Genomic DNA, 113,654 nt, shown 5'->3' with positions numbered 1-113,654 from the left:
TACAAACGGGAAAGTTTTGACATTAAAATGCCAAATCACGATCCATTAGGTTACATTTTGTACAATAGAGTTTTTCAGTAAAACAACTTATCATTTATTCTACTACCCATTAGGCATGTGGAGAGCGATGAAAGCATTTTAAATTTCTTCCACGACCATTTAAAATCATCTGGCCTTTTTGTTCGCTACATGTTCTGATTTGCTTGATTTAATTGATAGAAAGGTTTTTACAGATAAGGGGACATTTCATTACTAATTTTTGCCTTTATATTTTTAAAAGGTAACGTGAGACAAATGTTCTACGTTAAAATTTAAATATTAGTCCATCTACATTGAAATTAGTTTCTACTTCTAACTGATTAAACAGATCCTATTAAAAAATACATTAACAATCAACTGAAATTCATCAAAGAATAAGTCCCAAAAATCGCCACAGGTGGGCAGTAGAGCATGCGCTTCACAAACTGTAACGGGAGAAAACAAGCTCCTTAGTGGATAATGGAGTGTTCGGAAGGTCGTATTGAATCAGTAATTAAGTACTTATTTGGGCTAAATAACTGCTTGTTCGTCAGTTCATTTATTTATTTTTGCTTATGAAAATCTAACAAAAAACGAAATACTTCTCCGTGCTTCCAACAATTAATCAACCATGTAATAATCCTGTTATTTAAAGAGAGAATAAAATTAACAAATGAATTCTGTTAATATAAAATCAATCTACATTGAAGAAATAAAAGGAAATAATATTCAAGAAATAAAAGGAAACATCCAGATGTCTTCCAATAAAGGTCATCGGCATCTTACTTTACTCATCAGATACAAATTCCGTCTGAGGAGTAATAAGAGGACTGTGGATTAACATGCTAACAGAGTGTTTGCTGTTCCACATGTGATACAATAGCACTGTATTCTTCAAAAGCACACAGCTGTGCAGCTGCACCTGAGATCCAGGTGGCCGTGAAGCTTCCCAGCGAATGGAGGCATAACTCCAGCTCCAGCATGAGGACCATCTACATTCTTCTGACCTCATCTGCCCTGCCCCCAAATTTCATTTCATTCATCTGCAAACTGCTTATAGTTTAGATAAAAGTGGGATTATAGATAGTAAGGTAAGATAAACTTTATTGATTCCACTGTCAAAAAAAGTACTTATTTTTACCTTTGAGGGTAAAATTACTTGTCACTGGGGCTGTATCCTCAATTGTTTGCGAGTTGTACCCTAATGGTGGGGAAAGGTACCTTTTAGTCCAACTTAAGTTACAGAAATGGACTCTCAGGAACATTTTTGTACCATTGGGTACAGTAATGTTGTTTGTACCCTGAGGAACAAAGCTGTACCAGGGCTGTAGCCTTTGGTCTGACAGTGAAGGGGGACATTTTTGATGAGTAATGTCTGCTTTGGGAGACTACAAAACTGGCAATTGTGAGTAAATAACAGCCATTTTTGGTAGTAGGGTCATTTTAAGAAACAGATGAATGACAGGTTGGTCATTATGCATGTGGAATGTCTCTCAGCTCTCCACTAACATGGCTTCAGTCTCCAGCCAGAATCACATATTCCCTTGACTTGTATTTCTGCTCTGGGTTCTGGGTTCTGCTCGGCACTTTAAGGGGCTTTGGCCCTCATTAGAACTGGCTTATCGCTGTCGCTGGAAAAGCTTCTGACTTCACAGGCCCCACAAGGCTCAAACTGAATTCTCTGCCTGTTACCATGTTTCTACACGCAGAGATCTGTGCAGCAGGTGGCCTTATTAAAGGGATCGACTTACGTGGTGTCATGCCTTAGGAGTAACAGGAGTGGGCATAAGGTAGCATAGAGGTTAAGGCCACAGCTTAGTAATTCAAATGTTTCCAAGTCGATTCCCAGGAGATGCTCTGCTGTAATATACCCAAACCGGAATTGTGACAGTAAATACCCAGCCGTATAAATGGGTAACAATTATAAGCCTCTTTGCCTAGTGCCCCTGTAGACTCTTTTCAGCTCCAGACCCACTTCTCATTCCTCTCCCTGTTTTTTTCTGCTGTCTAGAACACAAACGTAGTGGCCTCTGTGCCTCATTTACAAGCCCAGCAGGTCCAGACAGATGTGCCCGGCTCCTTATCCAGACAAGATAATCCAACTTGTTGTTTTTTTGTGAATTAACTGTGTAGTTCAAACTAGAAGAAAAGTTATCCTGTCAAGATAAAGTCAAGTTGACCTTGTATCTGGTGGAGAGATGTCCCCTGCCCTGTGGCTTGTGTCTGATTGGTGGAGAGATCCCCCTGCCCTGTGGCTTGTGTCTGATTGGTGGAGAGATGCCCCTGCCCTGTGGCTTGTGTCTGATTGGTGGAGACATGTCCCCTGCCCTGTGGCTTGTGTCTGATTGGTGGAGAGATGCCCCTGCCCTGTGGCTTGTGTCTGATTGGTGGAGACATGTCCCCTGCCCTGTGATTTGTGTCTGATTGATGGAGAGATGTCCCCTGCTCTGTGGTTTGTGTCTCATTGGAGGAGAGATGTCCCCTGCCCTGTGGCTTGTGTCTGATTGGTGGAGAGATGTCCCCTGCCCTGTGGTTTGCGTCTGATTGGTGGAGAGATGTCCCCTGTTTTGTGGTTTGTGTCTGATTGGTGGAGAGATGTCCCTGCCCTGTAGTTTGTGTCTGATTGGTGGAGAGATGCTCCATGCACTGTGGCTTAAGTTGCAAAGCTCGGTCACATGAGTGCTTGCTCAGCATCCCCCCCCAGCCAATTTACCCAAATGTGATTCCTGTAGGAAGTGCTGGTGAGGTGAAAGGGCCCAACAAAAGGGCCTGACCTGGCTAAAGCAGACAAAGGCAGCCACCTCCCAGCCTGTCACACACCAGTGAGCAAATCCCACTGATAGACTCCTCTCCCCTTTTCTATCAATCATCGTTCCCTGAGTGATTGAGAGGCTCGTCCCGATGACAGCTCCTCTTTTGAGGCTGGCTCTAAGCAAGCTCTGTCTGTTTGACATCCCTCTCACAGCCGGCCAATTGGAAGGAAGGGAAGAGGAAGGGGGAGCAAAACAACAAAGTTCTGTTAAAAGATGGATTTGTGCCCTTTCTGAGATGCCCATCCCACACCATGCGTGGATGTCGGGGTTGATTGGATTAAACAATACCTACGAAGGCAGAAATGTGTATTTTTTTATTATAATTTTTTTTTTATTTGTAGCTATGTCAGTAATTAGTTAAACAATACTTATGTTTTTTTAACCCACGATAAGTCTTTTTAGGAAAAGTACTTTATGTTTACTGACAAACATGAGCTTTTCCACTTTTGCATATTTGTGTTTCTTTAATTTTTTTAAATAGTAAAAAAGCTATAAAATAATAATGCCACGCAGAGAGACTTTCCGGAACTTTCTCCTCTAAGCTAATGGTTTGCAAACTGCTCCCACCTCACTGCAAAGGCTTTTGTTCCATGTGAAGAACAGTAGCTCCTTTCCATATATGTTGGCGATGGCTCACTGCACTCACTGCATTCACTGCACTCACTGCACTCCTCCAACTACTGACTGGGACGTACAACAGAGAAAACCATTCATCTGCAGTATGAGTATTATGATGTGAATATACATTGTATTTACTGGTTTGCTACAATTCATATCACATTGTTGTTAACTAATGCAGTCTTTATAAATGGACATACATAGCAAGCAAGAAATACTTTAGTTTTGCTAGAAAATGCCTTAAAAGTCGCCATTAAAACAAACCATGACATGACAAGTGACAGACCGAATGTACATTATGACGCCATGGTCGGTCCATGCTAAATGAAGTATGGTGCTATCCATCCATCCATCCATCCATCCATTGTCCTATGCAGGATCACAGGGGTACGGAGCCCATCCTGCCAGCTACGGGCGCAAAGTTGGGAATAACCCAGGATGGACACCCATCCATCGCAGAGCACACATGCCATTCACACACACACATCCACACCTATGGACAATTTGGAAACTCCAGCTCACCACAGCATGTTTTTGGACTGTGGGGTGAAGCGGAGTACCTGCAGGAAACCCCATGACCATGTACCTTCAGTGGTTAATCAGCACACTCTGGCAGAGCATTGTGATTTACCTGCCAGTTCCCAAAACGCTTTGGGGACTAAGGGGTTTAGGATGAAGGGGGCATGGAAGATAGAAGCAAACAGTTGCTCAATCATGCTGGGGCATCTGGTTCTGTGGACCACCTGATAGAGTCTACAGATCCTGCATAGCCCTTTAATAATACGCCTATATAAATCTTACATATTCTCGTAATTTGCAGACAGCATGAAACAGTTGTACTCAGAAATATAGAGCGGGCTACATCTTCGAAGGAAAGTGACTCATTCCCTCACTCCCTACTTTCTACTCTACGGTGGAGAGCACTGTGGGTTCAAAGTGCCCCGGAGAAGACGTGCTAAACCACCTTTAAAGCGAAGCATCTGGAGTCGTTTAGATCCGATCCTGAAAACGGACGCCATTATTATCATAAGTGGACACGTATATAATTATATTGACAGACCATCAAAAGGAGTAAGGCCTTGATTTTCAAATAAAACTCGTCCTTCTAGTATGAAGTGGTGTTTGAATGAAATCAAACGATGAGCGGAAAAACATACAGGTTCCCGATTTCTCTCAGACAGATGGATTTAAAGCCACAATGAAATTCTGCCAAATCATTAATATTTTGACTAGTTGAAATTTATCTTGTCTTACTTATTAAAAATTCTTTGTGGATGCCCGAAGGCTTAGCTGTACCATCTATCACAATATAGTAATGTTTAAATGGCATGTATTTGCCTGCACTTCTGCCTTTATTTCTGAAACGTATTTCCACATCTCTGGAAATCTGTCAAAGGTCAGTGGACTTCCAAACATCGCATACAGGTAGAATCTTTTGGCCCTTTTAAAATGTGTTCCACTGTCTCCACAATGGAAATTGGTTCTATCTGATGGACTGGCAGTAACAAATGATTCACGGAAACGACATTAAAGGCACAAGAAGCAAATGAGTTTGTGTATTTACAAGACTGGCTTTGCAGTAAACCCACCGATTTACTTTGGAAGGTGAGAGTAATTAAATGTTTAATTTAATATAATTTAATTTATTATCACCAAAGCATTCTGTTTCTAAAGCATCAAAAGTTGTATCTTGTTCCAGTTATCACCTCCGACCACAAAAAGCCACAATAACACAAAAAGCCACAATAACACAAAAAGCCACAATAACACTCCCACTTTATGACCATAGAAAATTAGCAGTTGCGTAGGAAATGGTACAAAGATCTGTTATATTTCCAAATATCATGTTTAAAGAGCTTCTTAATTCAATTTTCTGACCTGTTTATTAAATACTTTATATTATTGTGCACCATTTTCAAAATAAAGCATGATAATGTAATAAATTGGTTTAAATTGAGTGCATATTTAAAAAACACAAATTTATGAACAGTGATGTAGGTATAATGTTTGACATTTCAAATGTTTTATTTGTGCTCACATAATACTTATTACACCTAAACTATCTAATAACTTTAGTTTGTCCCTGTACAGGCTGATGTTCATGGCTGTTAATATATATTTTTTAATATCCAGGCCTGCATACATCAGTAAACTTCTATTGCCTTTGTGTGTATAATTTGCCACTTGAAATGACCGTAACTTTCCGTCATTTAAGCAGCGTTTCACGTTTGCGAATAAGGTGCTTTCACTAATTGTTAAAGTGACATAAAACATGCGCACTTTCGCATGCCATTCCTTTTTGTCTGACTTAAAGAGCTCATTCTAATCTGCTAGGCTGTGCTAAGGGTGGGGTGGTCGCCATAGCAACAGCACATGCCTGCCTCCTGAAGGCCTTGCCCCGAGATTGCTTATAAGGGCAAATGTGAGAGCACCTTTGGCTTTCAGATTAGATCCGTTCACCTTTCTGCTTCGCCAGTCACCACTGCCTGACCTCACCGCCCAGGGATTAAAGGACATTTCGTCTTCCATCAATCGTCATGCCATCGAAATTACAACCCTTTTTCCAAGTCCCGAATTGTGACCCTCGCACGCTCCTGAAATGTAGAGCTTCCGATTTCCAGTTTGAATATGCTTCCTTTGACGTGTTAGGGAATATCATTAATTTGCTCTTGCTCGTATGACCTTTAATCATCCATTTAACAGCACCAGAGTTATCTCAGTTGGGTCTGGGCTAGCCCAAACCAGTGGCTTGAGTAGATTACCATCTAGACAACCATGTGACTCACTCTTTTATGAGAAAAAATGTTCTGTTGCTCTGAAATCCTTAAAAAATGAGCATATATAAATATCTTCAAAGCAATGCTTTAAATGAGAAATTGGGCAGTGTTTTGTGATTCTGAAACAGAACCAGGTGCCACTGCTGTAAGATTAACTGGAAGTGTGGGCTACTGGGAACCATTTAGCTATTTAATGAATCTGACTGGAAAGCTTTGGTTATATTTTATTAGCACTTACGCAACTCTGGAGAAGGTCGGTGTACATGTTTATGAATAAGATTGATTTCAAAGTGCTTGATTCATTTCATGGCCGTGGAGAAATGATTGTAATACCATTCAAACCACAGATCTCACAGAAGGACAAAAGCAGAGCAAAGTGGACAGTCTGTGTGCTGTTTGGCATTTCTTCAACACTGCAAAGGTCACAGCTAAGTGGTTTCCTGGTTTCAGAAATCAGGATACATTTACAAATGGAGGAACTTGTAATCGCAGCTGCCCTGTTTAAGGGGAAAGTATTTTGCTTGAGCATTTCCCACAGAGAAGGAAAAACAGGCTATCAAAGCTATCAATTAGAGGAGAGCAAAAGAGTGCATCTGGTAGAGATTTACATGAAATCTAAAGCCACCAGATCACGCAAATGAAAGGCAAAGGCATGAACAGACAGGAGCGATTGTTTGTCGAAATAACAACTGGTAGCTGCAGTAGTGATTTGGTGCTCACAGTAAAACACCAGACACTGGGCATGTTGAGTGACTTTTCGTTTCTCTGGCAAAATGATGGTGCACTTTTGACCTTCTTCCTTTGATGATTCATAACATAAATCATGTTCAACGTTCACCCGTCACTTACAGCTTCTATTTAGACCCAGTGACGTAAAACGCTGGCAGTCAAACGTTGGGTTGACTTTTAAAAGTAATTAATGCTTAAAAAATGAAAGGGTATTTCTGCTTGTGCGATTCATTTTTGTGTGAGGAGAGGTTCAAAGACCGGACCTCACTGTAATTGTAATGGACTGACACACTTCATCATGATGACATGCCATTTAATAAGGAGATGCGTGGATGTTTAATTCTACAAAACATTTGAATTATTAACCAGTTGTTTTAACTATATGGTATAAAACGATGGCAGATGAGGAAAACAGATTCTATATATAGCTCAGTTACTTTCTCTTAAGTTTGCAGTGTGGACTTCAGCTCTTTGTAATGGCTTTGGATCACAGGGTGGACATTGCCGGTGTTTTGTTCCTTTTAATAATGGAATAAAGACAAGTAATGCTTTATTTTAGTATTGTAATAATTTACTGGATGCTTTGCTTAGTGAGCACAGCTAAATCAATGCCATCGCAAATGGTTACAAAGCAGCTGTACGTCCTCGGCACTGAGGCAACCGTTTTCTATGGTAACCGCGGCAGAAACGCGTAATGGTGTTTGTTCAGTGATTATCACGATATTTGAAAGCGCACTCATGTGTTTGGATGGGGAGTCTGGTTTACAAAACAAGTCAATCAGAACAACAAAGGGATTGTTTGCTTCAAGTGGCACCATTGGGTGCAGGGAGACGAGCGAGGAGCCAATCTCTCTCTCCCATCCTCCACCTCCTGTCTTCCCATTTGGAGCGCCCAACCAGAGAGCTCGCCGCGCGCGGCGGTGCTGAATGAGGAGAGGCCGGCTGAATGGACGCACATAGAGCGCCAAGGTCACAATGTGCTCTTTCATTCACGTAGGCCGCCATTATTGGGCTCATCTTTGGGGAATGGATTCACTTTTGAAAACAGCTCTTCTCCTTGTGCAACCTGCCTGCCGAAAGCATTGGATTCAGAATAGCACGGGCTGGTGTTTTTAACATTTAAAAGACTATTGTTATACGATAATGTGATGAAATGTGCGGCAGATGGTAAATGGTCAACATGGAAATGGAACCGTAATCAAAAAGACAAAATGTGCAGGTTGATAATCGGGTCTCACTCTCTCTCCTGTTCAATCTGTAAAAGTCCCATGATGCAACTGTGTGATGCCATCACCTGGATTCCCTTCACAATTATTCATTAGGTGCTGCTCATTTCCACACAGACTTAAAATATTTATTTGCCTAGTAGGTTCTTCTGTCGAATGAGAGGTGTCCAGCTTACTGTTTCATACAACTGCAGGGTACAACAACAGCAGATCGTCTGGCTAGGGTATAAACCTGAAACGATTTGGTGCAGGGGATATTTGGCCAAGTTCCTGCATCGTTTTCTTGTATGCTACCTGTAGGGTGACCAGCTAATCCATGTCAGGAGGGACACTAGGAGCTACGAGAGGGTTTGTAAATTACCATTTCAACCATTTCAATTAAAAGGACCCGGATTTCACTTAAGCACTGAGTTCTTGCTCTGTGCTGATTGCTCAGTCTCTTATAATAATGCGGGTGTCGCAAATGTTAACGTGAAGCATTTGGAAGAGTCTTTCAATCAAGGAAATAAACCAGTAAAAGTACACGACAAACCAAACTATTTAGCCGAGCGTGGGAGCCTTTCCATTTTAATGTAGTTTGTAAAATCTGAAGTGGCTCAGTGTCCCTCCTGACATGGATTTGTTGGTCACCCTAGCAACCTGCCGCTAGTAACATCTATATCAATAGCATGGAGGGCTCTGTACCTCAGAGGGCTGAGGAAAAAATGCACAAAATATACACAGCAGTGCTTCAGATAGTTATGGATGTTTTGGGCTCTTTTTTGACATTACACATCATATAATGTTCCATGTGGAGCATTAAAAAGCATGCAAGCATTTACGTACTTTGGATGTGCATACAGTATGTGACAAAGGATGCAGCTGCTGAGGGACAAATATAACCATCTGAGTGGTGTAACCCAACCACAACACACTAGGGTCTATAAGCACGGAGTTCAGCAGCCTCAACCTCATTTAAGGAGCGTTCTGTCAAAATGAAGTGTCAAGTGTAATTTGCCTGGCCTCCAGGGAGGGCGCCACAGAGCCAGCTCTGTGTGGCATCACTTTTAAATAGAAAAGCCAGCGTCAGTACTGTAACCCTACCTGTCCTGTACCACTACACGTGTATATGGTGCTTGGGTCTGGGTAAAATTATTGTTCTTTCTGAGGAGGCAAAGCCCCCATAGTCAATTATATCAAACTAAAACTGGCAAAGCTTTTTGCCTTCTCAAGTGTTTTTTTTTTTTTAGGTGGCACTGGGATTTGCATTAAAGAGTATTGGGCAAGTATCAGTCTTCAAAGATCCATCCATCCATCTCCCAAGCCTTTATCCACTATTGATCCTTTACAGACATAAATAGAAATTAGTATTTGTTTATACATGTAATTGGATAAACCACCCAATCCAAATAGAAGAGCTTTTGTTGACAGCCCCCTTGTGCGCTTCAGGCTTGAAGTGAAAAACGGGGTAATAAAATATTCGGCCTTACAAGATGTTAACCTCACTTCCCACAGCGTCCCACACACAACAAAACCGCTCGCATTGGCCACAGAAATTAGGGGCATGTTATAAGGTAAGATGTGATTGCACCCTCAATAGATCTAACCCCTTGGTATTCTGAAAGGAGGGATCGCATGTCACTGATTCTGATGCTGGACTGCTGTGAAGAAGTCACTTTATACAATGCGCCTATTCTTCTTTTCAAGGTTCCTGTGGCTAAGCTGGCAGAGATACCATCGGGTAGCATTCTGCTGTAAAACGGGAGCAGCCCACAGCTTCTAAAAAAACACATGCCGAGTTGTCAAACAAAAAGTTTCGGCAATTAATCAGCCAAACTTTTCGTGACTGATGACCGGAGAGGTTGGTTTGTGAATGAAAAGCAGTAGAGGATGGATGTGATTAAAGAGATGAGTGCTATTTATTACAACAAACAGTAAATTCAAACTTCAGGACTGGAGGCTGCTGCTCTTTACTTTATCGCAGTCATTATGTCCAGAGAACGGGATTCTGGAAGCTTCTCACAATGAAAATAAAGCCATAGAGTTAAAACACAATATGTTTCCTGGGACTTTCCTGCACGATGAGTAAGTGGGTGCCCCCCGAGAGGAAACTGTGCCCCCCACCACCTTTGCCATGCGATTCACAGTGAGTCACAGTCACCCAGACGCTCTGCAGACTCCGACTCCCAAACAAACCCCCCCGGGGCCGCATGCGTGTTGCCTGTACAGCCGCCGCTGGGGGCCACTATGACTGTGGATGTGTCACAGCCTAATAAAAGGCTCAGGCACGTCTATTTCTCACCGGCTAGTGAGTCATCCCAAGGAGCTCTGCACCTCCACTCCCCCCCCCCCCCCTCCCGAACCCAAGGGGGGGGGATAGAGCTCGGATACCTGTGAGGGAGGTGGTTCCTGTCAGGTAGTATTTGATAGCTAGGATCGCCCCCCCCCCCCTCGTTCCAACAGGTGATCAAAGAGAGAATGGGCGGTGGGGCACCTATGTTCTCACCTACCCTCTGAACCCCCCCATTTCCCTAATAAAAGGATTTAATGGGATATGAGACAGTACTGACACATCCAATGTCATTTCCCTCACCTGTGTGTCTCAGTGTATTTTCATAGTTTTATTAAACAGGGAGTTTCACAACTCGGAAGCTAATCTTACTGTTTACTTCACAGATACCTGTTACCTCAGTATACTCCTCTATCACCCCAAAACTCTTGCTGTGATCAAATTTCAGAGCTATAATTTAAAATAAAAAAAAGCATAAAGCTAATTAGATTTTTCTTTTTTCCATAAAATGGGCTTGAGTGCTTAATTTCACCATAATAAGCACCTCTAATTTATGCAATATTTACACACATGACTGATTAATGCATCTTAAAGATGCTTACCACTCTTCAATCCCGATGAAGGTCCCAAGTGTTATATTTGTTGGGGCTGGATTTCAGTGGGCCATCTTTCCTTCTGTCATGATCCCTTAATCTCTTCCTGCTCTGAGGAAGTGTGAATGAGTTTCGGGGGCGAAAAAGCCGCGCGTTTGTGACTTGGGCGGTCATTAGCGTAGCGCGCGCCGCGACCGTCTGCTCTCGGTGTCGGGAAACTCACGTAAGTGCCAATTACAGCTCTGTCCCCAGTGAAAGGGGACGTCGACTCGAATAAGTCACAGATTCCACACTGCCCTGGCACTCCCTCTCTCTCTTTCAGGAGCGATCACACACAGAGCCTCCTTTTGGAGACCCGCTGTGCTCCGCTCTCCCGACAGGAGGCCGCTACAGACCCCTGTCTCCGAGCCCCCTCACATTTCACAGCGGCAGCCTTTCAGTCGCCGTGTGAACTGGAGGCAGGTGCTTTTCATTGGCTGTCAGCTCCATTTTGAATTCTGCCACCTGTATTGAAAGCTCAGATCTCTGTAACGAGTCTAAAATATAAACCTAGGCTAGACTTAAATGGGTTGTGCTGATCCCCTTTCTGTCAGCAAATCCTTTCATATGAGGTTTAACATATTTTGAATTTGAAGTTTGTAAATCTGACATCGGAATAGCTCAATAAAAAGGTTGGGGAGGGGCAGTGTTAGAAGCCCCATATTATCCAACATAATTTCCAACAAGAACATTGAATCTAGTTCTTTCTTTAAAAATGACCATGAGCCTTTCAGCATGACTAAATACTAACTATAGTTCATTCATCTAATTGATTTGTGAGCTGCTTCCTTCGGGATAATGAAAGTTTTCTGATGACGATTCTGATTGCAATTAAATTAGTGGAAAACAGTCAACTAAGACATAGTAACTGTAATTATGGGAGAGCGCTGACATGTTAGAATATATAAAAGTCAGCAACAAATTCCAGTGTCCTTGTACAACAAGAGCCTGAGTCTCAAACTGCAAAACAAATAAGTAATAATCAACAGCTAGGGTGGTCCTGCATCTCCTGTCTGAAAGGTTCTGTCAGTCACATACCAAAGTATCTTACTAAAGTGGCAAAGCAACATTGTATAGTTTTCTGCAAAGTGGGTTTTCTGCAAAGTTTTCTGCAAAGTTTAATATACACAATGTCAGAGACAGCAAAGGCCCTTGCGAGCCCAGGTGCTTCTGCAGATCTCACAAAGGCAAATTAAAACCTCCTGCCAATTTCCCCAAACTCATCAGAATAAGCCTCCTACTGTGATGTTAGCAAGGGGGTGTGCTCGTTCCCTTTTAATTAGGGGACACCTGTGTGGACCAGCTGAGGGCTTCCCCACACAGGAGGTCACTGACGCCAAGCCCCGGCTGACTGATCTTTGAGCCCCAAACCCACAGAACGCCGCTGCTTTTGGCTTCAAAAGTGTCCCAAGTTACGCAAAAATCCCACATTAAACAATACAAGTGGAAGGGCTATAATTGCTGAGAATAAAACATGGCTGATATGATCTATAAACAAAGACCTGAGGAGATTTCTCACGTAAAAGAAGAAACTAATAGTCGTTGATGTGGCTTTATATCATTTTCCTGCAATTTTTCTCTCTTCATGAGGCCGATAACTAGGCTACTTAGACATTCCCACTATCTTAATATACCTGTACCTTCAGATTATTGTTATTGCCTGTCCCAGTCCCAACAGAGACAAGGACTTTGTTTCAGTGTGGGAACGTGTCCAGGAAAGCCAGCAGCAACTGGTCACTGCCCCTGCTGAAGCATTCTCAAGTTACCAGTTTCTCACAGGCACTCTACTGGATTTCACTGGAGGTGGCCAGCACCACAGACAAAGACACTGCGCACGGTATAATCTAACATGCTCCGCGGAACTCCACTGTTTCACAGTGATAAATAATCATTTGGGGATCACCTAGGATTGAGATAAGCTTTGAATGTAAACAGACCTCAGCAGAGGTATAATTAGCAGTACATTTAATTTTTTTTAGCAGACACCTTTATCCAAAGAAACATACATTCATTATTATTTTTTTGTTTGAGAAAGCAGTCAGAGAGTCCCTAGAGTGACTCACTCTACTGACCAGGGCCTTTGAACCTTCTGATCTCTGACACAGCGTTCTAACCTGCTGAGCCACCCACTGAATATGCCTGTTAATAAATATATCTAAAATGGTATAAATGGATAGTAAAAGCATAAGTCATGTAATTACAACAGACAGACAGACACAGACACAGACAGACAGACACAGACAGATTAGATAGATAGATAGATAGATAGATAGATAGATAGATAGATAGATAGATAGATAGATAGATAGATACTGTAGATAGATAGATAGATAGAAAGGAAATTCTGTGACGTATTGATCCTAGTATGTAAAGCATTTGGTCACATGTGCCTATAGAGCAGGATTTATTTTTGCTCTTATTAAAACTTGGCCACTTCGAATAAACAAAGAACCGCAGGGCCTGCTATGCCTCCATAGCCATCATGAACATACGAGCGGATGTGGTTTAATTGGGTGTAATGTGAGCCACCTGCATGTAAGATAACACCAAGGCTGTTTACAAGTGGAGGATTCTCCTCCACCGCAGGTACAAAACACCTGCATGGTAGCTTTTTCAGCTTATAAGCAGTGCCCTGATTTTCCTGTTTCTCTTAATTTAGTGAAGGTGGTTTGTCTTTATTTCATTCACCGTAAAGACCCTGAAAAACGATGATTCTTTTTCTCTTAAATTATCGGTACGATTCTTTATTGTATTGTTGTATATGTTGGCGGTGTAGAATTGTCCTTCATATCCATTCTCACGGATTAGGTGCAGGTACACTGCACGAAATAAACTGACTAGCTTGCTAATTATAATGCTGTTGCAGCTGTACAGATGGTTTTAGAAAGTGCTGCATGTCACCCTGGATGAGAAGGTCATGGAATCCCGTTGTGAATGCTGTTTAATAGAGAAAGAGCAACAGGGAATGGACGAGGGGGGACCCCATTACCTAATCCCTGGACTCCTCTTCCCATGGTGCTGGGCGGCTGCTAACTGGCTGGAAGGGTGAGAGAGGAGCCAGCAGCGATTGATAAAGGAGGAGCGGCGAATAAAAGGAGGCCGTCGGTGATTGATGACTTGGGACCTCCTTTGTGACTTGAGGGCTTCTGGGGATGGGGCCTGTCGCTCCAGGATATGTCTTCGCTGGGAGGAAATCACACGCCAAAAGGGAGGAACGCTGTGGGCTATCCCCTCTTCGGCTACACGAGTCACGCACTCTTTCTCGGGAAGGAACGCAAAGAAAATGACAGCAGCTACCGATTATTCATTAAGCTGACACACTGTCAACTTCCATCCTTCAAAGAAATTACATTTAAATGAGATTCAACTGGATTATGGCCAACTGCACCAATGGTTGCTGGTATCCTAATGAGCTTCTTGGACGTTTGTCTTTATAACATAAATATATGCCTTTAGCCTAAAAGATTAAAAGTGTCTGAGTACTGATACATATACTGTATTAGAAGAATGGGGTTTTGTGATGGATTGGCAACAAGAAGCCCTTCATTAATGAGAAACAGGGAAGAGTCAGGCTGGAGTTTGCAAAAAATTTATAGTTTACACAGATGCATACTCATAAATTGATAAATGAGTGAAACAAAAACATGTGCTGTGGTCTCTTAAATTTTTCCACGGCTTTATATAGATGGAAATATAATGATTAAGATTAATGCTATTGATCCCAGGGGAATTCTGGGGAAAAAAAGGCTTACAGTAGAGGGAAGTGGTGTAGTTCATGGTCGCTTCATGGGATTGCAGCCCCAAGCTCTGCTCTGGTAACGTAGAGCTCTATCTATCTAGTAGTTATAACAGCAGAGAAAATTCCAAGCATCCTTTCTACAAGGGACATTAAATACTGCTGTTTTATGGGATGAAACAGTTAACTAGTGCATTTAAAATTAAAGGACAACCTAGAATTTCACTATGCTATCACCACACAACCAGCTAATAGGATGTCGTTCCATGTTATAATGGAAACTTGTTTTATTTGACTTATATTTTCATTTATAGTTGTTCACTCAACTTTTCAATGCTTAACAAGAATAAAAAAATCTGCAGTTTATGAAATAAATGGAAAAGTGGTAAAATCCTGTAGTATGTAATAACTTTTGACTGGTGGTGTGTGTGCATATTGCATGTGGGTATGTATGACTCTCTTAGGATTGTCGAATCATGTTTATCTGTGCATTATTGCTTAGATTCAAGGACACAATCGGAACTTAATGCATATGTGTAAACTGAAGTACTGGTAATTACTGATTCTGTGTAGCCTGCACTTACACATCACACATGTCACATCTACAGAAAGCAACCATCTGTGAAATTGTCTGCAGCTGTTAGATGTCCACTAGCTTGAGCAGGCTCTCAGTGTCAACCCTCCCTGATCCCCCACGGTACTGTATGTATGTGTGATTAGTTTTGAGACAATTTGTAGTGCATTCAGTGATCAAATAAACAACTTCACCAGGGTATCTATGAAGCCATCTCCATGGTTACTGTCTGTTTAATCGGACACTGAAAATGTCACAAGCACTTCACCGCAAGTGCAGCAGCGAAGGAAAGGTACAGCTTACCAGAACCTTACCAGAACCTTACCAGAACCTTGCTGTCCTGTAATACATACTTCTCCTCAAGAAGTGTGAGATGAAGTCTTACTATCCAAGCAGACAGCCTGGTCTACACACATTTAATTATTCGCATTGCTAGGAATAAGGACGTAGGTCAAAGCGCTATAAAGTCGTCTTGCTGTTATTCAGAATCGTGTCGTTATCTTAAAGGGTTTTGACACTTTCAACCAAGAACACAACAATCCAGCCTCTTAAGAAAATCAGCTGTCCTTCTGTTGGCAAGTCAGTATATCATAATAATGGTAGCTGGTACTATGGTTCACCTTTATTTAATAAAAATGTTCACTACATAACAGTTGCAAAGCTGGTTATTTCTGATACAGAATGATGCCACCATTGGGTCCCTGAGCCAGGCCCTTAACCCCCAACTGCTCCAAGGATTGCTTGACTCTACTTTTTCAAAAATATGCATGTCACTTTGGATACAAGTGTCTGCTAAATAATTGTAATATATTTATGGTATAAGCAGCAATGTAAAGAATATTATAATGCCATACATAGCACTCTTGATAGCAAATATTTCATTTGAAATGGCCAGTGAAAACATATGTTATCAGAAGTCAATGCCTGTTTCGGTACCAGCCTTTCTCCCGCCCTGTAATACATCTGTGTTCCTTCTCTACCTTTGCAGGCTTCCTGCTCTACAAGGTCTTTGGTCTTCTGCGTACAATTCAAAATATCGCCGACTCGCATAATGACATTTTTATCAGCGGCTGTTTACAATTTCACATATCCAGGCGTTATTGTTTCAGATCTGCAGGAAGGTACGCTGGCACACTGCTGATAGGTTAAAAAACACAGGCAAACAATATTGTACTCACACTGATAAGGACAGGAATGCACTGTTTGCATCATGCTAATGGATGGGGTTTTCAGTGGGTCTGTCCAGCATACCTCTTAAGTGCACGTATGCTGCCAGGACATCCTTAAAAATGAGGCTGAAAATTACAAGCTGGGAGCCATACTGTCATGTTGTTCTGGTAAAAAATATTCCACTGGCCATTTAGTTTCAGGCTGAACCCTTTCATGCATTTGCAGGCATGTTCACACTCATGGATGGGTTCACTTAAAGCTATTTTGGGTAAATTCACCATGTTTTTAAGCACTGAGTCGGTGGAAAAGTGAACTGAGGACAGCCAAGTCTCACACATGCTGCCAAGGGCCAGGTAACGATCTCAGGAAATCCAGTATGACAAAGAAAAAAACATCAGTAACACTTTCCTTAAGGCCATATTTCTAGTAATTTCGAAATACATTTATAACAAATAATAATGCATTCATAAAGCATTATAAACTTGGCTATAAATATTTATCAAAAGGCATAACACGTTATGTCCATGCGTATTGTGCATTATGAATGCTTTATGAAGCTCTCATCTGTAATACATAATAGATACCTACTGTATCTTATGATACAGATCCAGTGTTCCAGGCATGGTTTCCTTAACTGTGTAATCAAATACCATCTGCAGTCTTGCATACATGAGCGTGAGTGAGACGTGTGGTAAAGACCGGGTCTTTCCTTTGATCATGACAACATTGAAACGAGAGTAGCTACTGCACACTGTATCAGACTTACATTGTTTGAAATAATGTGTTTAACGTTGCGTGCAGCTACTGCTGCCTGGTACCGCTGGATGGACTGTCATAATCTGTCTACTTTGATTGCAAAATGCAACACAATGGTCTTAAAAACTCTGAGTCATGCACAAATTGTGCAAACTGCCTTCAGATCCTTAGGCCTGAACATTACAAAAGTGTGACATTCAGACAAAGCTGTTTGGTTTATTTTATTTATTGTCAAGTTCCTTGGTATGTGAAGAATGAAAATCTAGTCTTCAACAATCCTCTTGTTAACATATTCTGTATGATACTATATGGCATAACCTCAATTTCCCTGCAAGTATACAGTACCTGACAATTATATTGTCTATTTACTCAGACTACTTAAAAATCCTGTGCAATCACACCCCACCTGGATTTGCTCTGTCTGCTGCTGCTATGCCCAGAAATGCTGCATGTTGATGAGGCTACATATCCACATAACATGCTATATGGTACAGTATAACCTCAATTTCCATGCAAACATACCTGACAATTATATAGTCTGCTTGCTCAGACTACTTAAAAGCCCTGTGCAATCACACCCCACCTGGATTTGCTCTGTCTGCTGCTGCTATGCCCAGAAATGCTCCTTGTTTGTGAGGAGGGAACATATCCGTGAATTACTCCCATTTAAGCACTAAAAACAAACAACAATGAGTGTAATGGCTTGCAGAATGTCACATGTTCTGCACGGGAGCTTCCAGCATGTCGCAACATGTGAGAAGCAGGTTTTAACAGCTCCTCAACATTCAGTCACGTAATTACAAAACTTTGAAAAAGAAAAGGACAATCAGGCCTCCCGCATCTCCCTTTGTTACAGTAAGATGTTTTGAGAGTGAAGTTGTTTTGTCCCGAAACTAAACATCACGGTGATGTTGTGGGCCTGCACAGAACTTCCATGAAGGAAAGTTTATCTTGGTCCCCCAGGTTCCTTTGCTGAGACAGTAGCTGTCCCAAGTTGACTACATGGCACAATCTACCATCATTTTCCTCAGGAAATGCAGACTATCGATATTAAAGGGCAGAATGGACTCCATACAATGAGCTTCTACATGACTGAAAACCCCCCTGGATGGGATGCCAGCCTACTGTCTTGGAACCAGGGGCGTCCAAGGGGCATGGATACTCTGGCACTTTGTAGGGGACTTAAAAGACCCCCCCCCCCCCATAAAGTGCCAAATTGCTTACGTGGGGGCCCCAGCATATCTAGCTATGCCCTCCTTGAGACTGTGGGTCAAAACCCAGACAACAAAGAGAGAAGAACGTTTAAAACCCACAAACACAAACCGGAGGCGGATTTCAAATCGCCAACCACGGAGGCGTGAGGTTAGAGTGGTAACTACTGAGCCACCCCTAAAGGACCCAATTTGCTAAGATATCAAGGCGTGCAATACTCTACCTCTCACAAATCCCATGGAGTCTTTGTCTGAGAGATTAAAGCCTTCTTAGTGGAGTACGATGGCATGAAACAAAGGCATGACCTTTAGGTTTATATGCTAAAGAAGGAAATATGTAAAAGCACTATACAGTTTACTTAGTATGTATTTCTATCTTGTAAATTAATATATGAATTTTATGGCTTTGTCTACATTCAGCCCATGAGGTGACATGAAAAGACATGCAAAGAGGTTCATGGATACTAAGCTTGTCCATGTTTTGAGGCATTTTGTTTGCCAATATGAGTCTAAAAGTCACATCCAAAATATTGGAATTGCCCAAAAGCATTCCGATATTGTTATATTGGAACCGGAATATTTCCACAACACAAGGATTTTTATAAAACATCATGCTTGCAGATTTCCAGCAGGCCAATTGTGTCTGGTGTGGATGGTTAAGTAGATTTAAATAAGTAATTCGGAGATGACCTGGAAGCCATAGGTTCACAAATTCTCGCATATTTTTCTCAAGAAAAGTAACATAATCGGTGATCCTGTTTAAATCTGAGTAAAGGAGGACCTTCACTGAGATTTCTAAGCCATGTTTGATACAGCAATACTGAACAACTTGGTTTCATTTCTACACGCAAATGTTAAGAATGTGAGACGCATCAGCATGACAGCATTTGTTTGTTCTTAAACATATTGTTGTGACGTCTTTCCAAGGCAGACAGGAGCACCCCCCTGCCCCCCCCCCCCCCCCCCCCCGGCCTCTGGATTAGATGTTTTTACATGCATGTGTTCACCTGGGCTATGTAAACACAGTTTCAGCTGAGGACGTCTTTCCTGACGACGGCAGACAACATGCGTCGTGTGACGCAGCCTCGTCTCAAATTTAGCATCGACTCATAACATTCAGATGTCTAAACCATACATTACAGATTCATATTATCTTGTAAAATACCTCCTAGTTGCAGCTACTGTTACTACACGATAGAATGACTATGAAGCATAAGGACGACACAGAAATACAAAAGACTAGTCATGTAGCAAAGTAGATTTCAATTAGCTCATAGGTGGTTCTCAGCACCTCTGCCGCTGAAACACAATATGTGTTTATAGAGGGAAAAGCGCACTTTGTTTTTGTGGTAATGCGATAAAGCCATGAAAATGTCAACGCTGAACGCTACATTAATTATGCTGGCAAATGTGCTCTAAACATCTTGAGGGATTCTTAGTGAAAAATAACCTCCGAAAATTCAACCAGAGGAGAGTTCATCATACATGAAAGGGCAGGTGTGCGATTTCAGTCATGTGTCAGCAAAGGCCCACAGGCTCAGCTTCACCTCAGGTTCTCCCAAATTAACCTGGACTGCTGTATAGCGCCTTCACCATTGTGCCTGGTCACTCTCCAGAAAAAAAAATATAAATCCAAGATAGACGTTGCTTTTCTTAGATTTAGGGATAAGGCCTGGCTTATACACCAAAGAAGTGTTTTTAATGGCCTGCACTTCGTCTTGCTGTGTTTACTAATTGTTACATGCTTACAGGGAGTGAGACAAACCAGTCACACCATAATCTTTCTTATGGAATTGCTTAATGAAGTCTTACAGAAGGTTCAGCCTCAGTGTATGTGCACACACCTCTACACTGCTATAGCCGTCTCAGTAACTGCCTGAAGTGCGTTTGCGTATTTAGTTTGCAGTGCTGTATAGTCTGTTGGCTACTAACGACCAAGCCTCAAAACTGTTATCTTTTAAGGTGCTCCACAAAGACTGTCGTTTGCCTTTTTGGGCAAGCAGTTATGGAAAATGGATGCTGTATATTACAGCAAAATCACTTTGGCTGTATTTTACTATCATCATTATTAATTATGTTATTGAAAGCTCTGAAATTAAAGTTAAAGTTTAGTTTATAAGTCTGCTGTGCAGCTTACCTATAAACGGCAATTGTGTTTGCTAAAAGGATTAATTCAATGTCTATTCTATGCTGGAGAAAACAAATTTGAAGTATGAAAAACAGGACACTGACAATGGAGTGCAGAACAAAGAGTATCGGTATATATACTGAACGGCTCCAAGAATTATAACGTTTACAGAACATTGCGAAATGGCTGAGCTCCACATTCAGTTACAACACAGACTGAAGGGTGTCTACATAACATAAATGAGTTAAAACTTCCCGCAGCGCTTAACCCTTTGCTAAATCTGTACTGTCGTCAATGGATCATGAAACTTCCCTTCAAGAGAACTCTGCATTGTCATCATGGCACCCCAATGTTGGCTGAAGTTTTGTTCAGCATTACTTGCTAATAACAAGGAACAACTTACTAGTAATACACAGCCCTGGAGAAAATTGCACCCCCTAGGCATAATGCCCCTAAAGATTCAGAGTTCCGGAAGCATTGATCCACAAGGAGTTCTAAAACCAGCCTTATAATGCTATAATGATTTTGTCTACAGTTTTCAAAGAGTTAGCTTTGGGAGAAACATTCCCATAGGTGGATTTGGGGCTATAGCTCCACTACATTAATAGGATAAGTCAAACCAAAGGAAGCGTTTCAGCGATGAGCTGCTTCTCCTTCCCTGAAGCCCTGGATTAGAATCTGCAAGCCATAGCTTGTAATCCTTTGAAGTTTACAGCAGGAAGGGTAGTTAAAGAAAACTTCTGATCTACAGTAGTAGTAGACTACCAGTATTGGCCAAAGTAGATAAGGGTATTTGCAGAACATCAAATGCCAGGTTGAGTGTGCAGGTATCATACTTGGGTAGGTGGGTGGGGGTTATGCAGTCTCAGGACAGTCATTGTTCATGTTGATTTACTCCACCTGTCCCTCGTTCATGTCTGACCTGGTCCCGGTGCCTCCTGTTCCATTTACCCCCCCCCCCAAATAGCCATGACCAAATTCAATCTTTTTCTTCCCAAAGCAAAACAGCTCATTTTTGGTTTTTCTGGTGTTTCTGCCTTCTTGATCACTGAATGGCCAAACCCAAAATAAGATAAAAACTCTTCCTAATTAACTTACTCTTCCATGCCGCATCTGCAAATGATGTGGCTCTGTTCATTATCCATATCATAATGAACAATTTGGACATGAAAGTGTCAGGGATGCACAGAATATGTATACTGTAGTAAATGTGCTGACATTTAGATTTCTATTATAAAATTTCTATTACATTTCTATGATAAAATTTCTATTCTAGATTAAATGAAAAAACACCAGATGTGATGATGTATGATGCACTGAAAGGCATACCTTATACGAAATCAGCACATTTATTTCAAGCTAAAACACATATGGATACACAATGCCTTCTCTCCTCCCTTCTGCCCTGGATCTAAAAGAAAAGTCTTTCTTTATAGTAACTGCACAAAGCAAATATTAATTATAGAAAATAGACTGACTTATTCTCATAATCCCGTTTCTGCATTAAACCATCTTCTTTTCTGTGACAAGGTCATGTGACAATATTTACAAAGGAATGTGTAAGTAATTACTGTATATTATCCTTCTACTTCAGGCTTATGTGTTTGGCAAGATATCCAGGATACTGCGATGGAGCAAGCATTTCTACCAATGATCTACAGAGTCACAGTACGTACTATCACAGCATGACCCACTGTCAATGAACAATCATTTGATGAGAGATAAATAATATCTTCCTAAATTATATCTCTTCCTGCCAGCTGTGTAAATAGCAGCATTATCTTACAACACACACCTTGTATTTTCACTGCTATGAAGACGGGATCTCAGAAAGATGATAACGCGAATATGATATGATAGGAATGCTCTACCCGCTGTGTAAACGTGTATCCCATTACACACTGGATAGAGCCCAGTAATGTGGTTCTAAAAATTCACAACCGACGACGTGTCTCTATATCAGAGCGAGTTCCCCATCTATAGTGAGAGCAGAACTCAAAAGAAGTGGTACAGGTCAATACTGGGGCGTGGGGTGGGTCACTTTTTTCATTCCATCATCCTTCCCTCACCTGGGTTCAGGTAAGGGGCACTAGTGAAATGAAAAGGGATTCTGATTCATTCATTGCACTTACAAAAAGAGGACTTCCTTGCCTGATTTATATAATGGCTCCAATATAATTATCTCTCCTTTTTGTTTCTTCTGCTTGGTGACTTCTGGCAGAAATGTGAACATTTTTTTGAAAATGTAACCAGTAACATTTGTACCTGTACCTGTGGAACGCTCCTTTACTCAGGGATCCCTTAAAAGCAACCACTGGAAAAATAGGGGCCTACAGGCTGACTGTGATGATTTCAGGCTCTCGGTTTTCTCTTGCCCCTAAAGCTGAAGAAAGCAGAACAGAGGGCAGGCCGTCATGGTGTCTACACGACTTTTTGAAGTCACTGTAGGGGAACGGCATGCTGGAGTGAAAAATGTTGGATAATGAGCTACTGAATGCAGTCACCACTGAATTTAGATGGGCGTTTATTTACTTTGCAAGATTTAATGCGTGGCTAAGAGCTTCAGATTTGGATCCATGTGCTGACAAACCTTTCACAAAAATGTTCAGGAGAGGTTCCTGTTAATTAGCAGGATAAGATTTCTAGAATCACAGAAACCACTCATAAGTCAAAACTCTTATGGTGGAGGACTTGCTGCAAAATGCCATGCCATGATAATTTATATACGCCTCTGTTTAAGACCAAGAAACTACAATGAATCAAAATAATAGCCAAGGTTGTAGGACTATAAACTAAGGAGCACAAAAGAAAGATTCGAATGATCTTGCAGACACACATCTGAGATCTGGCACCAATAAGCTCTCTCTAATCTACCACGTAATATAATGGCCGATCAGTTTTCAAGGTCGATCAGATCGTTGACATACAGGTGAGTTTATTCTGTAGTACTGTAGAAGTTGGTTATAATGACGATTCATCTTTAGAAAGCAACACAGAATACAGTTATTTGGGGTAGGAGGCATCTATGACATTTCATTGTCAAGAACTTTTTTAAATACCATTTCCTAGGCAGTCAAAGACATCAGTACATTGTCATAGTGAAAACGCTTTGAGATTTTCCATTTACTGAATTTCTCTGTATCTATTGTCCAGTGTTTGGTAATTTAGGGCTTTTCTACAAACTTTCAGTATCTCATTTCAAATTTTTGTGGCATTAGATTTGAAATATGGAATATAAAGATGCAATTATATTTATGAAAACCATAATAAATGTGTTTAAATTTACAGACGTACTGGAATTATTGCCTCATCTCATAACAAAAATTGAAATTGAATAAATCATTCCTCGACACTTGTCTATTTATAGGACACGATTCTTTGGGCTCTGACTGGTTCAGAATCTTAACTTCAGATGCAACCCGTCCGGCTTGAACAGGTCCCATATGTTCCAGAAGGTCCTCCACTGCCCCATAAACCTGAAGCCCTCTTTCCTACACCACCCTTTCAGCCAGGCGTTTAACCTCCTTATCTCAGCTAACTTAACCTGGCTTGCGCGTGACACCGGAAGTGATCTGGAGAATGCCACCATGGACGTTGTGCTTCTAAGCTTATCTTACCTACCCTTGCCAATGTCGTTGGTGCCAACATGCACCATGACCACTGGATCCATCTGGGGACAAAAGCCTGTGCACACAATCTGGAAGGTCCCCCATCTGGACACCAGGCAGACTATACAGCTAAGGGACCCTCTATCACACATGCACACATTACTGTCTTACTGAATCCCCCATAACCACAACCTCCCTGCTCAAGGTGTCCAGCACCACTTGCTGGAAAGGATTACAAACCTGCTCTACGTTTTAAGGATCAAGGATTTCTATGTGTCATTTTGCAAGCGCATTACACAAGTACAACAAAGTTTAGCAACTGCTTCTGCGATGACATAAAGAGCGTGCATGGATACTTCCCTACATAACAATCAACCTAGTATTAAATAAATACTATACAAATATAGGGAATAGGGAATGGGAATTCATTGAGAAATATTTCAATAAATAAGCTCTGTACATGTTGTCCTCTTCTGAAGTAACAATGTAAACATGTGATGAATATGGATAGAAGGTTTTGTCTTGTAGCTTAAAGAAATTCAAGGTTCTGTAATATTGGTCAGGACGGGTCAGTAAGTCACGACAGCATTCAGTGAAAGGGGGTGTGGGGGGGTGGGGGGGGGTTAGTGCACCATCAGTAGCGGGTGGGTCTGGCGAAGGCAGGTGGAGTCAAGCCTGAAATGAAGAGCGTTTTAATTTCATCAGCTGCAAACACAGTGATGGTGTATATTTCCAGGAAGCTCGATGTTCAGTCTTCATTTGATGCCAAATCATTATTCCAAACTTTTCCAGGCGAACCTTTAGATATGTGAATGTGGAGCATAGTGTTTAATGTTATACAACAATCATAGACTTATTATCAAATTTGCCAATTACAGGAAAGCCCCGGGTTAGGAACATCTGACTTACAGACAAGTCGTACTTACCAACAGACTGCCATAAAGCCTATTATATACCTGCCATAAAGCCTATTATATACCTGCCATAAAGCCTATTATATATAAAATTTCACTTAAATACAATGGTTCGTAATAATGAAGGCATGCACTAGTTTGTGATGCTCATTAAATAATTACACATCTTCAGCAGTTTGCCAGCTCAAGGTACAGTACAGTGCCATTAGTAGTTACTTTTATTTGTCAATTACTGTGTGGTTTTTATTAGCATAATCATAAACGTAATAATGCAGTACATAATAGTAATAATATTATATTGCTTTATTATGTTTATGATGTTTTATTGTATTTCAAAATGTATTTCTTAAACGTTTTATATGCATAGAAAGGTAGAAATATATTCTATATACTAAGACAAACATTTGACTAATGGGCTCTAATTTGCATACGCAGCTGTTCCCACTTACCTACAAATTGGACATAAAGATAGACTTGGGGAAAGGATCTCTTTTGTAACCTGGGGTCGGCCTGCACTCCCATGTCCTGAGAAGCTGGTAGCAGCTGCCAAAGCCTTCTTGAAGTCCCAGTTCCTACATTTATATATAAAAATTGCCTGAGGATTCCAAACCCTCAGTAAGATCTGTAGTTCTGTGGTCCAGCAGCACAGTGGTAGGAACTGGGGGGAAGTCATGGTTTATATAATTGCCAAAGTGAGAGCAATATGAAACAACCTACACTGGATCGATTCTCTAAGGATTCCAAAACACTTACGAGTTCAAGTAAAACAGTTTTTGCCAATTAAATGGGCAAGAAATCCTCCAGAGATCAGATTAGGCTCAACATAACAGAAAAGGAATTTCAGGTTCAGATCATTTCCACTGTATGATTGTAGAAGAAAATGCCCTCAATTCACTGTCCTAATGTAACGGAAATGGAAACAGAGTATAAGATAGGACAGGATACTTGCAACTCTTTTTTCCACTATGTTCTCCTCTCACAAAGTCTTGAGAAGTCAGACTTAACCAGGGAATGCAACACCTACACATGAGCAGTGTTCAGGGGCAACGGGAGATGGGGGTCCCGGTTATTGTACAAAGACGTGCAGAATGGGCCAAGCTTGCTAGCTTCCAGTCTGTCATCTGTACCTACTATTTCACAAGCCATTGTTAGTGGACACTTGGGAGAAGGGGGGAGGGGTTTGATGCACCCCCTTTACATGTAAGCTAGAGAAGAGTGTGGGAAGTTCCAGGTGAGCCGAGTCGCAAAAGAATGGGAAATACAACCAGTGCCGTCATAAAGGGGAGAAAGTTAAGACGATTCTAAGGGCCTCTGAGTGACGGGGCCCCAAACCATTTGAAACATAATTGGATTGATCTGGGTTGGGGGGCCAATATAATGTGTTTTCATGGGGCCCACAATCTTTAGCGGCATCCCTGAATATAGCATTTGGGAATAGTAAGGGATTGGTATGATTAGCTTTGCATTAACCACTGCTAATGCTGGGCGCTAAGGCCAAAAATTTCTATCACAGTATTTTTTAAGATTCTGTTAGTTTCACCTCTTTTTCAATAAAATACGTTTACAAATGTTTTTTAAAATGTGTTCTTTTTATTAATTATAAAAAATCATTTACATTTAGCTTATTAGTATGACCCACGTGTTTTATAAGACTATGAATGTAGATTCAGTTTGATAGGAACCTGTTTTATTTATTCTAACTGTGTACTTAGTTCGATAAAAATTGTTTCATTGACATGTTTTATTATATTAACCTTGTATATTTAGTTATTCCCGTTTCATTGATTAAAACCATATATTTAACTCTATAAAGACATGTTTTATTGATCGTTACCACATACTTAGCTTGGTAACGTGTTTGCTTAACTGACATGATTTTAATATTACCGTGATAAATCGATAATATTAGGGATTTTGCTTTACCGATATGCATTTAATTGCAGACCTAATTATATTACATGTAATCCAAGTTTTCAGGCACAGACTGAAGCAATAGCTATAAATATGTTAATGCTGAACAGTTATATACAGAGAATTGTGCTATTGTGTTATAAAACTGTAACTGTTGGTAAGAAAGATACACACAGTTAACAGGGGTCACTTCTCTATACACTCTGTACAGTGATCCATAGGACTTCTAGCAGCAAATAATATTATATAATCGGCTGCCTATTGAAGCATTACAGCTTCAACTTTATTTGAAGTTGGGGAATTTCCATTGAGATTAGGAACCTTTAGCTATTTAGTTGCTGTAAATGATTTTATTTTCCAATTGTTCGCTGGACGAAAAATGTAACTGAGGAAAAGAGAGCGCAGTCAATTTGTCCAAAGTCCAGTAGAGTCGAATACCATTATCTGATGCAGTACTCGTTTCTCAGAAAAAGACTCTTATAAAAGGTATAAAGAATAGAGAGAATGAGAGGAAATTCACTTTCCTGTGATTTCAGGTCAACAAGGGTGCCATTGGCAAAGGTCAAATTTCACAGAAATTACAAAGAAAAATGATCTTTCATGCTTGTAAAGCACAAATGGACACTACGGGTATTCTAAACATGCCGCACACATGTGCCTGCTTGTATGTGTGAACAGTTGACAATGCTGCAGTCATTGTTTATCTCCTGCCAATATCTCTCCCCCATTCAGCCCTTTGGGAGCATGTTTACCCTCTGCTCCACGCTCCAGCAGAAGGCATGTTTTACCATAACCAGGGACGGAAGAACAAAATGAGCCAGAGGGGACTTATCTGGCTGAGCTTCGTCAAACCCTGGGTCAGGTTTTCACAGCGAGGCCTCACACATACCCAAACAGCAGACCTGCACAGGAAGCTTGGAATCTCAAGTCCATCTACCGAACTTCCCCAATCTTCTTCAGTGTTTTCAAGCATTTTTTTCCGACATCAGTCTGGGCTTTTAGGTTAAAAACAGGTCTGCACAAATATATTTCATGGCAAAACCAAACACGGAAGTCAAATCATATCTTATTTAATTGCCAGATTTTTGAAGATAGTCTTTCCTCTAAGCACAGTATTTGTTTCATAAGGTGATAGATGCTTACTTTAAGTCTGGGAAATTGCTTAAGGCCACTACAGCCATTATAGAATATGTCATTAATTACTAGCAATGCCACATGACATATTCTCCAAAAAGAAAGTCTAGATGTGTAAATATTCACCTTTATTTGTCTACAAAAAAAAAAAAATCCAAAAGCAGGACTAGATTTGTGTGGTTTCCTTAACTGCAGATGCTGCATTTCTTGTTTTTACTTCTCAGATGTGCCTGATATTCCTCCCCAGGCTGGTATATCAAATGAACTTCACAAAAATTTGGTGACCTCCTGTAATTCCGCCCTCAGAGAAACCAAACCTTATCCATCCATCCATCTATCCAACTATCTTCCAACCACTTATTCGGTACAGGGGTCACAGGGAGGTCTGGAGCCTATACCACAAGGGAAGCATAGGGCACAAGGCAGGAAATATCCTGGACCGGACACCAGCAAATCTGAACTTTCACTGCATTTGTTCAGGATGTAACATAAAGAAAGTTTTTTTAAAAGTCTTGATTCAACGGATCAAAAAATAATATCCAGTTAAAATGCTATGCATGTATGATGAGAATGCTTATTGAAAATGTCTTCCATAACCAACAAATAACAAGTTGATATGAATGTATAATATATGATTTAATCTACATGTGTTGCGGGATTTAAAATGTACATAGGAAATACTGTAAATGGTTGGCTGTTATGCACCAAGACTCTAACAAAGCACATTCCAAGAAACAGAGATACATAAATACACTTTTAAAAAGTGTGTACATTATACAAGGAGCCATTGTCTGCATCGCGACCTACCCCGCTTCCCACCCTGCCACTCCTGTTTAGACGGAAATCATAGTAAAAGAGGACACATCACTTCATTACCTAAGTGCATCATAAAATTGAGGTTTCCAGCTATCAACATTCTAACGAGTCCGATGAAGGCATGCATGTCAGAAAATAGCCCCGGGGAACACAACAACGTTGACGGAGTCCTTATGTGTGATAACAGAGTCCCAACAGGCATTGTTAAGCTCATTCTCCATATGCACATGATTTTTTCCACCCGTATTATGCTCTAATTTACAACAAACAACAATTAACAAAGATGTTGAAGACATGAAAGAGTTAATAAGCCATTTCTCAATGTTGAAAACCATGATTGTTCAGTGATTGACACATTGTCCCATATCTTTGAGCATAATCCTGTGAGCAAAGGGTCGCTCAGCATTAATATCTGAAAAGGAACATGCACAATCTGGTTCTGTCCAAAAGGAGTTGTGGGTTTATGCTGCAGGGAGTTATCTTAGATAAGTTTCTTATTTCCTGTTGGCAGGCAGCTGTACACTCACACAAAAACATGTCACACGTCTTTGCGTGCAGACAAAATACTCAGAGGGTACCGTTCCAAAACAAGTACATACCTGTCATTCCACACAGCTCGTATTTTAGTGTCAAGTGGCTGGAATTGCTTGAATGTGGGCCAGGTCAGTGAGGGTCACTGAGTGGATTACACTAATTTGATGCAAGATTAGAAAAAAGAAGCGTTTCTGGGCATATAACAGCTCAACAGAAAAAATAAGGCTTGTTAGACATATGAAAGCTCAACGTGGCAACTGACAGTGACGATTCACCAAGGACCAAATAGTCAGATACCTCAAAATGGGCTGATATTCAAAAATGGAGCCACATTACCCGTCAAATTAAATATTACATCCAAAACTAAATATTTTTCATGAGTCAGAAAAAAATGTTGCCTCTAAAGGAATAAAACTTTTTTGTTTTGATTTAACTATCTATCTTCAAGAGAAATAAGGTTGATTAACTTTTCACCATTGTGTTGATATAAAACCCTCCAGCAAGAAAACCTTTAAAGGACTTTTTCATGTGGATGAATTAAGTGAACCAGCTGAACTTGTCCTACTGATGAGACATAAGGGACAGCAAGCAGTCTACCCACAATTCACCTGTAGATTTTTTTTTACATATTCAGAGTTAAATCATGTGACCCAACTGAGCCATTTTACTGCACAAAGACCACGTCTCTGTATCCTGGTCCCTGATAACAGTTGTGAAAACCTTCTGAATCACATCCGGATCCTTCCATCTGAAGTAAGCGCAATGCTAATGCAGGGAAACAGGACACCGGCTTTCAGTGTCCCAATAACACCGTAAGAGCACTCATGCTGTAAACGTCAGAGCCCTGTAAAGTCAGGCTGCTCATCTGCAAGCAACACCCAACCAGCCTTTATGCACGGAAGCTGTCGTTTGTTCAGCTCTAGATGATTGTAATGAATGCTTAATCTCAAAATGATACTGCAGCATAATCCCTCTTTCGTCAAAAGCGTTTGCATCTGTAAGCTGTAACTAGTAACTCAAATGCAATCTTCAGGAACACATAATATTTTAATGTTATAGACAGTTAAGGTACACTGCCCTGTTTGGGTTGATTATATGAACAGTGCAGAAGAAAACATGTGACCTGCCCACAGAGCAGCCAAAATTCATTGAGGCATGGATTCAACAAGGTGCTGGAAAAGTCCCTTTTGGAGTTCGGTCCATGACATTTTTGCAGTCTTCCTGCTGGCTTTAACAAGCTTGGTCATTACCCTGTAAATGCTCTCATTAACAAGGTGTTTTCGCCCTCAGAACTGCCAATGACTGGGTCTTATTTGTTTATCATTCCAACCTCTTTAAAGGGGACCTGTTATACTTTTCCGGGTTTTTCCTTTGGTGTGCATATAAATGGTCCGCAAAGTATTAAGGCCCATACTACACGCCAAAGTATAACTCTCACCATAGAAACCACTCTTCTTAAATTTGCCTGAAATTCCTTGCTGGAATGCCAGCCCTTGCTTCCGTGACATGGTGAGGTCACCTCGTAACACAGTCTTTATTGGCCGCATCCCTACAAGGATCTGTCTGCAGATTGCAAGACAGGGGCGGAATGTATAGCGCTTGTGAAGTCATTATGATGATTACGTCTATGTGCTCATGGGTTTGCGCCCTATATGTAGCCCCGCCTCGTTCCCCGGTCTGCAACTGGCACCAATCAGGTGAGCTGCCCAATCAGAGCACACTGTGCTTATCGGCGATGTGGCTCGAAGCTCTAACAGAGTGTTTCAGGCACAGGGTGAATAGAGATGTACAGTACAGTATGAGAAAAATTATGTATTTTTGGAACATTGAAGCATGTAAATCGATTATAGTAAACCCCAAAAATATAATTATGAACAGTGAAAATGAGCATAATATAGTCCCTTTAAACTCTTGACTTGTACAGTATGAAAATCCCAGGATGGTGCCCTTTTTAAGATTTCAAACTGAACCTCTTAAGCCCCCCCAGTCCCCACTGGGACCATCCACAGTGCATTTCAGCTGCCCTCCCACTTTATATCCTATGCATTGTGACCCCCCACAGATGTTATTGACAACTGTTCTGTTTTCCCAAGGGATTCAGCATAATTGCAGCTAAGAGAGGCTGCTCCAAGTCTCCCCGAAGATGGAGAATGCAGCTGATTAAGAGACGTGATGACGGCCTTGTTCCTGAGATCACTGCCGCCGACTGGCACCCTGTGGGATTCTGCTCAGCTCTTAATGAAAAGCAGTGCTTCTGAATTCCTGCCTTTATTAGGGACACAGCCGTGGGCCTCTGCTTTTAGACATGCAATAGGTTACAGGAATACTAAGTGACACATTCCGAGAGCTAAATAGCGGTAAGAGATTACGCTGTATGACATAACGCTTCCTGACAAGCAAGGGTACTTTATTTAAATGCTATTTCCGCCATGAGACGAAGACACAGGTAAAACCCCACCACAAAGAACGACACAGACTAGAAAAAGGGCTGAATGTCATACTGGGCAAACTTCAAACCTCACATGCTCCTCCACATCATCCATGGCTCTGTTGTTTGCCTAACCTTCACATCTTCTCTCCTGGGCAAGAAGCCTCCCGAGGGGGATGTGAAAATAGAGCTGGATCCACAGGTCACACATTTCAGCGCTGGGTATTTGCTCACTTCCTCCGGTCTGTTTGCACGGAGGAGACAGGCAAACCCTGGAAAATTATGGTTCCTGCATAAAAACGGCCCCTTCCTGCCTAGTGCTGTCAAATATCTTTATGTATCTATTGCCTGCACTTGTACACACACATACAGACACGCACATGTCGGGTAAACATATCCTTATGGGGACCGCTCATTCATTTCAATGGGAAAAATGCTAACGCTAACTATGACAACCTTAACCCCTACCCTGCCATAACCATAACCATAAGTAATCTAACAAAATACAAGAGTTTTTGCATTTTTAACTTTTTCATAGCAGTCACCGATTTTTATAAAATAGAGTTTTAAAACGGATATTTATCACGTTATGGAGACATTGTGTCCCCATAAGGATAGGTAAACCCGCTCACAGTCGCGCACACACACACACAGTTGAGCACACACACACGCACACACCATTACTTCCCACATTTGGCCTTTTTTTTAGCTGTAGCAGGGAGGTACAATGACACTGTGAGGTTTAAACACTGCAGTATTTCAGTATTATATTTTAACCGTCCAAGGATCCATCTTCCCACCACTTATCCAATAAAGGGGCATGGGGGGGGGGGCGCATAGGGCAGAATTTGGGGCGTACCCCCTGCATGGGATCATTTTATTCTTTTTTTTTAATTCATTTATTCAGATCAACAATTACTGTTCTGTGTTCTACAAAATTGCATAGAGATCAATTTAATCAATCTGTTTCATAAAAATTTTGTAACAGGATCTTATAGAGGTCCTTTAATTTCCCCTTAATAAAATTATGAAATGCATCTATCTATACTGACTTTGCAAAGTAGACAAGCATGTATATACATGAACACAATCACAGGAAGTTTCCATAAAGTAAAATTCTCCGCAAGGTGCTTTTGTTAAATTATTTAGCTCAAAAACCATTGTCATTTTTCGATTCTTGCCAGATATAATACATTGTTTGTCTGTAGAACGATCTGGAAATCTGCAGCAAAAGGTGCATGACATCCCAGTTCCACTGGACTGCAGGTCCTTGGCCAGTGAATATTTGCAGGGCCCGACTCTCCCAGAGTGACAGCCTGGAGACCTGGGATCCCAAATTCCTAGAAACACAAAAGTTAGCCCCCCTGTCACAGCGCCCCCTTCCTGAAGAGGCAGAATGGAGAGGGGGGGGGGGGGCACTCCAGCCAGCACGCTGCCATTGTCTGCCTATTACATGACTGTTACCTCCACAAAGGGAGCTTAAGGCACCCAGCAGTATATCAGGGGAGACCTCCAGCCCTCTACCTTCACGCTCCTCGAAAGACGTCCGGACAAAGGCCCCACACTCTCTTTTTGTGTGGGTTTGAGGTTTTGTGTGCGTGTGTGAGTTTGTGTGTGAAAGGGACTGAGTTGGGGGGGGGGGGGGGTGGGGTGCTGAACCTAAAACATCCTGGGAGGATGGGTGGAGCTGGAGGGCTCTCCAATGCCAGGAGCTGGCTGGCAGCCCATGGGGGGTTGGGGACCCGTCAGAGGGACGTAACTGAAGCCCACGTTGGTGTGGCCAGGAACAGCTGTGAAACACATTGCCACGCGGTAAATTCTCACACTACCCTGAGTGACAGCTTTTGTCTGGTCAGTGGGAGGCGTGTCATATGATATAGGGCACCTGATGGGGGGAGGCTTTCGCGTTCTGTGCCCCTCCCACAGGAGAAAAGCCTGGGACCACCCTGTCACATAAGCACCCTGTCACATAAGCACCCTGTCACATAAGCACCCTGTCACATGACATCATGGGCATGACTGACAGAGATGTTTCCCGTGCTTGTGCCATGAGCACAAACGAATATCAACATCGGCGGTAAACAGTGCAAAACAAAACCAGTGGCTGTTATCAGAAATGCACACAAAATTAAAACAGACAAAGACGTCTCTGGCCACAAATATCTGCCTTAAAATTACAACCTGACAGAAGATGTCGTCTTTAATTAACAACTTCCTACCCTGTCTATACTTACAACAAGGCACAGAATTAATTTATAATGCAGATTAATATGTTACACCACGCATGTTTGGTTCATAGCTAGTAACATACAGCATCTGGAGAATCCATTATACTGCCAAACCAAGTCTCAGGAGTCCTGCTCTACTCCCCCGGAGTATGGTACTTAACCTAGATAGCTACAGTAAAACACAGGGTTGCAAATCTAGGAATTTAAACCTGACGTTTGCTAGCAACGACTTTCATGGAAACAGGGTACTGGAGAAGTATCTTTTTAGGAGCTCTGATATTTCCATAGTACTTCCATCCATCCACAAACTGCTTCTAGGTCAGGGTATCAGAATAACATGAGAAGGCAAATAATTCACCACGGCATTGACCATTACGCCCTCCCGTTTGTAAAAGACACTGTGAAATTTGAGGACCCGGCCCTTACAGAACATAGAGGAACAGAAACGTATCTGATTTATGACGATACTCCTACATCAGAGTTTACAGCCAATTATACCTTTACAGCCATTCCTTCTGTTTGAACACATTCACCAAGCGTCTCTGTAGGGATAGGCTCGCTGAATGGCAATAAAAGAAAGATCAAATTTTCATGTGTATTTGGCAGACCAATCACAGGAAGGGAAGGGAGACAAGAATGACTTAAAGGAGGAACTCAAGAGGAGCGTGATGGAAATGCGAGGGGAAGCGTGGGGCCGTGGGGCCGCACAGACGTGCCCTTCGGTCTGGAGCACGGTGTCCCAATCAGCTCTGCTCCTGCAGACTGTTTTGGCTGCTCGGGGTTCATTTAGTCTAAGTCTGTGCTTGTTTAGGGGAGTTCAGTTTAGTCATCATGCAGAGGAGATACAAAAAATATGTGAGAGGTTTACAAGCGAGAAATGCCCCTATTCTGAGGCCTTTGTAAAGAATCATTCACTGCATTTGCAGACCTAAATTCTGAATCACGGTCTTTGCTCATCATGGACGGCAGATCGCTCATTATTATTTTAGGTCCTTCTGCTGTATTAGCCAGCATTTTGTTCCAAAGCTATCATATATAGGTAATAGGTAATCAATCAATCATGTAATCATTATGTATGCACTTAGTAAGCAAGACTGGAGGTCATGAGAAGAGAGTAAGTCCAAGAATGTTATACGGTGACCAATCATGTTGAAGATCATCTTATAAGGGGGGGGGGGGCACTTTTCTTTCAGGGGGTCATGCGGAGCACTCTGACACTCTAATTTGCATCATCTCACTAATAAAGAAGATTTTACCTTAGCAACCCTGAACTATGGACTTCGATATTTTTCTGTCTAGAGCAAAGATATAGGAGGGTCGTTCGGAGATAAATGTTTTTCTTCCACATAACTTTACCATTTACTGTATATGTATACACTCCTTTTTGTTAGACGCCTACTAACAATAAGTTTAAGGCTATGAAAGCCATTCTCAGTAGGCTGTGATGATCCTATTCCCTTACTATTCAACGTCAGATAACATAAAGCCTGATCTCGTGACATTTTTGTGACTGTAACCTGAAGGCATGAGCAATTATCCAGGCAAAGCGAACCGTACAGAAGCATGAAAGATTAAAACCATAGTCTAGTATTAGCTGCCTTCATTTGCCTACCTGGTGGTGCGATATCTCTGAGTACAGACAGAGGTGAGTTATTTAGTCTATGTACAAGGCTGTTGATTAATCCCAGAGAGTTACAAGGCAAAGCCCTTAGGCATTTGTGGCTGCACTAAGCTTGTCACCTCTGCGCTCTAATGCTTCTTCTTCAGCAAAGGATAATTCTTGACGTTCACTCTGCTGCTTTTCTCTGCTCGAGCACCAAAGGCAATCTCACAGATCCCTGTGTCCCTGTTTCTCAGACAAGGCTGACTTATGCAATAATGGTAGCATTTGGCCTTGAACCTAAACACTTCCAGCTTATATTGAAAGATTTACTCCCAACACAGGAAGAAATATCCCAATACGCCCTGCTGTTTAATGACCGGTTTTATTACCTGCTCTAGAAAGAGATCCCCTGCTGCTGTATGAAATCACAATTTCCACCCATAATTTTCTATTGAACTGTAGCCACAGAGTTATGCACTCAGTAATACCAGCCCATACACTCCACCAGCTCATTAGCTGGTCTTGTTTCACAACAGCAAACGGCTGCTTTAGAATATGTGGCAGAAGCACATCCTCTTTCTGGCCCCTGCACAAACCAGCTATCTGAAGCCTGAAAGGCCTCATTGCCGTTGATAGGTACTTGGCCCCTGCATTTCATCTCATTTATATTCAGATGCTATGATAATCTTTTCTTTCTCTTCCCTTTTCACACAAAGATATGTGGGTCTGATTTGGTCTGGACCAAGAGCAGCCAAAGGCAGAGTAATCGTGGGCCTATATCACCAGCTGCCCGAGCAGCGACCAGGTGAAATGTAATGGGAACGATGGGATCATTCACTCATGGCCAGTAGTACTGGCTTCCCACCAGCAGCATGAGGGCATTTCAGGATCCGATTATGCTAGTCGCACGTGCTGCCTCAATTTCTATGCCCAGGGCCGGGTCCCCCCACACACATGGAGCTAATTCTGCGTGGCTAAGGTTGTCAGGGTAATCTTCTTTATAGCAAGTGGTCACAATAGTCCCAGCTGCCATTTCACACATGGTTCAGTCTCCAAAGCCTTCACTTGTATTCATGACTTTATTAGGGACTGATGGTGCTTGAAAGGGACGTGTACCAAGGATTTATTTCCAGGATGGCAGGACTAGAGTATGTGGCGTTAGCAGATGCTTTTATCTGAAGGGAAAGTAGCCAGTTCCTGGAGCAACTGGGGTTAAGGGCCCTGCTCAAGGGCCCAATGGTGACATCACCATGCCAACCACAGGAAACTGCAGACCTTCTGATTATAGCATCCTAAAATATTGAACCACACACCTCTTTAAAAATGATTATGCTGGCAATAAGCAGGGCTGGCTCTACCTTTTTAGGGCCCCTAGACAAAGCTTTTCTTGGCAGGGCCCCATACCAAAAAAATTAATGCTCAATTCACTTCCTCAGCACCGCAGGTAATTTGAGGACCCTAGGCAACTACCTATTCTGCTAATACCTTGATCCGGCCCTGGCAATAAGTAATAAGGAGACGGAGAACTGAGCGATTCTAATCACTAGAATCGTTTGTGACAATGTCTGTCTCCGTTCTAAGCAAACCTTATGGCTTGGGGGCCTAGTTAGCAACATACGATGGCCGACGGACACACCAAGTCAACCATCTCCCAGAATCACTGCTAAAAACTCATATTTGCACTACTGCTATTGACACGTCCAGAACACTCATCTGTCACAGCATAACAATCTCCATGTTGGTTTTTCTGGTTTGGTGGGAGTCATGACCCATGTTGCACATTCACATCACGTCAACCTGCATTTGCGCACCTGCTATTCTCGACAGTTCACACAATACAATAAATACGAGGTAAAGCCCAAGGCAAACTGTGGCTGTCTTTTCTATAATGATGAATGACATGAAGACATTATTACACAAGTTTCTGTAACACCAATCAAAAGCATTTCTTTGGTCTTTGTAATGTTAAATAAGCACATCTCTTGATAAACTACTGAAACAGCACAAGTGAATAGTGTGAATGTGAATACTTTAGAAGACATTTTATAAAAGCCTCCATGCCCTTGTACATTAATATATATTTATTTATAAAATAAAACTGAAAATGTAAATTTTTCTTATCTTAATTGCATGTTTGCGAGTCAAATTAAAGGAAAATTAGCACAGACACAACAATGTAATAAAGCATCTTAAATAACAGTAGTTAAACAGATTTGAAAAGAACGGAGTGAAAAATCCAGGTTAGTCTAAGAGGTAGATATTTTGGGGACGGCTATGATAAGGTTCTCTCTTGGCACGACCCAGGGTCAGTTGCTCTAGGTTAAGGAAACAACAGGCAGTGGGGGCTGTAATAATTATAATTTAAAATCAACAGACATCAAAATTATGCAACAAATATGGCCTTCACTGAAGGGTAGCAGGAGGAGACAGAAGGGAAAAGCCATCTGACATGCCGTGAAGATCAGGGAGGCTTGTGAGGACTGAGGGAAAGGTGCCTTTTATGCAAAGTAAAGCCAGATCTTGGAGAAAATCCAGTGTGCTAAAGATCTGGGTCTGTGGAGAAGGTTCACATTTCAACAGAACAATGACTCTGAGCACAAAGCAGAAGCAACAACAGATTGGCCCAGTAAGAAGAAAGTGTCTGTCTGAGTGTCTGAGCACACAGTCAAAGCCCAGACCTGAATCCATTAGAGAAGTTGTGGGAAGATGTAGACTATAGCCTAAAGATTATCCCCAGCTAACTCATGCAAGCCTGAGCTGTTTTGCACAGAGGGATATGTTAAGTATTCTGTGTAAGAACACACTTACCCAAAATGACTCAGCTGTAACCTCAAGGGCTGTGAAGACTTGCAGTCAAGACTCTGTTTTGTTTTATATTAAGTTCATATATCACTGACAAATTTCAAAGTTTCAATTGCCAAGGTGCATTTAAGTTCAATTAGGATTAATCTCTTCAGCTATTTAGGTGTAATATAGTGTTTATATATTACAGCATTTATTCCTGGGGGGCCAAATTCCATTCAGTGACAAAGCCAACATGCACGGCCCCCCGGCCAGGGAGGGCTGGGGGGTCCTGATGGTAAAATTACAGGAGAATGAGGGGGGACCCCAATGATAAAATTTGCCAAGCCAAAGGAGGGTCCCCTTACTGTTGAGTACCCCTGATATACAGTATTCAGTAATTAGTAGATGAACAGACAAGAGAGGTGAGAAAGTGACCTAAAATTCCAAAGCTACATTTGTAGCATTTCTCACTGCTTTCATTGAATCACAACATATTTTTTCAACACGGAATGTAAACACTAGCATACATTCTACCTGCTGAATAACAGAAGATCCGCAGGACTGCAGCAGCAATGGAGCTACAGTGTAGGAAGTAAGAGCTACCAACAGCCACAGATCATTTAGTGTCAGCAAAATACCTAAGAACCTCAGGTATAACACAGCTGCCTACTGTTCGAGGCCTAAGATGCAGGTCAACGTGAATATTGGGGTAACGCGTTGGGTGTTTTCACTTCGTAAACAAATGGAGGAATTTACATAAACATTACATTAGGTGAGCCGCACTGATTTCCTAAGGAAAGTCTGATGACATCCATCTCAGAATCGTTCATCCAGTTCAGGGTTGTGGGTGGACCTGTCACCTATCCCAAACAACACAAGGGACAAGCCAGAACACCTGGACTGGGACCCAGCACAGACTCACACAAGCACACACAATTCGCAATTTAGAAACACCCTTTCACCTAAATAGATGTGTTTGGATTGCAGAAGGAATACAGGTTCCAATCCGGTCCTTGGGACCCACAGACTGTATACGTTTTTGCTCCTGCTGTGGAGCTGGGAAGGAGCAAAAACCTGGACCGACTGTGGACCCCAAGGACCGGATTGAGAAGCATTGCTGTAGAACATAGAAGCTTCACATGCAGCATGCGTGGAATTTGAACCCCCAACCCTGGGGACACGAGGCAGCAGTGCCACCCACTGAGTCACCGCACTTGAAAATTCAAATAAACCAGATTAGTGGTTGAAGAACCAAATGCTAACAGGTTCCAGCCCAAATATCTAGGAAGCCAAACAAGTGTAACCTGAATTCTTAAATAAATATACACATATATAAGGGTCAGGTGCTGTGAGACCAACAAATAACAAAACCAGTAATCTGTCAATTCCATGACTCACTTTGGTTTAAAATAACTAAATATTTTCAAGCTCTTACCAGCCTGTAGGAAACATGAGTAACACATTACTTAGCTGCACAGAGAAAATTGGATAAGCCGTTGCAGTGGACATCCTGCAAAACGCCCAGTCAGGGTATGCTTCTTAAAAGCCATGTTTTCTTAACATGACAAACGAAATACCATAAAGCCTGTGTAAGAGTTGAGCAGCTACCATTTTTGTTTTTCCCCCATTTTATGCTGACTGTAACGGCAATTAGGCCTAATCCCATCAACTCCACACAAACTCTGGAGGCGGAGACTAGCGCGCCGCCATATACTGTTAGCCACTCTCGCCTCTATACTCCGCAGGCTTCCTCGAGCGAAGTTACACGCTTCAAGGAGTGCGTGGTTCATTCAACTCAACCCACAGGCCCGAAGGCAGCTGGGCCAACAGCACATTCAGTAACAGTAATTCTAGAGGGAGAGAGGGTCCTGGCTTTTCTGGAAGGAACCTGCGTCTGAGCGGTGGTCGGGACCTTACTGTGACCTGGAAGCCACTGGGGAGGCTGGAGGCTGCCACAATTAATAGGATGGCAGAGCAGGCGGCCATATTTATTGGAGCAGTCCAATAAGTGGAGAGAAAGCGAACAAACTGCGGAGCTACGGGGTTCCTGGGACCCTCATCAGGTGTGAACGCCAGGGAACAGCGTGCTACAAACTACACTATCTGCTGCACTTGCATGAATAAATAATGCTTTCTAGGTGAAATGTTGGTTGCTTATGTTACTGTGTCGAATAAATATTACCGGTGTCTATTCATCCATACATTTTCCATCCCACATACCTATTAGAGCAACACAAGAACCTGGATGCACCTCTGCATTAATCTAAATAACATTCATGTTTTTTAGAAACAGAAGGTACAAATATATTCAAGTTTCAACCAGTTATCTTAAGAGAATTATTTGATTGGTTTTGGGCAAACATGCATTGACCAAAAGCAGCAGGATTAATCTACACAGGGATTCATTTTAACCTGAATTTCACCCCAAGGTTAATTTTGTATAATGCAGAGCATCGATATTATTCTTATCTCAGTATCATAACCAACCACAGGTATTCCAGACCTGCTGCAAAATGTGAGGTGCCATCAACCTGACAAGATAACAATTCGAGATAGCATGTTCTGTTATTCGGAGACACGGAATGAGCAATATTAGGTGTGGATTCCTACCACAGGTCACAATTACTTTAAGGAAGAAAATATGAGCCACAGAGTTTCTGCGCTTATTCTCTTTAAGGAAACATAATGGTATCATGATCTTCGCTCAGATCACATAGAAGCAGTAGCGTTCTCAGTTTCTCCATGGCTGCCCCAAGCTTAATTCTTTGTAAATTAAAGCAGAAAGAATCACAACCTGAAAACAATTCAGAGATACTCATAATGCCCTGAACATATTTTGGGCAGCTATTTTAGACAGTATGTAATATTATACCTGGTTTTGTGCAATCATAATTTGATAACTACTCATGAACTGGATGTGTAGTTAGGTCATTCTTTCCATGTCATAGATATTTTTTAAAACCAGACTTCACTAAAGTAACAAAACATTTCATTTATATATAACAGGAATGACAAGACAAAACAGGACAGGCTGGTCTCCAATTGTTTTCTTTTCTCTTAAGCAACTTAGGATGGTTTGGGGTCAAAAGCGACTACATATTAGTATCACAGGGAAACTTCAAGGGAAAATCCATCCCCGAAGGCTCGATACACTCTGAAAGCTGTGATGCTTCATGTCTGCGGCTCTACGCGTTCTGTGGGTGATGTGGGGACTTTGATTTATATCCACCCCCCCAAGTCATTGAATTTACATGCCTGTCTTGATGTGAGAGCTGTCGAGTTTTTGGCCAGCTGATGTTTAATGCTTTTAACTAGCATTCAGCACAAGAGCAAACAGCACAGCAGAAAAAGCAGTGACACTAAGGTGTGTCTAGGTGCCTAAGAACATGAGCCTTGCTGGTGACATCAGTAAAACGAGGCCGAGTTGTAGCCCAGGATCTTCTGGTTGGGGTCAACTTCCCAGCAGTAGGAGCCGAACTCAAAAATGCTACGGACCACTGCATTGTAACTGCGGCCTCACTGCATAACTGGTCTTCCATTATATCGAACAGCTTTATTCCTAAACTGAAATGTATAATGAGTTATTAAAAGTAAATTTGAATTTCCTCACCTTTTAATGAATTATTAGAAGTATACTTACCCCCCCCCCCCTTAATAGCAGGAAAAATATTTAATTTCAGAGTGATTTATGTCTTGTTGCGTGACAGGGAAGAAAGAATCTTATAAAGTCTAAGCCTGTTTCTGAACCAGCTTTTGTTCATAGGCAATTTTGAGGCGCCAGTTAAACTAAATGCATAACTTTGGCGTGAGGGAGGAAGCCGCTGCGATGTTGCCAAGCCATGCAGACCCTGCATGCACGCAGCAAAGGCGCAATTCAAAACCCCAACCCTGAAGGTGTGTGGCAACAGTGCTCCCACTGTGCTGCCACTGCACATACCTGCAACTGGATTCCAGTGTAATTCTGAGGCATATCTTTAACAAAAGGCATTTTAGCAGTGGAAATTAAGGTAGTTCTGCAGGATGATGTGTTAGGTGATAATGACAATTAAGAGTACGATTAAAAGAAAGGCTGGTTTCAACTAACAAAGATTAAGCATTTCAAGGCCAGTCAACAATGAAGACTTGCATAAAATTTACTGACGATAAAAATATGCTGGTTCATTTGCATAGTCCTCTTGGTTTCTTCTTTCTGAGCTTTTTAATTGGTCACAATGTCAGGCTGTCACTAATGTACAAAACCAGCCCTGCCCGTCAACCCAGCAACAAGTCATGTTTTTAACAGATTTGTATGATTATCCTGATTAGCGAGAGCTACAGTCACCGCTGGCGATTGAAGCGGACATTCAGGGGCTGTCGGCCAGCCGGCTGTTTCGCCGCCCGATGGCTCTGCAGGTCCGCCTCTTAATGACCCATTAGTGTGGGGGCCGCCGTGTGCTGGAATGTGGGCCTCAGATCCCTCGGACCCCGTAATGAGTGGCCTCGTGTCTGAGGATCAAAGGCACCATGCAGAAACGGGGCGGGCCTGGTCACACTCCCACACGCATCTCCAAACCCAGCCGTGTACTGGAAGCCTCCTACACCCCCCAACAATAAGATCACACCACTTTATGGATTTGTGACATTGCACGCCTGGAACCACTCAATCATGGTGGTAAATAAAGAGCTTACATACTGAGCAATAAGCTCATTGTGGGGTGCAATTCAGAAAATGAAAGGAAGATTCCAAAATAGCAGAACTTGTGCTTATATAAGGGTACAGCCCTGTTCACTTGCATTTTATTATAACATTACATATAACAAAAGGCCACCTATTATTTAATAAGTACAATTTTACTATCCAGCCACAAAGAGCCTAAAATCCACAGAACCAGATTCAACTCTAAGTGGTCAGTGAAGTCAGGTCATGTCAAGTCAAGTGGGCTTTATAGTCATACAATCTATATAGAAGTATACAGTGGCACAGAATAACATTCCCCCAGGACAACAGTGCAATATATAAACAGCAAATGATAAGGGGAGGGTTTGTACAGCACTGGGAGTACAAAACTGGCCAGTATGAAACAGGAGGCTGGACACAAGGGTTTATATACAACTATAACAGTGTATATACATAAAACAAGGGTTTATATACATAACACAATGGTTTATATACATGGTGCAAAGCACCCTAAATAAAAGGATATATGCCTTTAAACCAGTATATGCTATTCACAGATTGCAGTGCCTCAGGAAACACTAGGGATGACAGTGATGTCACTCAAGAGAGCAAGGTACAGAAGTACTTCATGCATGAACTGACGAGACTGCCAAAAGGTCACTGTTCTGTTCTGGTCTTTATTTTCAGGCCCAAATCTCTCACTCGAACCCGGCTTTCGGCCGGCAGGAAAAGGGAAGGGCGGCATCTGCTTCCTGAGATTTATGAGCCGTGGGTCACGGACCTGTAAAAAAGTGAGCATCCGGCACATCTGAAGAAAAATAAAAGTCACTCTCACACCTTTATTTTTAGTTATCGATCCCCAAAGCCCTGCCAGATGTGCGAATGTGTTTCTCCCAGGTTGTGCTAATGTTTGCTGTTCCCCTAAAACCAGTACAGCATGTAATGCTTTATTTCCATCATGGTGATTAGTCGTGGGTGTTTTGCAGTCTTTCCTACCATAGACCTGCTTCCATAGTTTGATGCTGTGTAGGACAATGTTCCTGGATCATGTAACATCAGGCAAGTAACCACGTAGTAAAACAGCAAAATTACGAGTTTGAACAGTTGCCAAATTCTACCGAGGGAACCTCCCCCCCCCCCCAAAAGATACCTCATCCATAACCACAGCCGCGCATTCATATTTTTATGTGGACTACATTCATTTCTATGGGCAAAACCCAACCAAAAACGTTAACTTTGACAACCTTAACCCCTACCCAGCCCTAACCTTAACCATAAGTAACCAAACAATGACATCTGGTTATTTTTGTGTTTTGATTGCAATCATGGATATTTTTTTTTTTTATGAAACTGGGGTTTATACTGTATTATTGGGGCTAGAAAAATGCTCCCACGTGATAAAAAGTTACAGGTTTTTATCACATTGTGGGGAAATCTGGTCCCCCAATGTAATAATTACAAAAACACATGCGCACACGCATGCGCACACGCATGCGCACACACATGCGCGCACACACACACACACACACATGCGCACACACACCCCGGATGCAAAGTCAGCCCATCAGAGGGAAGGGCACATGCACGTAATCAGACACAAGATTCAAGATGCCTAAGTGCAAGTGGAAATCCACACAAAGATGGGGAACCAGCAAACTCCACACAGACAGAGCAGGTTGTGGGTTTTGGACGTCCAGCGCTGGAGGGGTGTGGCTACAGCACCAACCAATCAGCAATGACACAATCACATTAAGTGACATGAAGTGGACATTACTGTCATACCATTTATACAGAAGTATACAGCAGCACAGAATAACACTCCCCCAGGACAACGGTGTGACATACAAACAGCAAGTGACAAGGGGAGGGTTTTTATAGTACTTGGAGTGCAAAACAGGATAGTGTGAAATGGGGGGGTGGGACACTAAGGTTTATATACACAATATTGCATCTACTGCATAATAATTAATCATGTCAACATACATATGATAGCCACAGCTTACCAAATGGAAAAGTCATGCTACGCTACTTGGTTTCCAGTGTAAACCTTCATGATTCAATGCTACGATTTTGAAGAACACATAAGGGTCACAGGCAACGCTCACTCCAGACTCTTTATCACTCACCAACCTAATCTATATTTTTAAAGTTTAATAATCACTCAAAAGAAAACAGTATAATCTATACCATCCCGACTGGCTCGGAATCACTTTGCTCAGGTTAAGATGCGTCTGACGTAATGAACACCGGTCTGTGTAAGTGAGGTAATACTTTGGTTTTACAGCACTGCGCAATTTCTGCAGTGGCCTTCTGGCCAAAAAAACTATGAATTTGAATACTGAACTGGTTTACTTAAATTGGTCTGAAAATACTTCCTTTCACTACATGTATAACATGCATCAGTAGGTGTACATAGTGATGAATTGACTGAAGCTAATTATAATTTGCATTTCATCTTTAATAACCTGAATTACTAAATTTGTTATTGTGATCTTTGAGATGAATTTCCTCTAAACTTTGCAATATTGTATTCTCTTTTTAGGTAGACTGTGACAAATCCCAGCATCTGCCATTTAAGTCTGAATAATACATCTGAAAAATAAACACTGCCTTTGATTATGTGTTTGGTGCCGAAAGGGGATCAAGGAGTTAATAAACTTCTCTGCACTGAACATTCTCAGATTAAGATAATTCAAGTTAATAGATTTGATTTTCATGGCAGTAGCGGTGAATGTTTGGGTTTCAGCACCATCAAGACACCAATATGGCAGCCAGGTGTTTCCATAATTATTACCTTATGAAAATAGTTTTTAATTTGGCTGAAGTTCCATTTCAGCATTCCATCGTGCCATTTTGTCCACAGAAATTAATCTTTCAGGTACAAAGTGTTCCGTGCCTCACTGGCACAAGAGTTATTGACTGATGACTGAACTTTCAAACATTTGACTTTTGATAGCGGCTCAGTCAATGGAAAAAATACATTGCAATTAGCGCATATTTATCCAGCAAGCATTCCAACGGATACAGATAAAATCCATAAGGCAGCATTACAAATTAACAAAACATGCAACGTAACATAAAAAGCCATTTATTATACCCACAAAAATTATTTATATAATGCAGCGTTGTAAGAGAAATATCAATCCCTGTGACACTTGTCCTGATTTTACTTGGCGTATTGAAATAATGGCTCCCATCTGACAGGCTCTTAATTAAGTATTAATAGCGAGAGCATCTGGCGTTAATATTTAGCAGTGCCTGCTTTATTCATAGTGGGCTGGTTAAATGCACATAATGGAATGATCAGGGCACATTATCATTATAAAAAGGGATGAAGCTGGGCTATTGTGCACAGGAGCCGAAAGGCAGCATAGATGGGGGGCTTCATTCCACTGGTTGCCCCCACGCTGCAGATTCAGCACCCATGATGGAAGCATGTAAAGCGCCATTCCCCCTGAGTCTCGACCTGGCTTCCCTCCGCAAATCCGACAATTAACCTTCCATAGCTGCTTATCTAGCATAGGGTCACAGTGAACCTGGAACCAGTTACGGAAAGCAGAGGGCAGGAGGACTCTCTAGACAGGATACTGGTCCATGGTGAGGCACACAGACACACGCATGCACATACATACATACATACATACACACACACACACCATGGGTAATTCAAATATCAGTGCAACTGACCACATGTTTTGGAGGAAACCCACAGAAAAATGATGGGAACCTGCAAACCTCATACACAGAGAATCAAACTGCATGTTGAGCCCCCCTCACTTCTAAGAGGAATTCATATTAAAATGAATCAAAACAAAACAAAACAGAATGAAAGAGCACAATGTCCGAAACAGCTACACGCCAGTTCACATTCTCTCACAGGTGGGTGTATCAGCAATACACTCAACTTTTCTTATCAACTCGACAAAGAGAACCAGAGCTGTTCTCACAGGAAGCTATCTGGGAAGGTAGACCAGGCCAGGGACGAAACGTGGAAAGTTCTGCCCAGATAAAATGCTTTCAGGTTTCACTTTTCCCACACTAACCCTCACAATAACGTAATTAATTCCTGTAACCACTGTGGCATGTCTATTCTCTGGGAAGATCTTCCATATTTCTGCCAGGGAGAGAGACACAGAACTTCATAATATTGAATTTCATAATATTGACTCCCAATGCCCTGATTTTATTGTTAAATATACATTCTGGATGTTTTTGCTGTAATAGCATGCCAGCGCACAGGGCTGTACTGTGCTCTCACTTTGCTCTTGTTTCAGGTAAATCACAGAACCCGAATTTATAGTATATTCACTTAAAAGAAAATATACAGTTTATATTTTAGTAGTAAGTTTTAAAATATTTGGCTTTAAATATAATTAGCCAAAAATGCCTGAAAAGACATTAATGAGCAATTCTATTAGGTTAAAGTGAATACCTTCCTCGTAATCATTTAATGGGATAATCATAATTTTAATACAACTTAGTATAAAGTGCCAGTCAAAAGTCTGGACACACCTGTTTTTAATGCATTTAATTTTAGCTATGTTATTCACCTTATACTAAAAAGGCACTGAGGCAATGATGTAATTCATATCAAATACTAAAAAAACCAAGAGTGTTCAATATCTCAAAAATTTAGATTCGTCAGAACAGCCCCTTTTGCTTCAATGACAGCACTGCAGACTCTTATCATTCTTTCAATCATCTTCCAGATGCAGCCACCTGCAGTGCTTCTCCAACAGTCCACAAGGAGTTTCCATAAATTCTGGGAACATACTGGATACCTTGCTGTTACTCTTCGATTCAGCTCATCCCAAACCAGCTCTACAGCATTTAGGTCAGGGGATTGTGGGGGTCTGGCCATCTGTCACAGCACTCCGTCTCTTTCCTTCTTCACAAAATAATATTTACTACATAATCTTGAGGTGTGTTTAGGGTCAATATCTTGGTGAAAAGCAAGTGATTTTCAGTATGTGTGTCCAGACTTGGTACGCCTGGTAGTGTACAGTATACCCCTAAATGAAATAAAGGAATTGGCCAAATGTGTTTTTGAATTAAACTGATTCGAAAATGCTTTTGAATTTCAGCAAATTACTTCTGAAAAATATCCAAAGGTTGTTTATGAGGCCAGAGTCACTTCCTGCCAGATGTTTCCCTTCTCCATCAGCAGGTGCTGTTTCTCTTCATCCCACAGGCTCCGCTTGTGGACACAACTGCTGTCTGTCCACCATATGTGCCCATATTTACAGATTTTCTGGCTGCAGGATCTGAAATTAAAACGATCCCTATGTGGGCGATGATCTTCATTTACGCAATTTCATCTACCCTCACCTTACCTACCTTCAGCTGTAAAGGAAAAACCATGCAGACAGAATAGAAAACAAAGACTGAATTATTTCTTTTACTACCATTATGCATGGGGGAGTACATACCAAACTTCTATATATGAAGTATAAAAATCTTGTTGGTAGATTAGAATATAAAACAATAACGGAAAACCGCTGGTGTCCCTTATTTGCATTGCTATCAGTATGTCACCGATCTGTCCGAACTAACACTACAGACAAGCCCTGCTAAGCTGAGCCGTGTGAAGCAACAGACTCTCAGTGCAGTTGAAAGAAACGACATTAGCCGGTGCAATCATCATGCCACCAAGTCACATGGCACACCCATGTGGAAAGAGCCCATCTGAAAGTCCTTATGACGACCTGGGTGACCTCCCCCATATCCCAGGATACACGTGTCTTCAGGGAAACTGTACCTGTCTCCCTTCCCGTTATTAAATATAACTTTTCCAGCTTAGCCCTTCCTTTGTTCCAGCCTCTCATAAGGTGCAATTTCCCGGCTCCCCGCTGCAGCAGCACCTGCATCCCCCCCCCCCCCATGTCGCATTATAAAGCGCAGTTCTGTGCCCTGTTTCCAGCAGCAGCTAAAATTCTTTTAAGCTCACACTAAAACATCGTGCCAAACATAAGCACATGCTGCTGGATTCTCGGCGCCATCCCCTGACTTTGATTTTCTTCTGATTTCTTCTACTTATTTCATATGAAGTTGAACATGACGCTGGACATGCAGCCATTCCAGCAGAGCAGGAATATGGATGTTTATGAACAACGTAGATGGAACCAAGAGTCCATGCTGTTGCACCCTTTAATATGCAAAATACTCACCAAGAGTTTCTCAACTAATGCATCTGGTAAAATGTGCATGCAACACTGACTTATATTGGATAAAAAATGTACTTTAAGTTCCAACAAAAGTCCTTGCTCAAAATATTTTGTCAGTTCAGGGACCTTTGACACTATAGATGAGGTATTGTCATATAATTCACATCACAGGGGTCAACATAAATATGCTACCAAATATCCTTGTGGGATATAACAAAAGGAAAAAGGTCAGTCATCTTTGAGGAACAACATGCAAACATAAGAACAATTCATACGGCTCCATATGGCAAGATTAATTACTTATTTCACCAGAAAAGAATCCCAGTTTATGTGCTGGTAGATTTGCTTGCCTTGGAATGTATGATAAAATACAGTTATATGAAAAATCCAAATTGAAGTTTTTATGCACAGAATATTCTGTCTCAGTTAAAGTGTAAATGCTGCTTTAATCTGAACAAAGACGGGATTATACATTTGTGGATGAATGCTTTAACTCAAAACTTTAAAGTGCACAATATATGGTTAACCAACTCCCCTAAACGGGTTTAAATATATTTTAGTGCAACTACGGTAGTCAATCATAATCACAAAACGATTAAATATTCTGGAGAAACTTTTAATATTTACTATAAATATTTTTCTTAAAAACTTTTTTGGAAAATGCATATTGATATTTTAATATCACATATATAAACCATTCTTTGCCATATTAAATATTTATGTCACACCAGTATGAATTGTCTGGAATGGCACTATTTGGAGACGGTCTTCCAAAATAGATCTTGAAATGTAACATATTACGGAAAAAACGTACTTAATTGCTGGATTTAATGGAAAGTCAAAAAACAATGAAAACTACAAAACGAACTGATATTTCAAACTTCACTTCTGTTCCGCATATAATAATAAAGGATCATCTACGCGTCTTACACCCATCGATCTGGGTCGCAAAATTTACAGGCGCGTTAATTCAGACCCTTGAGCGCTTCAGTCCCTTTTCAGGTCCATCTCATCCAGCAGCCGCGTGGAAAGGAAGCGCAGTCACAGCTCGCTGCTGCCTACTGCGATATACAGATACTCGCTATCGTTCTCTTGTTCTAGACCAGTGTTCCCAATCCGGTCCTGGAGGACCCGCAGCAGTCCACGTTTTTGCGAATGAGGACTATCTGGCAGGGGAGCAAAAACGTGGACCGTCTGCGGGTCTCCGAATGTTCTAGACACATCAAAAACTTCAGTACGTTTATTTTCAATAACACTTTAAAGTGGTGAAATCAAGAGCATATTCTTTATTGCAACAAATCATTAGTAACTAGAGTCAGGTTAAGATTTCTAACGTACTAGATTCTGGAATCATATGTATCAATTAGTTTTTCATTTGAGACTTTACAGTGATGATTTTTCAAATTTACGTTTAACAACCATAATGTGAATGTAATTTGTCATCTTATTAATAAATTACGCATTTTGCATGAACAAGGTGAATTTTACTATTACGAACAGTGTGGTTTCCTGAGTTTATGGGGCAATCGTGCAGAGTTTTAAAAATCAATCAGACAAGCGACTCGCAAACAGCTGCATTGTCCGAGTCTTGGCTGTGCATGGAGCTGAGCCCCGTGTCCGAGTCCTCGTCGTTAGTGCCGCAGGTCTTTGAGAGCCCCCTGGCCTGTTCCACCCACTCGCAGTCCCTCTCTAAGGACGGCGACATCACATTCTCAGTCACCACCGAGGTATTTTCTTTCTCCTCCTCCGACTCTTTTGCCGCTTCCTCCGTATCCAAAGCGTTAACTTTCTCGAACAGACTCCTCAGTTCTTTATCTTTCGCATCCCATAACTCCTGGCTCAGATTCAGATCGCCCCTAATAGCCTCCAGGTCCGTGTTCAAACGTAGCCCAATATATAAGCTCGTGTCCAGTTGTGTTTTAATCCTCTCCTCTTCCAAAAGCGACTCATTATCGGGTGAAATGTCCGTCTCTGCCGATGCGCCCGCTGTAAGCACGGGGGCCGCCGCCTCCTGCCAGCCGCTCTCTGGGTCTCTGCCGGCCAGCTCCTTCTGCCGTCGTTTCATCCAGCTCTGGTTCAGCTCCTCTTGTATTTCTGCAGTAATACTGTCCATCAGTGATTCTTGCTCGGCCAGTTTCTCCTGCAGCATGAGAACTTCTTCGCATCTTCTGGCATACTCCTCAAACTTGGAAAAGGTCTCTGCGGGACACGGCTGGTCACTTTGAATAACCGAATCCAGCTCAGGTTTCGAGTCCACCAGGTATGTGTCCTGCACATAATTGATCCCATGTCTTTTCATCCTGTCGAAGTGAATTTTTGCTTCGTACATGTCAATCTCTCTGTCAAGCTCCCTAATCCTTTGAATCTGCTGGCGAATAGTATGATCTTGTGATATTACTAGATGTACTAAAGTTTCCATCTTCTCAACAGAGGATGTATCCTTAGTTAGAGCTTCTGCTCTCTTCTTGTTAATTTTATCCAGCTTTCTGAAAGCCTTTCTAACAATTCTTCTCTGTTTTTCTGGGGACAGAGTCATGGTCGCCCGTGCGGTGCCCTTATAGACTCGCGGACTCTCCCTGCTCAACACGACGCGCGCCTCGGCGCTCCGCGGTCCCGTGTTGGGTAAAGATGCCTCATTTTTAACCAGGACAAATCTTATGTTTTCCTGCTCCTCTCCCCATGCGTTCCACAGGCGAAGTATTTTCGTCTTGTTTGGCAGAATCCTTTCAAATCCTCTCCATTTTTCCACAATACAGTAGGATTGCGCAGACCCAGACAACATAGTCGTGCCTTGGTGTAAATTCTGATCTTCGAGAAGAACTTTGACAACATCGGCGCAGGTAGTCCGCCTGGACAACCCGGAGACCAGCTTCTCCTCTCGGCAAACCCACACAGATATTTTGCATTCCTCCACATCCATTTCTGTATTGCTAAAATGAGTCCGACAGAGTACTTCAGGTCTGAAATGTCACTTGCTTGCCGGTGTAAATTCAAAAGCCATGAAACTTCTCAATCCTACAAATAGTGTCAAGTGTATAGGTTCCGCATTTCTAAATCCGATGCTTAATTACAATTACATGCGAAAGTAACCTAAAAGAATGTGTACCGGTACGCTTAAGAAAACCTGATCCCGAAGTTAGGACGCACAGAACTGCGAGCTACAGCTTCACGTGGCGGAGCACTGCACTGGCAGACAGTCGCGCGCACTGGCCCGGGGCCCCGGGCTTCCCTTCTTTCTGTGATCACATGACAAGTCTAACACTAAGTTCACGTAAAACAGGACTCTGACTCCACCCATTATTTTTTTTAGCACGAGAAAAGTTGCACGACAGAAAAGTCATTTTGACCCACGATGCCGTGCTTGTCCAATTAACATGGGTTCTTCAGTCAGCATTTTTTTCTCATAATTAAATTAAATGTAAAGAGAAGATATTAAATTCAACATATAGGCCTATATACGTGTGTTTATGTGTGACACATTACAGTTCACTGCACCAAAATTCTTAAGATTTAGATCTTTTTAGAAAATTAAAAGAGTTCCTCACTGAGGCATGAAACACTTAAAGTGGCAATTCTTTTTAAGAATTTTATAAAGACTTCACTGTTTCCTGAAGGGCTGGGCCATGCATCCCAGGCATCTTAAAAGCTGGCTGTTCAATTGGTGAAGTGTGAGCTAAATGAGCTTTAATGAGCCACTCTATTTATATAAATCACATTGTGACTTGCTTGCCAACTGCACCACAGCTTGTTATATAAACTTGTTACATATAACTAATTAAATTTCTAGATGCACAATGATATTAATTAATTGAAATATTTATGTGTATAAAGAATAACTCACAAACTAACAAATTTGGTTTTGCAGCGTTAATGCAGGACCATTTTCGTTGAGCCAGAGAAACATTCCTGTGCTTTATGGACACCAGGGCAAATTAAGTTTCCCTCAGTTTGGCTTTGTTTCTTTGTGCCAAAGCTTGCCTGCTTCAGGAAGAAAGGAAAGGCTTCAGAGTTTGAATCGCTTATTTAAGGGTTTGATTAACTCAGACTCTATGCTCAGACTCTAACTCAGAGGGGAAAAAAATGGATGAAGGATCTCATTCACTGGATTACCCACAATCCTGCGGAGATGCTGAGACACAATAAATAGTAGCATGGAGAGTCAGAATGAGATTTTACAAACACAGATACAGGATACACTCCGAAGTTTCTGCTCTTTGTTGGAATGTCCAACCCTGGTAAGGTATTCCTGTCTTGTGTATCCATTTACAGATAACAACTAACCAACAGACATTTTTGGGTGATATTTTATTCCACTTCTTTTACACATCTTGTATTCAGGAAGTCAAAGGTGTTGATAAAATCACAAATAAATCTTTCACTTGCAGTTTATGATGATTACGGGCTCTACGACAGAGTGCGCACAGAGAGTGTCATTCCTACAGCAACATGTTTCCAAAACTCTCATTCCCAGTTTCTTTTTTCCCCCCAAAATATGTGAGGAAAAAGTGGAATCCAGCAAATATGCTGGCATGCCTCTGCTCTCTCTCTCTCTCAATGCAGGTGCCCCTTAGACCAAACAATGCCATTACTTTTTATAGTGAAATAATGACATCTGTGATATAATGAATCTGAACATTCTATGCTATTAAGATAAACTATTGTGAGCCGTTTAAGCTTGGATTTCATTACATCACCCATTACGTTTTACCATCTGCCTGTGTAATCTTCCACAAATCGCAGACTAACATCTCAGCTTTCCGCTCCCGCAACAAGGTGTTTCTTCCCCAAATTACAGGCTGATATGAAACCAGGGTGAAGCTTCTCAGGGAACCTTCCACCTTGAGCCCTGAAGTAGCAGCGTGTTCCACCCAAACCCAAACATCATATTGCGTATGATCCGTGGAAACTGAAGCAGGGGGCTGTCAGAGCCCCAAGGATATGATATGTGAAGTTAATTTTCAAAATGCACTCATATACTTACAGATAATGTAAAACCCACTGTAGAGTAAAATAGATAACAGGTGTGTTTTAAAAACCATACAAGCATCATGTGTGGATATTTATTTCTCAATTAGGACTTTATGTCGCTAGCTGCATATAGTGATTTACTTGCATAATAATGAATGTATAGGAAAAAAAACTAGAATCATTAGTGGGCCAAGAAACTGGTTACTTTTTTTTTTTTTTTTAACGCGCTTTACGTAAATCCCGCTGTCATATATTTGACTATGGCTCCCTCTTGTGCTCAATGAGAGAATACCATAGTGGTATATTTTTAATTCGTAAATTCATACAATAATCCAACTGGACGTTTTCAATTTTCCTCAACATACTTAAACTCTTATGTAAAATTGAAGTCGGTCTGCGAAACACGATAAATTTGAAAGAACTAAGCAGAGTTCGCATTAGATTTTGAGAAGTCGCTCATTAATAATCAATTGGTATTTTAATGGAGACCATTAATTAAAAGTATTTTGCTTTCTAACTGAATTCCAATATTCTCTCATAACTGCTAGACGTGCATACATATTCATCCGTATGATCCAATCCAAAAGAAGTCGAAAAGCAATCAAGATAGGCCACAGTAAATACATTCAAAGAACTGAATGTTTGCGGTCATGAACCTGGACTGTATCATAATGTCACTCATTGAAGACAGAATTCTTAATCGCTCTTGCCATGTAAAATGATCACATACATAAACAATATTTACCTTATTCATGCGCCCTCAGAGAAATGTGTGGCGTCGGCCGTCACTTTAGTGATCGTAACCTGTTGCTGAAAACCAAGGAAAATATCTCATGTCACCATGTGATAGTATCCTGTGTACTTTACTATATATAGGACGTGCTTACTATAGCAATCGTGTTTTCTTACCTGAGTCAGATTTCATATCTTAGATTCAAGATTATTAGTTGCATTCACGCAGTCTGAAACTAATAGCCTCGTAAAAGAGACAGTTAATTATACACGGGCCCTGTCTTAACAATCATCTTTATTCAGAGTTACTTAAACAGGCTTCCGCTTTAGAAATGTAATTACCTCTAACCAGGTAGTTGGCAGCCATACCGCCCCTGGACTCGGTTATGGACAGTTTATCGTGGGCGTATAATTTGATTTTAAAAAGCTTTCACGCTATGCCTACGTTTACTTCCTGATGTATATATTTTCGTGTTATTATTTTACAGTTTAATAAATAGGGTAATAAGGTAGGGTAAAACTAATTAGTCAGTTGTAAAACTACGTCTTTCATACGTTTGAATTGGCAGGCTTTTGCCCTTAAATCTAACGTTTCACTAACAATAGCGCCCTGCTGCCCGGCAAATGCAGTAAGCCTGAATTTTTAAAACTAAACTTCATTTTAACTAAATTCATTATACTGATTAGTACTATTCTCATCTGTATGAAAATCTTCGTTGCTTTGCTGTGGGTCAGAATTTGTGTAAACAGTGACAGGGATGCATTTATTTAAGGGCAGGGAGGCGTTTCATTTATAAAAAATGAATTGACAACGCAACACATTTCCACAACACACGCGCAGACAGGTGCCTTGACATGTAGTCAAACACGAGAGGACACTGTTTTATCATTTATTTTCATTTGATATTATCTGCATACAAATTTTCTAGAAAGCTACAAAATATCTACCACTGTATCAAGAAGGCATCAAAATGTTACGGAGCAAAGACGAGACCATTTGCAGTAATGAACACACACACACTAAGCAATTTTCTTTTCACTTTTCTTGCCCCTCCGCTTACCCTCGTTATGGATAGTAAAGGTTTCACACAATTTTGTGCCCAGAGAAGCCAGGATACATGATTTTTCTTTATACAAAGCACCTTTAAAATCTGCACACAAACCCAATAGTTTTCATGATGCTATCTGAGCTTTAAGAAGTTCACTTTAAAGCCAACATTGAGAATGGTAATAAACAAAAGGTACCAGTACCTACAAACAGACAAATACAAACATGACAAGAGCTAAACTGCTGATATGTTTGCGTCGAAATTCCTGTAGACGTCCTCATGTAGTGTCCATATTAATAAAACACCATCTAAACATTCATTATGTAAAAGGTAATAAAATTTTATGTCCACTTAAAGGAGGCATCTCAAGAGGTTTCTAAATGGAACCGACTTACCAAATGTACCAGCAGTGCAGCAGTAACAGTATAACCACTGACTTAAGTCCAGAGAATAATGAAGTCATCACAAAAAACTGTTGCATACATGTAGCACAATAAAACAGGAACTGAGTTTACCTCATTAAGTTATTCATAAAGTACACAGGGCAAGACAGCTGTCATACACCAAAAAGGAGGTTAGACAAAGTCTATTTGATTGTAAATAATACAAAACTCCATAGTCTACTCCAGGCACATGGCGCCACGCTGTGCGAACATAGTTTGGATTCGTTTTCCTCTATTGAGTTAGGTTGCTCTAAAACCATTGCCATTGTATGAGACCACTGAGGATATTACTCTAAATCTCTAAAACTGAGGAACTGACATGCCAGCCAAAGACTGGTATAGCTGAACAAGAACAGGGACAAAATAAGGACAGGGGTTTATTCTGGCACCTAGAAAAACAAGATTCATTATTTCAGAAGTGATTAACTAGCAGCTCGGGAATCAATGTCCATTCTGTCAGTTGCATGTAAGTTAGTGTGTATTCTAACAGTCAAGTAACATTCACCTTGGCGTCTACGCCCTGATGATCTCCATTTCAGCACTGCAACACAGAACTCATCCAGGCCAAATGTGGTTGGCTATTCTATTTTTAAAAATAAGAATATAAAAACTTTATCTGTAGTGTTCAACGTTGGGTAACAACCCTTAACAGCAGTATCTATGCAATCAAGTTATGTATCAAGTGCAGTTTTAACCCAAAACTGGTGATTCTTGTGAGTTCACTACTTTTTCCATTTATCTTTAAGGGACAATTAAGAGGTCCAAGGCAGTTAATACTAATTAAACCAATAATCACTGTACTTATCGTTCAGAAAATGATGTAAGCAGCACAGGTTAAAAAATTCTGCTAAATTGTTTTCCTGCTTATGAATGCAGCTCAAAGGAGCCATCATCACTGAAATATACGTTTTCCATTTTAACGTATAGCAAATTGTCGCTGTAATAAATCTTTCTATCTCCATTGAAACACATGTTCCTTAATTTATTACAAAACCTAAAAAGGCAATGTGGTGATCCGTTTTTTCCCATATACTTTTTTCCTCTTTTTTGGTTTTGCTACAATTAGTGATTCTTAAGTTTTTTTTTCTTCTGTCTTTTCTAAGCTGGAGATTCCAAACCAAAGGCACCTTCATGCTACAGTGCAGGAAATTATCTGAGATCTAGGAAATCTCTATACATTTTTGGTCTTTTAGAGCAGGAAAAGGCAAAAATCAGTATTGTATATATTGTTTTACTCTGGAAAAATAAATCCCACAAAAGTCATTTTATGATCAGATGTTGAAAAAATTTAGATATATTTTTTTTTAACTTAGATACTTTCGATAAAGTATGGTTACGGTTGGCATGTATATTTCAAAGAAAAGTATGTTTCTTATTCACAAAAACTGATCTCGTTTCAGAAATGAAAAGATGTGCTCCGACAGAAATGACGTTTCGTGTTACAACATACACTAAGGCACAGTATACAGTTATACTTTGGCAGTTCTGTACTGTAAAAAGTCCCACATGCTATGATAACAAGAAAGTCTTCCAGCTTAGGAAAGAGCTCACAGCTTTAATGGCATCTTTTGGAATTCACACCACCACGTTTAAGGCTCAGAGTTGTAGAAAACTAATAACATAGGCCACAGATTTTATAGGGTTTGAGTTATGTAAAGGCAGCAACCAACTGACACTGGATAAGATTTCTTATATAACAAAAAAGGGGGGAAAAAGTGGCCAAACATATAGCTTGTTCTGGAATTACACACAATATGACAGCCACTAAAATCACATGGTTTCCCATTTTCCTGCTACTCCTACAGTTGTCAGCCCCTGTCTTCTGTCACATACATTTCTTTTGTCTATAGTCTAAAAGGCAAAAACAACAGCTAACCTCAGTAAGGCATGTCCTACCAGAAAACCCAAGTGCTTAGGACAGGGTGACGTTCCACTCCAAAGCAGTGCTCTTGTCTCTCGCGTTATATGTTCTTAAAGACCTTCTTTTTGTTTCCCATTCACGTGGGGGGAGGGGGGGGGAGAGAAATAAACATTTGCACAGCACAGGATAATTTAAAGGGGTAAGTTCAATGAGTTTCTTATTGCAATGCAAGCGTTGTCCAGGCTTGGGCCGAGACAGACATGTTTATGCCGTAAATACATAGATATTATCACAGTGCATTCACTCTTCTGTATGTATGTCACCTGACTCAGTGATGTGGAGCATTTTACTTTACTTTTCTGGGGTCTCTTACCTCCCTGAAAGCTACAAATGTTGTGTAGTGTCCTTGTTGTGATAAGTATTCACAATCTTTCATTCTAAATAGCTTTCATTTGTAAATGTACTTATCGAAAAAAAATTATATATTTCAAATACTTCTCTTTGGAAAATGTATGTGTGTGTATGTATATACATATATACAAACACACAAGCGACCACACAAATACACACTCGAAATACATATAATGTAGTTTACATAACCCATGAAAACAAAGCTACTATTCTTTGTTAATTTTTTTTTCCTTAATTGACATTACAATATGAAAACAAAAGGAAAATTATTCCGTTGCCCAGATTCAATCCAACAGAGAACTCTGTCTTCCGTTATGCGCTGCCACTGGCATATATACATCTTCCTACAAACATTGACTAGTCATCCATTAAATTGAACTTCTGTATCAAAACATAATACAACTGTACCGCAATTCACAGCTGCAGTCATACACATATACATTAAGTCAAATAATAATAGTAATAATAATAATAGTAATAATAATAATAGGCTTCACCCAAACATGACCGAAAAAGCAATCTGGGTCTGATTTTAATTTAGAGGCACTGCCGCTGTTGCTGAGGTTCTCAGTCTGTGTGAGTGAAAGGTGTTTCTGCGAAAAGGCCGTGCGGGTTCTCATTCCTTCACCAGCCGGTAGATGTGATGCTGAGCCCCGTGTTCGCTGTTCGACACCTCGAACACGCACGCCATGCACAGCAGTGTCTCCTGCGTGTCTCTGTTCGTCACCACCTGCGGCAGAGGGGGACAGGGGTCCGCGTCACGCGCCGCTTGCTTGTATGCGGAGGGGGGGGGGGGGTCATGGCACAGCAAGCCAGCTTCTTTCCCTTACGGGCAGCGCCCATGTTTACCGCCACTGAAACCACGCATGTGTGTGCTGCCACCTGTTGGCCTCAAACAGTCACTAAACTAAATAAAAAATAAATGCATTCCTAATTTAGGAGAAGCTGCAGGATCATGGTCTGCTAACCAACTCTAATCTTCTGAATCTACTCGCTAACAATTTATTTTGTTTTTGACAAGGGACCAAAGTGAATTTCTGAATGCGGCGCAAGAAACAACAAATCTGCCCCTGCTTACAGATCCAGTTTCATCTCATTTGAGGTCCTGTTCCACTATAGATGTAATGTAAGTAACAGGTCCCATACATCATAGCAGCAATGCATGATGGGTATCTGCAAACTGCATATGTCCAGTCATCTGTCTGACAGCAGAGTTGAGTAATTCAGGTCCAGAGAGTAAATGTCCAGACCAAGATTGTGTTTCAACCAACCAGCTGAGCATAAAGAGTCATAGTCACAGAGTACTCAACTGGTTGGTTGAAACAAAATCCTGGTCTGGACTTTTACTCTCTGGACCTGAATTACCTAACTCTGCTGTCAGATATAGGATTAGGACCAGTGCCAATTCTGTACAGTCAGGCCTTTCTCAGGCCTGCTCCAGATATAGATGCAAAGTAGCAGGTTGTAAAGTGGTTAAGGCAGTAGGAACCTTTAGAGAATTGGTTCAAGTGCCCAGAAGAGCAGTGTTGTACCCCTGATGGAGCAGCTACACTACTCACCCCAGCGAGAGACCCGAGTGATCGAGTGCGTTACACTTGACTGATAACAGCTCCACATAGCCACCTAATGACGACAATCAAGCCATTGACCTGTAACAAGGCCACCACCAAGACAGCACTAGCTTACCAGCAGTATAGTGAAGTTCTCCAGAACACTATTCATCATGTACTTTTCTGGCAGGTGTTTCAGCTTGTGGATGAAGTTGATCATGTATTCACACATGGGCGACCGGCTTATTCTGTACACGAAGCGTCCATTCTCAAACCGCGCATATTCAGTCTGGGGAGAGGTGTTCAGCAAAGCAAAAGCATTCACGTGGGCTCTCAAAGGGCCAATGCAGATCCTCAATTATAATTACTTATATGTTTTAACGATACATTTGTACTTTATAATGTAGCATGCAATAATCTGTAATTTCCCCAAAACAAAACAATATCATTTTCCATCAAGTTGAATTTCTGTTACAGAAGCTATGGAAATTTTCTATAAAACTTTGCATAGAGTGTAGAATATTTTTTTAAAAAATTAAGAAAGGGTTCCCAAGCACATAACCATAACAGCCACAGACCCACATTAGCATAGCACTGATGCATGGAGACATTTCCATGCCTGATTAGTAAACATTGTGTCTGCTTCATTCAGTTACTCACCTCCACCTTTTCCACTACTTGCTTTCCAAAGGAGCACACCTTTGTGGAGCAGGTGATTGTCATGTTCTCGGAGCTCTCATACTGGCTGGTCACCCCATAGAAGGCCCCTGTGTCATCCTGTATATTACAGTTCAAGTCGGCCTGTGGGCAGACAGAAATGACAGAAAATATACATCTAATCCATGGGGCTCTTCAACAAATTAAGGTCAAAAGTGCAGTTCTTCTCCAGTAAATATGACTACCAAAGGGATCTGAACCTACAGCAACGCCTGCTCTAAAGGTTTGCTGAGGTTCCGAAGATGTGCCGAATAAAGGCGCCCTCTAGAGGCAACTTGTAAAACATCAATATACATAAAGCTAAAAATAAGTCCAGGACAGAATTTTAGTACTTAAATAATTAGTTCCCGGAAGAAAATGGGCCTAACGGAACACTGTTGCTGAGCTGCTGCCTCTTATGTGTAACTGAAGTGCAACGGCTTTCAAATCTCCTCTCCACACAATACGGGGAACTTTGAAACACTTTTGATTCTGGAGATTAAATTCATCCTGATGTAAAAAGGCGCATCTCCAAGCTACACTCGGATGGCTAAGATAATATAACCGAGAACAAAATAAATCTACAAGGAGTGTCATTTTGCTAAAAGGTGATTTTGTACTTCCTGAGAGAGAGATACTCATATTAGGGGCCTCCTGGGCTTATGTAGACGTTGTGTTCATTATCTCAATAAAAGAGCAAATATCAGTGTCCAGCATTCTACTCCTTCATTAAGACAGCCAGTAATATTCTGATATAATATTCTGTGGGGGTATTATTGTGCAGACTTTGCATTTCATTTGAAATTCAGATCCGCTCGGCACTTCAAAAGAATTTGAAAAGGCTCGTTCTGGCTGTGATGAGGCCTACTTTGTCGGCTGCTGTTGGCTAGCATTTTGCATTTCGGTAAACGGATGCGATGTTTAAACAGCCATTAGCAGTCTGCTGGGTCACTCCATTGTTTTGAAATATTGAGCGGAATTGGCAGGGGCTTTGATCGCGAGTTCTCATGCTCCCCGATATCAAACATGGCAACACACATTTTACAGGCACAAATTAAACATCAGTGAGCATTCTTCAACGTTCTGCTTGAAATCAACAAGCTCGTTATGGACGAATTTAGTGTCTGTGTGTATATGTGTTCCATGAAACTGCTAACTTTATTAGCAAATAAAATACAGAACAATGGTTTGAGTTTATGTATAAATTATTATTTAAAAAACAGGTTTTTATTGCTTGTGTTTTTTGTTTAAATGAGTTGCAGTTTTTCCCCCATCAGGCAGAAGCAGTATTTTTAGTCGTGGATAACTTTTCCAACATTCCTTAAATTTAAAAATGCTTTAGAAAGTGTGCTTCCAAAGGAATTACCCATCTGCTGAAAGAAGAACGCCTGAATGTACATCTGAAAAGCCTTTGGACGACATTATTCCACTGCAGAGTACAGTGAATATTCAAACCCTGAGAGGAACAAAGGTGTTAACAGCACTGTGTGTCTCCATCAGCGGAGGGCAATCGGCACTCCCTCCCTCCCATAATCCCTTGCACCTTTCAGACAGCAGGCAGGTGTTCAAACAAAGCCTCAATAAAGCCTGAACGGCTCAAAGAGCCAAGCCCACTGAGGCCTGAGCTGGGGCCTTCCAGGCCTGTCTCTGCAACACTGACACACACCCACCCACACGCGCAAGCGCGCGCACACACACACACACACATATACACCCACCCAGCAGCTAGTCAAACTGGTCTAACAATTACACACAGTCTGTGTGTGTGTGTGTGTGTGTGTGGGCGTGCATTTGTGTGTGCATGTGTGTGTGGACGTGCATTTGTGTGTGCATGTGTGTGTGTGTGTGTGTGTGTGTGTGTCCAAACTGTTTAAAAAAGAATGAGTGAGTCAGTACATCAATGCGGCGTCTCTATGGCGTTAGAACTCACCCAAAACTTTACAAGGAAAAAGGAATTCTGCGGGCCTTTGCCAAAGAGCTCCTTCAAGCCCCCCTTCTTTTCGGGGAATTTATCATAAATCTGACGAATATCCACCGACTCCAGCAAGGCATCGTTGTAGGAGTGATTCGTCTGTCCGATGTGCACAAAGAGATGCTTGTTGTACTGGACAGGAAAAGGAAATCGCGTTAGAATCAAGTCTCCTCGACACGCAGCGACTGACCAAAGTCTTACTGAGGGCTACAGGAACCACGGCATCTGTTTGATTTCATTATTAGGGTCGATTCAAAGCACTGTCACGCCTGCGCGGGGTAACGGTGTCCTGCGCGCCAACAGCGGCTTTGGCTTTCATGAGACGCGACCATTACAGATATTCTGCACAATGTAAGACAAATGACTCTTGTCACGCAATATCAATAGACAGATAAAATCACTTAGGAATGCAGACAAACCATGACAGATAACCCCTGTCCAGGGCAAATAATAAAATATGTGTAACACTTTTCGAAAAATTAGTTCAGGGTCGTTGATATATGAGGCTTTTTTGTGCCAGTGAAGGTTTCTCTGCCGTTCTTTGTATATGTAAAAGATTTAGAGTGATGGCTCAAACAGAGATGAATGCGACAGAAACAGTAAGTGAAACACCATTGAAAGATCAACTCTTTGTATGGCTCTGTGTCTTGGAGGAAGCCCTCTGGGTGTTGATCAAGAGCCAGGTTTAAGTTCTGCACAACAGACTCCGGCGTTTTATTTTTTGTTTTTGGCTGGTCCTTTAGATGGGGGAGTGGGAACTCACGTCCGGGTCCCGTTGCTGTTCCAGGAAGGCGGAGAACTCTACCAACCGGAGCTTGGAGGTGCCGATGGAGCGGCCCTGCCAGGCTGGGACGGTGGGGGCCGGGGCAGTGGGGGGCTCGTACCCTACAGTTTGAAAACACCAATTAGGACTCCGCCCACACCTCATGTGATGCAGACACATCTTAAAAACACTAGATATGTATTTGTATCTACTGTGCTACTGTATGTGCTCCTTAATTTATAGTTCGCTCCTTAATTTGTACTTCTGATCTGTGTTTTTGCGCTACTTTGTGTTTAATGGAAAGAGTAAGACTTATGCAAGACTTTCATTGGATAGTGGGAGCAGACTGTTGACTGTGTATATGAAAGATAAACTCTTGAATAAACTATTTTTTTTTTTAACAAAAGAGGAAGATGAAACCAGCAGCAGAACACCAATATATTTAATTTTATTCAACATATGGAGCATAGACGATTTTAATACTGTATGTAGGAAATAAATATTCATCCACAAATAAAGTTGATCTACAAACGACCCCTTTACCTGAAATGGGCGTTGTTACGGCTGGCTGAATGGGATAAGCTTGTTGGGCAAATGGTTTAATGCTAGGGAAAGGGAACAAGAAAAAAAAAGTCACATTGAAGAAACTGCTGGGGATGATACAACAGAAATAAAGAGAAAGCAGATTCAAGGTTTTTTTTTTTTTCCTTGGATCCTTCCTTTTTCTCTATTTGCAAAACACAAATTCCTGCACCACTGATCAAACAGAGGGAGAAAAGACTGGCGTGTAAGACAGAGGAGGACAAGAGGGAGGGGTGTAGCTTGTATTCCAGAAATCCTACAGTACTCACTCTTGTGATGATCCGGGCTGGCTTGTCGATATCATTCCCTGCCAAAACTGGAGGAGAGATAAATAAATGGACGAGCAAAACAAGCTCGCCCACATCCACAGTCTGCTGCTACCTTTAAAGGTCTGTCCTGGGAGTTCATAAATAACTGTCAAAGTGATAAAAAGCACACAGGCAAGCGCCCACGACACCATTATCTCGCCTAGCATTTGTGTCCTCCGCGTGCCTGTCAGACAAGAGCTGTCTCAGAGCCGCCCTCTGTGTGTAACAGGATTTGGGCCCTCGACACTAGTCTGGCTGGTGACGGCGGGCCCCTTACCCCAGGCGCCCCGGGGAAGGCGGGACGCGGGATGCCCGGCAGGCCCAGCTTGTTGTGGATGGCGGTGGCAGAGACGATCTGGGCCGACGACATGGAGGCCATGCTCTGCAGGGCCTTGTCCTTTACCGTCTGGTCCTTCAACAGGTTTCACAAAAGGCTCAGCATTGACGAAGCCGGTGGGGGAGGGAGGGTGGGAGGGAAGTATTGCAAGCACACGACCGAGAGCAGCCACATATAGAGGGGGGGGGGGGGGGGGGGGGGAGCCTTCCACCCAGCCAACCATGCACGCTAAGCTACAGCAGCACAACAGCATGCACCTACAGCCTTGGCGCCACCAGTGAAGTATGACCGTGACATTTCAGTTCCTGTATATCCATGTGTGCATACATACATATATGAGTTTTCAGAGTTACACGAATGCTGGACTTTCTTACTTTGGCCATTCTTTTGCTTGACGTGTGATATTTATTAAGACTGAAAAGATCAAGGTGTTTTTCTAAGAGACCTAAACAGCCTGCTTTGAGCCATACGGGTGGATTATCCAAAAAAAAAAAAAAGCAAGCAGTGAAGGTCACAAAGTCTTAGATTTTTTTTAATTCCCTTTAAGGAAATTAATATTTAATGTGATGCTTGAATGAAAAGTCTAAATGAAGAGACTATATTCCAATTGCTTTAATCTTAAAAATCAACGCAATGTTCAAATATGGTGAACGTAATTGTTTTTAACTGGTAGAAATAGCCAACAGAAAAGTCTTCGTTGGAGAACTGCTTGCTTTGTGTTCCTGTCATCACCCTACCTTAGTGCTGCAGTGGAGCACAAAGCCCCCCCCCCCCCCCCACCCAAGCTTCTTCGTCCAGCACAAGAGTGGGCAGCGAGTCCTAAACGCTCTATAAACATTTAGGGGAGGTGTCAGCGCGCCACAATTACAAGGACCAGCTGCCGAGCATTTGGGGAGGGGGAGCGGAGGAGGGGCACACGGACAGGTTCATGACAAAGCAAACACTTGAGGTGAGCATGCTGGCAAGGGGCGTTGCACGGAGGCGGGGAGATGAGGCGCTTGAGGCGGCGACAGCGGCCGATGAGAAGCGAGATGCTTTGGGGGGGCGGAGCCGGGCACAGAGGTATTGGCAGTCTAGCTGACAGACAGGGCCGAGAGCACAGCTGAGAGTGATACTTACCATGCTCGTGACCTGAGTACAGACAAACAAGGTTCACTGTAATTCCACAGTCCTGACGCCCCGGGGACCACACAGATCATCAAGGACAGGAAACACCGAACGCAGATCACGGAGAAACCGTGACGATCCCAGAAGCCGACATCCGTCGAGGGGGACACCCCATAGGTGCTCAGAAATGTATCCTTTCAGATACTTACCCCAGACCGCTTCAGAGCGTACCCACACATACACAAGGGCAGCGTAGGAAATACGGGAGGACAGCTGCCCCAATTCTGGGCAACTGCCAGACTACTAAACCCTGATTCCTCCCTCACCTCCGCAGAACAAATATATCTCAAATATCACTGGCAACAAGTCCACTGCACAAGTACCTTACATATAGATACAGTGAAATACAGTCACGCATGCTATAGGTATTGTAAGATACAGATACACTGAAAACATTTATACATACTACAGGTATTTGTAGACTGTAGCTGACAATTTAATAAAAAGCTATACAACTGTATAATCAGTGATTTGTTTAGGCAATACTAAGATTTGTGAAAGATTACGGATAAAAACGCTTTTTTGTACTGGAGCTTTTGACCATACTCCAGACAAAGAGTTATTTACAGTGACATTAATGGCATAAAGACCCTCAGGAATCAGCTATTTTCAATGATTCTGTTTTAAAAGGGTAACAATTTACAGTAGATTATTTTAGCAGGATCACTGCTGCCTCGGCAGAAATCATATGTACACAAGTTCTGTGAAATAATCGCCCAACAATATCAGTGTGTTGTTGTATGTATCACATCCGGATGATTGTAACGGGCCGCTTAGTTACTCTTGGGTCTTATACTGGTAACCTAATATATACAAGAATGATTTTTCTCACTGTACAACATTTGTTATTGTTATACCCTGCATGCAATCAGCGGAAAATCAATTCATTTTTCATAGAACGTTCCATCCCGAGACTCCTGTGTTGTCATTCCTTTTAAAAGCAAGGACTGAAATCTAATTATGGACGGTTGGCACTTTTCAGGTAGCAGGTAATTGATTAAAGGTGGCAGCAGTTTTTTACGTTTAAGCGCCCAGACGGGCCGCACGGCTAGCTGACGGGAGCCAGCTTGCGCGAGGGCGCGGGGGCGCGGGGGCGCGGGTGCGGGGGCGCGGGGCCCCGTCTCCGGCGTAATCAGGGTTTATCACGCCGCTCAGTGCCTGGGATACGCTTACATTGTTCTACAAGTTGCAGCTGGGCCACCGGAGGAAGCCGTCATTTAGGAGCACATGGAATATGGACCCGTAATGGCTGTCATTTCACTTAACACGCGGAAGATGAGAAAAGGAAGCGGGCGGAAGTACAATGGGCCGAGTACAAATGGGGGGTCGGAGTCTGAATCCTCCCTCCCTGATCTTCCTAATTTGCCTCAGATGAGGGTAGACGGTAAGCTATACAAAAGGTGGGTGTTTTACTCGCTCGGCCTCCAGCGTCCCTGAAAGGCCGTGCATTCACAGCTGGTAGCACACGGGCTAGTGAACGGCCAGTGATCCATCAGTCTTAAGTGGTGAAAGTGGGAAAGTGTGCCGGGACTAGGGGGGCCGGTCGTCTCCTCCAAACACGAGGAGAGAAATAAGGCGACGCGTCTCCGAGTGCCCAAATGGGCCAAGGCGGGCCTCCTCGCCAGGGAGCCATTCAAAAGGAACCTGCACCTTTGCACAATGATATTCATTTTGGGGCGAAAGCGACACGTCTTTTCCAAATTTCACTGGTTATGTTCACAGAAAGCCAGGATGAAACTAGATTTTCCTTTTTTTTTTTCTCTCTTTTTCCCCAAGGAAAGCAGCATAAGGAACGCGATGGACAGCCAGAAAGGAGAAGGAGCATTAGCGTAGCATAGCCTGGTGATTAATATCTAACATGCCCTACACCAAGAATATGAGTGGAAGCCGTTACTGGATTAAAACAAGTAAGAGGAGTCATACTCTCTAGCAAACTGAGTCCAAAGCCTTTTACGCACAGCGAGAGGGGGTTGGTGTGTCTGAATGCAAGCTGCATACATGTGACCTCTAACAGATGACCTTTGACCCTAGCACTCAGCCACTCACCAACAGCCAATGCATCCTGCCAGCATGCGGCCTCATTTACACAAAGCCCTCTTCAGCGTGCGCCGAGTTTGTTATTAACACATTCTTTGTCACAACATCATGCTGATTACCATTGAAGCAAGACATTCAACAAGACAGTTAATTGTTTAAGTGCCATTTGTTTTGAATTCGTTTTTGAATTTTGAATGTGTCTGTATCATTTAAATGCATTTTTACTACACTTACAATTCTCAGCAGAATTCTCTGAACATGAAGAGATAACGACATAAACATAGCCATAAATCCTTAAAATTATTAATAAAAATGAATAAAATGTACAGAAGTTATGTGAAATATCTGACTAGGTTTGTTAGCAGAATTCTATAAATAAAATCTATAATTAAGTTTGATAATGTTAAAAGTCCAAAGAATCGACTAATCTCAAAACAAATGCACTTAAACAGGAAGTAAAAAAAAGACAGAAAATTAAATTGGATACATATGTGCATTGAGAGGGATGTAGTTATGGATGCAGGCGTGTAGTATTATGAATGCTAAACAGTCACATGCACAGAATCTAGGATACAGGAATTACTGCACCAGGCATTCATTCCATCACCAAGGGAAACAGGAAGTGAAACGCATAGCAACCACAAGCCCAAAAGCAGAAAAGCGCATACCTTTAGCTTGGAATGAAACTCACGAGATTTCCTTCTGGCAAGAACCTGAATGTGACTAGACACCTGCAGAGTAGGGAAGGGAGGAAAACAAAGGAACAGCCTGTAACCATGGCGATGAAAAGCCCCCCTGCAACTGGGCAAAGCCAGACGTACCTTGATGGCAGCTTGGATTTCGCGAACTTTCTTTCTTGCTAAGACCTGTATGTGACTAGACACCTCCATTTTTTTTCCAAAATCATAAAAGAAATGACAAAAAAAAAAAACAAAACAAGAAAAAAAAAAACAAGAAAACCAAAACGTGGTAAGAATCACACATGTGTTCACTGAAGACACTTTAGGAAACGGGTGATTTTTTTTCAGGCAGCAGAGAGAGACGCACTTCAGCCACACACCAAGCCCCGAGCAACCCAAGCGCTACCTTCGTTATACTCATCACCTAAGTGCGCTGATTGAGGAACATGCATGTGCCGGCCCGGACGCGAGCCCCAGCGAGCCTCATCACACCAAGACGCCCCAGTACCCTTCAAGGGGTCCTGCCCGGGCCCAGCCGAACGCCCAGACGTTCTGCTCCTTAAATGGCGGTTAATAATAAATGCGCGGCGACATGGACCTCAGTGGCCAGGAAGGGCGGCTTTGAGCGATGGCAGATTACATCTCATTCAATGTTCCTCTCTCCTACATTTAATCAGGCCAATCACGCACAAGTGGCTGTTGAAGCGACTCATGCGGGGTGGAGGGGTATTCGAGAGTAACGTGTTAATGGAAGCCCGGGGGGGTTACGCGCCTGCTACTCTCTCTCCCCATGTGAGGCCCAGAACAATTCTGTACCTCCCGATGGGTGATTCACTTTAAATATTACTACACCTTACATGCTTTAATGACTTAACAATGGCTTTGACTGTTCCACGTATTAATTATTTTAACAAAAACGCACGCTGCAAGCATTAATGTTAGACGAATCGTGTGTTTTCAAATGAGCAATCGTGGGAGATTTATAGCAGTAAGGCGTTCTAGAACAATTCTCTTGTCATAGCAGGCATACTAACAACTGGAAGGCAACCAGTAGATCCCATTGACCTATAAAAGAATGAATTACAGAGTAACTCTGAACATATGACCTTTTCCCCGCAAGCTAATCAATTCAGAGGCTTCTTTGAGTGTTGCTCTTGACATGTAGGCATTCATCATGAACCCTGGAGCCAACGGTCATAAGAATGACTTCAGCTTGAAGAGTATCTCAGCAGCCTCACAGGGTTCCCGCTTCGTGTTTCAAGTTTAACGTGCCCTTACAATTTTTGCGCTAAGTAACAGGTCACATAAATCTGTCTGATGTCGGCCTAACTTGAGATTTAAATGAAATCACTGATAAACTTGCAGAGTGAAACTCAAGTTCATTAAGTTTTCATTTGCTCCTGATTTAAGTTGTTGTGGGCAATTTATATGCAAATCGTACCTTTTGTATTCCTTTAATGGGCCTACTAATTTAGAATGCGTTAAAAACTATTTCTATTCTGAACTTGTGACAGATTGGACGCTACTAATGATCTGCTGAAAACCGAAGCAAAACAGGGCAGTATAAAATAAACAATGATATCGGTATACCCCAAACTCATTTAAAGAATATTTAACCAGCATAATCAATTTGATGTCCTCATACTTATGTCTGAGTAGACATGTCAATTTGAGTGGACACATTCTTGAAATAATGTCCCCATAAACGGAGAATTCTTGAATTTTTAAATTTTGTTTGAATTGGTGCTGGATTAGGATTAATTAACCACGGTAAAGAGTTAATAGGGCATCTTGATAAAGACAGATGAATGCAAGCATCTGCATGTGTTGGGCAATATTTCGGCTCAGTGGGCTATGCGTGATTGGAGGGCAGGCGGGGCGGGGGGCGGGGCGAGGGGCGGGGCCAAGCGTGCGGCACTCTGGCTGCCATGCTGTGCACACGTGACGCGCGAGCGACAGGCCGGCCGGCTAGGCGGACACACGCAGCCGAGGTGTCCCTGTCGCCGTTACGCTACGGCTCGGGGGCCCAGGCCTCTGTGTATAGCTCTAATGGCAGCCCGGCCCATCCAAAGCACTGTTAGTCAGCCAGACTCCGAGCGACTTGCATCACCAAGCATGCAGGCGTCCATTCCGGCCCGTCTTACCTGCTTCCGCGTCCTTGTCTTTCCCGTTCGTAGTTTGATGTATCTGGCTATCAACTCATTTCTCCCTGTGTGGATAGGAGAGAAAAATAGAATAAAACATGTAATATTACAAGGTCATAACTGAGAAACACCCGAAGAATTCGGTCAATGATATTTCCCCAACACTTTATCGGTAAGCATATAGTACACAAACTCTATGAAGCACTGGGTATATCTATGAGATCAAGGAATATACATTCCATCAAAAGTACTGCATTTGAACAAAAAAAAGCAACAAGTGGCATTACCATGAAAAAGGCCTTGTGTACAGCCTTTTACGTCAAAGCTAATTCAATCGCAATTTCTTCCAAGTCCCACTCAGTGAAAGGGAACGGATTCCGACCTTCATACTGTTACAGGGGCAGAATAGCGACGGAAATGTATTCATTTAATACGCACTAAAATATAATTAAACCATAGCTTTGTAGTGATTTTCAATTAATGGCAGTCAGAAACATTCTTCTGTCCTCAGCTTTCTCCTAATTACTGAAGCGTCGCACAATGACCCCTGCTTAGCCTTTTCATATGTTAATAACACACAGCCACCCAAAACTATTACACAAATTATAGGTAAGGACGCCTTCTAATTACATGCCCAGCTGTAGGCTGTGGTTGCCATAGAGCCTTGTGTTCCTCTTGGTTATAATGTAACAAGCCCAGACCAAGCAGGCATATATGTATAAGCCAATGGTGAAGACTCTAATGCTGTGTTTCTCAGTCTGCTGCTCTAGGACCCCAAGACAGTCCATGTTTTTGCTCCCTCCCAGCAGACTGGGAGCAAAAATGTGAACGATCTGGGGGTCTCTGAGGACCAGGTTTGGAAACACAACTCTAAGGCACACACAGCTCTGATTTAAAAGGCAGTGTGTTATTTCCGTGGGAGGATTGAAAATTTGAGACTTCTTCTGGCACCACGCTGTCCTCAAAGTACACCAAACATTACTCTGTGTAAATCAGGTAATTTCTTCTTATAGATTTAAGTGCCTTTTTCAATTTAAATTAGGTTCATGTTGAAAAAAGAAACAGTACAGGAACAATTTTTATTTCAGTACTAGATCACTAACCCTGTTCATTGGGGGGCTTTATGACTACTGGATAATTGTTTCATAGACATTATGTCTAGCCTGGGCATCGCAGCATGGCTTCAGAGGGCCAGGATGTCAGCGCCCGCTAGCCGTTAGCGCTCTGTGCAGGCAGGCATTAGATCAGCGAGGTCAACGAGGTCAGCTTGGGGAACACCTGCTTTGCACCGAGGGCGTCCCCTGCGGACAGGTGTGTCACATGAACGGCACGCCCCACGGCAGGCCCCGCCCACCTGCCATGTATCCCTATCCTGCACGGATAGTTTACCCTGAAGTGCTTTCTGCCAGCTCCTGTACAGATGCTTCAGGACTTATTTTACAGCTACATAAACCGTACTGTGTTTACTTCTAGTAGGTGAAGGATTTCTTCATATGAGAAGTGGAAATGTTTATTGGTATCCCACTCTCTCTCTCACACACACACACACAAGCACACACACATACACAGAAATGGCAGCATAGAACAGCATCCACTCCCAGCCAGATGCTCCGCCCAGCCAGATGCTCCGCCCAGCCAGATGCTCCGCCCAGCCCCTGAAAAAGGGGACCCATGCTAAAGGCCAGGTTCTTGCTTTCTTACTGGGCAGCATTTGGTTAAGGCCATGGCAACGCCAGGATATCATGTGACCTCGGCCAAACAAACAGCATCTGGGGATTTTCAATTACAGCCTTTTCCCCCAGCATGCCTGCACTGTAATCTCTAACAGATGAGGCTAGGGCCTTGCTATTTTCAATCATTCACACACTGTGTACACATAACATGACAATAAGGGCATTCATGCAGACGCCTGACTCCAACATCAAAGCTCGCAAATGGCCAGCTGTAAGCACGCTTACTGCTGAATAATTCATTCTTTTCACCGGCTTAAAAAAATGCTCAGCGGGACCTTGGCAAATGTGCTTTCTTTCCTATGTGCTGGGCAAAAAGGCATTTCCAAACCTGGGGGGGGGGGGGGCTCGCCACATTTAGAACGTTAAATATTCGAAACAATACTAAACAAAAAACGCATAAACCAGTTATAGAAACTCATATTTGGAATACCAAACATCTCATGTGCCGATCACAGCTGTTTAATCTGAGAGTCATGGGCCATTAAAAAAAAAAACGCCACAGTCCTGCTTAGATATTCAGCAGGTATCAAACACTGGTTAAAAAAATCCAGATGACATCCGTGTCGTCAAGTACCTCAGGTGACAAGCAGCCGCACTCGAATTTCATTGCTGGAACAGGTTTGCGGTAAAGTTTAATAAGCGAAATTTCATCAATGAAAACGTATCGCTCTTCCTCCACATCAGCGCGCACTGCAGGCGTATATCAAAGCACGTTACGACGCGGCCGGCGGGAGAGATGTTGGGGCGTAAAAGGCACTCCGTCATATTGCCTCGGCGCGCACTTTAAATAGCTGGCGCTCCGCTATCGCGCAGGAATATTTAACTTGGTGGGAGGTAAGTGGGCCCCAAGCAGGCAGCAGTTGTTAATCTTGTTTGCGAGACCAGCATCTGACAATAAATTATTGCCCCTCGAGACAGCGATGCTGCCGCCCAGTGACCTTTTCAGTCCCCTTGTTTTATTCCTCCGTCTGTCAACACTGCACTGGCGGCTTCCTGCTGAGAGAGGCCGGCCAGATAAGCAGGAGGCGGTGCCCGGCGGCAGACCCACCCGGGGGTCCCTCCTATGCCTCGCACCCAGCCCAGCGCCTCCTCCTCCGGTTCGGGACGCTTTCACGAGGAGGGGGGCCCCCGTCACGGCAGATGACGGCCTTGGCTGGAGGAGCCAGAGGGGCTGAGTCACGGAGCCCTGGAATATCGGCGGGAGGTGGTAATGGAGACTCCTGCCAGAGCGACAGCACGGAGCTCATAGTCCCCCCCCCCTCCCGGACCCCCACGGCAGACAGGCCGGCGAGGACGGGTCGACCTCCCCGCAGGACATTCCTGCTCCTCTTTAGTGGCTCTGTGTGAGCAAAATGAAAGCGCTGGATGCAGGACAGGCTTCCACTGCAGCCCCCCGCCAGATTAAAAGAGTGCACAACACAAGAGACAACTGGAAAACAACGGGGAGAAACATCTCCAGCGCTCTCTCCCCATCCCCCACAAGTTTTTTCCATTCTCCTCATGACCTCACGTACGTTCTCGGGATATTTCGCAGAGACTCAGGCCTCTGTGTCTTGGAAAGCGCTTCCAGGCAGCATCAAACGATCCGTTTTGCACCGATCGAGTTTGGTCTCGGCGGTGGTTGCAAAAAAGGAGGCCAACGTAGCGTGTTGGTGCGTACTGGCGCATGTACAGTATATACGTACGCCTGTGCCTTTTGGGGAGTGGGTATTGGGAGCCAATTGAGGTGGGGGGGGGGGGGGGGGGGTGTAACTTTTTAAAGAATTGTTTTGTTGTCACTCAAAGCAGCAGGAAAAGGATTAGATATTTATGGCCTGACCCCCAGAGTAGACACATGCTGCTCTGAGACTGAGAGCCGGTGCTCACCCCCCCCCCCCCATTTGGTAAGAATGGCTTCCCCTGCATCTTAATGACCCTGAGAGGTCCGGGGGCATATCAATAGCACTCCAACGGCTGCCCACAAAGGGCCTGCGGGCCCCGTTTCCCCGGGATTGTCCCACGGCGGCCCGACTCCTCATACAATTAGAAATCCAATTTGGCCGTCCACGTCGCATCTCGCTGGAGGGGCCCGTAACGTCCCCACCCTTCCGCAGCAGCGTGCCTCATAGGCACTGCCAGGCCTGCACACAGACACCCTGAGAGGGCTCTTTTCACCCACCCTTTCGTGGCCTTTCAACGCGGCTAAATGGAAATGGATTTGTTTTCTGTTGGAGAGCAGTAATGTTCGGCCCCGAGACGCTTAATTGCAGCCAGCATGCTGTCACCGAGCCGAAGACGGGCCCCCGCTGTGTGTTCCCCCTGCGCCCAAGTGTGGCGGCACCCAGCTTGCATTCTTACAGGATCCTTAAAAGATCCGGGGGTTGGGGGAGGGGGGTTTGAAATCGGGCATCTTTCTAAGGCTGTGGAGTGATGTGAGTCTGGGCCCAGATTGTGTCTGAGCCAGATCCACATGCTGGGTCTGCACAGGCTACTAGATCCACCGCGGACTTTCCCAAAACCACCCGCCATGTTCTCCTGGTTCTCTTTTGGTGCTGCAGTAACATCTAATGTCTGAAATCCCACTTACTTGTATACACTGTTCCTCTTGGCCCGTCCCATAAGCAAATTTCAGTTTAGCTTCTTCAAGCTACATTAGAACTATTGGTCAGAGTTTTAATCCCTCATTTGAGGTGATTTCCTCTTAATTTTACAGTTTCATTCTTTTTGTTTGTTTGTTTTTTTTTTCCCAAACCACTACATTCAAAAGCCTCGAGTCATGATCTGAATGCCGAGACCATTTGCAATGAAGTACAACATTAATGTTACAATTGTGGTCAAATCAGCATGGGAAACACAAAGTCAACTTTTAGAGTGGAAAAAAAGCCCAGCCCAAGCCACCCAGCATACTCCACTGTTTAAAAATCTGTATACTAGACTCCCTCCATACCAGAAGCATTTTACTCATGTGGGTTAAAGCATATTAATTGTTTTGATTGGCTGGGTTACATTGTTTGATTAGTAATAATGGCACTTAACTACAGTTCTAAAAAAGTTCTCATTTCCTGTAACTGTATTTCTGTTTAATGCGGGAAGCGCCGCGCGCACATCTGGCCCTGCGGTCCGCAGTGATGTCAGTGCGTCCCGGAGCGTGCCAGGGCCCCGGACGGCTCTGCACGCGAGGTCTCGCTTCATGTGGCTTTCCCGCTCGCCGCTGCTCTCCCCCGTCCACACAGAGCATCTTTCACACGCTCTCCGTCCAAACACAGAAAAAGGCAAACGGAGTGCCTTAGGCAGAGCTCCTGAGCTCCCACATCCACGGTGCTGCCTTTCACCCGAGATTTAATCTGGAACTCCCTCAAAAGGCCGGCCTTTTTACGACAGTCCACACTGCTTGCATACAGTTGGTGTTTCTCTGCGACCCTATTGTTTTTTTGTTTTTTTTTTTTTGGGGGGGGGGGGGGGTTGGGGTGGCTGATAATGCCATATTTACATAGCAACAGCGACCATAATCCTTTCCGCTCTTTTCTTCTCCCATAATGCAGTGGGGCCAGGCCCCAGCTCCTGAGCGGAGTAGAGAGTGGAGTGCTGGCGCTTGGCAGGCCCAGACAATAGCCTGGCTGTCCTGTCATGCGTGATGGATGACTCGAAGGTCTCCAGCTCAAATTTACATCACAATAGACAAAACCAACTATATAGGGCTTTATTGCTAGGCGGTCTCTGGCGCTGGGGGGGGGGTGCAGGAAGGCTTTTACTCACACGAACAACAGCATCCTGGGAAATTCTGCGTGCCAAGTTGGGAAACCATTAAAAAAGTGGCTGCTTGGAAGTTATACAGGTGATACTTAGATATAGTGACTTTGCTCCGGAATGTTAGCAGCCCAAATAAAATTAAAAGTAGGCCGTTCTTTTTGATTTATATAAAAAAAAAAAGCATAAGTACATGTTTGTACTGGTGAGAGATTACCAGCTGATACAAAAGAATAGGAAACCAGTCCACAATTGTTCAAAAATACAACATAAAATTCTGAGAGGGGAGTCTGGCTCTACCAAGGACTGCAGTGCTGTCAGATCACCTCCCAGCTGTATCTGAAATTCACCCAGATCACCAGCTAAGCTTTGTCCATAACTTTTAAGACAATGGACTGAAAGCCAGCATACCCCCCCCCCCCAAGCACTGAATATGTTTCAACTTTTTCTTTATCTCTTAAACCTTTTGATATAGATGCCTGTCAGGTTAGCATCCCCATTCTTCTGCAACAAAGATAAAAAAAAAAACCTCTGTCCAACAAGAGCATTAACAAGCAGCACTTATGATTTTGAGGACAGAAAAGTTTGTCTTTTATCTATAACAGGGGTGACGAACTGCTCATATTTGGGTTTCCACTCATTTAACACACCTGATTCAACTCCTTGTGCTAATTACCACATGGCTCTTGAGCTGAATTCTTTGTGGTGGAACAGAGAAGGAACTAAGCTACAATTAAGCTATAATTTCACCTTAAATAAGATTTAAGAACAAAAACAAAGTGAGCAATTAAACAGAGGCAGCACAGTAGCTCAGGGGATAGCATGAATAGCATGGAGGCCTCCAGCCTCTGGGGATAGAGGTTTGAATCCCACCTCTGCTGTGTTGTGTTGGTCCCCTGGTCTCCTTCAATAGTCCAAAGAATGTCCATACATCTGTAGCGTTATACCTTTGCTACACAAATATTTCAATGTAGTTGGCACACTTGAAAAAAGCATCACCCCCCATTGTTTTATCTTCATTCAGACGGGCAGCCTGGGAGACCGTCCCGACACTGAAGGCAGTGTTTTCGGGCTGAACATTAGGGTCAGGGCTACTGCAGCCAGCGAAATCCAGCGAAATCCATTTAACGAGGCACAGGATCACGTCTGCTGATCCCGGCATCTGACAGCCAACGCGTAATAACCGGCCGGCCAGCCAGGGCCCCATTGTATGTGGCTTAGCTTCCACCCCCCCCACCCCCCCCCCCACTCCCCCAAGCTCAGGTTTTGGGCCAATAAGACGCTTCGAGGCCAAAGGCACGGCATCTGTGACCATGACAATCGAGCCCTTACAGGATCTCCCCGGGGTCACAATGGCCCCCGCCCTGCAAGGGACACTGAAAATCCCCGTGATCATTTAATTAGCACTTCAGGAACACGATCACTGTAGCCCTAATTGCCACTTCCTGGTCTGCACTTAAAATTATTCGTCCATGCATATCACAATGAAAATCTGTCACCATAAAAGCGCAGGCTGTTGTTTCACGGGCTAAGGAATAGTGCCACAGTTAGACTACAGGACTCCAAAGTGCAGTCCTAGCTCAGTCAACGGTGCCCATGAATGTCTTACAAAGCCACAGACCACAACAACCTGGCCCGCGTTCAACACCAAGCACATTGACTTTTCGAGCATTTAAAAAAGAAAAAGAATCTGTAAATATAGCAGAAAACTCATAATGGCGCCAGCACAGTGCTAAAATGTATCAACTTCATTCCCCTCAACGGGCATGCAATCAGAAAGTGCAAGAGCGAGTCCAACTAGCTTTAAGTCCGTCGCTTTCATAAGTGTGACTGGCCGCCCCCATTGGCCCTTGATAAGACAACCAGGCTAAAAACCAGCGCAAGGCTGATGCGTCATGCTGGGATGCAAATCCCTCAAACGACACCCCTCACACATTTCCAGGAGTTCAGAACCCAAGCAGATTTGCCTTTGAAGCTGATTAAATTTTTTACACGACAGAGTTGTAGTATTACCAACAAGACTTTTTTTTTTTTGACTTTAATTAAAACTCATCAAGGATTGTGAGGGGATGCATTCTAACTTTTAAAGCCAGCTCAGCATTATTTCAAAAGTTAGTTTTTCATAACACATCGCCTGAAAAAACTGCGCTCTGTGCTGAAGATTGCACTGGCCCAACATGAGACGATCTAGCTGCCTAGACAGCAGTAGAAAACTAAAAAAGTTAAAAATAATAATATACAAACAGCTAATCAGGGCAAAAGTGGATGATTATAAAGTACCTACTGTTCATTTATTCCTTCATCAGAGTATATTTAGTGTGATGACTAATCTGTTACAGAAATAAAATGGATTCCTGCCTTTAATTAAACTGCGCCATACCTCAAATCGGCCTACTCCATCTGTAATTTCTGGCTGACAAAAAATAAGCCACAAAGCACATGGAGAAAACCCTAAACAGAGTCAGGTTTTTCCCATCAGACATCAAACCCCACAGCTAGAGAGCTTAAAGCAGAGCAGTCGGTAATAGACCATCACCAGGCAATGCTGTGATTCCCACTCCAGTCACCACCCATAGTTCACAGCCATAAGATTCCACAATGTTACAATGCTGGGGGGGGGGGGGGGGGCACCGAGGGTGGGGTTAATTAAAGGTTTTAGGCCACAAGAACAGTGATCCCATATGAAGATTTATGAGCTGCAAATAAGATCGATTAACACATCAAGAGTTTGTTTATGAGGCTGGATCTATTAAAAGGTCCTAATCACAGTGTATAAATTAACGAATGCCTCTATAAATTAACAAGCACCTCCTAAAAATCAATGATCTGAGTAAATCGTGAAATTAAATCAATAATATACTTTTAATGATGGTACCTGAAAGAAAGATAAAAGCTTTTCAATGAGAAATCTCTCAAAACAATTGAGGTAATGTGCAGCAGAAAAAATCTGCACGAGATTAATGACCACAGTATATTCTAAACAGACTATTGACATCTTGAACCTGTAGGACTTGTGGGTAACCCACTTGAGTTGTCCTAGGAAACAGCATATTATGCAATTAACCCTTTTCTATGCCACTAACAACTGCCAACATGGTAAGAGATAATGCATTGGAGGTAGCCTTCAATCAGGATCAATGGCCGGCTTCTAATGTCTGTTACTGCAACCTGTCCTACCTGGTTGTTCTGGCCAGTCTACACTCTCTGGGGACCAATTAATACTGTGCATCGCTGTCTGAGTCACTCTATTAATTACTTGTGTCTGCATATATCACCACGCTTAGTGTCGACATGGCCCGCCCATTGGGCGGAGGTGCACCTTGTCGGGGTGGCTGTAGGATGACAGTGGGTGGGGAAAGCAGCCACATGGAAGCTGCTGAGATAATCGTTATGGATGGGTGGACAGACGCGGGAATGAATATGAGTCCCCTGAGGAACGACAGCCGGGCGGAGGTGGTGTTAGAGCACGATGTAAGCTGTCCCACAGTCAGACACGGGGTTAAATCAATACTTTCAATTTCTCGGGATCAATCCACCATCTAAAGATGAAGAAAACTTGTTAGCGGTGACCAATATGTGTAAATGAAAAGTCAAACTTCATGACCATGCCTCCCTCTCTCTCTCACACTCGTTCTCTCTCTCCGAGAGTCCTCACAGTCACTTCCTTGACAAGCTAATACTGACATTCCCTTGTGAGCCCTAGATTTGTTCCCACTGTTATTAACCTTTGTGGCAAACTAATCAAACTTGGAATCATTTGTCCGTTCAAATTTTTGGCAAGGTTGGTACCTTATTTTCTTGACAAAAATGTCTCTGAAAATACAAATTTAGCACAACTGCCATTCAATCTTTTTCCTGTTGTGACTATTCTTCGTCTTCCATTTTTCTGCTCTCTCTGACCATCTTTATTACTCTTTTTACATCTCCGTTACAAATGTGAGAGGCAGAAAAACAAGACCCTTCCCTTTGTTTTATAACAAAACAAAACCACCGAATGGTCGTGAAGTTCCAAATTCTTGCATGTCTTTAGTGACTATCTTCCTTCCGGCTTGTGGTTCACTTCTTTGTCCTCAGGAAGCAGGGTGGAAAGTTCAGGTCCAGAAAGTCCAAATCCAGACTTGTGTTTCAACCAACCAGTTCTGTATTCTGTGATTGTGACTCTTTATACTCAGCTGGTCGATTGCAACAAAATCATGGCCTGGATTTGTACTTTCTGAACATGAACTTTCCACCACTGCGTCAGGATGCAGTTACAACCCACAAGACTGATAGGACGTTGCTTTAGAAGAGAAGCATGGGCACACTCATAGACCCAAAGAGTACTTTAATGTACTTTCCCTGTGGGAAAAAAAAAACCTATGTAGGTCGTATCTCTGCTAACCTCCCACAAACCCCAGGGTCACAGCAAGCACTAGGTACAATTAAAGGACAGATCTATGGCATATGATTTATTATTTTGTTTTGAACGGAACTGTAGGTAGACCGAGCACAATAGTTACAGCGACTGGAAACCAGCCCGAGACTGGACACAGTATGATCCATGTATCAGCCACAACAAAACGGCTGTCACATTCAACCAGATTCCTAAATAGAAAAAGAAAGCAGTGTCAGACACTACACAATTATCCTTCAATACAGCAGTGAGCCCTGGAGAGATGACAACATCAACCCATCCTTCAACTCTAATTTTGTAGTTTTCTGTTCTGAGAGGTTTTCAGCTATCTAACAGAAAAGGTCTTTCTTTTCGGGAGGGGGGGAGTGGTGGTGTACCTCACTCAGCAAGTTTTAAGAATCACGCTCATGCTGCTAGGAACAATCATCAGGATGAGAATGACTTCTTGTGAATAGAGGACTGCAAATAAGACATGTATCCTCAGGAGCATGTAGCACTCCACGTTCTCGCTACTCCATGTCCTTTGACGAACGTTCTTCAAATTTGGACCTTGATTCCAAACCCGGGTCGTGTTTTCAGTTCTCCCAGCCGGTTAGTTTAATAATCACTGATTCTGATTGGTCAGAGGCTTCACATCCTGGCTAACAGGTAAAGGAAGGCTGGGGCTCCGACCTTGAGGACCGTGACCTGAATAGTCCTGATCTAGATGGAAAGTAGCCTGTAGAACATTTCAATGTATGCCAATAGTGTCACATTAAGGTTAGCTTATAACAACTGTACCTGAATCTCCTTGTTATACGAAGTGGTGATAGGATGGGGGGGGGGGGGGCACGGATGCTTGGGGCAACCTGAGGAGCTGCTTAATTCAGTGAGCAGGAGGTGGGAATCTCAGACAAGTGCCGACATGCCGAGTGTGGTCACACCTCGCATGCAGGGTCACTCTCTCTGCACTACAACCCCCCCCCCCCCCATCTCCCCCCACCTCACTGCAGACACCGACCCCCCAGTGCGTTCGAGCAGGTCCGCGCATGTCAGCACTGGAGTCCACACCCTTATGGCTTATGCTGTGGCAACCAACACCCAACAGCGAGCGCTGATAACCAGGAAGTGCTCCCAGGTTAACTGGGTCCAACATCCTTCAGAAAACAGAATTTACATTTATTTATTTATCCAAAGTGACATGCCTTTCCTTTTTGATAAAAGAGGGCCAGTGAGTCCCTGCAGCAATAGGGGGTTAAGGTTCTTGCTCATGAGCCCAAAGCTGAAATCACTCTCCTCCAACCACAGTACAGCTTGCAGGCATGTAAATAAAGGAGAAAAGCTTTGAAAAGCTCATAAAATGCTTATAAAAAGCATCTAATTTGAAGGGGGTTGGGTTTTGCAGCTTTAAGACCATCTCTGGTTCACAGACCTGTCCCCACACACCTCTGGGAGACAGAACTGATGGCCAAACAGACATCACTCTGATTGTTGTTGGGAAAGAACAGCAACAGGTGCAAACAAGCATCAGCTGTACCGTCAACCATGAGTAACCATGGGTAACAACACTGCAAAACCTTCCCATGCACCGCATGCATCCTCCCGGGACAAAAAAAAAAAAACCTCCAGCTTTAGAGGCTAAAGCAACACGTTCTTCACAGACTTCAAAAACTATCAGCCTCTTTCCTTCACACAAAAGAGAGAAACAGTTCCAGATATGTGAAGACGGAGCTCTGACCCTGGGCAGTTAAAAACGCAGAACGAGGGGAATGCAGGTCCGCGTGTCAAAGCCACGGAATGCTAATGTTCTTCTCAGACGGCTCAGAGCAGGAACGGGGAATGCAGAAAATCTGACGAGGAGAGGGGCGCCGCACCGCGGTTCGGTTCCGTTAGCCCCTAAAAATGTGCTCATCCTGCTTCTGCGCTCATTCGAAGGTCAATTTTATGTCTGCTTCGGAGCCCGTCTGAGCACACGCTGGTATCACTCCTACGGAGCTCAGGGCGTGGAGGATGGCTGGACGCCGACAGCAGCCGGCCGAGCATCAGCAGCTCGCCAAGGCTGAGTGGAGCATATTCAGATGTTCTGGAAACCAGTTCTCCCAGAAACACCCAGGCCCACATCCCTCTGACAGGATTCATTTGATGCATGTGGCTGCAGATAGACGGCACTGCAAAAGATCCCCTCTGAGCTAGTGCACAATGTGCAGCAATGCTGGGCCCCTGCTCATCAGATTGCCCCCACCCCCTGCAGCTAATGAGTGAAGTGGTTTGTCCTGGACACCAACGGCACAGCCAAGGAACGGAGCAGTAAGAGAATCTCCCCCCACCCCCCCGGACAAACCGTAAATACATAGATTTTGCTCATCAGACAGAGGGCACTCGCATACGTCGAGAACTTAACACATTTGCAGAACCCCGTTGCTTTTCATTTCCCTCCGTGCGACTGCATGGAGATGACGGGTCTGACTATAATCTCACGTCAGCTGTATTGAACAATGAGGATTCAGGTCATATCCTCACAGGCCCTCATACTGGAAGCGCGGCTCCGGAAACAACAGTGCAAGAAAATGGTTCATTTCAGAGCACGGAGTGACTCAGTGCTTAGAGAAGGCGATGGCCTCAGCAGGAATGGCCAGGAAAAACGCGACAATTACCCCAGCATTTAAATGGCAAGAGGTTCCACAAGGCTAACATTAATGTCCTACTTTATTTTAAAGAATACGGTAGATAAAACCCCATCGCATTCCTGATGTTAAAAATTAAGAAAAAATGAGAGGTGTGAACATGCATTGTAAGGAAAACATATACAAGTATAGATAGTATAGAGGTACAGGTGAGTAACAACATCTTAATCTGAACCCTGTATGAATGCATATTTACAGAGCTTTATGAAAAGAGCCCTATATGCCTATATGCAGACATCCTCCCGCTTTGCAACAGAAGCCTCATCCAGTGTCACTCCCTCCAGAGACACTGGGTGCCGTGCAGTGGCGGTACGCTGACGGATACGGAAACCAGGCTAGAGACAAGGCTCACTGATTGGGCCCCATCTTCCCCTCGGCTTCCCTGCAAACCAAGTGGCTCAATCCCCAGCCCCCCCCCCCCCCCCCCCCCCGCACATCTGCAGCATGGAACAGCCCTTCGGTCAAAACGGCGAGCCAGCCAATGGCAAATGGCGAGACAAATAACCGCTTCCAATCTGCTGCGAGGGCACACGTCTGTTACTAATCCCGCAATAAACACAGGGCGTGCAGCAGTTTACACTTGCTTGTCACTGTATGCCATGCCCCCCATGGGCACATGGCTCACAGGCGACCACAGGCTGGCTCCGCCCATAATTACACTCCCAACGCTCTCGGTAGTGGGAGTTCGGGCACCAGCAGTGTGGCTAAAGGAGCCCTCGCTTCTGTATCGTACTGTACCACACAGACAGACACCTCCATGGCGTCCGCGGTGATCTGGCTGATCCCTAATGAACCCAGCAGACCTTTCAAGCCCCATGTACCATTGTAGTTCATTATACAGGCGGCTAAAAACCAAGTAATTCCGCAAAAAACCTCAAAAAATCCATCAGCATCATTTGTTCAAAATCTGTTTGAAAAACATTTCTATATTTAAAGGTGTATGCCAGCATTGAGTGTAGATTCAGTTACAAATCTCTCAGATACCCCGAGGCGGAGTATTCTGTAAATAAAAATACATGAAACATTTTACTCTTTAACAGACGGTGCAAAAAATAACCAATTTTAGATGAAAAGTCATCAAAGCTGAAAAAATAAAAAATTGGCACACACAACAGGGTGCCCCCATAGAGCAGGAACCGTATCAATTCGGCTATCAAATCTCTGGGAGCCGTTCATTCTGACACATATCACCAGCGCACTGGCCAGTATGAAAGGGCCACGGTCACGTGTGCAAGCATACATAGTCTGGAGGGAATTTAATTACACAGAGGTAGATAAAGGACAGCAGTGCGGCAGGTGATTTATGTAAGTAATCAGTCTTGTGCTTTTTACCAGGACGCTGTCACATGCTCCCGGCGCTCCCTTCCTCCTCTTCAGAGAGCATCGCGGCCGGGTGCTATTTACAATGTCTTCGTCGTGTTGTTTTTCATCTCCCTCACAATGAACCTCTAAGACTAGGCATGGAGCCAGCTCCAATGAGACTCAAAGCACCAAAAAGCTCTTCAGGTAAACAGTATGATAAGCTAAGCTGCAAAAATTAGAAATTGTTTTGAACCGAGAGGCAGTTGCTATAGAGACTGTTGCTAATTAACTGCATTCAGCCATGGGAACAAAGGGCTTTAAGGGCACTCAGGACGCCATCTTTCGTCGCGAGCTATGCACAGCGTCCCGTGTGTTTCTGGCTCCTTCGGTGCTGAAATACCTGCGCGTCCCCCATAAGAAGCGCGTGTCCACGACGCGTCCTGCAGGGGACCAAACCGGCGTGCACGCGGGGGTCTTGCCCCCCAGTTATCAGTCGCACCTCTTCAAATACCAACCGCGACACTTTTATACCTACACTGTTAGTCCGGTTCTAAATTTCTTACCCGCTTTGTCGAGACGTCCAGCCAGCGAGAGCGTGTGTATTATACTATAATATTCCGGCTGATTTAAATGTGACGTTGCACATAGGCTGCAAACAAAATGCTTTGCGTGAGATTGAGATGCAACAGGTGGGCAATACCTCTGGGAGCCGGTAATGCAGACGTGAGAGGCTGAGAAGCTGTGTACACATGCTCAGATCCATACTTCTGCAGGCAGGCTTGCTCACACATGCACATACTTACATTATAAACTTTAAGCTTAAATGTAGCCTATATCAAAATGCTCCCACTTTTGGTTAGAATCTGTTAAAAGATCACCACTGCATCGGGACCAGGAAAGTATATTTAATGGAGATGACCTGTAATTCGGGTTTATGGACAGCAGTCACACCCAGTATATTTTATAGAACAATGTATACATGACATTCAGAATTTGAAAAAAAAAAGACAAATGTAACTTTTTGAATGAAAAATACTCTAGGCCGGTGTCATTACTTGCCCAGTTTACAGCATGTACGAATAAAACATGGGTCACTCCGACAGATATTTACATTTCATAAAAAAAACCACACTTTTCTCAATAAATATTCGAGACCAAAATTAAAGAAATCTTTTTAAACGATCCCCATCCATGTCTCCTTATGTCGGATATTCTCAGGCAGGGCAGTAACCCTCCATATATAAAATTGCTCAATCACAATTAAATGGTGGACACCCAGACATAATCAATAATCAGCGTTGCATAATTATAAACAGGAAAAACCGGAGCTATTAAATGAAAGTAAGGCCCATTGACCGTGCAAAGGAGAGAACTGCGGTATTCTTGGAAATGCCCTCAATCGTGAGTGCAATGCACTGATTAGTTGGGTATATTTAAAACTGCTTAAACTGATTTTTTAAACACTCAATTTAAAAGAGCATTTGAAAATTAACAGACAATTATGGACAGAATTAAGTCATCATATTATGTCATTAAATGTATACCAGAAGAACAGCATCTTCATAAATGCAATCGAAAGGCACGCTAAGGTAAGCATTTACCCTGCAGTAGTGTACATCCGCAGTACGTAAATGTATAGTAAATGGGAGCTAGCAGCCGAGGTGGGCTGCAAGACACCGGTCCCCTTCCACAAACTAATTTAAGCACATGCTACATAAGGCTTATATAACGCAAGGGGGAAAAGAAGAAAAAAAAGAAAAAAGTCTGTTGGCGATTTAAAGGCACAAAGCTAAATCTTGCACAGATGGGAAGTGGCCGATAAAAAAATGCCTTGAATAATTCAAGCAATTCCAGCCAGCCCTGGTGGATGTTTGAGTTACAGCTCATGGTGGAACGGGTTTGGCACTAGGACCCAGTGACAGCTGGCATGCCCGACAACAGGCCCAGCCTACACTCGGAGTGGGCCGGACGCCGCTCCAATTTGCCCGGCTCGCCTCTCCCGCCAGCCGGGGAACCTTGTTTCAAAAAGGGGGGTGGGGGGGGGGAGAGAGGCTGGGCCGCCCAAATACTTCCCCTCGAAGTCCCTTTCAAACCTTCTCTTTCTGCCGAGAGTCACACACACTTGATCCCTCTCTTTCCATGCCACAGCCAGCAGCTCCTACAGAGGCCGCTTGGTTACATCCTATGCTTGGCTCCAGAGCAGCCTTTAGTTTTATAAACAAATCACAAAGAAAACCCAGCGATTCGCCTCACGTAAGTCCTACGGCGCCGCTTACTGAGCGTCAAATATGCTGAACAGCACCGGAGTTTGCTCACTGATTACAAATTAACAGTTTACATTCACAAAGAAAAAATACTAATTTCAGACATTATTAGCTGCTACAAGATAATGAGATTTATAAAAATATATATATATACATTTTACCAGCATACATGGCAAAGTTTAATATATACTGGACAAAACTGTGATGAATTTGGGTTTCTCTGAAATGTTCCTTTCTGTCATACTGAGATTTACAAAAACAGTTTGGTAAATCTGCAATCGGACACCCCGTGCATCTTGTAAGACTGACCCCTGACCATGGCTAATGGCCAGACAAGGACTCAGCACAATCAAACCACAAAGGGCCGACGCCTGTCGCTTACTGCTGATAAACTTTGCTCCAGATATCCTTCCTTTAGAAACTAAGCAATTGTTTCTACATCTGCTTTGTGTAAAAAAAAAATAAACACTTGCAGTCAAACCAAAATCACACTAAAAACATTTTGCATAACATATTGTCTCCCTGGTCTTCAAGTATTTCAAACTGCATAAGTTACTGAAATTATTCACTAAATATTAATTTTTGTAGAACGAAACAAAATACCAAAAACCAATTAATGCTAAATAAAATTTTAAAATACTTAAAATTAAAAAAGTCGCAACAGGAAGCCATTCCCCCCTAAACCCAGAAATGCCCGATGCACTGAAAACATAACAGGACAAAAAACAAATGAGTGTGTAAAAAGGCATACTGGGTTAAAAACAAGACTTTAAAGTCATTTCAACCATGTGCACTTTAATAACCCCTAATGTACATTTGATATTCTTGTTCTCTCTTTCTGGTCACAGGACAGTTTGCATTTGATGGCAGGCTCTCTCTCGAACACCGGCGAGGCCCCCTGTCCTCAAAGCCGATCGCTCGAAACTCGCAGGGCGGACCAATTTGAAGTACTTCACTCGGGAGCGGGGAGCTGGCGCGCTCCTCCAGCGCCCGCGGTCCGCGGGGGGAATCTGCACTCTGAAATCCCTTTGTACCAGCAGCTGAGAGGCCTCGCTGCCGCTCCCAGACCTTACATTTCATTTGGCCAGAGGGGTCACATGACAGCTGCAAATGAATGCCCGAGGGCTCTTTGTGCTTTCATTTGACACTGACAGGCTGTGAGAGACTCCAACGCCACAGAAAGAAAATATTCCTTGTTTCCATTACATCACCCTGCCAGGAATGGGGGAGGGGCACAGCTGGTGGCAGCCGCTGTACCATCTGCTCCCGACTAATAGTTCATGCTGCTTTACTTGTAGACTCCGACTTCTCCAGAGCAAGGCATTAATGCGCGTCTCCCGCCAGTAGAGCCCCTGACTTAGACATGAATTCCTGATTAGCAATTTCACTAACATTACCGGCATCAACACACATACTTTGTTTTTTTTCCCTTTTCTTTTCTTCAGGGCCTGTTTTTACCCATTTCTCCTGCAAGTAGATGCAGAGATTTTTATAGCGATGTGAGCTTTTGTTCTACGTCGTGCGACACGGAGCTGGGGGGGGGTTCACATTTGTCCGCGCAAGTTTTCGCACTCAGTCTTATTTACACTCTTCTTCAGGCCTAAACGCGCTACATTCTTGGGGGGGGATCTGCGCTGTGCTGCTCATAAGGCCATTCTTCTACTTGTGCTGATGTCACTTAGTGAGGTTAGGGAGGTGCAAGAAATCCCGGTTTGGAAACATGTGCATTTACACGTGGAGGGAAGGGCACGGGGTCACAGGGACATCTGCAGTGACACCCCCCCACCACCACCACCACCCCAAACTCACCATACATCTTGCCTTCGTCGGAGAGGATGATCTTCCTGCGTCCACAAGGCGGGTAGATGGCCAGAGCCTCCTGGAAGCTCTGCTCAATGTCCGGGCTCCAGACCCCCTCCGCATCGTTGTCCATAGGTTTGTCCGCAGAGTCGCTCATCCTCTCGATGTCCTCGGCAGGACTCTCGCTGCCGCTCCAGCTGCTGGGATCAATGGTGGCGGTTTGGTCCTCCAAGCCGCAGCCTGGAGCCGACTGGGGAGAAACCTGGATGCGACAATAAACAAACAAAAGTGGCCGTCACCCACCAGGATGCACGCATCTGCTTGGAGAGCCGGACCGTGCTTCTGGCTTCCCATGGTCAGCAACACGGAGGGACAATGCAAGAGAGAGGAAGCTGCAATATTCTGTTGGTCCTAAAGAGATTTAGCTCATTCGTAGATCTTGTCAGAGGTCATTGTGTTTATTTTCGCCAGCGCTACTCCTAAATCGAAAAAATTTGACTTAAAAAAAAAAAAAAAAACACAATGGTCTCATTTTCAAAGAAAAGATTAGATTTTTCTTCAGATGGTGTTTGTTCCTGGTTACTCCAAGGAGAAAAAAAAAATCATTTGTTCTTGTGAAATTCTCAAGCCACAAGTGAGCATCTTCTTCATCTCTATGGATTAAATTGCATTCTTATACTTAGTAAGAATCTCTCTCTTACTAAGGATTCAAAGAAATGAAGACAAGGAGAGATGGACTGACAGGTGAAATCAGGTGGGGGAGCACAAGCTGAGAACTAATGTGGCAATGGCCTTAAATCATTAATCCCAAGGAGCCAGCACCTCCAACGCAAACTCTATTTCTTCTCTATTACTGTAAAAGCCTTTGTCAATATGGCCGATTCCACTGCAGCCTGTCAGGGTTGTCAAACAGCCTCTTAAATCTGGATGAATTCATGTTGTGGGGGGGGTAGTTGCACAAAGATTTATGGAGCACAATGAAACCAAAAGCCCCACAGTAAAACCCGTCTCTGAATCCTTTCCTGTATCTGTGTTGGTTTCAAGCGCAAATAAAACTCCCCCGTTGTCCTTATCTCAGTACAGAACACTACAGTCTTCTCTGCTCAAGTCAACAGATGTACAGATAATCACTGTACATGAAGACCCCCTCCGATTTCTTTACGAATCAACATTCGAGTGGATTAAGGAATGCAGACAGGTCAGCGAAGCAAACCTCCACACATTCAAGGCAAAAGATGGCCAGTAAGCAGAAGAGTCCAGCAGCACTTTGTAACTGGACTGGAAGTTCTCTCCCCTTGTCCCCCCAACCCCCTTCCTCTTTAGGAAAGATCCTATTCATGCAGCACAGGCTGTTGTAAAGTGGGACCAGCAGCATATGTTTCTTCTAGAATGTCAGCTCATGAGGGGGGAGGGGAGCAAGCTGTTGGGGAAAAAAAAAAAAACTCGGGAGAGTGGGGGTGGCGGGGGGGTGACTGAATTCCGTTTTTGTGTGCTGAATGCTGACACTGCAGAACTCACTTGCACACTGATGAGGGGGGGGGGGGGGTCCATTCCAACCACTAAATAGCTCGGTCCTCTCTCCTTCCCGGCTGAATAACGAACTACGCTGGTAATCACTGGTAATGACTTCCAGCTCAGCAATGCGCTGCGTACAGTGTGGTCCTTTGGACGGATTCTACATCCGGGGAACATGGTGGCCTTTCCCCTTCCCTTCTGCAGCTTCACTACAGTGACGGGTGAGATAGATGGAGGTACACTTCCGAGGCTAACTGTGTTTGTACCGGGGTGTCACGTTAGATCAGGTCTCTGCTGATAATGGAGCCCGAGAACCGTTTCCAAATGGCCGGTGCCTATTCCCAGGATTTAGCACCTCTCCTGTTTTCTGGGCACATTCCCTGCGCCTGGAACCAGGTGGCTTCGGTGACACCGGAGCAGATCCATCTCTCCCGCTCCCCTGAGGATCACTGACATTTCTCCAGCCTTCCACAAGTGGTTTTCCCAGTGACACATGTGACTAGAAAATGAAACGCTTAGACAGGACAGCATGCAGGGCCTTAAAACAATCACTTTCTGGCGCAGGTAGGCTATGTCTTCCAGCTGTGGGCCGTCTTCACAGCTCTGAGGATGGGCTCAGGGCTCAGAGTAAAGGGAACCACATCGTAAAAGACTTTTACTTAAGGCCCAGAGATGTACCCATGTAAATTACCTGGTGGCTTAATGGTTAGGGAAGCGCACTCGTAATCGGAAGATTGCAGGTTCAAATCCCCGACCAGCAAGGCACCACTGAGGTACCATGAGCAAGGTACCCTGAGCAAGGTACCGCCCCCAAGCACTGCTCCCCGGGCGCTGAATTAGCTGCCCCCTGCTATGTCACGAAAGTCACATATGGGTTAAATGCAGAGGACACATTTCGTTGTTGTGTGCTGTGGTGTGTCAACAATGACAAATAAATAAATAATAAATGACCAGAGTGATATGTAGATCTGTTTGTAGAAATGACTTATTGCGCTTCAGCAAATTCAGTTTTCCCTAAGGGAGTAAAGAAGGGAGCCAGAATACTTTTGAGACAATGAACATTGGGGTTTTAGTCTAAAGACAATAACCTTTATAACCAGTGCTATAACAACACCTTGCTTCGGCAATTTGAGCGAGCCAGAAATGAACTAGCACACTTTTTAAGAAAATCTCAAAGTCAGCAGCTGAGAAACTAATCACTGTACATGGGTAAATTTACTCCTGAGTAATTTAGTCAAGCATAAATAACCTTGGTCTACCTCAGGAAGCATTTTCAAGAACTCTTTGAAGAGTAGCTCTTAAAAATCAGATCAATGTTAGCTAAAAACACCAAGATGACTACTTCCTTATAAAGTAGTTTGCGGGGTGAAAATCCATTTCTATTAACGTGCAGTACATGGGAATGTGTCCTGGCACTTTGTCTTTTCATTCCACATGAGCTGTTTTCAAAATCATTTCGGCAAAAACATATGCGTAAATCTCCCAATGTGAAAACACAGATAATCTTTACTGAGGCTGTAAACGGGGCTACTCAACTCGCCTGTGCGTCCAGATGTGTCAGAAGTAGGCCTGCAGTGTCAAACTCTAAAAATAGCCATTTACTACACAGACGAAAATTACAAAATGCCAGAGTGGAAACAGAAACAAACTGCCTTAATTTCCTTGTTAACTAAACACAATCCAAAAGAAACCTCAAATAAAATGTGTGCAGCATTGAGAGAAAGCAACTGAGCCAAATTCGGGAAGAATCTATGAATCACAAATACAATCGCAGTACATTATTAAGTAGAGTTAAATGTCTAAAACGTAGCAGTAACAAGCATTTAAAAAAAAAAGTGATTGGGAGGCAATTCAAGTTCTTAAACTCTTGTGCGAAGGGCTAGGCACAAAATAGACCAAAGCTTCAAAAATGAAGAGTGCACATTAAAGAATTCAACTTATGTCAAACATGAACGTAATCTGATATGTAAAGACTCCAGGAAATGCATGGATTTGGTGAGGGGTTTACGAAGAATCTCTGGGTGCCTTAATATTTAGTCTCTTGTCCACGGGGTGCATAAACACGTTGGGGAAAAAAAACCGCGATGCACCAGCCATAACAGTCAGTATTCTGCAACGGTTTGGCATTGGGAAGAAAAAAGAGCCAAAATATTGTGATTGGTGCAATATGGCTCCAGATGACGCTGGAGTGGGGCTGTTTGTCCAGACCTAAGCAGCAGATGGGAGAGGGAGATTAGTCATGCAACAATATACTGTGGCCATGCTTAGCTCACACTTCATCCTCAAGGCTAGGACGGCGTTCCAAACAAATGCACGACAAGGATTCGGTTCTGTGGAGGGGGGTGTTGGGGGGTGTGCCCACACTGGGCTGCTTCCTCGCGCGCCTGTAGCTCGTCACCAGCTGCTGCAGATTACCTTTGCCGTTCCCAGGCCCGGCGGAATGGAAACGGCAGCTCAGCGATCGGCTTGTTCTAATTAAACGCAGTGATAATTGCACATCCTGACATGTATGTAACAGGCATTGGGCACCACGACTGGGCTGGGATGCGGGTAAAAAAAAAACTAACGGATGAAAAGGCCGGAGATGGGCCTCTCTCGCTCGTCACTCAAGTCACGCAAAAAGCCAAGTACCCTTGGAAATGTGTCCTCAGTCTACTTCACAGGAGTATTTAAACATCTGTGGGCGATGCCTGGCACAATAAGGAAAGCCGGGCTACAAGCAGAGCTTCCCTTCACACAACAGGCAGAAAAACAAAAGCCCCAGACTGCAGGCTCAAACTTACAGAGCCGGTCAAGTTTAACAAATGCCCTGCAACCTGTACGATGCTGGGAGTCTCAGAAGTCCATTTTTCAACAAAGTAAACTGTAATAGGGTGCCATTACTTTGAAAAAGTTACGGATAAACATCTCCAGCTTGTATGATCAGAGACAAAATCCGCAAACAAGGACGAGAAGACTGGATTGCTTTCTCATCAGATCTTCGCAGAAGAGAACAGAATTTAATGAATTTTGGTTTCTTTTTAAAATGCATTTAGCAGACACTAAAGCAACATGCGTTTTGAGAAAGCAGGGTCAGTCTTGGGCTTTGCTCAAGGGCCCGATGGTGAAATTACTCTGACTGTGGGGTTTGAACCAGCGACCTTCTGATGACAGACACAGCATCCTAACCTGCAGGGCCACACACACCAATGTGATAACTTTAATTTACCATATATCTTTAATTCACTAATGATTTATGCACTGCTGCACCAGGTCTGGTTTAGGCGAGGGAGTAAGGGGAAACACACTCAAAGTGGTAACAGCTAATTACAGTAAAAGTTACACCATATTCCTCCGACGTGCATTTTACACGTCACAGAGGCAGAGCCCCACATTTTGCTGTAACATGGAAGATTTTTTTTTTTGGTTCACACCTGCAACGGTGACAGTTCGGTGTTCTGGGCTGCCCCAAATGGGTGGCATTGTGGCAGCAGGTCACGCTCTCCGACGCCAAAGCTTCCCCGGGAAAACGGGAGCGCCCCGTCGATGGGCACAAATATTCCACCATTTTTTTTTCTTTTTCGTGAAAAGAACGGGAAGGCAGACCTCATTTTGGACAAGAAAGGCCTGTTACTATTTGAAATCCATTATGAAAATTACAATTTCAGAGACTGTCAGTAAGAACGAGCATCAGAGCAGCAATTCCAACCAATTTGTCTATATCTGCTGAAGTAAATGGGTTTGGAAATTATTTCCAAGAATATATATATATATTTTTTTTCCATAACAGACAATCGCTTTGCCATCCATTAGTCATAATACATTGCTTGTAATCATTGATTACAAGTGGAAAAACAAGAAGTTGTCCACCAGAGACATGACATCCCTATACAGCAGGGAAAAGTCCGAAAACCCCAAGCGGATAAACGTGCAGACTGTCTAGGTGTGGGAGCCAGCGCAACATTTAAGCGAAAGTGACAAACCGGAAAGATGACTTACGCTTCTTTCTGATATACATATATACACACACACACACACCTGAATTAAGGATTTTTCTGTAAAAATGTCACTGTGGAAGGAGTCTACAAGCTAAAACGATAAATATCACTTAAGGTTAACCCCCCCCCCCAGATATACCCGTTTGACGGAAGGAGCTCAGTAAAGTCCATTTATACAGTTTCTTTTTATACCGTTCATTCACACTGCACCAGTCTCACACACACGGTGCAGTGCCTTCAAAATAAGTGGCACATCGGCCACCAGTGGAGAGATATTAGCTGTGTGTGGGATCCATGTATAAATGTATGAGGCAACAAAAATATTGTGTCCATGCCAAAATCTATCCTTGGTCAGGTTAGTGCTCTGCATTTCTTTTTCTATTATGAAGAATGAGACCTTTTATTAAGAAAACTGGCAATGGCTCCCTATAGACATTTTCTGTTTACATCAGTGTGCAGTCGCTTCATGGTTACAAGGACGTGCAGTGTGATATGACAGCAGTGGAGACTATTTAAGAAATACAACTATACTGGACTGACTGAAATGTGGACAAGGTCAAAATATTCATCTGGAATTTCCATTTTTCCCCTTCAATAACCCACCTCACTTTGGATATCTCATAATGGCGGCATTATGCAATTTGACATCAAAAGCACATGGGGTGATAAACAACAGACTGCACCCCTCGCCTGGGCGCCACCTTCCAGCGCCTTCTAACATACTTTTAACGGCAACAAAGTTTCTGTGGGAAATGCAGTTCTGAGAAATCCGACAGAAAAAAATGAGGCCTAAAACAAACGACTGGAAGGGCGGACAGACGCTGCGTTTTTTGTCGTTCTCATGTAAACCTGTTGTTCCATAATGGAGGTATGATGGAGGCAAGGGGGTCGCTGCTCTTTTTTCTCCTTTATTCATTCACTACTTGGGGACACAGGAAGCAGCGGCACCACAAACATATTGCAACATGGAGGCTTTATCATTTCAATGAACATGCGACACAAAGGTTTTTTTTTTTATCATTTCAAGGAAGGCACGAGACGAACGGCAGCCTTTGTCTGCCCCAAAAAAGGGCCCGTAACTGATTACAGAAATGCTATTTCCCTGCTTTTCAGTACATTTATATTAACAGCATTAAATACTTACATGACTGTAGTCTATCACAGGGCAGAGAATTCAATTAACAATGACCTAAAAATGCGTCCTTTCAAGCCTTTCTCTGCGTGATGCTTTACATTTCAATGGCATTCATCTGAGAGAGTGTGTGCACATCTTGTACCACGGTGACAGTGGAGCACTCCGCTATGTGGGTTGGGCTCCTTTTATTCGCTTGGAGTGGACTCTGCCATACTGGGAATCATTATCACCCTATCAAACGGCCTGCAGTGGAAGAAGCCTATTTATTTGTTAATTCGTATTATTCCTCTTCCCAAGCTCATATAAGGCACGATTACCTCCCACTGTTAGAAACCGGCAGCAAATATTGCAGGCAAAGCCACGTTTTCACATTTCTGCAATTTTAATAACATGGGATGCACAGCTATAAAGACAAATGCTGTGCTGGCTGACAGCTAGTATGCAGACGCTGGCAATTGGCTTGATGCACTTTCTGGTTCTGCTGCATTTGAAATTTGTGGTCTCTTAGCAGCCAACATTTGTCACTCAACCATCGAAAGTTGGCACTGGATACCCGTAGAGAGATGAGCACAACTTCAATTTTCAACCTGACTGCACCTGACAAAATTGTTATCCATACACCAGAGGTGGACTGGTCCCCAATTACTAAAGAAGTTGGTGTTTTTTACCCCAGAATGGCATGATGTCAGAGACCTAATGATTGCAATTCAGCTTGGTTAGTCCCCCAAGCTATGAGCGACTTAACTTGACCGATATAAAACGACCGTTCCTCAAACCTGTTTGACGTATCAGGTTTAATTAGGCACACACAAAATGTAAGGAAAATACTTCTTTTGCTGTTTTGCTCCAGCACTCAAATTTTCTACATAATCAAGATCTGACCCTCTAAATTAATATTAAGAGGCATCGTTACGAGAGACAGTTATTAAGAGGCAAGAATGAGCTATTTAATGAGTGTGCTCATTAATATTTACTTACTGAAGCAGGAATAGGTGCGTCAACAACATGTTAAGAGGTGCAAACTCTTAGCCAATTCCTACACTTAAACACCTGCTGATTTAGTGTTATTCTGCTATGATTCAATACCATTTTGAATGTTCCGGAAAGCTGTTGCCACTAATTTCACTGCACCTTCCTGGCATGTGAGGCCGGTCTCCTAGCATCCGAATCGTCCCCTTTAATCACGGGAGCAGCAGAACTGCAGGTCAGCCTATCAGACTCATAAGACCCCTAATTATCAGTGCCTGTGAGCAGTAAGAATGTCACCTGTGTGGCGGTTCCAGTGGTCTTAACAGATAATTGCATTCTGCTGTTCTCCTCAGTTGGTACTATGGAAATGTTCTTATTAGTGAGTAAAAAAAAAAGGGGGGGGGGGGCTGGGGAGGGAGGCAGGCAACAAGTGAATTCCTGGATAAGAGTGGCCTGTAGCTGTGAGAGGTATAAAAGGACATGACACTTACCAACACATTACATAAACCGTTCTCATTTGTGCTGGGCTGGAATCTAGATCCTTAAATTAAGAGAACCAATTTCACCCGGCTTACAAGCCCACAGTAGCAAAACAGCAGCCGAGCGGACTGAAATGTAATTTTCCATGTCTTTTTATGCAGTTCATCTCAGAACGTGCGATAATGACTTTGTGAATGTCTTTCGCAATAATGACCCGAAGTAATTCAGGCCTAGAATGCTGAGTACTATAATTGCTATATAATCACAAAACACAGTGTTCAAGGTATTCTTTAAAAGTGGACCATCGCTCTCGGTTAATTATTTAAAAAATGCTGAAAATATTTCAATGTCTAATTGCATAGAAACAATTATGCAATTATGCATATTTACCACTGTGGAACATTACTGAAATTCCTTTCGGTGCTCGCCTCATTAAAAACATCAGTTTTCAAAAACAGTCCTAGTTTTGAATGGCACCCATCTGTACACAGAGTTTCATCTAGTCATTTTTTTTTTTGTTTTTTTTTTTTTCCCAGGATGGAATGGACCTTGAAAAAGAAATTATAAAAGAATTTTTACTTTTAAAAATTAATTACTATACCATATTTATTCATATTTAGCATTTCCTGAACACTTGCATCTGGGTGAAATAAGAACACAGTGGACAGCCCATTTGTACATGCCTATAAGGCTGGTATTCATCTGCACAATAATGACTATGTATTTATTACAGATTTCATCAAACTGAAGCCCAGCATGCATTTTCGTGACTTATAATGTAAAACTGTAATTCTCCTGCATGCACACACACGGGCACAGATATTAACAAATAGGCCAAATTAGTTCCTCAATATAAATATCACATTGCACAACGATGCTGCAAAGTGGACCACAAACACCCCCCCCCCCCCTTTATTGGCAAAGTCCTATCATGTTTATTTCATGCCTCTTTAAAGCAGCAGCGATGGGTGCAGCGAATGTGGCTAATAATACTGAACTCAAACCTGTGTCCAGCAGCCTTGCTCTCTTACACCAGCCCAGCGGAACTCTCCGGAATCAATTTCTGTTCACCGGTGAAGGGGATTGATTTACAGGGGCTGTCAAAGCAGCCTTCGCCACCTGCCTGACGCATTAAGATAATGTCTGCCGTTTGCAGCGTTTAAGCTCGATTCCAGCTGGATTTCTGATGTTTCTGTGAATTACAGTATCAATGCGCACTTCCAAAAAACTGAGAATTAAATGCATTTTAAAACACAGCTGACAGGACCTTAACCTTGAATACGCACAGACATAAAACCATTATACATACACACACAGTCTGTAAAGAGACAGACTTATCTAAGGTTAATATTATTTCTGGCTGTATAATTACATTTGAAAATAAATGCCCATATAGACAAAAAAAACCTTGAGCATTGTATCTCAGACTTAAAAACTTACCTTAGTCACATACTGACAGGGTCACAAAAAATTAAGTATGAATGTTAAGCAAGAGGACCATGTAAATTTAACTCCATTAGGTGCTTTTAAGTCTCTCATAATGGTCAATAAATTGTTTTTCACAAGCAACCATCAGCTGCTCTCACCAGGGTGCTAATGCTCCTACAGTCATTTCTGTGTTAGTGAAAACTATTCTGTTTGCTTCTCCTGTTCACAGCATCTTCACCTCTGCCTAGACACTGTTTTGTAAAATGATGATGTCATTCTATGGGACATCCAATAAGAATATGTTTAGCTCCCTTCATGTCACATGACGTGCTTATCTACAGATATGAGTCTTAAGACCAAAGGAGAATGGAGTAGCAGTTTATATATATACACACACACACACACACACACATGGATGTTACATTTAGCAGACGCCTTTATCCAAAGTGACGTGCAACTGAGAAAGCGGGACGGCCTGTTCCTGAAGCATTTGGGAGTTAAGGGCCTTGCCCCAGGATCCCAATGGTGAAACGATGCTGCTGACCATGGGATTTGAACCTACGACCTTCCAAATCAGGAGCATACAGTCTTAATCCACAGAGCTACACACTGCACCAATGTTACACCTACTGATAATGCATTGGGTCTAACATTCCTTGCTGTGGACCTTTATGGACTAAGGTCTGGCTTTTGGGATTTTGGGACACTCTGTATGCGGAGCCCCTGCCAACATGGCGGCAGAGGTGGGAGTGACAGGACGGGGGGGAGCCATTTCTCGCAGGTGTCCAGTGTACGCATCAGCGGCAACACACCATCAGCATCTCCATTACGCCCCAGACAGCTGGTCCACTGAGAGACTCCCATGCAGGCAGTATCTGACCCAGAGACCCCACAATAATGCAGAATCTTCAAAGTGTCAGCCTGTCAAAATATCTCCCTTCCAAGAAATGGGAGAAACTTGAGATTATGGGATGACAAAATTGAGGTCTTGACGTGCGTGGCGCAAACCACCCCCCCGGTGCCTCCCCGGTGCCCTGTTGTTCCTCAGCAGGAGACATTATTTAATGGGTACAGTGGGTCCTGTGCCTGACAGAACAAACAACCCAGTCACAGGACATAAATACCAGCGAAGAAAACGAGTTTGACTTCCTATCACATCCCAAAGCCATCCTATGACATTACACATCCACATCCTTTGCTATTTAATGCGCATTCTTTGGTCACCACGTGTACAGTCACTAGCATTCTTTGGTCACCACGTGTACAGTCACTAGCAATCTTTGATTATTCCATGTACTTCAACTGCGTGTAACTCTTCATCTAATTTTGCATTTGCCTATAGAAGTTCCTAAAAACAGGCGTGAAATGCCGCTTTACTCAAGATAACCTTCAAAGCCACAAAACAAAGGCTAAAGACCCATTTTCTACTGACCGCGCTCTTTGAAGGTCCAACAGACACTAAAAATTCAAACCGCGCTTGTAAATCATAGCACCTGAGCAAGTTGGGTTACAAACTAAGGCGGATTTGAAGAATTTATATAAAATCATCATGCTACATATCTACATGCCCCTCAAAGTTGATTCATTTATAAATATTTATATTTACACAAAGAGTCCTGTAACTAGAACATTTTTGCAGGGTTCTGCTGTGGCAAAAGTTCAAAAGTGCTAAAGAAAATAAAGAAATAAAATAAAGAAGCTTGGAGGTCTAGTGCAGTAGCTGGCCACAAAATCAGCATACTAATGTACGAGGCTTAAGCAACTGCAGCCCTGAGCAGCTCCAAAACAGCGATGTTACACTGCATCGGAGAAGCGTGCCCGGCTCCGGCGGCCATGCTAACAATGCGGCAGCCTTCAGTGGCAGCGCTGGCGTTTACTGCTGAGAAGACAGACGGGATACGGTGCCCGAGAGCCAGAAGAGGCAGCGTCTGAATGCAGGCCGCAAATTATAAACCATTCCAGCAAATGAAGTGACTGAGTGCTTTTGTCTCAGAGACATACATCTTCCTATTGCGAGCAGGGAAAAAGCCGTGGTAATGCTAACCGCTACTGTTGCCATGCAGCACTAGGAAAGGAAGTCATTGAAGCCTGGACTTCCTGCTCTAGGCTGTGGCCAAGAACTGGGGTTTATAGTGGTTTCAGGAACTGAGTCATCTAATGATTCACGGATTAGATATTGCTTTTCATGTGTCTCTCGTCATGGGATTGCTTGCTCAGTCTAAACAACTGTTGAGGGGGGAAAAACACACACAAAATAAATTGCGCAAAAATGAGAAAGAAAAAAGTTACAACAATATTCCGATGCCCAAATCATTGCTTTTCTCATAAGAGGTCATTACGAAACCATTTGTATCTATATTATTTCTCCCTGGGAAATAGATCGAGGCTGACATATGGTTTAGATTATGAAGACATTACACAGAAGTGCTGAAGCAGTGTATTTGTGTTACTGTAGGAGAGTCGCATTGAAAACATCACAGCAAAATATCTTTCTTAAGGCTTATGAATCATCATGGAGAGATACTTAAAAAATATATATTTGCTCAGCTGGATTAATTTTTCGCAAAACAAAGTAGCTCTATGGTTTTTTTTACAGTATTAAAAGTGTAATTACTGACTGTAGAAACATGAGCTGGTTCACAAAAAGACTCAAAACAAGAGTAAAACGTCGCCATCAGAAGACTGTTAACTATTTGCGACAGTCCTCTGCATAAGCAGCTTAACACTCCAGCAAGCTGGCTTACAGCCATGTCTCCTTTAACAAGAAGGTAAAGGCCTTTTATATAGACCATGGGCCAATAGCCACTTTAAGGATTCAGTCAGCTGATAATGACTGTAAAAGGACCATCCATCGCTTTCAATGAGCTGACAAAGAGAATCGCCAGATGCTAAATGATAAGCTATAAACAAAAATACACTATTATCTATTGGCATTTTCTTGTAAATTAATCAGTTACCCACCCACACCCCTTCCATTTTACCATAACTGCGTACCCAATGCCGATTCACGGTCTAGCATACAATCATATAAAAACAAAACTTGCATGGTATGAAAGGAACCCAACAGCAGGGAACGTGACACAAACACGCACCTGGGCCGTCTCGCCCGCGATTACGCTTCCTTTGAAACGAAAGCGGCCCTCACAAAGGAAGGCGGGCAGGCAAGGCGGGCAAGGCGGGCAAGGCCAAAGTGCACTCGCAGCCTGGCAGCCACCCCGTGGCGCCGCTCTGGAGGCAGATTCGCCTCGGTGACGTCAGTGGCCCCCAGCCAGCCTCTCCGTTTTGGTGGCACTCTCCGTTTGCCCGTCTGAAGCTTCCCTCTAACTGCAGTGCGGCAGACCGTGCTCAAAAATTCCCTTTGTGGCACAAAGTTTACCTCTGTGCACATGGGGGTCAAATAATAGATTTTTTTTCCAAAGGCTCTGAGAGCACACAGATGGCTACCCCTTTAAAAGTAAAACTGTACCTTTACTCCACTAGAATTCAGCCCATTATGCTACTATAACAAGGCCCCTCGCAAAATTACATTATAAATCACTTTCCCCTGTCCCCAGCTTTCTGTTGACTAAAATCCAGTATTTGTCTTGCCTCCATCAGATACAGGAATTCAACTTAAATTCCCATGTGAGATTCTTAAGGTCCTCGTAAACCAGAGAGGAGAAATATTATTGATGCACAGGTAATTGTGCCTTTTATCAATTTTTACCCTGCTTTCAACAGCTGTTTTTATTTCTTACAAAACACTTAAAATCAAGAGCTAGGCAAAAATGACCCCCTCGAAACAAAATGCCCCTCCAATACTTGCAGTCACCTTAATAACGTTATTTTGCTCCCTTATCGTAATCACAGCTATGTTTAATGCACAAAAGCCCTGAAGAACTTGGCAAATATCCCATACTTTCCATAACTTTTGGGGGGCCTTTTCCACCCCTCCCCCGTCCGAGATAATGGCTAAATCCCAGCCACGGATAAGATTTTCATTAATAACGGAAAAACAAAAAATGCTCTGCGTAAAATAAAAAGGCAGCTATTGCTCGTTTGAGCTGGATGCATCCCCCGTGGGATATTCAAGCGCACGGCCTACCATGACTGCACAGAGGGCGACACAGGCAGAGGGCGTCGGATGGCGCCGAAGGTGCCAGCGTGCGGCTTGTTCGCCTCCAGCCGGGCCTAGCTGAGCTATGCCCGTCTGAGGGCGCGTGGAAATTATAAACCCATCCCACATCTGCGGTCCTCCTGGCGGGAGGACGCCACGGATCGATGGAGACTGAAATCTGGGTTATCTGGAAACCTGCTCTATGCCACCCTCCTTCAAATTACATTTTACACTGATTAGGGAAGATTTCCTTTTGCTTTTCATTTTGCTTTATTTGGTAGATCCTGCGTGACGACAGTGCGTATTGCGCTGTTATTATAATTGTGTTTCAGTCGTGTAGCGTAAATTACATTTTATTTTAAAATGAGTATGACATTCCAGACCAACAATACAGCAGCATTATCACAAGGACCTGCTGAGCTTTTTCTCCACACCTCCCTCACAGTTAGTTCCCTAGACTGCTGGCTTATATCTTTAAAGCAAAAGGTCCACATTGTAGTCAATGAAATGATGACATGTCGACTTCTTACTGCCATTTAAGTACCAAAAGTTAATGAGGGGAGGTTGTATTAAATTCCTCACGGCGGATGACAGCACAAGGAGGGTCCCAAGCGCTTGCATACAAAGAGGTGGCTGTAGGGTCAGGAAATAACCAGCCCCATTGTCTGGTTAGGATGTAGTGAGTATTTAAACATCGGCCTTTGAGCAATATGCCCGACAATAAATAATGAAAAGCAATGTAGAATGCTTGGTTCCCGACTTGATTCAGACAAATCAGTACCGCTGAATTGATACCTTCTGACACCTATTGATAAATCAGAAGCACCAGAAAGTAGAACCAAAGCATGCAAGTAAGAAACTTCAGGTGAGAACCAGCAGCTACAGCATATATTAAGGAGAACAGCAGTCTTATGACATGTCAGGGTACGTTAAATGTGCAGCTATTATGGACAGCAGAGGTACCAAAACACCAATAAAATACTACCGCCAATGGTGTATCAATAGATCATATAGAAGATTGACACTATGCTCAAAATCAACTGATGATGTGTTAGCATTCCATGTTCCACTATTATTGTGGACAGTCTGTGGAAACATCTGTCTGGACATGCCAATACTTTGCAGCTAATGGGGACAAGGTAGGATTACTAACCACTCAACCTGTCCTTTCAAATAGAAACAGACTGCCTATTATAATCATTTCAAAATCAATAATGTTGTTTTTAACACTGACACTTCATTTATATAAACAAAAACAAATGAAATGCAAAATAATATACAAATAAAACAAAGAACGTTTTATATAAAAGATCCTGTTTTTCATTTACTTAAATATTTCACACTGACGTCAGGGACAAATTGAAATCAGAAGATTTGCCTTGAAATATTCCAAACATAAAATGAAAAGATAAAGCACACAAAGGGCTTCAACATTATCAGTGTCTGAGAATAATTCTAAATGAAGATACTATGATTTTAATGGTGTACTTTAGGACTTTAAACTTCCTGCATTTATTCATTTTCAATGCAGCAGGGGAAGAAGAGACTACGGGTCTTTTCGTCAATCGTACGTCAGCCTTTGCCTGTTAAATTCACTGGCACAGAAAAATCCCCCCATGTTTGACTGAAACACATGAACTTTTAACAAGAGGCATGGAGACTAATCGATTATCTGCTGCATATTTTCCCAAATTTCCCCCCAAAATGTATCTCACAAGCTGTTGAGCATCACAGCCGGGGGGCAGGAAAAATTCCAACGTCACTCCACTACAAGCGAAATAAGAACGAACGGAATCCAGCAGCAGCCGGAGATTCCTGCATAGAAACAAAAAAGGCTTCTATCTCCCCCCACGAAGACGCTGAAGCAGTTGGCGACTCAAATATGAAGCATATTAAAATGCTATTGATAAGCTAAATTAACAGATAGCTTATCTGAAGCATACACAAACCATATGGTGACACCGCCTTCACCGCCTGTTGCAGGCATAACAAAAGCCCGGCCCAGACAGGCACAGCTAGACAAACGGTCGTTAGCCCGAATTTTCAGGACAGCGAGTCGCTAGAGCAAATGCTCATATTTGCATTTTTTTTCCCTACAGGTGCAGAGAAAGGACTATGCCAGATGTCAGCCTGAAAAGGGAACGCTTCCTTCTGAGACTCAGGACACTGCACGGTCGCAGCCTCAACAAGAGCAAAGAGAACAAGTTTCCCTCTCCTCCCCCATTACCCCACAATTCTCCATTCCCAGAAGTAACCCAATCCACTGGGCATCCAAGCAAAATATCTTTTTTTTTTTTTCTCATTTCATAACTAAGGTTACTGCATTCTCTTAGCCAACTTTCTCAAAAACAACAAAAAAAAAAAAAAAAACTTCACTTCCTTTGACTAAATAGTGCAAACAATAAGTCAACAAAGACAAGTTCTAAAAATAAAACAGTGTTAGTTTAAAACTAACATATTAAATTGCATCGATTGTGTGTGATGTAGTGTACAATATCCACTACTATTACAAATGAACTGTGGATATCACAAGATGCATTCACCTTTACCATTAACTCCAGTAAAGAAAATCAATGCATCAGCCACTGATAAACCACGAGCCAGGGCATGGGAATAAACACAACATTGTAATACTGTGCTGATAATAAATTATAGCTACAGCTAGAAACTTTAACACTCTCAGAAACTTTTGCTGCAAAAACTAATTAGTTGCTTAAAAATTACTTTAATGTACTTAGAATGGCTTAAGAGTTCTGTGGAAGCAAACTAGAAAACCTAATTCAGAAAAAGTCAATTCTGCGCATAGCAAAACAGGAGATAAAAAGCTCTGGTTTTAGCCACCATTAGTTTACTCATTAGTGATCTGAGGAAGAGGTCACAAAGACCCCTAAGATCTGCTCAGACATGTGGCAATAACCTGTATTGGGCTTTTTATCGGGAACCCTTTTGCCCTCACATAAATATTTTGCCCAGTGAAAGGAGGATTTTCTTACACTGGTCCCATGAGTGTGAAAGCGATCTCTGCTCTTTTGTGTGAACACTCCACAAAATTTAACTGTTCAAAACACACACACACAATAATTGAGGAGGAAGCCTAAATCTAGCATGAGCATTGCTTGGAGTCTAATTTTATGCAACCTAAAAGATTTTTTAATACATATCTACAATTTGGGCTGCAAAAAACTAAAGCAGCTCCTGGTTCTGAATATTATGAGTATTATTGAATAAATCACAATTTTATTTGCTCCATTGGAATTTCAGACAAAAATACTAATTCAGCTGTATGAAATATGTGCAATAAATAAAAAAAAACAACCTTTTGGTTTCAATCATTTTAATGCTGTTCAAAATAATTTTCAAATGTAATTTCCTTATTGAAGACTTGGACTTTCTTTACTTTGTGTTCCATTGCACCAAGTAAAGCTTAAATACTTTGGATGACTGGATCAACTGACTTTTTCCAAACTAAACAAGCAAACAGATACATAAGCAGCTAACTGCTAGCATGAAAATACACTGGAAGGAGCCCATTTCATTTTCCTATTACATTTCCAGAATTCACATGTAAATCTGAGACCACAATACATTTGCAAGGATGTTTAAACAGGTCGGGTTACAAATGACTGCAAAAATATGCAGCATCCCAAAAGATGCACAGAAAGAAATCCCAAACTATGCACTGGGGCAGAAACTTATTCAAAAATACGAATAATAAAACATGATTTAATGTCATGACTACAGGATGGCCAGTGGCTCTGTCAATCATTATGGCCTTTGTTTTCATCTTTTCATCTTTTAATAACTCCCCTGTCTCAGGAGTTTTGAAGGGGGAGTCGGGCTGCGGGTTCGAGGAAGACAATGTCCTATTCTTGCAGTTGAAAATGCAATGCAGGCTGCAGTCCAACAGGTCCAGTGGTTGCATAAGCCCAAACAAAGCAACTATTGCTGCCCCTGGCATTTTCTCCCCCCCGGCAAACAGATTTACCTCTCATCATCATGACATGTCAGGGGTTAAGTCTCTTAGAAGTCAATATGTTTACTGTAGTAAAAGATAATGGCCCAGTTAGGGGAATCAACAAGCAGCATACTGTCTCTACTGTTCCTTTCTTTAAAAGAGTTAAGGCCCTAGTTGGAATCCAGCAGGTCTTTCCCAAATCGCACAAATGTGCAACTTGAGATAAATTCCACTTCAGAGCAGCAGAAGTTATTTATAAGGCATACCGCAAACTCAGGCAAACTTAGGGCATCGCATTTCTGATGGATGCACACACACAAAAAGAAATGTTTCTAAACAAAAATATAAATCTCCTTCTTGGATTTGACAATAGAAAAAGTATTACGTAAAATGGCTGCACACTGAAGGCCTAAACTATTATTTTAAAAGTTAGAAGAACTTCATAGCATACCAAACCGAGTTTCCGCTCCATATAAAACTACCGCTCGTTGTTTTAATATGAAAATAATTTTCCTTTGGTTAAATTTGTTGCTCTGGCTTCTCCCAAGGACAGCGTAGGCCTGGTGATAGTCTATTTCCCCGTCGCTAATTTTCAAACCACTAATATGGGTTTCAAACAAAGCAGCTTAGAAATAATCTCAAATAAATAACACGACCGGTACGTGTTAATATTCCTGGAGAAACAAACAGCACGGCTCTCCGCCTGTACCAGCAACCGCTCCTAAAAACTGCACTTCGCCACCATCGGACTGTAATCAGGCGCAGAAAATGAAATGGAAATGTGCACAGCCACAGAAAGATGAAAAGGACGACGTTCAATTTTGAAAGATTGGGAAACAGTGATTTTAAAAGGAGCCAGAATACAGCTCCACGGATGCACAAGCTTTACTATGAATACGCAAAAGAAATTCAAGATCCTATTCAAAACTAATTAAGAAATCATGCAGATTGGAGAACTGGTCTATGTAAAATATCGGGGGGGAAAACTAACAGCGACCGCAAAAACTGTAAGAGAAGTGCCCGGACTGGAGCAAGAACCAAGTCGTTACACTTTAGATAATTATTGACAGAATCATAGGCAGTTAGGGTACTTTTTTAAAAGAAAAAAAACATCCTAGCAGCCCTAATAAATAATTTACAAGATGATCTTACCAAATACGGACTTTCCCCCGTTAAAAAATAAACTCCCGAGTAATTAACTGTGAAGTCACACCGTTTATGCTCTTTACGTGACACGACCATTTTGCGACATGCGATTCCCTACAATATTACTTCGCTTCTTCATCCCTTCGCATTTAAGGGTGTTGAATACCGTAATTGAAATTTGTCGAATTACTTAAAAAAAAAACCTTGGTTTCGGGGGAAAAAAAGCTAAATGGCGAGGGTTGTTAAAATAAAATAAAGAATATCTCTTTTGTGTTAATCATAAAACTCATCGGAAAATTAGACAGCAAGGCTCAAAAATGCGACGTGATTTTACACAAAGACAATTTGCGGAATGCCAAGAATTCAACATACAGCACGAGAGCGTGTGAGGGAAAAATAATAAAATATATATGTACACTTACTTAATTAAACCGATGGGTAAGGCTGGAGAAGCGCTGGATCTCGAAGGTGCAACAAGTCTTCTTGGAAAACAATGTTTCTGCTGACTTCCGAAAAGGATCCACTCCGATCTGCGACTCCCAGCTAAAACCACTGTGGGGAAAATAACAGAAACATTTCGAGCCGTCATTATCCCCCCCAAAAGAAAAAATTCCAGTTTTTCCCTAAAACTGATCACAGACGTGCGATCTCATCCGACGGCTGCTTTCGGACTCTGTCTCTGGTCACGCCGGGAAAATAGCTGCAGCTACGGCGAGCGCGAGATCGGACTTCTTTGCAGAAAAATGTGAAAAATGTCAAAGATTTTCGTGCTCATGTCAGACGAGCAGGACGCTGCGAGTCAGCGGACAAAGTGAAAGCACCCTGTTGCAACAGCGTCGAGAAAACAATGCGCCTAAGCCGCTTCAAAACCACCCTCTACCACCAGGAACGTTTCATAATATATATTTCCGACTAAATTTGTGTATAGTTTGACCAGGAAAGGCGTAACGTAATGAAACGCAAAAGTGCCTGGTCACCTGCGACCATTTTACATACCCTCAACTAAATGCAAACTTACCTCAAATACCTTTGTTATTGTGACTGTTTTTTATTCGCCCTTTTTGTTTTCCTTTACTGAATAGACAGAGCTTTTTAATTTTGGTAAACTATGCAAAGTTTATTTGTCGCCTTTCTGGGGCCGGCCGTGTGAAATGTACGTGGAGTCGGCGCCGCGCGGACAGTGATGCGAAGAATGTCCGGAATGAGATGAGGAATGAAATGAACGCGAGGAGCGAGTTTGTGCCGGGGCGGAGCGACGGTGGCGTCATCCCGAAAAGCCCCACGGCCAGCCTGGGAAGGAGGGATCACATCCGCCAGCGTGACCTCACGGCGCTCCCAGCTCCGCACGGGAAGCGCATGTTCCGCAAGGGAACCTAACAAACTAGGCCTGTTGAGTAGGCCTTAATAATAACAATAAAAACCTTCTTAAGTAAGTTTTTAGGTGGGATAAATATCCTCACAATTTAGAAACATTGGGGAAACACTGATTAAAATGGGCTAGAAACGCGAATACAGCTCCACAAAAACATCCATGACTTTTACTTTGATTAAGCAATGTATTTGTGAATTAGTCATTAAAATGACTAGATCACTGTGTCTGGCATTTCTACCTGTTGCGTATTCATTACATTGTCATTATAATAATAATGCAAGATATTTGAAAAATTAATTTAGATACACAACTGGAAAAAAGTGCAAAACCAGATTTATGCTATTATGTGCCAAGTGTCATACAGTTTCAGGTCAGTCAGCAACCAGTTTCTCCAGCAATATTAGGGTTTGAGGGCCTTCCTCAAGGGCCCAATGGTGATATGGTTATTCTGTCAACCATGGGATATGACCCCACAACCATCATGTGACTGACATAATTATTCTGTCAACTATGGGATATGACCCCACAACCATCATGTGACTGACATGATTATTCTGTCAACCATGGGAATGACAGCACAACCATCATGTGACTGACATGGTTATTCTGTTATCCATAGGATATGACTCCACAACCATGTGATTGACTTGATTATTCTGTCAACCATGGGATATGATCTCACAACCATCACATGATTGACATAATTATTCTGTCAACCATGGGATATGACCCCACAATCATCATGTGACTGACATGAATATTCTGTCAACCATGGGATATGACCTCACAACCATCACATGATTGACATGATTATTCTGTCAACCATGGGATATGACCCCACAACCATCATGTGACTGACATGGCTATTCTGTCATCCATCGGATATGACTCCACAACCATGATATGATTGACATGATTATTCTGTCAATCATGGGATATGACCCCACAACCATGATATGATTGACATGATTATTCTGTCAACCATGGGATATGACCCCACAATCATCATGTGACTGACATGAATATTCTGTCATCCATCGGATATGACTCCACAACCATGATATGATTGACATGATTATTCTGTCAATCATGGGATATGACCCCACAACCATGATATGATTGATATGATTATTCTGTCAACTATTGGATATGACCTCACAATCATCATGTGACTGACATGAATATTCTGTCTACAATGGGATATGACCCCACAGCCATCATGTAACTGACATGGTTATTCTGTCATCCATAGGATATGCTCCACAAGCATGACATGATTGATATGATTATTCTGTCAACTATTGGATATGACCTCACAACCTTCCAGACATCCCTCACCCCAGAGCTACAGACCACACTGATTTCTTTAGCCGTTAAAACTTAATATCACATTGCAGAAAGTTAAGTTAATTATATATTGCAGTTAATGTCTGATTCAAATTATCTGGTACTATTAACCAGTATGCTATCAATTTAGCAGTAGGATGATGCTGTTTGCTGGCAGGCAGCATTAATTAAAAGGATACATTTTCAGTGACTCTCAGTGCTGAATATGTGACAAATTATGGCCTGTTTAATGTGTTATTTACACAGTTTTTGATATATTATTATAAACAGAAACTGATGCATAAGGTCTTTGATGTTAATTACCAAGGGATCCTAGAATAGAAGTAATTAAATGAAAAACGTGTGGCTTCATCAAATGCCACACGTTTTTGCCTTTATGAGAAAATGGTTGCATCAACTATAAACTTCATACATTTATTCAAACAGGAGACTGTTTATTATGATATATGCAAATAAAAATGTAAACAAGTACATCTCCCCTAGACAATTTGTTCAGCCTTGATATGCATACACCTATGAAAAAAAATATCATGCATAGAGGGAATGTAGGAAAACCTTTATATTGGACTGAGACTTTATTTTGAGTAATTTAGATGGAATACATTTGTTATGAACAATACAAATATTACAGCTATTAAACAGAGAATAACAGACCCGATTTAATGTGACTAAGACTGACAATGATGCTTACTGTGGCTAAGACTAACGATAAGGTGTAATAATGTGGTTAAGACTGAAGATAAGGCGTAGTAGCATGACTAAGACTAACGATAATGCTTAATAACATGGCTAAGACTAACGATAAGGTGTAATAATGTGGTTAAGACTGAAGATAAGGCGTAGTAGCATGACTAAGACTAACGATAATGCTTAATAACATGGCTAAGACTAACAATAAGGTGTAATAATGTGGCTAACTATGACTGACCGTAAGGCTTAATAACATGGCTAACTAAGACGGACAGTAAGACTTAATAACATGGCTAACTAAGACTTAATAACATGGCTAACTAAGACTGACAGTAAGGCTAAATAACATGGCTAACTAAGACTGACAGTAAGGCTAAATAACATGGCTAACTAAGACTGACAGTAAGGCTAAATAACGTGGCTGACTAAGACTGCTAATAAGGGATAATCAGATGGATAGCTAAAACTGATGCTAAGGCTGAATCTAAACTTTAAGGTAAGCCTGAACCTGAAACAGCTGAAAGAGTTGGGAAGTCCTTTGTGGGCAGGGCAGGAGATGTGAGAGGGAGCATGCCACAGCAAGAGAAACATAACGAAAATGAAGGGCCTGGAATCAGCAGGCCGCTGGTCGATTACAGAGCCCATAGAGATCACACCACTGAGGGCTTGGTCAGAACCTGGTAGAGGACTGACTGGGTGCAGCATGTCCTATCTTGTCTGAGCAAGCCAGACATGTGGATGGATTATTATTTTGACACCACCAGCTCTGAATGAAAGGGGTCTATGAAGAAAAGAAGCTGACTTTTATTGAAGACATCAATCAGCACCGTTTGTTATATGCAACCGTGCATGTAGACCATACAGAGCCCAGGCTGAAGATATCTATTCTGGTAAAATTATCTCACAGCTCTGAGTTTGCAGTGTACTTTAAAGCATTATTTAAAACTTGTTCATCATTTTCTGAATATGAACCTAGCCATAAAAGGACAATAGTTTCACAATACTCTTTAAATAAAAAGACATGGTTCTTCCTGAAACGTGTTACCCACAATATCGCACAAGATGCAAAGCAGAAGATAACTTCTAAAGATCTCCGTATTGTGAGTACTTGTCTTCATGGGTGGTGTCTGCGTCTGTAATACCAAACCATTAGTGATCAAAAGGCTAACTTATCTATGCAGAGTCATCCCGGGCGGGGAGGTCTGTTCTTCCTTTCACATGCACAGTAGCAGCGCTTCAGCACCTGAGCACCGAGGCTGGCTTATTTACATGTGCATCTTCTCAGCTAAGAACATTGCACAAGCCCTCGGTTAAACATTATCCCAGCGTATCCAGGGAGGCCGCGGGCAGATACTTGCTTAACACCGTAGCATAAAGTGCTTCATGGTCACGCAGCTGAGGGTAGTGTACGTTTGGAAGCAGCATTTGTGAAAGGGCTTCTCTTATCTCATTACCTAGGAGATGAATAACTGTGCAGATCGCAAATGGTGTGGGCCGTTCGAAAGTGCCTCAGTGTTTGTTTACACATCAGCAGGTACATTTTTTCAGGGAAACCTTATCGTCCAAAATTCAGATCCACATAAACTTCTAAATACATCGAGTTATAGTCATTCCTCAATACTGTGACCTGTTTTTACTTTGTCATAAAAAAATATGCCAGAGGGTTTTAATGCTAAAATATAATATAATCGGACACGTTTTTTTTTTTTTGAGATAGTGTTTGGTGAATGTATCTGTTTCGTTCCAGTTGGAAGATTGAAATGAAATCGCACAAAGAAGGCTTCAAGAGCTTGTCAAAGTTTCTGTAGAGAAAACAGTTACTCGGGGGAGCACTAACAGATTGTCTGTTCAGAAGCCTGGAGAAAATGCATATTTACGAAATGAGGAAACAGACTTGTAATGAGAAAAGGATCGGCCCACTTCAATAGCAGAACAGCGGCCTGGGTAAATACCAAGCCCATATTGAGAAAGAGGCACAGGCTGATTTTTGCCAGATGCTTGCTGTGCAATCTGAGCTCAATTTGTACAATAAATAGATTAAATTTAATGTACATCATTGCATAAACCCTAATAAGAAAATAAGAAAAGTACATACACAAATATCATTTATATATACAGGGTGTCTAGATTTAACATAATCTGCTGAACAGCAATAAAAAGACATTGTTTTGGTAGTCGTATTTACCTGTAATTGTACCCTTTTTGCATATCCAATATTAAAATGTTTCGAATTGGAATTAATATTTGAGTAGTGTGATCTGATGAAACAAACAGAAACAGCCATTATGGTGAGACTGTTTTTTCTTTATCTTTCCTGAGGAGTAACAAACTCCGGCAAGCTGAAACATCTGCGACTGGTAAGGACTCGCAGCGCTTCAAGTGTTTACCAAAAAACGGCCTCTCTCAGGTTTCACCTTCCGGGTCCAATTTACACCCCGGCACTTTGCTTTTAAACAGTTTTACAGCTGTGTGGGATTGTGTCCCACCATAAGATAGTGCCTTAGGGTGTGGGAGTATCTATCTCC

The 113,654-nt window shown here is 42.6% G+C and overlaps 2 protein-coding genes and 1 long non-coding RNA gene across 9 annotated transcripts; all 3 read right to left on the bottom strand.

The window, feature by feature from the left end:
• Positions 1 to 43,642: 43,642 nt before the first annotated feature.
• LOC140593456 (uncharacterized) lies at positions 43,643 to 55,397 on the bottom strand. Its single transcript, XR_011993855.1, has 3 exons — positions 55,316 to 55,397; positions 55,152 to 55,216; positions 43,643 to 44,082 (listed from the first exon to the last, which is right to left on the bottom strand). It is a non-coding gene; the product is annotated as an uncharacterized lncRNA (long non-coding RNA).
• Positions 50,705 to 52,667, bottom strand: rassf10b (Ras association domain family member 10b). The gene has a single exon (XM_023790728.2). The coding sequence runs from the start codon at positions 52,356 to 52,358 to the stop codon at positions 50,988 to 50,990; it is 1,371 nt and encodes a 456-aa protein (XP_023646496.1). The 5' UTR covers positions 52,359 to 52,667; the 3' UTR covers positions 50,705 to 50,987.
• A 617-nt stretch (positions 55,398 to 56,014) lies between the features above and the next one.
• Positions 56,015 to 108,962, bottom strand: tead1b (TEA domain family member 1b). 7 transcript variants are annotated; one of them, XM_023790717.2, is made up of 14 exons: positions 108,739 to 108,962; positions 108,143 to 108,272; positions 89,029 to 89,281; positions 71,139 to 71,203; positions 68,983 to 69,198; positions 66,230 to 66,241; positions 65,051 to 65,185; positions 64,735 to 64,781; positions 64,427 to 64,488; positions 63,884 to 64,005; positions 63,079 to 63,252; positions 61,113 to 61,253; positions 60,589 to 60,741; positions 56,015 to 59,632 (listed from the first exon to the last, which is right to left on the bottom strand). In XM_023790717.2, the coding sequence occupies exons 3-14, from the start codon at positions 89,174 to 89,176 to the stop codon at positions 59,519 to 59,521; spliced, it is 1,389 nt and encodes a 462-aa protein (XP_023646485.1). In that variant the 5' UTR covers positions 89,177 to 89,281; positions 108,143 to 108,272; positions 108,739 to 108,962; the 3' UTR covers positions 56,015 to 59,518. The 7 variants fall into 7 exon arrangements, with proteins under 7 accessions (XP_023646485.1, XP_023646492.2, XP_072574371.1 ...); XM_023790724.2 differs by lacking the exons at positions 108,143 to 108,272; positions 108,739 to 108,962 and adding an exon at positions 107,727 to 107,831 and having other exon boundaries at positions 68,983 to 69,045; positions 69,136 to 69,198; XM_072718270.1 differs by lacking the exons at positions 66,230 to 66,241; positions 108,143 to 108,272; positions 108,739 to 108,962 and adding an exon at positions 107,727 to 107,831 and having other exon boundaries at positions 68,983 to 69,045; positions 69,136 to 69,198.
• Between the last annotated feature and the right edge of the window lie 4,692 nt (positions 108,963 to 113,654).

Source organism: Paramormyrops kingsleyae, chromosome 11 (assembly GCF_048594095.1).
Source record: "Paramormyrops kingsleyae isolate MSU_618 chromosome 11, PKINGS_0.4, whole genome shotgun sequence".
In the NCBI taxonomy this organism is placed as follows: domain Eukaryota; kingdom Metazoa; phylum Chordata; class Actinopteri; order Osteoglossiformes; family Mormyridae; genus Paramormyrops; species Paramormyrops kingsleyae.
The sequence above is the reverse complement of the archived record's forward strand: the minus strand, read 5'-3'. Positions and strand labels throughout refer to the sequence as shown.

Bases quoted from the DNA above. Each gene is read 5' to 3' on its own strand.
- rassf10b (XM_023790728.2), bottom strand. From the start codon at position 52,358: ATGGATGTGGAGGAATGCAAAATATCTGTGTGGGTTTGCCGAGAGGAG.
- tead1b (XM_072718269.1), bottom strand. From the start codon at position 107,816: ATGGTCGTGTCACGTAAAGAGCATAAACGGTGTGACTTCACAGTTAAT. The intron at 65,186-68,982 runs GTATGCGCTTTT...AACCTGTTGAAG, and splicing joins AGTTTCATTCCAAGCTAAAG to GACCAGACGGTAAAGGACAA. The intron at 60,742-61,112 runs GTGAGTAACTGA...ACCTCTCCCCAG, and splicing joins AAGTAGTGGAAAAGGTGGAG to ACTGAATATGCGCGGTTTGA.